We start from the raw sequence: 144,179 nt of genomic DNA on the forward strand, positions 1-144,179 counted from the left end.
ATTCATCAGTGCCACACAAATAAATACCCATTTGTTGTAGCTTGTATCACTTGACTAAATAGTAAGATTGGGGTTAGTACTACTGCATGTCTGTGTTGATTTTACAGGAACCAGGTTACCACAGAGCATGTAAACACCTTTCTGCTGCTGTGTAACCTGATTTCTCAACATAACCTGGTTTCTGGCATGCATTAAACACACCTTATCAATGGAAAAGGAGTAGGTCTCCCAGCCTTGGCCACTGGTGGGTCAGAGTGTACAGAGAAAGACCAATTATAGATGTGATTTTTGGCCAAGCTAGTGGTGTAGCTCTAGGGATGACCGTGTTGCTGTGTCAGTACCACTTTGGTACTGACTGGAGTACTATCTAAACTATTAGATGGATTGACATTCATCCCAAGTGGGGGTCATGGTGGTGCACTGGTTAGCGCTGTTACCATACAACAAGAAGGTTCTGGGTTCGAACCCTAGGCTTTTCTGTATGGAGGTTTGCATGCTCTCCTTTTTCTTGCTTGGGTACTCGGGGTACTCTGGCTCCTTCCCACAATTCAAAGACATGCAGGTTAACTGGTGACTCTAAATTGCCTACAGGTGTGAATGTGAGTGTGAATCCTTGGTTGTTTATGTGTTGGCCCCGCGATGGACCAGCGATCTGTCCAGGGTATACTCCACCTCTCACCCAATGTCACCTGGGATAGGCTCCAGCCCACCTCCGACCCTTAAGGATAAGCTGTATAGATAATGGATGTAGATGCAGAGGAAGTGTCTTAATGATTCTGGTGGTGCTTGACTTCTAGCTTTTAAGTGAAAAAACACCCATTGGATGGATTGCAATGAGTTTTGGTTCATCTCAGGATGAATTATGATAACTTTGGTGATCCTCTGACTTTTCGTCTAGTACCATCATTAAGCCACATTTTAATTTGTCCACTACTTTGGTTCGTGACAAAATACTTGCAAAACCAAAAATAAATAGAGCCTCAGCTCTGCTTATTGTTGTGCTTTGTAGCAGATGTTGTAATGCTGCAACAAAAAACACTAAGATTCAATTCAATTCAATTTATTTATATAGTGCCGAATCACAACAAAAGTCATCTCAAGGCACTTTTCATATAGAGCAGGTCTAGTCCGTACTCTTTAAAATAGGTATTTACAGAGAGAGACCCAACAAATCCCACCATGAGCAGCACTAGGAGACAGTGGCAAGGAAAAACTTCCTTTAAGAGGCAGAAACCTCGAGCAGAACCAGACTCAGGGTGGGCGGCCATAGCATAACACAGGTTCCATGTAAAAAATGTAGTGATGCCAGTAATACAGTAGTAGTAATGATAGTTGTGATAATTAAAGTATTAACTGTTAACATAGCAGTACAACTAATAGCAGTATAAGTCATTTCTAATTCTAGCAGCAGGTGTTGAGTGGAGTTGGAGGAGCAGCAGGAGACTTGTCATCACAGATCAGACTCTACAGCTCCAGAGGCAGAAATACCTGCAGAAAGAGACGAATGGTGACTATGACTAACATTATGACTGCCAAACATCAGTTCATTAGCATTTGCATTGCTGACGAACAGTCTTGCAAATCTGCTAGAAGACTCTTGTGATTTTTCGGCAATAGAGTTCAGAGTCTAGAGCTCTGTTCTTTGTACACTGATAACCAAGTTATCTGGATTAGAGTTCTGACAATATGAACAAGACTTTTGGCAAAGGATTTTTGCATTCTTCAAAAGCTGGGGTTCAACTTAGTCGGCTTTCCTGGGCTTACTAAGCCTAACATCAGCATCCTGGATAACCTGTATCATGAAACCAGCTTTCAACTGGTTCTGTTCACTCTGTGTACTGATCCAGCTACAAGTGTGTTTATATGAAAGGATTGTTGAATGATGGGATTAATGCAAGTGATATTTACCAAGGTGAAATGTAAAAAAAAAAGATCATTAGATCACTAACTAGAGTATTATCATGTAGATCGACAGTAGATAGATTGTCATTCCTCAATCACTGAGAAAAGAGATAGTGAAAAGGCACCTAGGTAGGGCTGAACATTTATCGAAATTGAAATGAAATCGTGATTTGAATTAATGCTATTTATACAACCAAGAGTCAGTGAATGCATCCTTACACTTTTTTAGCCGTCTCACAGTTCACACACAGAGCATTGCAGGAGCAACAAGAGCTACAGGCTGTAAACTTTACAACCACCATCTTGTCTTAAAATGACCAAACCACAAAACTAACTGTGGAGTTAGATACTTGATGAAAACGGAGGGGAGAGCAATGCAGGCAATGTGAGTCGCTGCCGATACTCTCCACTCTGGTGTCATGTTCTACCTGTGTGCCTGTTGCAAGAAGACAAAGCTAAAGTGAAAACCGCTGTTATGACGTGTTAAAACCGGCTGATAGTGTCAGAGTGATAACTGAGCTGTGACCAAGATGCCAATTTTATCTGCAGTGTTTCTGCTATAACATATTTTGTAGTGGTGTCCAGCTGTGGGAAAATGATTGCTGCTTGCAGAATACCTGGTTGAGCCGAGAAGGAAGAGAAATGAGAGAAAATGGTAGAATGAACGGAAATGAAATAAATTAAGTTAGATTTGTATTTGTATTCTGTATTTTCTACTGGGACAAACCCTGTAGAGTTTAATCAGCTGTGTCTGTCTCTACAGACTCTCTGTGTGCCTGTCAGTCTCCTGTCATTCCCCCTCAGTGTATCAGCATTTGAAAAATCACCACAGGCAGCAGTTTGACCGATGTAACGTTACTGCAGAGAAGGCAGGCGAACGTAGTGCTACTGTTTGTTTTGTAAGAATTGTTCTATGGATCATTATGTGTATGTTCTATACCATTTATTGTTAGAATAAATACATTTTGGATTCATATATTTCATAATGCTCCATCACTTGTTTTAAATGTGTATATAGTGAATCCTGGACTGAAGCTAGACATTCAAAATTATATACATTTGCCCATTGTTACATAGAAAATAGGTTAATGTCTAATTTCATTATCCAGGTCACAAAAGCAAAGTTTGAAGAGAACAATGGCCATTTTCCATACTTTTACAACATAAGCAATTAAGAAATAACACTTACTATCCAGGAACAACATTTGTGTTACCTAGTGTTATTATTGAGAAAGCAGGCTCTCCAGTCCTCAGATCTAAACTCTGTTCTAAACCCTAACCAGAAGCACTTTAATTCCTGTTGCCAGGGGAAGTAAAGTGCTAGCTTTTTGTATTAGTGTATGAGCTGATGACTAAGAGCATGACTTTGTGTCAGACTGAGAGCAGTGAGAAGATGGTGGCTGTGGGTGTTTTACAGGCTGCAGTACATACTGAGATATGATATTTCAGACTACATTGCCAGCTTTGAACATAGAGATTTGGAAGAAAAAGATACCATATGACACAAAAATACAAATGTCCATGTTGAAAACTCAGGAGTTACATAGTCCCTGTAGTAAAAACAACACTTTCTTGTAAAACACACATAAAGGTATAGTGGAATTGATGATATTGTTAATGGAATTACTGGGAGAAATAATCCCGCAAAAAACAAATGATTTCCACACTCCACCCTTTCACACAAAAAAAGGAATAGCTAATTCACCATCCTAAAACTATGCAACAAGCATATTACAGCTACCCTTAGAGAAGCATGTGGCAACAGTTTCTGTAGGAATTATGTACAGTGACTGTCCTGCCCTGTAACCACACCCAACACTGTAGACTGACACTGCTGCAGCAAAAACAAGATTTTCTAGTGGTGTTAAGTTCCTTTACATGCAGCCCTTATTGTATGACTGTAGCTCATAGGGCACACTGGCTACCCCAGTTAAACATAAGGCAAGGAAAATGTTCTACACCAGGGATCATCAACCACATTTGTCCAAGGGCTTTTCTAAGCAGACTCCTGTCTTTCTCCCTGACACTGCTTCAGCTGCCACAGCAGCACTGTTTGAAGCCTTGAAGTATTCAAAATGATTAACTAGATAACTAATCCCATTGGTTGGACTGTTCAGCTTATGGTTAGTGTTCTGCTACCTCTGGTCTAGACTATCTTTGTGCCTCCTCAGGCCAAGTCATTTGACAGACAGGTCTGTTGTGTTTGGGTGTACGTGACAGAGAAAGAAAGCTGGGCAAGGAGGGGCTGAGTGACTCAAGATTTTATTAATTTGGAATGGTTAAAAAAACAGTATCTGATATTGTGGTGGCTGTTAATAAATACCAGAACAGATTTTTTTCCTCCTCACATTTATTGAATTTATTAATATTCTGTGTGCTGTATGGGAACCTTTGGCGGGCCAGATGTGGTGCATGATGATCACTGTTATACACTCAATGTACCTAACCCACTATGTGAAGCAACAACACTGTAAATTCTAACAAGTAGAGTTTAGTTAAAAAAAAATGAGGAAACCGATTACCTTGGGAAAAGTAAGTAAACAAACTTAACTGTGTGAAGTACAGTGAAATTATTACAATTAAGTAGGCTGTACTTTTTTTGAAGTTGTGAGCACTTAATGTATCTCAGTATAGTTAAATTTAAATCAAGTTGTTACAACTCAAATACTTTGAGTCAAATTAACTTAATATTTTCTGCCAAAACAAGTGGGCATTACTTCAAATTTATAATACACTACACTTAGGGTATCTTAGTGTAATCCACTTCAATAAAGTTGACAGGAACTCAATAAAGATAAGTCACATGAAATTAATATACTGTGCCAAAGTAAGTGAGTAAATTCATTTAACATACCTTAGTTTATCTAACTTAAAAAATAAGACTCACAAAATGGCATTATGAACACCAAAATGTATTTTGTCTGCATTTGTAAACAACAGAATGAGTGAGACTTAAGAGTGACAATGAGTGTGTGAGAGGTGTGCTGATTGGTCTGGGTGTAAGCTAACAGAAGGCTCTCGATTCACACTCGACACTTTCCTGAATGTCTCACAGCAACAAACAGACCTGGAAACATTTAGTCTGTAAAAGTTTAAAACCTGAATAAAACCTCCACTGAACTTGTACATATATCTTCCAAGCAGCAGCAAATCAGCGCTTAGCAATTTAACAACTCTGACATATATTCAACCTGTGTTGCAGATGTACGCTACATTTTAATACTTAACATACTTTATGTTCATTTTCAACAGTTTTTACTCACTGGACATTACTTAACACCTGCACTGATGGCAGGATCATGTGACCTACATAAGGATGTCTTCTGCTGCCTTTACATATTTTTATGCTTTCCAATCGCAAATGTGAAAAACAGTGAACAAATACAAAAAGCATACATCTCAGTACATACTTTGCTTTACTTTTGGTCTTTAACTTTTTTTTTTACTGTTGGCCCCCCAAGTACAGGAGGTGCTCCCTTTCTGCAATTATGAGGGAGCAGTAACTGTGCACTCATAATACTGAGCCAGATGAGTATGAAACAAAATAAGACCGATCCCAAAAACAAACAAAAACCCCCACTGCTATTCTTTTGACAGTCATTGTAAGGATTCAGATTTTTTGTGAGAGGGGTCATTCTCACTGTGTTCTGTACCTCTGTACCTATTTTCTTAATTATTGAGAATACAATATGGAGAGTATAATTTTTGGTTTAATTGTTGAGGCCCATCATGCTCACTCTCAATGACAATGTTTCCTTCAAGGATGATGGCAATGCTGTGAATCGATGGTGGTGTGTCATGATTCTAAGAACCCCAACAGGCACCTGGGTGAAGTCAGCTGCTGTGTCTGAATCCTGCATTCAAAATAAAAATAAATGAATGTAGGCAGGATGTTATGACCCACTGTTATAGTGTGTTCACTGTTGTAATCAAAGTGAATAGCTGTTTAGTGTTGTGTAGTGTGTGACATCCCCACTTAAACATGTTTGGCTTGCAAAGTATAATACATACATGAATACATGCTGTAATACCTAACTTGACCTGAGTTTTAGCAAAGTTTACTATTCTGTCTGAGACTGTGTTGTGTCATGCTGTTATGCCCATTGCAGGACTTGAAGCAACTAAAGACTTGTGAGGCTGGAAAGTTCTGAGAAAAATCTGAGAACTAAACCTGAGGTCTGATGATGTCATAAAATAAGCGCTGTGTGATGGTATTATGATCATTATTATAAATGTAATTACTGAGCAGCTGAGGAAGAATTCGCTGGAATTATCTCCAAGATACAGGGGAAGACACTGTAGGACAGCAGTGCGTGTTGTGGTGATGTCTCATGGAAAAAATGACAAAAAACAATCAGACTACGACAGGCAGTGTGCTCAGGTTACAACATTGAATTCCAAGTGCTTGAGGTAGTTAAATAATTACTTGTACTATAGTAGTGTAAGTAGTAGATTATATATATTATTATTCTTACAGCTGCTACTACTACTTCTACAACAGTACGTGTTATTATTTAAAGGTACATTAACTTTAATTATCAGTACCTGTTGTGAAATAATCCGTGAAATAATAATGTAACGTTAATGTAATGTAATGTTATGAGTTGTTTTCAAGGCAAATGCATAGCTGAAACTACTTTCCAGATGGGTGGGGTGCACGTTTGGTGCAGCTTCTCCAGTTCTGGCTATGCATTTGCCTTGAAAACAACTCATAACATTATTATTTCATAGCGTGGTGAACGGGCAAGTCACAACCTGTCCATGAGAGCGCTTTGGAGTTGTTGGATCGTGTATTTGATGAGTTTTGAGGGACCTGTGCCGTCACCCTGCTGTGTTCACTGAGCATCAGCGTCTCTACCCCACAGATCTCAAAACAACAGGCACTGACAATTAAAGGTAATGTACCTACTCATATGACTATGCAGATTATTATTATTATTATTATGACAATAGGTGTATTTGCCAGAATGTAGAACTATCCCTTTGACTACCTCAAGCACAAATAAGCTCACTACTATAAGGTGATAATGATGAAGAATCACTTACTTGTGTATAGATTGGCTGGAGGAGGCGATCAAGTGATTGGCGTAGGACTCCTTTTCTGGATTTGAAGAGGTCAATGAGACGGGTGGTGTGGTGGTCCAGAGATTCATAGAAGTCTTTCTTGAGGTTTTTACTGGCAACTCTGTCAACAAAAAATAAACACATCCAAGGAATTGTTTCCTCCACCATGCTAGTCATTTAATGTTAGGTCTACTAGATGATCAATTAATCATTAAAATAATCTAATGAAAAGAGTAATCTACAATGAAAATGATGATTACTTATGGTGTGGTTCAGTATAGTGCAAGTGTAGGTGGACCATACCTGACTTTGTGTGAACAGCACAGGCCAACGTTCCATCATCCTTTTGACAGCAGGCTGTTCTTCCACAATTTCTCTGCATCACAAATATTACTATCACTATTATTAAGTACAATTTTAACAGTCATGTCATCAATTTTGTTTCAATAGTTTTCAAATTTGTGCAATAAAACAGACAGCAGTGTCTATGAAAATCTCCTTATGCAGACAAAATGTATTACTTAAAGATCAGCATCACTATAACCAGCATTTTCGAATTTCTGAATGAAAGCATTACCCACCTGGACTTTCTTCTGTGTTCTTTTTTCATTTACCAGGTTCTCATACCACTGCATGAAATAAAACAAACTGGGTTAAGTCACTAGCCAGAGCAAGGTGTCAGAATTCAACAAAATACTGTAATTATTCAGTGAGAGTTAAATTATATTTTATCTAGAGGTCTTCAACATCTGTGTCCATAATTTCATTTGAAGGTGTTACAGTGCTTTTCCCCATAACCCAAGTTAACAGAAGCTGAAATCTAACACGCCAGTTGCTGCAGCACTGTACTCCCTTTTCTTTACTGGGTCAGGTCTGACTGCTGTAAGGGGCAGGGGCATGTACAGTTGAGCCAGAGAAGAGGATCTCAGTTTGAATGTTGTGTCTGCAAACTACAAACAAACTTTAACTTAACTAACGTCACACACAGCTTCCGGACTGACTTTAGCCAAGGTTTAAACCCCAGCACGAGCATGAGTGCACCTGACACTGACTTCTGGTGCCTGTAAGTGAAGCACGGAGCCGCTCCCTCCACAGCCTTAAATTAACTGGTTAAGAAAACAGCTAAATTAGCAGCGCGCGCTAATCCAGCAGCTAACAGACAGTAGGGCTGGTGCAGCAACAGGTGGAGATATGCTGCAGATTTACAACACACTGGGGCTCGTTTCAGGTCGTTTAGATCGAGTCAAAGCACTTTTATTCGGATTCACTCACGTTGAACTGCTGCTAAATTTTTAACGTCTGCTCTGTGTACACGTGCGCGCATGTACACATGCACACACACAAGCTAACATGCCAATGCCTCAGAAAGTCGAAGAGCCGGAGTTGCAGGCTGGTTTCTTCGAACAACTCTAAATTCCAAAAAATAAATTATATTGACAAAATTATAAACAAAAGCTTTACTTATCGAAGTCAACTTCACCTTCTGTGCTGGCTTTGACCGCTCCCCGAGTTGGCCTCGTGCTTAAAGTGGTAGATGCGCGCCAACCGGAAATGGGCATGCGCAAGGGGGCACACAGTTCTGTAACTTAGGTCTCATACCGCAAACCAAGCTACACACTCAGTTAAACCATGTACATAGAATTAAATGAAATAAGTTTGTTGATCAAAAGTACAGAAAACTCAGTGTGAGCAAGTAAACTTAAAAAACTAGTATGAATTAAGTTTAAATGCACTGTTTTAGCTTTAGTCAGGACAATGTTTGCATTTACAGTGAAGCATGTTGCAGTTTCCCTTATCCCTTTAAAGTTTAACAGTCTGCAGGTTTTAATTTTGTTATTTGGAGTGAAAACCTACAGATTGTTGGTGTTTGTGCATTAACCCTGTAAGACTGGGTCATCATGGAGACTATCATCCTATTGGTATACTTGTTTTTTATTTTTTTTAACCAAACCAAGATCCAAATGGAATCAAAATGTCAGTTAAAGTCAGTTTGTGTTTTTGAGTCAGTATGAAGGCATAGCTCTTTTACTTAATGCCTGTTTTGTGGTCTGCATAATTTATGGGATTAGATGAGAAAGAACCTCCTCTGAAATTGAAGCTGCATACTGTCCTATTTACTATATCAGATATATAGAAATCTGTATTTAGAAAGTGTTATCAACCCTGTATCAAAGTACTGAATTTACAGCAATGGATAATGGGCAGAACACACATGGTTTATAAATGTTAAATGTTAGATTTGTACAGAAATAATACTAATGTGTTTAAAACACAGAAGCTAGCAGCCTGGTCAGCAGAGAGAGAAGTTCATCTCATGCCCTGTTTTTCCTCTCCAAACACTCAGATGAGCCATCTGCCTCTATAAATAGACTAAAAGGAATGTCAATGTGAAAGAGAAGGACAAAAAGAGGGAAGACGGGGGATGGGATAGATAATAGAAGGAGAATGAGATAAGCAGAAGAGCGAGGAGATTAAAGTTAAAAGGAGAGAGTGTCTGGGGATATAAACAAGATAAGAAGAAAAGATTGGAGAGAAGTGTGAGTATATGACTAGAAATCTCACTGTCTTTCTGTCTCTCTCCTGTCTTTATTTCCATGTCCTGATTCTGAATCCTCAAGAATACTCCATATTCATGACTGACAGTCAAAAAGAACCACATTGTGTTGGAACATGGGCCTTTGCCAGCTGTGCTGCTCTTTAACGACCAGTGATTTCCTGCTTTTCATCAGTCTTACATTTATTCAAGATTAAATACTGGGAGATGTGGAAATACTTCAAACTTGCACTGACAGAGGTCAGTTATTGTTCTGCTCAGTCAGTCTAAACTGACAGGCTGGATGTGTAGTAAATGACTGGTGAAATAAGTTACATCCCTTTAAAACTGGTCAGGGAGGCATTTCACTTGTAAAACCAGGCACTAGCCATAAGGTCCACTCAAGCACTGGCTGTGCATAAAAAATATTAGCAACCAGACTGATTTTTTTTCTGAAGCTGTCTTGGACTACTAACACATATGGTAAATATGGTGAATCCATTCAGTGAGCCATGCTCTTAGGAAACACCACACTAATACTAGGCCTCCCTTTGCTCTCAAAACAGCCTCAGTTCTGGTTTGGATTCCACAAGAGATTCTGCTCCATGTTTCACATTACATCTTTTCTGCAAATTTGTTGGCTGCACATTCATGCTGCTAATCTTCTGTTCTACTGCGAAAACTGGACAGTTTGTTAATAATTATTGTTCTTCCCCCTCTGCCTTGTAGGAATGGGTTTTCATAGTAGCATAAAAATGATGACCAGACCATGGATTTTTTAGGATGTAACAATATTGATACTTATCAATAATTATCAATAATATGAATATTTTGTTATCTATAAAGCAGTGATGAAGATCCACTGAGTTTGAAAGATCATTCTTAACAGTGGTAATAGTAATGTGACAAAACAATCTTATAGCATCGATCCAAAATGAAAACATCGATCAGTCATCACACTTACTGTAACGTCCCTTGCCAAGCAAGCGCAGAGACGTCAGCTGGTTTCGTCACAACTTTTATGAATTAATCAATAACACAGGCTGCTGTGGGCTCCTGTGTAGCCAGCACTGACAAAAATAACAAAAACCCCAAACTACCTAAATCGACTCACTTTCAGCCCCTTTTGACAGATGACACATGACAGACAGGCTTCCCATGTCTAAGCTGGAAACATGTTCATTAACCCTCAAATAACAGTACTTCAATTTAACAATCTGAACAGCGTTTCTTCACTAACCCAACACTAAGATAACATATAACAGCACAGTCCCTTACGATATAATAATTTGAAAGACACACCTTTATTTTGAAAATCCCCTGGCACGTCTTTCTCCGCCTGAGCGTGCACACCTCCAAACAAAATGTGAGTGGTAATCTGATGAGGAAAAATGTAGCCTATATTTGAAGATGTGTGTAACTGTGATCCAGGAAGACTGTACTACTGTATTACTAAGTTCTAAAAATATGTAGTTTTAGGCTCTAGATAGGAGTAAGGTTTACACAATGTTCTGCTTTGATGTATGCAAATAGGAATTTAATGTTCTTTCATTTGTCCCTTACATAGAATGTGAAAAATGTAAAGCTCAATATATCAGACTGTGGCACTTTATAGTGAAAAGGTCTATTTATGTTAAAAGAGAAGATTGTTTTTCATTTAAATGTCTGGTTGGGTTTAGGAATAAAGATGTCCAGTGAAATTTTAGTTCCTTTTTGTGATTTGATATGAATGGAAGTGATTGTGTTAAATCAGCAGATGATATTGTCTTGTATTGATCGCTGGCTCCTGAATCGAATGGAATTGAAATTGCATAGCAGACAAATGTAATTGTTGTCCATTATATTGATATAATATTGTATCATGATAAAAATTGTGATTTTCACTTCTAGTCCTCTTTCTACCACATATTATACAAGGTGACAGCAATAAGTTATTATTGTGTTAATCATTGTATCTTCCATTCAGATAGTTACAATGGGAACAGTAAAATGGTGTTGTTCATGTTACAAAGTAATGTACCAGGGATGTATGCGATTGGCATTGCGGCACCTTACTGTATGCCATCACATTTCATTGTGGCTAAAGTTGTGCCAGGTAAAATGTTTCTGCCAAATAACCCTGCATTTTACACCACAGATGTCTGTGTTTGGAACCCTGGTTTGCAGCAAGCTGCAGATCAGCCTGATAAAACTGGTCAACTGTGTGTGTTGTAGGATAATGGCGAGGACTCCCATCGAATATCTCCCAGTCCTGTGGTCCATGTCAGGGGTCTGTGTGAGGCTGTGGTGGAAGCAGACCTGATAGATGCCCTGGAGAAGTTTGGACCCATATGGTGAGACAGCAGCCACCGTGTCTGTGTGTGTGTGTGTGTGTGTGTGTCTGTGTGTGTGTGTGTGTGTGTGTGTGTGCACAGTGTATCCCCTACAATGGCGGGGGATACCTCAGATTATATTATCTGTATTAGCTGCTAATTAACATTGATTCCATCAGTTATTTGATGTGATGTCCCTGCAAGCCAGTGTCTGTACTCAGCTAAAGATTTTTTGTGAGGAAAAAGAAACATCACTTAGTGTAATCAGGGATGATGAGAAATAATCAGCTGATCATATCATTAGTTTGAGGAGCTGGAAGTCCTGTTTAACTTCTAACATATAATATTAGTAAGAATGACTAAACCCAAGTCATTATTTTCATGTTATTTCTTGATGTAGCAAGAGCAAAAATGCAGGAGTCCAGGTGAGTAGCTGATATAGGAGGGAACGTTAAGGGGACTATTTCTGTAGGATGTTCCCTCCCAGTCTCTACACTATGTTGCCATAATCTTTGCACAACATTTAGTAACACAACATTTAAAGGACCTTTTGCATTACCTTCAGAGGACCTAAAATAACCAAAATGGAAATTCCCTCTAAAGTAGTGTAGAAAGTGGATCTACAGGGAACGTCCTTTAAGTAATGAACCCCTAAAAGTCCTGAGACCCCTGAACGTCCTGTGTGTTCCCTGAAAGTCCACCAAATAACATCCCCCTACCTATAAAGAACTCTAAGTAGTTACAAGGCAATGTGCTTTACATCAGCAGGGATGCTCTTGGAATGTTCTGGAAATGTGCAATTTCTAGTGGGAAGGGTCCACTGAACATTCCCAGAGAGTCCACCAAATAACATTCCCATAAAGAGCTCCATATCTGGACTGTCTGGGAACATTACAAGGCAATATCCTTTACACCAGTGGGGACGTTCTCAGAACTGTTTTTTTCAATCCTATTATACTATACTTATTTATTTATTATTATTTGAACATGAGTAAACATTTGTGGGGCACACAGTGATCTGGTGTAATAAACCACACTCAGCTTCAGTGGCTTTAGTGTAAAGATAGTTACAGATCCTGAATAATTGAAGGAAACATTTTGTGATAGTGCAGTTTCCACTCTAAATGATTCCTTCTCCATTATTAACACTCCCTGCATGATGCAGTATTCATTAACCTCTCATTTACTTGAATGAAGCTGCAGGGAAAAGTATGGTGTAAAAGACACACACATACACACACACCTTGGCTAGCACAGGAGGCGATGTGTTTCTAGTGAAAGGCCATTTTGTGGAAAAGAGCTCAATTATCAGCATGTGTATGTCCTATCTTAATGTTTATGTTTGTGTTTTCAGTTATGTGATGATGATGCCATTCAAACGTCAGGCTCTAGTGGAGTTCTCAGCTGTGGAGAGTGCTGACCGCTGTGTGTCCTGTGGAGCGAAGGAGCCAGTATACATTGCAGGTTTGATTCTCAGACTTTTCATTGTGAAAACTTACAGATGAGACTGATTAGTTAGACATGCTTATCTGTAGAAGACTGTATGTGTTCATATGTGTTTCATCCATCTGTTCATTAGGCCAACAGGCATACTTTAACTACTCCACATCCAAGAGAATCACCCGGCCTACCAATGCTGACAACCCCAACAGTGGCAACAAGGTCCTGTTGCTGTCCATACAGAACCCCCTCTACCCTATAACCACGGTAAACACACATGCATACACACACGTACATTTACATCTACTGTATGTAGATGTATTTATGTATTGTTATATTGTTAGTGAATACAGCTGATTATCAGCACAATATTAACATTAACTCTACAGAGGAAGTTAAGTTGCACTACATAATAATAATAGTGTAACTTTTACAATAAAAAACAGAAGGGAAATATATTCAATGTAATGGGTTAATCTGCAGCTAGTTTCAAGTCCCCACCAGTAAATTCTTAATAGGGATAGACTGATTATCAGCCGGGCCAATTATTGGTGCTGATATTCGGCTTTTTTTATGCATATCGGCACCGGCTGTGTTTTTTTAATCCGACAGCCGATAAGAGATCAATTTAAAACTCGGTCACTTTGGCTCTGATGCAGCTGAGCCTCTCTGTTAGCAGTCACTACGCTGTCTCCAGCATTGTCCCACCCACAGCACTATCTGATTGGTTACACACAGAGCCACGGCAACAGCCAGTCAGCAGTGAGAGCTGTGCATGCACAGTGCTCACACACACTGAACAACTCTGCTGTTTGCACCACAATCTGCTGCTGCTCAATGGGGACTAATTGATTTGAGACTCACATTTCTGTGCAAACCTTTGTTTTATTGACGTTATAAAACTTCAGGAAGCTGTTTATTTATTTCTTTAAAATTTCAGTTAACTTTATAAGAGATGCTGCTGACCCTGGGAACTCCCTGCACCCTTTGTTTTTGTTTGAACTTAAAACAAAGACAAGTGAAAGATAAAATAACATTTCAGTTATATTGAAATTTTGGAAAACTTTATTTACTGTAGAAAACTTTAGGGAGCTATTTATTAAGTTTTCATTTAACTTTATAAGACATGCTGCTGAGCCTGGGAGCTCCCTGCACTTTTTGTTAGAATTTTAAAACAAAGATGTCTATTGTCTAAAATAAAAAAACCTTTAACATGTTGCAAATCTGCAAAGCTGTTTAATAAACAGCTTAAAGGCATTTAAACAAAGTTCAGTGTTGGAGTTTGTATCATTCAAAATTTTGACACCAGTATTTTCACTTTTACTACAAATGAATATCAGCTCCAAATATCGGTTATCGGCCTCTTTGACTACTAATAATTGGTATTGGTATCGGCCCTGAAAAAAACATATCAGTCTATCACTAAATTTTAATGGCTGACTGGAATATATAAGAATACACTGAAAAGTCTTAAAACTTGGTCATTTGGTGTAACTGGACTGAAATGTGCTTTGACCTTTTCAGGTAACTCCTGATTCAATGTATAAACATTTCATTGTCAGTATAGAGTATGTAATATTTAATTCATCTGCCAGTCTGTCACATTCTCTCTCTCAAACAAACTACAGAACATAGTGTGTTTATATATTGTAAGGCGTTGGGCCACCATGTGCCACCATAACAGCTTCAGTTTCTGCAATACGATCTGTACAGGGTGTATCCTGCCTCTCACCCAATGTCAGCTGGGATAGGCTCCATCCCCCCCACGATCCTTTACGGATTAGCGGTATAGATAATGGATGAATAGATGGAAGTTTCTGGAATTCTACTGGAGGGATAGAACACCATTTTTACAAAAAATACTACTCCATGTGGTGTTTTGTCTGATGATGGTGGTGGAGAGCACTGTCTAAGATGTTGGCCCAGAATTTCTCCTAGGTGTTCAACTGGGTTGAGGTCTGATCGAAGGCCATAGCATATTATTCACAGAATTTTCGTATTCATCAAACACAGTGACCCCCCTTGCCCTATGGATGGGGGTATTGTCATCCTGTTTCTTCACAAATTTTTCAGGTTTCTCTTAAAAGCAGTAACCATCTGTCCTAAGTCCTGTAATGTAAATTATATAATCAATGTGGTCTGAATGTATATTTACATTCAACATAATAGTTTTTGTGAAGTAGACACAGCTGATCAAATTTCACACTATTCACAACAAAAATCTCCGCTCACTAGGGCTGGGTGATATAGCCTTAAAATAATATCATGATATTTCAGGGTAATTTGTGGCAACAATATTCAAGATGATATGACAAAAAAATACTTTTTGACCGCACATGACCCGCTACAACAGAAAAACTCTGGTCCTCACACGACTTCTGGGTTTCGTGATTCTTGTGTCTGTGTTTTGCTTCCTTTGGTGAAACTAATTGGTTGTGTTGCCACCTATAGCTGTGACCATTTTCTTGCAAACCTTGCAGAAGACTGTAGCTTGCTGGAGGTCTGACCTCTTAAAGCCAAACCACTTCCACAGGGTTTTCCACAAGTGATATAATGTCCAACTGGGTGGCAGAAGTAGTTGGCTTGATTGCATCATTAAACAACTCCTATATCTCATTGCATTTCATTTGTAGGATAAGATTCCTTCAGTGCTCATAGTTTAGCTGGAGCTGAATTCTCCTCAGAGGTCTCCCCCTCTCCAAGATAAACAGACTTGATAATTAAAACTGGAAAAAAACAAATAAAATAGTTTCAAGTTTAAAATGTAAAAGTTTTTCCAGCCATTTTTGGCAGACACAGGACATCAGTAAGGGGCTGCAGGCTGTTTGCTCAGCTTGTTTTTAGGTTAGGATTCCTTCATTGTCAATTGCTTATCGCTTATTGAAGTAGTGCTACTTTGTCAGTCTATTATGAAGTTTTGAGTTTTGATCATCATCTTGTCTGGAGGTAAAGTTTTTGTTGATTGAAATTTTCAAGCTTTTTATATGAGTGTTCAAATGTCTGAGTCACTTTTTGAAACAAAAGTTAAAAAAAAAAGGATTTATCTATTGATTTTCAAACAAACATGGGGTTTCATTTCTCTCTTATTTCTGCACAATGTTTATGGAATTCATGCAATGCACAGTGGCATGTTAAGATATACTGCAGCATTAAAAAAACTTTCAGATTGTGTTGAATCCTGAATTTCTTTCTTTTTTGCATTTTGGTCCAGGATGTTCTGTACACTGTGTGTAACCCCATCGGCAGTGTGCTAAGGATTGTCATCTTTAAACGAAATGGGATCCAGGCCATGGTAGAGTATCCTTACTTAATGTGGGAACATGTATCTTAACCTTCTGTGTGGAGCTGTGTGCTGCTGGAATTTGTAGTGTTCTTTCCTTAATGCCACAACCTCAGGTTTGAGTCAGTTCAATGTGCTCAGAAGGCCAAAGCTGCGCTGAATGGAGCTGACATTTACGCTGGATGCTGTACACTCAAGATTGAATATGCAAGGGTAAGAGATACAAAACACCTCAGCAGTCACAGACACAGGCCTGGTGTCAGTCTATAATAAGTCTATAAAAAACAATATTTTCTACAGGAAGTCACATAAATAAATTGTAGGTTCTTGCGAAAGCCTGTGAGCAGTGCATTACAGTAATCATGTCCCACAAGAGATCACTGTCAAAGATCACCCCCTAGATTATTAGCCACAAGTATAATGTTGACAAAACAATGATGGTGACAAAAATGTCACCAGTTTCTGAAATGGTAGAGACATAAGCAGCACACGTACAAAGCCTTATTGTCAGACCAACATGCTTGAAGCAAACTAAATGAATAAAAATAAATTATTATTATTAAAAACACATAAAAGACAACCAATCATATACATACACATACTGTTCATACTGCTTCAAGTCAGTTGCATTCTCAGTGTGGCAGAGAAGTGAGGAGTGTGTGCAGTAATGAGAGGAGTCTACTTGGAGGCTCCACTGTGGAGTCAGCCCTGCTCTCAGGACATGAAATCTAATTCTGTAACTGTAGCATGTATATTGTAAGACTGTCACTTCAAAATCAACATTGAATGAATTAAAATAACCCACAGTTGTTCAAACTAATTAGAACTGAGTGTGCTGAATAATATGCAGTAAAATGAGGCCGTACACTTGGCACTGCTCTCCTCGTCTGTGCTGCCTCTGCTGTCTCAGTGGGATGGTAAGCTAGCAGGTGAGTCTGCAGATTCATTGTTGTTGAAGCAGTTTCCTTTGATAAAGTCGACAATTAGCCTTATCTTTATTTGTGACTTTGCCATCCAAAACACTTCCACGTGCTGCTTCTCAGAAGTTTTAGTGTCATGATTATCAGGTCGGCTCTGCTCGCCATTTTCGTAACAAAATAACACTGTATTATCATTAGCTTAGGCAGTAGGGCATGTAATAGGTCAAGCTGATAGAGTCTGTTGGATCACAAACAAACTACTTCAAATGGCCTGATGTGCTTATAGAGACTGCAGCCTAAATTTCAAACAGGTTCAAATGTTCAAATAAAAAGTGACAGCCCTAGTATTCTGATTTTGCATATGCTGTCTACATAGTCTACGTAACACATAACGTGGGCATGTATGCCGGTGTAGTGACATATATTGATTCAGTAATTAACTTATTAAGTAGTTCATTGGAGCACTCTATTGTTTTATTCTGTCAAAATAAGAGATAAACTCCATCCATATTCCTGAATGACATCAATTAATTAAGGGCTTATTAGAATACTTTAGATTTATCTACAGTAATTTAATATACAGGAGTGAAGAGCATTAGGCAACTTCACCTTTGCTGAAAACACATGCTGGTTTGTTTTAACCCATTCTGGTGCTATTTTGTAGCCACATACAACTCAGGGCTCCACCCTGTCCTATGGAAAAGAGAGAGAGAAAAGGTTGTCTTCCCATAATTGTTGCACCAACAGCATTACAAATGTCGTGTCAAAGTCATAGTAAACTTAAGTACAAATAAGATTAATTCATACAACCAGCAAAGTCTTTGCATGCTGAAAACATCAGAAAACATTCAGTATTCATTTTCAAATACACAGACTAAACATCTATTTTATCTTCTTTTGGATGACCAATAACCAACCTGACTATCACAGCCAGCAAATGCAGACCCATGCCCTTGCTTAATTCTACAAAAAAGCAGACAAAAAGCAAATCCTTTAAAACTTTTACAGATTAATAGCAGTAGCTGTTTTGATGTCGAGTACATGCACGAACCATGCATTCAGACTTTATTCCCTGTTTTGAATAATGCAAAATATAGACAGACACAGTGTAGCGAAAACAACCCAGACCACCTTAAGTCATGTCCTTTGGGGGACGTAAAACAATGTGTTACGTTACAGAAAATGCTTAATCTATAGACATACTACATTTAAGGAATTAATAGTTTTCATGTTACAATGTTAACCAATGTTTACTAATTAATTAAATATAAATCAACGACAAACTCGATTCCACAAGAAGCATCTACAAAATTTTATTTTGTCTTTTCTGCATTGCAGATTGCAATGCGGGGGGGGGGGGGGTACTTGGGGGGATGTTCAGTAATCATCAGTAATCCCCTCCTTACAAAGAAAAAAAATTGGGCTGACAAAGGAGGCATAATTTTCATTATAGATGAGTTCAATTATAACAAAGTTCGCAGGCAACTTGAAAATATGTTTATATAATAAGCTGAAATGTGACCCAACTAAGGAATATCTTATCTCATGTATTTACTCTTAAGAGAAAGTATTCTTTTTGAATGACATACCATTTGAGATTGATGATGTGTTCTTACTTTGGAAAGGGTTCTGTGTAGCTGAACACTGGACAGTTTGTTGATAATACAACAAACCTGCAGGAAAGCTGCTAGCATTCTGCCCAGGACTAGCCTCCCTGCCATTAGCAATTGCTCGCAGTGTCACCACTGTCACCAGAGGCCTGTACTATGAAGCAAGTTCAACATACTCAGGGATATCTTTTCATTATTTGGCTTCACTAAAGCTAAGAGTCTCACAGTCTCACTAAGCAGTCATACGACAGTGGTTATCAACTCAGTAAGTCCACCCAAGATTTCCCAAATGCATACATGTGAAAGAGGCAGAGTTGTTTATTGCAAGCAACATCGTCAGAACCATGAATAATGTTCTTAATATGGGTTAGGGTTAGAAACACTGATACCTGCTGGTAAATTCGGTTGTAGCAGCATCCAAAAGTCATATTCAGCAAGTGAAATGTAAACAATATGATCATATGACTAGAGCAGAAACAATCACTAACAATTAATAAAGTCAGACTGAGAACATACTGAAAATAAGTACAGGAATTGTTATTAAGTTTCTCACTGAGTGAGTATTTTTGTTCTTTTGTCTCATGATGAACAAATGTTATGAGTATGTGACGCAGATTTTTCATGATTTTTTTAAAGTGAAAGTTGTGACTCTAAAGATACTAAAGAGAAGTAGTTAATGTCTGATGAGGTCTGTCTGACTGAAATGTTCATTTCTAATGATGAGAAATATTTAATAGTGTGTGGATCATTTTTCTAATAAAAGACATCAGAGGGTTTAGTTTTTATTTCCTAGAGTTAAATTATAAGTTACCCCTCTAACCACAAATCAGCTTCAGATTGTGTATGTTGATATTTTGGGGCATTTGGGGTCGTCTGTTCACATTTTATTGTAGAGAGATTTATAGGACTTGGAGCTTAACGATTTATCAACCTGCCCCCTTTCACACATGAGACAGGATACACAGTGAGTTGGCTACATATGGATTAAGTAGATAATATAAATAAAACATTTTTCTTCTTTTTTTTCCCCCCTTTGGTCTCTTGGGATGGGGGGGATTCAGGCAAATAAAGGTGGGAGAAACACTTGTACATATAGTTTAAGTAGTTTAAGGCTTCCTCTATAAAAGCTTGAGTGTGTTGTGTTCATGGTGGTCTATAGTGTCACCCATTATTGGACACACCCCCGCATCGGTTTGAGACCATCAGCTGTGTTGTGCAGAGGTAGAGTTGGTGCACAGTTCTCTACAGTGAATAGCTCTATTTGACTACTGTTCTACTCCTTATTATGGCAAGAACCACTCAACTAAGTTAAGATAACATCATTACTTTAAGACATGAAGGTCAGTCAATCCCAAGAACTTTGAATGTATCCTCAAGTTCAGTTGCGAAAACTATCAAATGCTGTGAGGAAACTGGCTGACCAAAGGAAAGGAAGACCGAGAGTTACCTGTGATGCAGAGGATAAGGTCATTAGAGTTACCAGCCCCAGAAACTGCAAATTAACAGCACCTCAGATTAGAGCCCAGATAAATGTTTCACAGAGATCAAGTAGACACATCTCAACATCAACTGTTCAGAGGAGACTGCATGAATCAGGCCCTCATGGTTGAATTGCTGCAAAGAAGGCACTTCTGAGCAAGAGCAACAAGAAGAGAATCGCTTGGTCCCAGAATCACAAGGAACTTTGGTCTGATGAGTCGAATTTTGAGATTTTTGGTTCTACTTGTCATGTCTTTGTGAGACACAAAAGGTGAGTGAATGGTTTCTCTCATGGAGGAGGAGGTGTGATGGTGTGGGGTGCTTTGCTGGTGACACTGTTGATGATTGAAAATTCAAGGCACACAGCATTCTGCAGTGGCATGCCATCTTATCTGGTCTGTGCTTAGTGGGGTCATCATTTGTTTTTCAACAGGACAATGACCCCAAACACACCTCCAGGCTATGTAAGGGCTATTTGACCAAGAAGGAGAGTGATGGAGTGCTGCATCAGATGACCTGGCCTCCACAGTCACCTGACCTAAACCCTATTGAGATGGTTTGGGATGAGTCTGACTGCAGAGTGAAGGCAAAGCAAACAAGTGCTCAGCACCTCTGGGAACCTGAAGTCTGTGTGTGTGTGTCTCATCACGGTAAAATCCTGGCCCTGAAGACACCTACTGCAGGGGGAACTACCACAGAGGCGGTTCTGAGAAATTCGGCAGGTGTCTATCTGTGGATAGATTTTGTCACTACAAGTGTCGGCCAGTACTCATCGGTCAGACTATGCCTATTTGAACTTTGACATACACTTACTGGCCACTTTATTAGGTGTACCTTGCTAGTGCCGGATTGGACACCCTTTTGCCTTCAGAACTGCATTAATTCTTCATGGCATAAATTCAACAAAGTGCTGAAAACATTCCTCAGAGATTTTGGTCTGGATTGACATGATAGCATCACATGGTTGCTATAGATTTGTTGGCTGCACGTCCGTGATGCAAATCTCCCGTTCCATCACATCCCAGAGCTCTATTAGATTAAGATCTGGTGACTGTGAAGGCCATTTGAGGAAACTGCAAACTCATACAGCAAACTCATCATTATGTTCAAGAAACCAGTTTGAGACAGGCTTTGCAGCATGGTGAGTTATCCTGCTGGAAGCAGCCATCGAGAAATGGGTACACTGTGGTCATAAAGGGATTGGCATTTGAACAATGCTCAGTTGGTACAAAGGGCTCCAAAGTGTGCTAAGAAAATATCCCCCACACCATTACACCACCAGCAGCAGCCTGAACTGTTGATGCAAGGCAGGATGGATGCATACTTTCATGTTGTTCATACCAAAAACTGACCCTACCATCTGAATGTTGCAGCAGAATTTGAGACTCGCCAGACCAGGCAACATTTCTCCAATCTTCTATTGTCCAGTTTTGGTGAGGCCATGCAAATTGTAGCCTCAGTTTCCTGTTCTTAGCTGACAGGAGTCACACCCTATGTGGTCTTCTGCTGCTGTAGCCCATCTGTTTCAAGGTTCATGAAACAGATGCACATGTTGTGCATTCAGAGATGCTCAGATCTATAAACCTTGGTTGTAACGAGTGGTTGTTTGAGTTACTGTTGCCTGCCTGTCAGCTCAAAGTAGTCTGGCCATTCTCCCTGACCTCTGGCAACAACAGCTAATTTTCACCCAGAGAACTGTACTGTCTGGCACCAACAACCAGACCACGTCACTTAAATCACCTTTTTACCCTATTCTGATGCTCGGTTTGAACTTCAGCAGGTCAACTTGACCATACTATACGAAATGTAATTTGTTTGTAATATCAGTAAACATTTCAAGAAATATGCACCTCTTGTGCTGCTGTTGATAATAGGTGGGGGTGGCCTGATGGATGAGTTTAAGATGCTAACAAGTTATTACAACATTCCCAGTTTGAGTGCAAGTGATATTAGGAGAAGAGCAGCTGTGGCTCAGGAGGTAGATCAGGTCACCTGCTAACCACAAGGTCAGTGGTTTCCTGGCTCCTCCAGTCCACGTGTTGAATTATCCATGGGCAAGATACTGAACCCCAACTGCCCCAACTGCCCTTTGTTGCATTTCATCTGTTGCATTTCATCTGTGAAAGTAAAATTAGTATGACTCATTTCTGAATGAGAGAGATTTTAAATAACTCTCAAAAAAAGAAATAGCATCCATTTTGTTTTTTCAGCATTTAAAACAAGCTGAATGAGAGAGATTTTAAATAAATCTGAAGTAGACTATAGAGTAGACATTAGCAGAAGAGCAGCTGTGGCTCAGGAGGTAGATCAGGTCACCCGCTAACCACAAGGTCAGTGGTTTCCTGGCTCCTCCAGTCCACGTGTCGAATTATCCATGGGCAAGATACTGAACCCTAATTGCCCCCGATGGCACACCATTGGTTTGTGAAAGTGTGTGTATGTGTAGGAGCACTGAATATATAGAACAAACACCATATGAGTGTGTGCATGTATGTAGGTGAATGTGATCTGTACTGTAAAGCACCTTGAGTGATTGGACTAAGAAAGCACATATAAATTTATATAAAACTATATCATCTGCATAAAGATAAGATAAGATAATCCTTTATTACTCCCACAATGGAGAAATTTACAAATAAAATAGTACCTTATAATGTGGTATGGCAGGGATAATACTATTTGTGTATATAGTGAGTAAAAGTAGAGCATGAATGTAGCTCCTGTATATCTGTGATACATTCAACAGCGTCCTGAACAAGTCTTTCTTTGTGTCAACAGCCAACACGTCTGAATGTTATTAAGAATGACAACGAGAGCTGGGACTACACTAAACCATACTTGGTCAGACGAGGTAAGACACACTGCCTCTCTATGTCTCCTATCTTTATTTCATACTCAACCTAAAGTCAGACTATGACCACTGGTCTGTTTGGGGTGATCCTACTTTTTTACAACACAGGAGATCCTGTGATGTGGAAGGCAGGACTGTTTTCATTCTGAATTCTCAATAGTGGTGCATTTCCCTTCAGTCTTTCTTAATTCATGTTACATCAATAGATGAAAATTATCTTAGTTTTCCCAGTCATTTGTGAAACTGTGTCCATATCGTCAGTCGTTATCGGTCAGTCTCTGACTATGGATTAAGAGTGTAGTCATAAACCATTTGGACCGTACACCTCCATCACACCAAGACTCCTGCCTCCTGTCTCTCCATCTCCAATCTAAACACTCTCACACCAGCCAATTCCCTGCCTCTCACAAGCCTGCACCTCTGCTTACCATGGGGAGAGAGAGAAACATTGAGGGAGAGAGAGAGAAAAGAGAAAGAGGGATGGACATCAGGCTGACCATACACAGCAGCTTTCTTCCATCTTCACCTTCTGAAACCCAGCAAAAAAAGAGAGAGGGAGAAAAAGAGATGGATCTCACTCCTGCTGACCACCATGCAGCTGCTGCTTCAACATGCCCAGGACACCTCAGCCCCACCTCTGTCTGCAGGACTCCAGTAGCACTTCCTTCTATTTATCTGCTCCACCCCATGTTTATAATCTGTTCTTCTGTCTGGAGAAGTAGTCTTGCATGGCCTGATATCTGGTCCACACAGTGTCTCCTCAAATCCTCTGGTTTCTAGATTTTACTCTCAGTGGTTCTTTAATGACTATCATGCAGATCCTCTATGTTCAACAGATGAAAATTGTCCCTGAACTACTGATTGTGATTAGTTTTTACTGCAAAACCTGAAGATCAAACATCTCAACGATCTTTCTGGTAAACAACAATCAAAACTGTGGACCAGACATGCATTTTGGTTATCAGACGTCTGGCTATTCAAGTCTACAGTAAGTCAACAAGTCTAGCCTAATCTATACTGTCTGTCACTTTACTCCATCTAAGTTAGGGCTGTCACGATATCAACATTTATACCTTTATGAAGCGCATAACATCACAATAATGGTAAATAGAGTATTGTGTGTGTGACTCAATTACACAAGTTTTATAGAATCCAAACTGTTCTACAGTATTGATTGAAACTTTTTTCCCTTTTCCAACACGTTGTTGGCAAGAACACCGACATTTTATCATAAATATTGAATGCCCACAATACTACAATACAATACAAGAGCTATTTACTGTATTGTTTGTTTGACTAAATTACACAATGTTATTCTTAATATTTAGTAAATTTGGTGATAATGGTGAAAACCAGTATATCGTCACACCCCTAACATGAATCCCCTGATTACAGTAGCTGTATATTCAGACACGTGCATGGATGTGCCTTTCACATACTGTACTTTATAGAGAATGTTGATTGGTATATTTTTGATATAAATGATTGGAATGTATCAGTTACTAGGCCAAACAATGGTCCCACTGTAATATCAGGAGAGACGGTCTATGTTATCTATGCACGGTCCTGTGTACAGTGAACTTCTACAAATGCTGCATTCTTTGTACATGCCGTTTAGCGATTAGCGTTTAGAGATTTTTTTCTGGAAAGTCTTAAACTGTGTGCTGAGAATAATGTTTGGGTCAGTTCATTTTTGATTCAGTCAATTCAGGTAATACTTGCAGACAATGTGAATGAAAATAGCTGTGACATATAAAAATACTTTAAAGTTAAGCAATCAAAAACTGTGTCCAATAACCAAGGCCTGGTTTACACATTTTTCACCCACTAACACTGATTTTCAGTGGTCTACTGGTCCAGAGCAAGATATCTTTGCTGTGGGTCGTCATGGCCCATAGAGTCTGATTCATTCGTCCTTTGTTTTCAACCTTTCCTCACTGGGCCAGAATTTGCCACTGTACAATATAAATGTCAGCGTTTAATGAGCAATTACATTTATTCAATAATATAAATCCTTTTCATTTCAACGACCCTATAACCTTTTCTCTGGAGCCACTGTCAGAACAAACTTTACATATTGAGCTCTAAGGATGAGTTATTGCAGGGTGTATGATGAACAGTGGAGTTACTTATGTAGCCTCAGATGAAGCCTGATTCATGAAATGATTGATAACATTATGAACTGGTCCCAACTCTGTTTTTGATAAAATATTCACAAAATAAATGCATATATATAATGTTATATGTCTACAAAGAAGGCACATTGCAAGGACACAGACAGTTAAGACAAGTTATGGCTGAACATCATCTTAGGGTAGCAATGTGAATTACTCTTCACTCAGTCTATTACGAAGGCTGTTTTCTGTTCAACTGAAATTCATCACATACAGGAAGGAGGATAGGCAGATGTGATGATTATGTACACTTCCATTATTTTGATTTTTAACCTAATTTATGATATTCTCATTATCATGTCCAAGTTTTCAGTGTGTGTCTCCAGGTGTTGTGGAGTACTACTGCATGTGTGAAAGCAGTCATATAAAGCCTTTAGTATCTTCATATAGGAGCTGTATGAAGTCTTACAAATGTCATCAAGTGATGGGTAATACACAGTTGTTGTTTTTTTTTGGCAACAGTCCATAGTGAGTTAGACAGTGTTGTAAAAGTGTAAAGCTGTGCAAATTTAGTGTTTACATTCATTTGCATGCTGTGATAGATGTGTGCTAATGATAGAGGAGTTTTTCTTCAGCTTCAGCTTCCCTCAGCAATCTCCACCACATCTGAAACTTGTTGGAGAAAATACAAACAGCCTAGCTGTTCTTGTGTATCCTCATGTCATTGCTGTATGTATCGCTGCAATTTTTCAGCTTAATCAGGTATGATAGAAAACCACAGATGCAAAGTACAGCCACAAATCATCTGATTTGCATGAAATGCTACTAAATAACACCTGATGCTGTTTTCTAATGGAGTACAGGAAATGATTTGCTAAATTATCTGATACTCTTTAGGATCAGTGATTAAAAATAAAAAGGATCACCAATGTTGTGATCACTGGACTGGACTTACTGCGAGCTGTTAAAATTCAGGAATGATACATATTTAAACAGTCATGTAAAAAATATTAGGCCGGTGGTGCTGAATTGATAGCTCCAGTAAAGTGACCTTAACCCAAATGAACCCAAATTGTATCCTCAGTCACCTGTGGAGTCTCTCTGAGTGTCAGATAAAGAAGTGTTTTCTCTGTCTCAGTAGTTTATCAGCAATTACAAATCAGGTTCAATCACTGATTATATAAACATTCATTCCCTTCCCTTCTATATTTTGCACCACTGCACAGAGACACCTCAAATTACATATTGAATGAGCTAAAGTGCGCACATTTGTCGCTGTGCTGCTTCTCATATTACCTGCACAGAACCTGGGGGAAGGCTTGTAATACTTCATGTTTTTAAGTCTTTTCAAAAGGATTATATTTGATAGTTCTCTAAGATGTTTGCTACCTTACAGTGTTAACTAAGAGCGCCCCTGTTTTCATTGGTGTCTTTCATACCACCCTGTCAGTCCTTTTTGCTGTCTTCTCATTTCAGCTCATCCACCTTTCCATCCACCTCCATATCTCTGTTTGCCTTCATACTGCTGCTACCTCTCTGCTTTCACATCTTTTGCACTCTCATCATCTTGTTCCTGCTAATCCTCTCATCCTCCTCTCGTCATCCTATCTTTTCCTCCTTGTCTTTTCTTTGTATTTTTCTTTAACTTCTTCATCTCACCCATCAACAGCCTGTTTACCCTCTTTCTTCCATCCACATCTTTTCTCCAATTCATTTCTTGTGCTTTCTTTTGACTTCCTGATTTAATTATTCATTTTTCCTTAGTTTTCCATACCTTTTTTCTCTTTGATTTGCTTGCTTTTCAACAATCACTACCTTTCTCCTTCTCTGCCCTCCACACCTTCCTTCCCTTAAAAGCATGTCCTTGTTGTTCCTCTGTTCCTCCCTTTCTTTTTACCCTCATCTCTTTTGCTCTTCTCATCTCCTTCCCTTTTCTCTCCCTCTCCTGACCATTTCTGGGTTAAGACTTGGGACTTAGTTTTAGGGTCAGGGTTAGGAATTCAGTTGTGATGGCACACAATGCAATGATGGGGCCACACAAAGATTAGGTGTACGAGGATCTGTGTCTGTGTGTGTTTTTATGTGTGTGTCAAGTTAAGTCAGTTTTATTTATATAGTTTTGAATCACAACAGAAGCTATCTCAGGACACTTTGTAGAGAGGTCAAGACTGTTTAGACCTCTTCATAATATTTACAAAGAGAGACCCAGCAATTCCCACCATGAGCAGCACTAGGAGACAGTGGTAAGGAAAAACTTCCTTTTAAGAGGCAGAGTTTAACCTTGAGCGAAACCACATGTGTTTTGCTCAAGGTTAGATTTTCCATTGTGAACTCATTGCATACTCAAAACATGGTTAGAATGAAAATAAAGTGTGCAGGGTTAGAACTAAAGATGCCAGTAATAGGACCAGCACTTTTAAGTGGTGGGGTATGACAAACAAAGCAGTGATGTGGTCTACCCTGTGGCAGAGATGCTCATTATTAGACACCATCATATTACCTTTCAGAATGACATATATGAATTTATAAAGTAGCAGACCAAGACTGTGACACAGTTATATGAATGCAGTGAAAAACCAAGTAAATATTTAGCCTGTCTTGATACAGTTAAAACTGATCTCTGACCACCTCTGACTGATCATTTCAGTTCTGGCCTTTGTAACAAGACACCAGTGCCGCTAGAGCCTAGGTGGCATCCAAGGGTAGATCTCTGTTGGAGCTCAGGGCTCATATTGAAGACAGTTGTATTCAGTTACTGTTAGATCCTTGCCATGTCGGAAGATTTTAATATTTAATTAAGATACCTGTGCTGTGTTAACTTTGTGTAAATTAGAGACAGCAGATGTAACACCAGTGCTGCTGCTGATTACAAGTATTAATCAACAGAAAAAGGACTAAATGACAGCATTTTGGCTCAGTTGTACCTTGCAGTGAAGCTCAAATGGTCACATCACGAAGAAGCTGGTACTGATATACACAGTAGCTGTCTCTGGAATCAAGCACATACTCTGCTCATGCTGACTGTATGTGCTGCTTATCTGTGGTGTGAAGGTCAATGCAGATGGCCATCCTGCCATGTGGATTATCTCCAGGCCTTCTCACTTTTCACTGCTGTAGTATGTCTCCTCTAAATGTGTGTGAGTCTTCAGGACACAACACAGCAATGCATCAGCACTCTGCCACATAACTGCCATGCTGTTGACCGGTGTGTGTACGTCTGTGTGGTGCTGGTGGGGGTGAGCTGACTTGGGCTCTTAGAGAAAAAGTCAGTGTCATTGCAATGTGCCTCCACTGTAGTTTATGGTTTGTATGTAGGAGCTATACTGCAGTATGTAATTAATTCACTGTGTTGTGGATGATACAGTGTGCCACAGTGATGTTTTTATCATTATGATGATAATGTAATGCAGGTTGATGTTCTTTCGTGCTGAGGGAGAAAAAAGAGAAAGCTTGATGCCTCACAGGTACTGTCTCTTTCATATCTCTGTTATACCTCTGACCTCTGTATAACCCTCTCTGAATAAAACCACCTTAAAGCTGTTTTTTCTCATTTACTCACCAGCATCATTACTATAAAATGTATTAACATTTTATTTTTCTGTAGATGCAATACCCATTAGTGTGGTTTATAGAAAACACAAAAAATGAATACATATCTGTTGTGGTTTGAAGGACTGTAGAGTGTAGTGGAGTGAATAAAGCAGCTGCCTTTCTAGCTGACTTTCTTACCTCACACTCCTGGAGCATAACCTTCTGTCTGTTTGTTTTGTTGTTTTTTAACTCTAATTTCTGAATAACAGATGACAGCACTGAAGCAGAAATGACATACTGTTTAAAGAGCCCAACCTTTTCTTGAGCTATCATGTACATTATATGAGTTATTGAATAAGGCTGTCTCTGTCAAGGTTGTATTTTCGTCACTATGGAATATGCATGTTCTGGTCAGCTGGCTTCACAGCTATTGCAATGATTTCTATTGTGACAAGTTTTCGAATTATGAAAACATCCATGAAAACTTTTCAAATCACTCCTGCAACACCATCTTCTGATGTCCATTCATATTCCTCTATACTTACACAATGTTTGAAATGCATAAGATTTGATACACTCCACAGCCTCCATTTCTGGGATGCTATATGGCAGAAATTTCTGCTACAAAAATGGCAAGTTACTGTGTCTCAGATCTCAGCTATTAGTTAGGTGAGAGCAACATTTGCAGAGGCCATCGCATTCTACTGGGATTATGACATGCTCTGTTTCATGGAGAGAATCTGAAGTTGCAGCAGGGGCTGGAGAATGTCCAGTACAGGAGCCTCAGAATTGCATCTCTGCTTTTTGCAGATTATGTGAGTCTGTTGGCTTTATTAACCTATGATTTGCATGTACTAGGGCAGCTTGCAGCCAAATGTGAAGTGGCAGGACCTCCAAGACGTCCATACTTGTGGTACTCTGTAGGACGAGGGGGATTCTCTGTTGCTCAGCAATATATGTCAGGAGTCTTGCTCATGAGTGATAGTAAGATGGAACACAATGTCAACAAATGTCTTCAGCAGTAAAGTGGACTTACCAACCAAGGGTATTCATACCCCAGAGGGTACATCTGCAGTTGCCAGGGGGTATGTAGAAGCTCAACTAATTAACTAAACTCAACTAATAAATAGCAGTTGCGATTGGATTAAAAAGTATACTTACATATTTCAGTGAAGAAAATAAACAACCATTTAGTATTACAAGTGATGTTTAGTAAATTAAGTAACTAGTAAGATGCCTATGAACCTGAGTGAGTGAGAAGCAGTTAGCAAGTGAGCAGAGAAATTGAAACAATTAGCCAGGGTATTCTGTTGAAACTGTGAGTCTAACTTAGATATATGAGGTAACAATATCCAGTTTTACATCAGACAGAAAAGGCTGGTAACCACTGTACTGGATTGTAGTGGTGAAGGGGGAGCTGATCTTGAGGGCAAAGCTGCCAATCAACCAGTTGATCTATGTTCCAACCCTTATTTTAGCTTTGGATAATGACCAAATGAATGAGAATGTGGATACAAGCACAGGAAATGAGTTGTGGGGTAGGTGAAAATGGGTGACTGGATGGACAGAAATAAAATAAGAAAATAAGACCCAGATATTTCTCTGTAAGGTTCTTTATTTTTGCATGTTGCACAAGGACATCACCAGCCCTGCTGCTAATGCACCTTGTACCTCTGGCTACTAGTGCACCTCTGACTGTGCTGTGTACTCCAACCCCTGGAAATGTTTATACAATGGTTAATAGAATGGTTAAAAGGGGTTCTTGTAAGAATGGTCCATTGGTAGTCCTGTGTCCAACTAAAGACTACAGGCTCCCTCTCCACATTATGCTACAAAGATTCAACCTCAAACATGATGTTGTGGAATAATGCCACTCTGGTTTAACTTTGTGGCTGTCTATTAATGGATATACTGAAGGATATTTTTTAACAACTTGGGTCTTATTCTTGTTGTTTTGTGTATAATTTCTGTCCACAAAATTAACATTGTAATCACCAAGTTAATTGCTGAGATCTGGGAACACATCCATACGTTAAAGGTTCAGTGGATCAGTATGCAAAAGTCAGATGAACAGACGTAAACAAACCCCCAGAGTGAGTGAGTCAACACAAAGACAAAACAAAGGTGACAAGTTAAAAGATTACACAAATTATTGGCCATGTCTAGTACTGGCAGCCATGCAGGACACACTGATGTGGCCTTGATCTGGATTAAATACTTTTTATAATTATTCTGAAGTAGTGAATGCAAAGTCTACATCTGTGACAAACACCCATTGTATTTCATTAATGTGGGCCCTGCAGTAATGTGTGTGTGTGTGTGTGTGTGTGTGTGTGTGTGTGTTTCAGACCGTGGAAAGGGCAGGCAGAGACAGGCCATTTTAGGAGAACACCCATCATCCTACAGTGAGAACGGCTATGGTAAGACTAAAACACACACATACACACACACTTTTAGAATTAAAGTGGTAACTGAATCAGCTGCCTTACACAATGCTGCTACTTCAGCTACAGTTCCCATACCTCAGAGGTGAAACTTAACACTCTTCACACACAGGCACACATTCACCCTGGTTAGGTGTAGATTGCCAGTCATGTGTAATGGTCAGAGGTGCACCAGAAAGTATACCTTCACATGCATGGAAACAGATCTCTGCCAATTACAACTGTCTTGAATTTAAGCTGTCTCACTACACACATGCACACGCACACACTATGGCTGGTGATAGTCACCGGAATACCACATATCTGTTATAGTGCGACATTAAATGCCCCTACCACACTTTTTATGTGTTGGATTCTCTTCAAGGCTATCATAATGCAATACTTACATACCATATGTACATTTAAAGAGTTATGTGTGGCTGTAGTCATTCCTTCTCTCTTAAAGACAGAGTAAATTGTCCTGGAGAGAGGCTATTGATATTCGAATGCAGCAGCAAAACAAACCCACCCAACCCTTCAGTGCTCCTTCAGAAGCTCTGCCCCCCAAACTCAAGGACGTGTAGATGGCAGAAGCAAGTGTGTCTCCTTTTTCATAGCTGAGGCAAAACAAATGTCATATAAAAGCTCATCAAAGAAATGACATGCACGCAAACACTGCATCCACAACATAATGGAGCAAAAGCTAGCAGTTAGTGGTTTAGATTGTTTTTACAGAACTACAGGAACTGAAGACAGGCCTGTAGATTTGTAGTTTAGCTAACAAGGAAGGTAAATCCACCTTGCATAGCATTTCAAATTATGCATCAATCCCACTGTGCTCGCAAACTTTTGTTTTCAGGTCTTCATGTCTATAAAATTAGATTAGCTGCAGCGAAGCTAACATGCAGAGCAGACAAGATGGTTTCCCAGAGCTAGCACAGTAGCTGCACAGTAATACTCACAACTCTGCAACAAACATTACACCAAGACAAACAGGAAAAAACAATACTCCCCTACGAACTCCGTCACAGCCTTTCTTTAAATCTATATTTCTCTGTTTCCTCTTAAACTGTTTATCTGCCATTACTCTGTCTCTGCTCTGTAGCACTAGCATGCACCAGAGTTTCTGACTTTCTCACTCCCACTGTCCCCTTTATACTATCCCATTTTCCTGCACGCAAACACCATGATTGGCTGGAATTGTCTGCACTAATCCACTCCAATTTTAAAAGTGCATTTGATTATAATTGCTTACCTTACCGGGCTGCACAGTGGCCTCACAGCAAGAAGGTTCTGGGTTTGAGCCCTGGATGGATGCATGCTTACCTTACCTTTAAAGGCAGTGAAGTGATCTCTTCCTAGGGGGACCACATTGTAAGAAATAGGGGACAAAATCCATTGTCTTTGTTTTGTTACATTCTTCAGCTGAAGATAAACTGATAACATCAACATCATAAAATAATACTTTCAGCATTAAAATCAGTGGATGTGGTGTCAGTTTTAGTGATTAATGTACATGTTTCTTACTGGATTGTTACTTGTGCAATGAATGATAAACAATGTAACCTTAAACTGAATGGATATAATTGCAAGGTTTCATGTATTGGTGTGTACTAGAGGCTGACATTTTTCGGGAATCCCGTGGGTCACAAAATTCCTGTGGGATTCCCATGGGAATCAACTTCACTACTCATCACGTGATTGGATGGGATGAGAATAAAAGTCAATAGTCAAGTCAAGTCAAATTTTATTTATATAGCGCCAATTCACAACAGAAGTTATCTCGAGACGCTGTACATATAGAGTAGGTCTAGACCGTACTCTTTATCTTAGAAGATTTACAGAGAAAAACCCAACAGATCCCACCATGAGCAAGCACTAGGCGACTGTGGCAAGGAAAAACTTCCTTTTAAGAGGCAGAAACCTCGAGCAGAACCGGACTCAAGGTGGGCGGCCATCTGCCTCGACCGGTTGGGTTTAGACAGAAAGAGAGGGGGGTGGGGGAATGGGGTAGGAGAAAGACAACATTGCACATACACAGACTAAGTCAAAGTGTAAATAGTAGTAGTAATAATAGTAATAATAATAATAATAGTAATAATTATTATTACAGCTAAAGGAATAATAATGACAAACGATGGTACATTAATAGCACTAACACTATCAATAACACTAGTAAATGTTTTAATTATTGTTGCATCATGGGTTGAGCTGGATCATGGGAGCAGCAGGAGACTCTCCAGCTCTGGAGGCAGAACCCTGCAGTGAGAGACAGTAGAAGAGAGAGAGAGAGAAGCACAGCCTGGGCAGTAATGTGCTTGAGGGAAGAACACACAGTTAAAGTGATGCAGTGATATTAAGACAGTTAATAATAATCTCGTCGGCAGGACATCATGGACAACATTTACTAACTATTAATCTTAACTGATGCATTGAGACTGACCCAACCCGCCAAGGAAAAAATGGTATCCTGAAATAGGAACCAGAATAATGTGCTAGTTAAAAGTTAAGGCATAAAGATGAGTTTTTAGTTTGGATTTAAAGGCCTCAACTGAGTCAGCCTGTCTAATATCACTAGGGAGGTTGTTCCAGAGGAAGGGGGCCCGATAGGAGAAGGCCCTGCAGCCTGCTGACTTCTTTTTGACTCTAGGGACAGACAGCAGCCCTGCACTCTGAGAACGCAGAGCACGCGAGGGAATATAAGGGTTAAGAAGATCAGACAGGTATGAGGGGGCTAGCCCATTTAGAATTTTATAAGTCATTAAGAGAACTTTAAAGTCTGATCTAACATGAATAGGGAGCCAGTGAAGGGAGGCTAGAACTGGGGTAATATGGTCAAACCTTCTCAATTTGGTCAGCATTCTAGCTGCAGCATTCTGAACCATTTGCAGACTTTTAGTGCTAGTACGCGGTAGTCCTGAAAGCAAAACATTACAATAATCCAGTCTAGAGGAAACAAAGGCATGGACTAGAATTTCAGCGTCTGCCATGGAGAGAAAAGACCGAATCCTAGCTATATTGCGTAGGTGAAAAAAGGCGGTCTTTGTAATGTCTTTAATATGCTGATCAAAGGAAAGAGTACGATCAAGTGTGACACCCAGATTTTTGGCTGTTGTACTTTGAGAGATAACACAGCTGTCAAGGGATATAGTTACATGATCGAACTGGTGTCTATATCGTGCTGGGCCAATAACCAGCATTTCTGTTTTGTCTGAATTAAGAAGCAGGAAGTTTTGAGACATCCAGCTTTTAACAGATGACAAGCAGATCTCTAATTCCCTAATTTGAGAGGCATTATCAGCCTTTATAGGCACATATAGCTGGGTATCATCAGCATAACAGTGAAAATTAATTCCATGACTCCGAATAATTTGGCCAAGAGGAGAAATATATAGAGAGAAAAGCAGGGGGCCAAGAACAGAACCCTGGGGTACTCCATATTTCACATCAGAGAAGGCTGATATGGTGTTATTACAAGAGACACACTGAGTTCTGTCAGATAAGTAAGATTTTAACCAGCTGAGGGCCACGCCAGAGATTCCAAATCTATTTTCCAATCGGTCCATGAGTATACGGTGATCTACAGTATCAAAGGCTGCACTAAGATCAAGTAATATGAGCATAGAGGTGGAATCTGAATCTAGAGAGAGTAGCAGATCATTTACTACTTTAGCAAGTGCTGTTTCAGTAGAGTGAAAGGCCCTAAAAGCAGACTGATACGGTTCAAATAGATTATTATCAGCTAAATGAGCTGAAAGCTGCTGATACACCACTTTTTCTAGTATTTTAGAGAAGAATGGGAGATTTGAGACAGGCCGATAGTTACCTAAAGACCCAGGATCAAGGTGTGGTTTCTTAAGTAAAGGTTTAACCACAGCTGTTTTAAAGCTAGAAGGAACAGTGCCAGTCGTCAACGATAGATTCACAATATTCAGCACTGCAGGGCCCAAGACTGGCCAGAGATCTTTGGAAAGTTTACCCGGTAAAGGGTCAAAAAGGCAAGTGGTGGGTTTAGAAGCTAGTACTATCTTAGATAATGAATCAAGACATATAATGTCAAAATTCATCAGAGCAGAAACTCTCTGAGACTCAATATGATGGACAGCCGGTTCTGCAGCAGATGCTGGAGAAACTGAACTGATTTTTAATCTAATCTCATCAATTTTACTGCAGAAAAAATTCTGAAACTCACAGGCAGTAAAGGGCGAGCAGCTAGGAGGCGGCTGCTTTTTAGTGAGTTTAGCTACAGTGTCAAAAAGAAATCTAGGATTATGTTTATTGCTATTGATTAAATTTGAAAAATATGCTGCTCTGGCAGTAGACAGTGCACGCTTATATTCCAGAACACCCTGGTGCCACTGGAGATACAGAGCTTCTGATTTGGATTTGCGCCATTTGCGCTCTAATTTCCGACAGGCCTGCTTCAGAGCATGTGTGTCGTCTGTGAACCAGGGAGTGGACCTCTTTGGCTGTTTAATTTTAGTGGTGAGAGGTGCAACTGAATCAAGGCGACTAGACAAGGTTGTATTCAAGTCCCTGGTACAGTTATCAACAGAACCAATTGCTGTCGTAAAAGGGGCCAGGACCTCTGGTAGTTGTTCACTAAGAACAGTTAAAGTTGCGGGACCTATGTGTCTGGTGGAAGATATATTAGAGACAATTTTAGGGGGACAGACTAGAGTTGCATCAAATTTGATAAGAAAATGATCGGAGATAACCGATGTGACAGGAGAGATGGTCAGATTAGACACCTCAATCCCACGGGAAAGAATCAGGTCTAGAGTGTTACCACCACAGTGAGTGGGTTCATGTACAGACTGTGTGAACCCGAAAGTATCAATAAGTGCCAAAAAAGCTATATTTAAAGGATCAGAGGCCTTATTTAGGTGAATGTTAAAGTCACCCATAATTAGGATATCATCACTATATGTGACAAGACATGATAAAAAATTTCCAAATTCATCTAAAAACTGTGAGTAGGGGCCAGGTGGCCTGTAAAGTACCACAAGGTTGAGTGGTTGCAATCTATTTCCCTGGTCATGGGGATCGGAAGCTACTGGAGAAGGTTTCAATACTACAGCCTCGAAGGAGTTAAAAGTGACATTAAGAGCTGAGGTTAGACCAAAGAAAGACTTATAAATTAAAGCGACGCCCCCACCTTTTTTCGTAGCCCGAGCAACATGTGCGTTGGCATACTCAGGTGGGGAAGCTTCATTTAAAGGCAGGAACATATCTGGTTTAAGCCATGTTTCACATAGACCAACCATATCCAGATTATGTTCAAGAATCAAGTCATTTATCAATAATGCCTTGGTAGAAAGTGATCTAATATTTATGAAGCCAAATTTGAGGATCATATTGAGCCTGGAGCTGCTGGTAGCAGCCTGGTGTGGCAAGGTACCTATAGATGAAGTATTAATAGGAATGAGGCATCTAGTGTTTCTGTTAGGAAATTTAAGTGGCCTTTTATTCAGTACATTATGGGACCTAGCACTGTCACCAGTGGCAGGAGTGGTGTTTTGTACATGGTGGTTTAGAAACTTAGGAAACTTGTGGATAGTATGGTGGGGAATGGAGACAGTCTCAATGCAGTAGATCAGGCTATCAGTCTGAGCATCTAAAGTCTGCAAATTATCCTGGTTAGATTCATCATCTAAGCTATCTAAGCTCGTGGACTCCAAAACCGCACCACCTAAAGACCTAGCAGGTTCTCTACTCACCTGCGACCTGCCGATCACTAGTGTCTTACTGTAGGAGCGGGTGGGAGTGGGAATAATTCACAGTAGTGAAATGAATGCTATTTTATTGTGTGGGCGAAGACGCAAGGTGCAGCCAAACAATAATCAGGGTTGCCAACTCTCACGCTTTCACTCTGAATCTCATGCTCTGATGCTGCTCAAACAGTTCTCACACCAAAAATCAGATGAACCAGCAATTGTATTTTGATTGGTTATCTACCGTGTGGATAGACAGCTACTCAAGCTTAGGAAGAGCCAGTGACAGTACAATAGCAGGAGTTGCTGCATGACTTGCAAAAACTTAACATTAACGTTAGGCAGCCAGGACCCCAGACGGTGTTCAAGCAAACCAGTCACACTCCCATCTAATCTGGAAGAAGGAAAGTGACTATGACAGATATCCATTATGGATTGATTAATTGACGAACCCAGGGCTTACAAACTAACATTATATAATATTTGTATGAATAAATGCTCTGTAAGTTACAGAGTAAGTTTAAAATTGCTTAAGCTATGTAAACAGCTAGCTAGCTTACATTAGCTGTTTAATGTCAGGTGCACAGCAGAGAGAAGAATGAAATCATGTTGCAACATGCTGCAATGGTACTCGGTTTTTCTATGCAATTTAGCTAGCCATTAAGTATGTTTTCAACAATGACTTATAAACTTGTTATTCCAGATGACAAGTTTATTGAGATACTTTAAGGATGCAAAAGAGAGAGAAAGAGATGAGGGACCGGCATTAGCAAACAATTCAGAGGAACACAGGGACAGAGGCAGCAGGAATGAGAATGAGGGCTTGTAATTTGTTGTGATTTGTACGTAATATGTATGTCAATGTCTATGCTTGTGTTCAATGAGCTAATTAAATATCTATATCTCTTCCTCACAGGCCAGAGAGTGTGTGAATGGAACTTTGTGCCCTTTATTGGGTCAGTGTTTGTCTAATATTGTGACATTGTGAATATTTGCCCAATTGGAAGTCCTGGGGTGGCGTAGTCAGGCTATATTCTTAACTCTTAGACCTCAGGTCCTGCTCCCAACAAGTGTTAGCACCAGCATACTTTTTGCGCATACAGATCTCACTCCAGCCAGGTACCCAAAGTTGGTAACCCTGCAATAATAGAGTCAGAGGATTCAGAAGAAGACAGCCTTACAGAACTGACAGACTGTGCCCAAAACACACAACAAGGGGACGGGAGTGATTCTTTTGGGATTGGGATGGGATGGGGTTTTTTTTTTCTAATTTGATTTGGGATTGGGACGGGATGGGGTTTTTTTTTTCTAATTTGATTTGGGATTGGGACGGGATGGGATTATGTTTGTGGGAATGGGATGGGACGGGAGTGAAAATCCACTCCCGTGTCACCCTCTAGTGTGTACACAGGTGAATGGTCACTAGGGGGCGAGCTTGGACTCTGAAACTGGAGAAAAGAATTTAATATAATCCAGTTAATTTATGATCTGTAGTTGGATAGAAAGCAAACAATTAACATCCTAACTCTTTCTTGGAGTCATTCATTTCTGTCTCCTTCACTGAAGTTTTTTTCAACTGTTTTATAATTCAGTATTCAGTAATATATTAGATGAGAGTTACCAAAACAAAGTTTTAGTGCTTAGGTTATGATGGGGGTTCCTGGTAAAAAGATTTCTTGGAAATACTGGATACCTTCCTGAAGATCAGGCAGCCACATCTAACAATAACAACAGACACAGGCAGTATTGTTTTCATTACATAAATTTCATTAAACTTTATTGAACTGTGCTGAAAATCTCAGCTCCTGCTTTCTCTGCCTCTTCAGGTCCACCTTGCCCACTGCTGCCTCTGCCTGGTAACAGCAGGTATAAGCTCACCTCAGTGGATGTACCAGACATGGTGTCCTACCCTCTGCCCCAGTCATCCTCCTCATACTCTGGCCACGCCCCTAGTTCTGTTGCCATGGTGAGTGGCCTCCATCCATCTAAGATGAACTGCACCCGCATCTTTAACCTCTTCTGCCTTTACGGCAACATTGAGAAGGTAGGTGTGTGTGTATTTTTTAAGTGGGCCTTTGATTTTCAGAGTCAGCCTAGAATTGGTACTTCAAACTGACGAGTTGACCCAAGGATGTTGGGTCATCACTGGCACAATAATTGTCCTGTCCTGTCATGTTATGTGTTTGTGGTTCATTGGTTCATGCTTTTTCTTATCTATAGACATTTTGTTTTTATACACTGATATTATTACTGATATCTTTCATTAAATACACCTTACCTTCAAAGAGGAGAAATAAATGATTAACTCCCCTGCTCAGTGTGTGTCAGTTAAGCCACCGCACACTAAACTCTCTTGTATCAGCTTATGCGTCTTGTGTTTTACCTGTAAATGTTATTGTCTTTGCTGATCACTGATAATGTGAAAACACTGGATTTCCACACAGTCAGGGAAATAAAAATTGTGTGGTCATAGCTCAGTTATAAAATCCTAGTGCACCACAGATCATCTCTGGGCTGCTGACAGCACTGTCAGCTGAACTGGATGGCAGAGGAGGAACTTCTACCAAGTCTAGTTTAGCTGACTTCACTGACTTCATGGAGCTAAGAGCATCAGAGGCATACTACCCCCCTATTACTATTACTAGTCTCTGTTTCCAGCGGTTACTTTTGTGGTTTAGTCATTTTGAGACTCTGGGTCTGGGACTGACATGAGTGACTCTCACCCCGCTGAGTGTCCATAGTCCAATCCTCCCTATACTATCATCAGAAGAATTTATAAAACTATACCATCCCATCCAACCTTTCAGTACAATGTGGTTAGAAATGCTGAACTGCTCCATAGATTATGGTCAACTCATACAACCTTAACACAGCTCTGATTATTTCTACCTAAATTCTGTAGAATGTGCAAATTACCACCTCATTTCATTGATAAATACAAATTAAAAATATTCTCATCATCTTAACTTCAGATCACCTTCTTACTTAAAACTAAGACTGTGGATTCCATCCACATTACTTACAATGTAAGAACATCAGAAAACGCTCCCTTAATAGCCGGTATGAAGAAATGATTACAGCAAGTAAAACCTGTTTTATTCTTTATATGGGCAGTTGATGTGGTTTGTTTAGAGACAGATTTGTGGATATATCCTTAATGAAATGATTACAAATGTCTTTGTCTTTCTTAGCGTTACATCTGGTAACAAAGGTGTACTTGATAATAATGTATGTTGCTTTTAACTAGAAGAATGTGTGTGTGTGTGTGTGTGTGTGTGTGTGTGCGTGCGTGTGTAGGTGAAGTTTATGAAGAGTGTTCCTGGTACAGCGCTGGTTGAGATGGGAGATGAGTATGCTGTGGACAGAGCTATTACACACCTCAACAGCATCAAGGTGTTTGGCAAGAGACTCAATGTCTGGTGAGAAGTAGATCAATACACACACGGACACACACACAGACATTATTTTATTATTTCTTTCACAGTGTGTGCTGTTATGATGGCACAGTATGCAAATGTTAGTCGAATGTAATATTGCTATAGAGCCAAAATATATCACATCTATTTAAAGAGTTAAAAATAGAGAGGGTACTGATTATCTGTCAAACTGTAAGGGCCAGCTCACAGAAACCACCACAAGTCTAAGATATACTTAGAGAACCTGTAGTTTGTATAGGTCTCATGATTATTTTTCAATTAAATATTTTGTATTTGAAAAATATTATTAAAAGACATGAGAAAGAAAATAACATCAGAGCAATCAAATCATTGATGTACAGTGATGCAAACTCCTACTGCCTACTACAAAGCTGGGGAATTTTGGAAATACTCTAAGTTGGAAACTTTATTTTACAATTGATACTGAATAAATGAATAGAAACAGGTTAGATGAACAGATGAACTCTCCATCAGCTACAAAATCAAACTCTCACTCATTTTCATTGATCTAATGGCCTGTCTTCAAGGACTCATAAAAAGGGGTCGTATTGTTACACTGATACTAGTGAAAGTGACAGTGGATTTTCTGTGAATTCCTGTTGTCTCAGATGAAAGTTTATAAAACTAAGCAGAATGAAATGGTCACTGCAGAGACAGGTGTTGGTGGTGTTCCTCAGCTCTCCATCAATGTGGCTCTTGACTAAATTAATCAACCTCCTCTTGATGCCTTTGAAAATTTAAATAAGACGATAACCAAGCTGTTCTGCAAACTCTGGCATCCAGGGAAGATGTATTTGCAGGACGATGGCATAGCTAAGCAGCAAAACCTGTAATAGTCAAGCGGGAGAAGCACTGATGCTAATGCAGCGCTGCTATTTATAACGGTCACAGTCTTAGGGGCGGGGTTATGTTGAGTGGTGGCTCCAGTGCGTCATCAAGCAACAGAGTTTACGGTCTTTACATATGTTTTAAGGAACTATTTTCTAATATAAATAATAGTGAGCCCAGTAATCTTATCCAAACTGACTTGACTGGATGTAGTCTGTGGGCCCAGATGCAGTAGTGTGGCTTCAGTAGTCCTGTTGTAGTGAGCAGGATTCTAGAAATTATCTGTGCATGTGATGGAGGAATGCACAGTGCAGTTTGCAAGTTCAACTTTGCATTAAATCTGGTTGTCTTAACCAAGATTATGCTGCAAGATTTTTTTTCAACTACATTTAAGCTCCCTGTTATAGGCTAACCTGCAGTTTTGCTAATTTTCATTTTTTTCCAGTTAATTCCCATGGAAAGTTTCCAACTTTGAAAATTCACGGAATTTTGCAACCCTACTCATTGGTCACATGTACATTTGTAGCAGGGAGTTTGGACTTTGGAGCCTTTTGTTGGAATGCTTTTGTAAATGAATCCCCTGGTCATGTCTTCTCGGTAGCACTCTACAGTTCACAGTCTCTACATTGAATAGTGCTGCTTTGGATGTAGAGTGATGACATAACTGCATATTAACCCAATTTGTGACATGTTGTCTTTACTGCAAAGCAGGAGTAAAGTGTTTTGTGTTGTGTTGTGTGCAGTGTGTCTAAGCAGCATGCAGTGATCCCCAGTCAGGTGTTTGAGTTAGAGGATGGCAGCAGCAGCTACAAGGACTTTGCCATGACCAGGAACAATCGCTTCAGCAGTGCCGGACAGGCCTCAAAAAATATCATCCAGCCTCCATCTGCTGTGTTGCACTACTACAACGTTCCTCCATGCATATCACAGGACCATTTACTGAGGGTATGGTACTTTTGTCTGATAAATGTCCTTCTGTGTAGTTTTAGCATAAAATACAATGAAAGTTTATCAGAAATATTTCAGACAGGTGGAGACCCACCTCCAGATCAGACTAGATTGTAGTTTTACTTTAAAACTTGCCTAATGCAGCTTTATACATAAATTGGCTGTGTTGTGTGATGTGTGTTTTTTTTTTTTTTTTGCAGCTGTGTACAGAGCATGATGTACCTGGCTTTGTCAAATTCAAGATGTTTGATGCCAAACGTGAGTAGAACTTTAATGTTTGACTTTTTATTGGGGTGTTGAAGTTTAAGTTCAAGTTTCTGCTTATTGTAGATTCTTTTACTTCCCAGTGTGAACTGAGGGATTTAAAAGTGATTTTGTGAATGACATATTACTACCTCCCCTTGCTCCCGGTGTGTCTTTGTTTCAGCCTCTTCTAAGACCATCTCTGGCTTGTTGGAGTTTGACAATAAGACAGAGGCTGTAGAGGTTCTTACTGTTCTCAACCATTACCAGATCAGGATACCCAGTAAGTCTGCCTGTCCAACAAGCATTCTATATTAAATGTCCACTCTGATTATATTTACATCTGGAAGTAAAATCTAAGTATGTACTGTATGTCCAATATACAATTTAAAAAGCATTTTGTCATTCTTTTTCCATAATCCTGACTGACACATCTTACGTACTTGTATTTTTGGTCCCAGAAACAAGCAATTTCTTTTCACATGAAAGACATCATGGTACATGACACAATACAATATGTACAATAATCCAGCTAACTGACTGTTGTTTAATGTTTCTCTTTTTGTGTTTCTTGAGAACCACCCATCCAAAAAACAGTCAACACTGCGCTTACTCGGTTTCCCTGCAGTACACTCGCCAGATCCGAGGTTGATCGGATGAGTGGTTGTCGAGAAAATGACAGGACAGACAGACAGAGATTTTTCAATTTATTAGTAGGATGAAGCCCATGAAACATTTTAAAAATCAGAGCTATAATAAGTTATACTTGACTATGATCATCATTAAATATATTAGAGCAACACTGCGTCAAGAGGGTGAAATGAATTTGTGATATAGATGTGTAAATAACATGTTACTGATACATCCTTGCATATTCATTGATAAGGTGGCTAATGTGTGAGTGTTTGTCTTGTTTCAGATGGATCCAACCCTTACACCCTGAAACTGTGTTTCTCCACCTCGTCTCATTTATAAAAAGCTGCAGAGCACAAAAAGAGGCTGCTTAACCTGGTGATGGCTGACCTCTGACCAGAGAGAGGGACATGACAATGAGACACAGACAAGTGAATGAGAGACAAAAGAAATGTGAAAGAAGAAGAGAATGAGAGAGAGGTGATCTTTAAAGGCGAAAAAGAAGATGGAGCAAGAAGTGTTAACGAGAGAGAAGACACTGTCAGTCTCCAAACCAAACATCAAATGCACACCCATCATCCCACCATCCAGTCACAACTCAAAAGTTGACTACTGACTAATAACTGTCTGAAATACTCCAATAATGTCTTTATATTGTCATGTTGGATGTCTGGAGGACACTGCTCATGTGTTTGTCCCAGAGGTCTTCACTGCATGGTAAACTTCAAGTGTGGACCTAGAAAGACAGACATACAGAGGCCAACTCTGAGGAATGTACTCTACAAACCTGAGTCCACTTCGGTGTTGGTCAGACATTTCTAAAATCATGATCTGTGCACATGACAGATACTGACTGAGATCATATTTTAATGTTTAAAAAATGTATAAATATAGTGTGTTGCTTTGAAAATCATTGAACATATATAGTAAATATGGATAGAATTTGAACACAAGTTCTCATTTAGGGTTCATTAGAACTACATGAACTTATCTGCCTTGGCAGCAGCAAGGCCTAAGGACAGAGGTGTTTGGTCAAACACTTTGGCCCAGTGTGAGATGTCTGAACTACTGACCAGTGGTTAAGTTTGCTGTGGATATTTGTGGTTTTCAGAGGAAGACATTGTGGTTTTGGTGACCCTCTGACTTGACTCTTCTCATCCCACCAGCATTAGGTCAGAATTTATAGCCAGTATTTTCATCTGTGACATGGTATTTAGAAAGCAAAGGGCAGAATTTACATGAAATTTTACATTAATATCCTTGTTCTGTATTTGAGCCCCATCTTCTGCTTTACCACCATCACCAAACTCATACAAAAGAAATAGCAAACTGTAATGGACAAATTGCCATGACATTTGCTGGGCGCAGACAATAACTTCTTTGCATTTTGGACACTTACTGCCATCTTTAGGCCAAAATATCAATTTTGCATAAAAGATATCTGATAATACAACTGGCAGATTGATGAAAGTCAGTTCATCAATGTGCCATGTCATAGTCATGGAAAAATGATGGACAATGGGTACATTTCCAGCCGCTGGTGAGGCTCTAAGAATAGCAAAGTTTTTTAAGTTATTGTTCTGTCTTTCACATTGTTAGGTGTATTAAAATTACAGCCTAACAGTATTTTAGACTTAAACGTCTCTACATTTTATTGGCAGCACAAAAGAGACTGATGTCATGTCACAGTTAATACACTGAGAAGATGGAGCTAATTAAATGAATGATTCTACGTGGAGTTTGCATGTTCTTTCCATACTTGCTTGGGTTTCTTCTCACAGATCAAAACATGCAGGTTAGGCTAACTGGCAACTTTAAATTGCCTGTATAGGTGTGAATGTGAGCATGAATGTTCATCTTTCTCTATGTCAGCCCTGTAATTGACTGGCAACCTGTCCAGGGTGTACCCTGCTTCTTGCTCAGTGTCAGCTGGGATGAGCTCCTCCTGCAGCCCCCGAAAATAAGCTCTTATGGCAAATGGATAGGTGGATAGAGCTTACATTAAAGTGTCAAACAGTGTATTATATATGGCAGGATTTCCTGGCTTTACTGTGATCTTACGTATATACCGTACACAATCTTAATTCTCACATGGCTCCGGTGTAATATTACAGGGACTGCCGATGAGTCTGCGTTATTTCTGTGGATGTGTTTTGTGCATTAGTGAGAGTAAAAAATAGAATATTCCTAACGATAGCCACACCAAACACATTGGTGACGTGGCACTGACTTTATGGCCCTTACTTTACTAGCTGATTGGTGGAAGGTAAATGATTTGGTGGACTGGAGTAGAGTTACAACAGTGTAATAAACTGGAACAGTCTGAGCACTACTGCTTGTTTGATCCTTTGACTGATGATATTGGATCTAATGCATCAACCTGTCATCATTCAAGTCTTAATACACCCACTAAAGTAACATTAGTCACCAGTGAAGACACAAATATTTCTACCAAGTGGCACTTTTCCAAGAAATTTAAGGGCCCATCTGTGAGTCCATGTTGCAACCTAACACAAGACAGTTCAGCCCAGTTAACAATGAGTCCAATCCGATTATACATATGCACTGCTTTGTAGAATTGAATGCACAACTACTGTAAGACCAGTACGCCAAAGTAGAACCAGAAAAATAGGTTAATCTTACATTCAAACTCTGCAATTACATAATATTGTAGGATATTTTGCTTTGCCATATTAATCAGCATATTAATTTTTATTGTAATTTTTTATTTTTATAATCTAATGTCAATAGAAGATTTTTTTCTGTAGATTTTACATGAAATATATTGGAGGTCCTGTATAGGAGAGGTGGAGGCCCTTTTACTTTGTCCAGTCACAGAGTGGTTGTTCAGACACACAGGGCTTCTTTGAGGCCAGTTCTTTGGTGAAGTTCAGTAACAAAATACACATTGTATCTCAGAACATGCAGATTTCACTGCTCCACACCTTTCTTTTAGTACACCAGGATCCATCATATTTGTGAATTAAGACATGCCTTTTGTACATAATAGGCTATGTAAATAAGGAAAAGGTGCAAAGAGTTTTGACAGATGAATCCCACTTAGCCTGCAGTTAAATTATTGCTCCTCTAGATGTTGTGCAACCTCATAAAACGAAAGCTGAGAGGTTTGTATTTCTCTTTCAAACACTTGAATCTTACTGTATTTCAAAGGAGGTATTATTTATTCTATTTAAAAAGTTTTTTTTGTCTTTAATAAATGAGGGGATTTAATAAATGAGGGCTGTTGTCACTCTGAAGCTGATGTGAGGTTTCAATCACAGAACTGACAGTATGAGACAGATCCACAGGTATCTCATGATTTTAGGCTGTAAAGGTTTAATTTTGTTAATAGTCTATAATCACACACACACAAAAAAACATTTAGAGAAATGCATAGAACTATATTGTGCCATTCATTTAAGAATCTCTGTGGTTGTAACTTACATGTAAATGTTCAAACTGAATAAATTTAAGTCTGTGGCTGTAAGGTCAGCTACAGTCAACTCAACTCAGCTGTCTCCCAGTTTTCTTCATTTACATGGTTTATTCACAACATTATACATCCATGATTCACATAAACAGGCTGTTTATTCATTTTTTTTTTTTTATCACATTTGAACTCACTGGAATTTTTCGACACAAAAAAGATAATACACGACTGTAGCTTTAAGTAAACATTGATGACATACCATTTATTAGTTCTACAGTTACAGCTCTACTGACAAAAATGCACATTAGATGCACGCATATACTGTATATAAAATACATACATAACAAATAAAATATATTTTTTATACAGTCTATGGATGCACAGTAAATTGAGGAGGCGAAGATGTCAGGAAGACGAAACTCGGGGCGCAAATTTTTTCGGTCTGCGTCGGCGCGATTTCTCCCGCTAAACCCATATGACAGCGTCTTCTTTCCTGATTGGCGGTTTTGAAATACACCGCCTGAGCTCATTGGTCAGTTTTGAACCGCTGCAACACTGCGGTCAATTCAAAAGAGTGTGTGAGCATTCCAGCGGCAGTCTGCGCACAGAGAGAATATACAGCAACGAGTCAGGCGCAGCCAGGTAATTAATATATTTTAGTTAATATATTTATTTAAGTCGAGATAGGAGCTGGACGATTTATGAGGTTAGTTAAAGACGTGGACCTTAAAGTTTCTGGACAGAAAGTGGTTCGGCTACCGTTAGAGAATAAACAGAAGGTAGGCTCGGCGATTTAGCATTAGCTAAGCTAACGTTGGTGACACTACTTTGCTCGTTTAGCAGGAAGAAAACGTTAAAAAGCTAACGGTTACCAGTTTATGCCACGGTCGTCTTAGCACCAACATTAGTTAACAGTTAACGAACAGCTAATGCCACAAAACACCGAAAAAGTATAACTTACAAATAGCATCGGGCAACGTAACTCCAACGGTAATGTGTCTGCAGTTTGAATCACCGACTTCGTGTCTGTAGGGTAAAAGTCTATGATGTGCCGAATTCAAGTGGTCGATTATGTGATTATGAGTTACGTTAGCCGCTCACAGCCTTGTTAATTCTTTGGCCACACTTTACACTGGAAGTAAAATAATCACCCCAACCTAATGTCACCACCTTACATGATAAGTAATACGAATTCAAACCTGAGTTTGAATTGATTGCATAATCAAACGCGACTGTGAAGTAAAGGTATTGTAGAAGTCATATCATTGGTTACTGAATTATAACCGCAAGTATTTTTTTCTCTCAGGCAGTAATGGAAGACTACTTGAAAATAGAGAAAATTGGAGAAGGTAAGTCTAAGCGTTTCCTTGACTTCATCTAAAACTATTCATAGTGCTATAAAAGTTATGTTGGTGAAATTATTATCTAAAGTTTGGGCCTTATGGAAGTGAAGTTACATTGACAAATTGTTCTTAGTATCCATCCATAGGTACTTTAATCACCAGTATTATGACTATAAAGTTTCTTCAGTGCCAGTTTGGCTGTGTTTCATACAGTCACAATTACACTGGTAAATGCTCTTGCAGGTACCTATGGAGTGGTGTATAAGGGCAGGCACAAGGCCACAGGGCAGGTTGTGGCCATGAAGAAGATCCGCCTGGAGAGTGAAGAGGAGGGGGTTCCCAGCACCGCTGTTAGAGAGGTTTCTTTGCTTCAAGAGCTCAAGCATCCCAATGTTGTTCGGTATGCTCAATTTGTGTGGAGTAGAGGGTGGGTCACAGAGTGGGGTTGTCTGTAAATTCTGTCAGGTTATAGAAAAAATGAAACACTTTAGTGGACGTACTTTGATGTGGACGTGTGCACTGTTTGTTTACACTGCAGCAGCTGTTTGCCGTGTCCAGGTTCACTGTTCTTTATTAATACTGCACTGATTCTGAAGACTTTTATCCCTATCAACTATTTAAACCCCAAAACACTACTTGGGTTCAAAAGTAACAGAGTCATCTCCCTTTACACATAAGCATACATTATGCAAACGTTTGGTTTTACCTCTGCTGTTTCATTCAGAGTGTACTTACTAAATTACATTTGTTAGATCATAACAGATGACAGAAATAATTGTTGACTAATTCACCAATCAAAAAATAATCAACGGATTAGTCGACTACCAAAATAATCTTTAGTTGCAGTCCCTTTTTTAATCTCTGCATCTCTACAAAAATGCCACCAAGTTACTTAGTTACTTTCAAATCACAAGAAATCCTCACCATGTAGCACTGTGTATTGCTATCTGGTAAAATAACCGTGCATAAAATGCTAATTTTGTGAATCCTATAAATATCAGATTTTGTTGATACTATGTCAACAAGGTGCTGACTCCACTCTTACTACACCATCATCTTGCACAGGATGTATGGTGTGGGGTGGCTGAATTGACACAGCATGTGCAGGAGAATGAATGATGCTTTTCTCTTATTTGTAGATAAGCTGTAATGAAGAGAGGTAATAATGTTAAGTGTGTATAAAAACAAAAAAAATATAGATAAAGCATGCATCTATATTACATACTGATGTGTATGGAATTATGCTGTTCATGTGACAGACTAATTTACTCTTTTTTTCCCTAAACCATGTATGAAATAAGCCAGTACTTGCTAAGCCTGTGTTTGTTTGTTTGTGTGTGTTTGTGTATATCCCAGACTCCTAGATGTCCTGATGCAGGAGTCTCGTCTTTACCTCATCTTCGAGTTCCTGTCCATGGACCTGAAGAAGTACCTGGACTCTATCCCCTCTGGCCAGTACATGGACCCTATGCTGGTCAAGGTAACTATGTTTTTGTGATTAATTAACTATCTCTGCAGTTCATCTGTGGGGTGTCAGGGCTCAAGGGCTCAAGGGCTCATTTTTGGAGACATTGCCACACAGCCTCAGCAGTCAGCTGAGCAAAGCAGCAGTGAACCTCGAGTTGATGACAGTTATGAATCAGGCAGCTGGATTCAAACTGGAACAAGGTTCTGCAATAGAGGGCCCTGATGGCTGAAGGCTCTGCCTCTCATTCTACTCTTCAAACCTCCGAAGCCTGCATTCTGGGAGCACAGAGGTCTAGTGGGATAATGGGGCACTATAAGCTGTTTATGATAGGATGGTGTCTGACTGTTAAGGACTTTGTAGGTGAGGAGCCAATGTAGAGAAACTAACACAGGAAAGATATGCTCTCTTTTTCTAGTTCCTGTCATGAAAGGGGTGCTCAGGTTTAAAACAGTTTGGGAACCACTGCTCCTCAAACAGATTGATGTGCAGTTTTTCTTGTGTCCATTCATAGTTTCACAAGTCTAAACACGTCCACCTCCATGTTCATTCTCCTCCCTCATTTAGAGCTACCTTTACCAGATCCTGGAGGGCATTTATTTCTGTCACTGTCGTCGAGTCCTCCACCGGGACCTGAAACCCCAGAACCTCCTGATTGACAACAAGGGAGTTATCAAACTGGCAGACTTTGGCCTTGCTCGGGCTTTTGGGGTTCCTGTCAGGGTCTACACCCACGAGGTGAGAATTCATTTACACACTACTGGGATTCATGGGCTAAAACTGCACAGACACAAGTAGATGTATAAGGGGGTATTTGATTAACAACAAACAGAATGCCTCTAAAATTACACTCACGACCCTGGTGTGTGTTCTCAGGTTGTAACTCTTTGGTACCGGGCTCCAGAGGTCCTCCTGGGATCACCACGATATTCAACCCCTGTTGACGTTTGGAGCACTGGAACCATCTTTGCTGAACTTGCCACCAAGAAGCCTCTGTTCCATGGAGACTCAGAGATAGACCAGCTCTTCAGAATCTTCAGGTAGGCACACCAGACGACATCTGTTAAGTAAAGCCCTTGTCACCTGTTCAACTCCAAGTGTGACTTAATAGATGTAAAGTAGTACTGTTATTAAATGGTTGCTGAAGTCAACAGTAAGTTATTCATCATGTTGCAATGTAGCAGGGCTCCAGACTGTGACCATTTAGTCGCATTTTTGACACAGTGCAACTACATTTTACAACTGGGAGCACCAATGCAACTCGCAGATATGCCCAAAACCCCCTTCTAGGGTCAGGTCCAGTGTTTCCTATACATTGCTTTATTTGTGGCATCCTATTGACTGCCACATTGATTTTCTATTGTATCATTTACTTGCACTGCTTTTCTGTCCGGGACGTAGTACTACACACGAAGCGGCTGCGGTGAACCAGGTGAATTTAAGATAGCTCAAGTTAACAACTATGCTTGTTACTCCAGGCGCAATAAAAAGTAAAGGCCAGTTAGTCCTTTATCAACAAGTATTTGAAAATCAGTATTTTCAACAGTTGTCTGCAGTCTCCTGGCATGCTTAACACAATGACAGCGTAGTGGTTAAGCCACCAGCAAATTGTTATGAAGAAGCTAAAAGGAAAGCTGTCTGTATGTTGTCTGATTATCTTAGTTTGCAACAAATCTTAAAATTTGGCAAATTCCTTCCCCCCATCCTGACTTCACCCTGACTTTGGGGGGATGAGCAAATCACAGTTCAAATTCCTTCACTATATTTCACTAAGGAGCACCAGAGCTACTAGTGGAAAAAGCCTGGTGTTGTCACACTGTTTCCATGCCTGCTACAATATTTACAACCACCACATTCATTTCTGTTTGAGTGATGCTGCTGTTGCAAGCAGAGCTGGTAGTTAGGCTGCTATATTTTATCATTACATGGATATTTAGGTTGGTGTAGTGGAGCATCATTAGGTCTTTTGGGTGAATGTGTCTTGCAGTGTGACCAGACGGATCACTTTTAAATACACCATGCTAACAAACTCTCAAGCAGCACCTGTGGGATTCTGGGTGTTTTATCACTTCCAGAAACATCATTATTTCTAAAATTTTCATATTCCTTTGAGTTTTTCCACTATCTTAAAGAACCGTGAGGATGTAATAAATTAAAAAATGACAAGGTTTAAAACACAGTTCACAGGCAAAACGCAATATTCTCATTGTCATGTGATGTTTGAGATGAATGTAATGAATGACCAAATGTCCAACCATCATCCCAGTGTTTATAATAATGGCACCCATTGGGTTTCTTGCTTATTTTGTGAATGATAGGGTACACAGATTTGTTACAGCGTTTGTCATAGACAGTCAGCGCTACCCTAGGTAAAAGTTCCTGAAGTATTAGAGAGTACTGTCCCTGGAGCAGGTACCTTTTTATACCTGAAACCATTGTACAGGAATTCAATTTGGTCCCTGATTCATCTGGGCAAAACACAGATTTAGTTCCTCAGGCTCTTGGTCCTCTCAGACTATTCCTGCAGTGGAAATGCCCTGTATTTGTCTTTGCCTGTAGGACCCTCTTTGAATACTTCTGTCTCTTCTTTCTAGGACTCTGGGAACCCCAAACAATGATGTGTGGCCTGATGTAGAGAGTCTACCTGACTACAAAAACACATTCCCTAAATGGAAGTCTGGAAACCTGTCATCAATGGTGAAAAACCTGGATAAGAATGGCCTGGACCTACTGGCGGTAAGGGTTACAGCTGAACTATGATGGCTATTCTGACTAATGTTATGAGTTAAATTGCAATTACTTGTTCTATCATAACCCTCTGGCCTGAACTGCTTGTCAGTGTCATAACAAATATCCTAACCTAATTACAATCATCATGTATCTACATGACAAAAATCTGGTAATGATGCACATCCTTGTTGCCATCCCAGGTTTCCTCTCTTTAAACCAGTCAGTCAGATAAAAGTTAGAGTACAGATAAAGTTAGTTTATCTTTAGTGGGAAATACAGAATTTACCTTCCATTTGATAAGATTTGACACAATTCTGACACTCTGAAATTGCAGAAATTGCAAACTGCTGCTAAGTCATGTCTGACTATGTAAAAGTTTACTCAAAGGAGTACTCCACCAATGTGGTATTGCATTTGTGTAAAGTTATAGGACTTCATTTGAGGTAAGAGTTTTTTTGGGGAATGTGGAATTAGTTTTGTGAAGCACTTTTCCCCCCAAGAGAACACCTAACCTACCTTACAGCTCATGTAGATCATGTGAGCTATCAAGGAGGTTGGAATTAAACAGCTGCCAGACATAGTCAGTCATAGTCATGCATTTAGAGGCTTCAAGCTCTTATTGAGTCCTCCAGGCTGTCCTCACTGTGAAATGGGTTGCTATTGCGTAATGCTACTGCACATAAAACTCTCTCCTTCATTGTTTTGTCTCTCTGCTGTAGAAAATGTTGATCTACAATCCTCCCAAGAGGATCTCAGCACGGGAGGCTATGACTCACCCATACTTTGATGACTTGGATAAATCTACCTTGCCTGCTGCCAGCATGAACAAAATCTGAAACTGATACTGACTTTACAAATCTATTCATACCCATTGTGAATTATCATTCTGTAAATACTTGTGTGTGAAAATTGTAGACCTTTAGTAAAGTTTTGTCTTTCAGCAATGTCTTTTCAATAAAACTGCACTTTCTGTGATTCACAAAACTTTAAGCTTAAAGCTATCATTCATATTTTTTAGTTGAAATGTCAGAATTTCTAAAATGGTGAATGGCTTAACAGTGTATGACAAGTTGGAGCATTTGGGTTTTTAATGATCCAGGACCACCTAATGATCAGGTCATGGTACCACTGTTGTGTGGATCTATTCAGCCTTGGTCCTGGGATCAGAAAATCCAAGCCCTACAAATATTGGGTGATTTGAGAACTTTAGAGGAAAAATGTCTCTGAAACTGCTGATAACAGACAAAATTCCCTCTTAAATGTGGTGCACACGTATATAGGACTACAAAATGGACAACCTATACAACTCAAAATTGTGCTTAACTTCAGTTTTTGGTCTGAAGAAATGAACCGCTGACAAAATGTGCATCACTACACAGATGTGGAAAGTGTAGAAAGACCCATTGCCAACCATTTTCCCAGTTGCCACAATTATAAGACACAGCTGTAAAAGTGTTGTCAGGGACATCCAACTGCAAGCACAAGCAATTATTACACTCTATTTCAAATTTTCAAATATCAAAGTTTAATATTTGTAAAACTCCATTGCAGTGTGTGTGTGCATAACAACACACTGCAAAAGCCAATCTTATTGGCATATGTACAACTTCCTTTGGAATGAATGGATAATGTCTTGGAATGTGAACCACACTAATGCATCCATCACTGTAAAGCTGCTGCCTGGACCTGTGTGCCACGAGGGCATGTCTGACAAACACTTGGAGATGTTCCTCTGTTTGTATAGGCTTTTGGATACAGAACAAACAGAAGGGTAGTTCTTCATTAAACTGGAAGACAGCTTGAGTTGCTTTGCATATAGAGCTTGTTGTGAGCTGTGGTTGAGTCATGCAGTGTTAAAGATGATGGGGAAGACTTGGCATCCTTGAGTACAGGCAGACAACAACACTACAATTTGTTACAAAGTCTCTATCTTTCTATCTTTAAAATTATAGCTCTTGCTTATATTCAGATCATTTTCTTCGTGTTTATGGTTTCAGGTTTCTAATTTATAATGTTGTTATCCTGATACTGTAAATCTGGTTCTCTTGTCTGTTCTGGAAGAGGGATTTCTCCTCAGTTGCTCCACCAGAGATTTCTTCAATTTTTTCCCATTGAAGGGTTTTTTTTTTTTTTTTTCCATATCTGATTTAAAGGGTCTAAGGACATAGGCGATCATGCTGTACAGATTATAAACCTCCCGTGATGAATTTCTGATATTGGCCTATATAAGGGATGTGTATGTCCATACTGCCAGCTGCTCGACTCACCCTCTCCTCGGTTTCTTAAAAAAATGTCTGGAGCTCAAACACTTTGCTATCTGTGTGGCAAGTGAAAATAACAGTTTGATTCATTATGTTAGGTATCACGTCCTCCATTACAACTATAGGTACTGCATTTAAAATTATACTTAGTAGTAAGAGTACATAAGTATCAACAGAAACATGGATTAAATGGTTAAGTACTCTTGCAGAGTGATTCCTGCCTGTATATCCAGTGTTGAGGAATTTTATTGCAGTTGTTTTAGTATTTTAATGTGGTACATTGATTTGTTGAAGCACATTTTAAAGAATGTAATATCCTATTGGGTGATTTAACATGTAACTTGTAGTTGTTATTTAATAACACGGTGAACATGACACTATATCAGCAGTAAGTTGCACTACCTTGATTGTCACTGCCTGTCTACTCAGCCTTCACTATAGTTAGCACTGTCATAGTCATGTATAGCTGGACAGTGTATAACAGGGAACTGGTGTCTGTATCAGGAGCTCAGGGGAAACAGCAAACAAATGAAAAATCTTCACACATGAGAATCTCCAGAAAAGGGTGTTGTCTAGTAGTTGCATTCATTTTCCTGTACCTGCACCACCTCCTCCTGTCACTATTACCCTTTGCCAGGGATACAATGTGTGATGTTTGAGTACAAGAATCAGCCACAACAGTAAAACTGATTACTGCTTTTAATTTTGTTCCTGATAGTGTATGTTTTCATCTGGCCTGATTTTCAGCTGGATTAATCACACAAAGGTTTGCATGTACCTGTGCTAACCCATTATATTGAAGGGCTTCTAGTTGCTGATTCAGTGCTTCGAGAGCGCCGACCTCACAGTTATTTCACAACTGAGTCTCCCAAGGAGACCAATCACATACCATCCTCCAGTCGAAAGTTGAGGATTCATAAAAAGGGTGTGTTAGTATAAATGACATGACATCCTGTGGCAGGGTGCTTCTCCTCTCTATCTGGCAAATCAAAAAACTGGCAAATTGCTGAATGATTCAGAGTGCTGCATGAGAAGAGTTGTACAGAATCAGTCCACCCCCCCACCCCAGCCCTAAAGAACCATTTCATTATAAATACCACTGACACCTTTAGGGTGAAAAACTCCAAGACAATATCTTCATCCTCCTCATCTGCATCTGAGCTGAGAACAAGTAAGTCCTACTTCAGGGTGACACATTATTCCACTGTGTGGTTTTTTAACCTGCTACATACTGGTGGTTATTGTGTGGAGGCCTCACAATGATGGGGACCCATATTATTATATGATGATGCAATGGTGAGAATATATGCACTGAGATTCATTTGTAGATGTCTTCTATATTGTCCTTCTTGTTTTTCCTTTTACTATCTGATTTGGGTAGATGTAAAAGTACAATTACACAGTATAAACATACAGTGTGTTGGACTAGCGCAATATTGCCAGTACTCAAAGATATTTTGTAGTAGTTTACACAGTGGTGGAAGAAGTACCCAAATCTTTTTTTAGTTAGGTACAAGTACAAGTATGATCAAGTGTCTAAGTATTCAGGTGGAGGTACTGGTTGGCTAGCCAGAAGTTATTTTTATACAGATTATTGTCCGTTAATCATTCACATGTGATGTGACATTTTATTTTGTTTTGTTTTGTTCTATTTTCTACCCTTTTGGGGTGTGATGGGGTTTCCTTTAAACACCTCTCCTGTCCTCACACCATCCCTCCTTTCTCTTTGCAGTGGTAAACTGGGTCCTGGGACTCACCGCAGTCCGGTTTTTATTTTGCTCGCTGATTTGTGCAGCCACCACAACCTTTGACACAAAATGCATCGTGTGATCATGATCGCACAAAACTGGAGGAAGAGTTGGAGATGACAACAACTCTCTTAAATCTAAGTGTAAGTAGGTATGGTTTAGTATGGTTTTGCAAAATTCAGTTTTTGATTAAATGGCTTTTCTGTGTGAAGTTTGCATGTTCTCCCTGTGCCTGCGTGGGTTCTCTCCAGGTAGGTTAGGTTGATTGGTGACTCTAAATCACTTGTAGGTGTGAATGGCTGTTTGTCTATATATGCCAGGGTGTAGCCTACCCTACCTCTAACACTAACATCAACGGGGACTGGCTCTAGACCCCAACGACCCTCAAGGGATAAGAGGTGTAGATGATGAATTGAGAGTCACAAGAACCTAACATCCAACTGTGATATTATACTTTAGCCATCCACAGCAGTAGGTGGTGTATATCAGCAATACATCTGAGCAATACATTTTTCCAGACATCATATGTAAAACAAATGATCAGCCTTCTATAAGTACTAGACTAAGAAGAAAGCACAAAGATTCTATGTTGATGTTCTGTATTCCCCCAGACATCCATCTGAATCCAGCACATTCCCATCACGTTTGGATTCATTTAGTGTCTCAACTGGGGAGTCATCTGTAAGCAGTGCAATATCCTAAACTGACTCTTAACTTTCATTATTCAATTTTCAATTCAATTCAGTTTTATTTATAGAGTGCCAAATCACAACAAAAGTCATCTCAAGGCACTTTTCATATAGAGCAGGTCTAGACCGTACTCTTTAAAATAGGTATTTACAGAGAGAGACGTAGCAATAAAACTAATAGCAGTATAAGTCATTTCTAATTCTAGCAGCAGGTGTTGAGTGGAGTTGTAGGAGCAGCAGGAGACTTGTCATCACAGATCAGACTCTACAGCTCCAGAGGCAGAGAGAGAGAGAGAGAGAGAGAAGCTCAGTGCATCATGGGAGATCTCCCGGCAGTCTAGGCCTATAGCAGCATAACTAAGGGATGGTTCAAGCCTGAGCCAACCCTAACTATAAGCTTTATCAAAGAGGAAACTTTTAAGCCGACTCTTAAAGGTACAGAGGGTGTCTGCCTCCTGGACCCAAACTGGGAGAAGGTTCCACAGTAGAGGAGCCTGATAACTGAAGGCTCTGCCTCTCATTCTACTCCTGGAAACTCTGGGAACCACCAGTAAACCAGCATTCTGGGAGCACAGAGTCCTAGTGGGATTGTAGGGGACTATGAGATCTTTAAGGTAAGATGGAGCCTGACCATTAAGGGCTTTGTATGTGAGGAGGAGGATTTTGAATTCTACTCTGGATTTGACTGGGAGCCAATGTAGAGAGGCTAACACAGGAGAAATATGGTCTCTTTTCCTAGTTCCTGTCAGTAATGGTGCTGCAGCATTTTGAATCAACTGCAGAGTCTAGAGTTGTTGAGGCAGCCTGATAATAATGAATTACAGTAGTCCAGCCTGGAAGTAACAAATGCATGGACTAGTTTTTCTAATGTTGGTGATATTACACAGGTGAAAGAAGGCAGTCCTAGAAGTTTGTTTTATGTGTGAGTTAAAGGACATATCCTGATCAAAGATGACTCCCAGATTCTTTACAGTGGAGCTGGGAGCCAGGGCAATGCCGTCTAATGGAACTACATCATTAGAAAATTTATTTCTGATGTGTTCAGGACCAAGTACAACGATTTCAGTTTTATCTGAGTTCAGTAATAAAAAATTGCTTGTCATCCAAGTTTTAATGTCCCTAAGACAAGCCTGGAGTTGGGCTAGCTGATTGGTTTCGTTAGGCTCCATTGACAGATAAAGCTGTGTATCATCTGCATAACAATGGAAATTTATGGAGTGTGTCCTGATAATGTTGCCCAAGGGAAGCATATACAAGGTGAAGAGGATTGAACCAAGCACTGACCCTTGTGGAACTCCTTGACTAACTTTTGTGTACATGGAGGAGTAGTTGTTAACATGTACAAACTGAAGCCTATCAGATAGATAGGACTTAAACCAGTTTAGTGCAGTTCCTTTAATGCCAATAAAGTGCTCCAGTCTCTGTAAAAGGATGTGATGGTCAATCGTATCAAAAGCAGCACTGAGATCTAACAAGACAAGGACAGAAACAAGTCCATTGTCTGATGCTATCAGGAGGTTTGTAACTTTTATAAGTGCTGTCTCTGTGCTGTGATACAGCCTAAATCCTGACTGAAAAACCTCAAATAAACTATTGATCCTGGAGAAAATCACACAACTGTTTTGCAACTGCTTTCTCCAGGATCTTAGAAAGAAAGGGGAGGTTAGATATAGGTCTGTAATTGGCTAATACATCTGGATCTAGAGTGGGCTTTTTTTAGAAGAGGTTTGATTACAGCTACTTTATACAACTGCAGCACATAACCTGTTAACAAGGACAGATTTAACATATCTAATACAGGACTGCAAATTAAGGGCAGAGCTTCCTTAAGCAGCCTAGTTGGGATGGGGTCTAAGAGACATTTTGAAGGTTTAGATGCTGAAATAACTGATGTGAACTGGGGGAGGTTGACTGGATGGGAGAGTCAAGGCTAGGTTTTGCAGTTGAGTCTAAGATTACATATGAACATTCCAGCCATGTTACTTCACCTACTTTCAGAAAGGAGTCTATTAGTTAAAGACATGACTGGTTTGGAGCTGAATGAAGCTTTGGTCTGTAAATATTTGAAATTGATTTTTTTTAGAGAGACCATATTTCCGGCAAATTAATTATTTTATATGCCGGTTTAATACATTTTCCATTTTGTGATATACCAATATCAAACAAAAAAACATTAGTATTATTACACTGATTTAAACACAGCCCAGCCGGTCATGAAGCTACTTTTTATTGTTATTTTCATCTGTTTTAATTTAAGTTTCACCATCTGTCTTACTGTGTTCATTCAGCATACTTTAATTTCATGCTCTTGCATCTTCTCTCTGGCAGGTTACAGATGTCCAAAACAGTGATGTAAGTTTGACTGTATTACAGCTGTGTTTACAGATGGTAACCAACATTTCTCTATACTGCTCTTGACAACAGTTAATCTCACATCCAAGATACACTAACTAAAACACTTCAAACACATCTCCAGATCAACTCTGGTATCTACAATGCTGACAACATTTGTTTCCCAAAAATAGAACTTTGTCACTCAGAACACTCTGTCCCAAAAAACACTAACAGCAGGAAGCTTGGATTAAGGTTAGAGGACATTTTTTCATCATGGTTACAATAGTAGACATGTGGTTAAGGTCATAGAGCAATCACAGTAAATGGGAAACAAGAAACTAACAGCTAAGTCCAGAGTTTTCTTAACCCATCCATCCACCCACCCAACCTCCTCCCTATATGGACTTTATGGATCAGTAATAGTGTTTTACTTCCTCTTTTGCTCTTTTGTCATAATTACTACTGCCACTAGAGGGTGCTGTCACTTGAATGTAAATATCCCATTTTCGGGTATTAACTGAAAAGACTGTGTCACTTAACAGCATAATTTCAGGTTGCAATGAGCTACTTACACTAACAACCTATGGGGTCATTTTTTATGGGAGAACAGTTTCTCTGTACTGCATGGACTGTTCTACCTTACAGTATGTGTCAGAAATGAATCATAATGCTGCAACATGCTTTATATTTTTTCATTTTTGCATAGAGTAATTCCAAGGGCACAGATGAAACTGAAGTAATTCCAATAAAGCAACACAAAACAATACATAGCCACTGTACATAAATTTCATTCCTAGTTAATCCTATGTTCTGCATTTGGTCACCAGTTCTATCCACATCAGACCTTCTGTGCTCTCAGTGCATCTGGGAAGGAATCTTTTTACAGCCTAATCCATCCAGACAGTTTTCTTCAGATATGTCAAGTCATCCAGTATTCCGAATTTGTGTCTGAGAGTAACTCCATCCTGGGAAGGGCTGTAAACCAGTCTGTGAGTGGAAGCGAACAGTGAAACACCTCATCATCCCAAACACAAACAGTTTTGGATTCAGTCTCATCTGCCCACTTTCCTCACCTGGAACAAGTCTTTCACAGAGAGCATTAAGAAATGAAAACACACTGTTATTCTCTCCAAATAGGACTTTATGCATTTTTTAAAAAATCTTTTTGGTTGCAGATGTGGCAGAGTGCAGTGTAGTACATTTTAACTTGAATTAACATTCATAGTTTGTGCTCTGTTTTAAGGTTTTGAACGTAAATTGAACAGTCTTTACAACAGTATGTTAATGTGTAAAATGGAGTGTGGATCCACACACGTTGGGTGGAGGCTGAGTGAGAAAAGACTTGATGAATTTTGATAATGTGGCCTTTGAAAGCATTTAGTGTCAAAATAATGAGAAGTGATCCTCAGTGAATGTTGCTGTGCTGACTGTGTGAAGAGTTTTGAGTGTAGAGATGCAAAGAACTGTATTTGCCAAATTCAAATCACGTTAGTGAGCGAAGAAATAGGTGTCTGAGAGCATCACGTTGAAGGAGAATAACAGTCCCACAGAATATTTGTCCGACTATTGAGTGACACTGTGTTTGCAGATAATGTGCACACTGAAGAGAGCAGGCCGCTGTCAACACCATCCAAAGGCTGACCTGAGTGAAACTGTCAAAATGTTTGCAAGAGACTATGAAGAATGTTTGACATTAATGGTAAATTGTGCCTGTGTATTTGTATCCCCACACTGTGCTCAGTCAACATTTATATGTGATTTATACCAAGCCAGCATGTTCTAGCGGGTCTTAAATATTTTACAGACTCATGCAGCTTCAAGCTGCAGCTGCCTCAACCCTCCCACTGATGACTTCTCCAAACTGAAACAGAGAGAGACTCTTCTTCTTGTTTTGAGACAGCACATCAAAGAGGCTGGAAATGCACTGCAGTCTGCTCCGTGAGACACTCTGGAACAACTGATTATTGATATAGTAGCAGCGATTTATTTGGGACAACAGGTTTATAGTTTTCTTTTTGTCAGTGCCCATCTTGTGTCTCACAGTAAGGATTCTAACCTCCATTCATCTTGTTCCCTTTTACGTGCAATTTACAGCTGAGAGCAGTCTGTCATACTGATGCCACAGGAAACATTTTAGTGTAATAAGCCTACCAGTGTGTTTCTTCAAAGAACATGTTTCTCAGCTGTTCTCAGTGTTGGAAGATCTTAAACTTATGGTCAAAACTCCTGTTTATAGCTGATAGAAAACACCAGCTCTGGTTGAGTACGGCTTTTCTTATTGCTCCTGTTTTTAGATGCATCGCTTGTGGTCAACTGCTTTATCAACTTATCAGTGGTATTTAATGTATTTTGTTATTTAGTGGCTAGGTGGGCTCCTGAGCCACACTGATAAATATGTGTCTTTCATATGTTGTCTGCTGTGACCTGTCAGACTTGTATGTCTTGCCCTTTAACAACCTTAAAGGTTTACATGAGCATGTGTAACATTTACTTAACAGTGGCAGTTACTAATGCTAAATGTATGGAGCTGAGCACTCAATGAATATTGTGAGCCCAGACATACTTTTTGCAATAAGCTGCTGCTCTGCTCCAAACCATCCACACCTCTCAGACGCTGCTCTTTGAAATCTCAGGAGATAGAGGGGTCACCCACCAACCAGAAGGTCAGTGGTTTGATTCCCGGCTCCTCCAGCCCACATTCTGAGGTATCAAGAAGCTGAACCCCACATCGCCCCCGATGCGTGTGTGCATCGGTGTGTGAATGGGTGAATGTGACATGTAGTATAAAGCGCTTTGACTGGTCGATATGGTCCAGAAAAGTGCTATATAAGTACAGTCCATTTACCATTCCATTTAAATGCTTTTAAACAAAAAAAGTGGTTTAGAAGATGGGAAGAATGGCTGAAAAACAATGCAGCAACATTCACTAAGATTTGACAGGCATACAGAGATAAACTGGCAGAAGTATAATGCAGCAATGGATACATCAGACTCTACATTTCCAACATAAAATGGGTGTATAAAAGGATTCTCCATTTGGTAAATGCTCTCCATTGACACCATGTTTATGTAGTAATAACATGTTTAAGTGAATGAAGAGTAGGCGCCTGTGTGCACAGCCCCAGGATCAGTGCCAGACTGTGAGTTGTGGCTGCAGGTCACATGACACCCTCAGTCCCACGAAGACTATTTACTATATAACTCCACTAGCAAGATAGCAGCAACAGTTATGCAGCTGAATACAGCTTCAGTAAGATCAAACTGGTGGCCAGGTTGGGAATCTAAAATGTGTTGGACTGGCATATTTTTAGCATTTAGTTAAGGAAGGTGTGCTCTAAAGGCTGGCTCAGTACAGAACTGGGATTTGTTTTTGTTGTTTTTTGAAGGAACAAAGCATAGTAGCCTACGACAACAATATAGAAGATTAACTCAATGCTAAGCTAATGCTGAACAGGAACTGATGTGATTGTTTGCAATGGGTTAACAGCATAGATAGAATGCATTTAATGGCTTGAAAGCAGCTTTAAACAAAAACAGATGTTTTCACCAGCCTCTGAATTACAAACAGGATAATGAATGAATGAATGAATGAATGAATGAATGAATGAATGAATGGGAAAAAACTTTACATGGAAAGTAGCAAAAACAGATACTTTAATATTCTCTGGGTTTAAAATGTCCAACTGAAACTTGTTGGGGGGCGTGGGGGCTCCACTTCTGTTGCAGTACCAGTTGCCATCCATTAACACATCAACAAATCAAATGTATTTCTGCTGTTTATCTTTAACATTTGCTACTGTGTTAACTTTCCACTGCTGTAAAAAATCTTGTGTGTGAGAATCCTGTGCTTTTGTAAATATATTTATTAAGCATTTACATTTAATGTCTGCCACTTCTTGAAGGTTGAAATAAGCAGAAATTTGATGTACAGTTTTGAAGAGTGGACCGCTGGACGATGAACATTCAGAGCAGCTTCAGAGCCTCCTCCCTCTAATCGCCTTCATCACCGTCATCCAACAGGAACTCACTGATCTCCTCTCTCATCTGATACCTGCACAACCAACACAATTTAGCTCCAAATATAAACGTACTGTAATATTTCTATCCTTCTCATTGTTGAGCATTTGAGTTTCTGCTCTTACTTTTAGTGAAATGACTAACAGTGAAAGTGAGTGATTTTCTAAATGTGCAGATAGTAGCTAGTTATTTTCAGCATCAGAAAACAGTAAGAAAGAAGTTGTGGGTATTATGTTGATTTGGTTGGTTTGTTTGGCACACAGTGTCATGAATCAAATGCTTTCTTCACCTTCTTTGCCTCTTCTGAGCTTCTGACAGGATGTACTGAGGAAGATGTTCCACTGATGCCTGGAAAGAAAACACAAAGAGTATGTACACAAAGTCAGGAATTAGAGGTGTAAAACAGACAGGCTGAGAAAGGCCTACATGTGATACATGTACATGTGTTCTTAGTTTACTGCTTCTTCTGAAAAAACAAGGGACAACACAATGTATGAAACCAAACTAGTTTTTCCAGCTTTGAAAGACTCAATTTTACACTCATGATAAACAATATTTAGAATGCAACTGGAAATCATGACGCTCATTCAGTATGTTCCTGTGCAGGTGTTTTCATTCACCATGTCTTTGATGGTCAGCTGACAGCTGTAACACAGCAGGCTCTTCAGGTCGATTGTCTCTGGTTCCCTGTAACGTAATAGAAATCAGCAGTGGTCATAAAGGTTAAGTCTGAAGATGATGACTGTCTGACAGACAAACAGACACGAGGGTTTATCTGATCACTGAACCAGGGCAAATTGGTTTGCTACTGCTACAACACCCTGTTTGAGAGTAGATACAAGTCTACAAAACTAATAACATTTTCATCACCTTCTCTCTCCCCTTGGCTATGCTTGATGTTAATTAGCAATGTTGCTAGCATTGTTGTTGGTCTAATCAGTAATCAAGTAAAAGGTTCCTGAAGCATCATCCAGTCAAGGCAGACTGGTAAGAGGGACCAGGTCCACAGGATAGAAGATGAAGATGAAAGACTTTCTACAGGGGCTTTATAGATACATAAAGCCCCTGTAGATCTGATTATCAGTGACACTTGCAATCACACTTCATGAATAGAAACAAAATTTATTATTATTTTGTCACAGGTTCAAAAGCCCTGGGTTCTGTTAGAATGTACTTGTTGACAGTAATTAGTATGTGAAGTGTTGTGTGAGTCACTGATTATTGTAGATGGCAACATGAAATTAAGCAGGAGACACAAATCAACAACACTTACTTGGCAGAAGAACAGCAGTCTCCACCAGTCTCTGCTCTCCCACAATCCTCTCCTCCTCCAGAGGAACAGCACTGCTCCACTGGAGCTTTAAGGACAACAGGAAGCAGATTTTATTAACGCCTAACGAAGTATAAAAACTCAGTGTGGACTTCTACCATATGTAGTGTATTTGCCCTCTGGAGGATTCAGAAGGCCTCAAAACACACAGAAAAATGCTATGACACATCATGTGACCTCAGCTGTGGAGAGTTTCCCTGCTGACCTCTGCTCCTATATCTTAACTTTCTCTGTAACCTGATTGAAAAAGGATTTTAAAATGACTATACCATAGAGATTTGATGGCAGCAGAAATAGAGAAGGCATGAAGTGGAGGTGAAATATATACTGTACCTCGGATCTGTCTTGGGATCTCAGTCCTAGTGGCTCCTAGAGATTTAGACTGGGAGAGCTGCTCTGAGGTCAGCGTGGCCTGAAAGGCTGAAGCGTTCTCTGAAAGAAAAGAAGGAGATGAAGGCAGAGGAAAGAAGGGAGAGGACAAACTCATGAAGGAATTTGTTCAAGTGGAGTAAAGAATGTTTCTATCTGCTCCAGCCAACCAAGTGTCAAGTGTTTACTGCTCAAGGTGTCTATTGCCGGTTTGAAAAACAGCTTGTTTTGTATATTACTGTTTCAAGGAAGACATGCAGTGGTTTTGTATTAGTTTTATTTTCTGTATTGACAATCTGTGATAGTCCTTTCTCTGTACACTAATGACCAGACATCTGTGTACACCTGCTCCCTATATACTGCATCCTGTTCAGTGACCAATGGGTAAATGGTAAATGGACTGTACTTATATAGCGCTTTTCTAGTCGGAGTGACCACTCAAAGTGCTTCACACACATTCACCCATTCACACACATTCATCCAGCACTTGTTCTATACACAGTGCTCTCTAACACGTTTGTATACCAATGTACACACATCGGGGGCGATTTGAGGTTCAGTATCTTGCCCAAGGATACTTTGGCATGTGGAGGATTAAGGAAAGCAGAAAAAGTAAACAGTAAAAATAAGGCTGAACACAGGAGTGAACCTACACTCCAAACCACAGAGATTCAAGGAGAAAAGTTTAAGAGAAACAGAGCTTACTCTGTCATCAGTTGACCGTCATCAACCCCACCATGCAGGTCCACAGCCCAGCTACGTGCCAGAGTGGCAATTAAGTTAACTCAACTCCTTGTTCAAAAACCCGCGTTCATATACTTGTTCTTAAATTTCTTGCAGCAGTCAATAAGCTAGCTGTTCCATACAACACTCACCAACAGCAGTATCCAGGGCACACATACAGAGCAGACACCTGTCAGGGTGGTCAGCAGTGCAGGAGCTCCTACATGCAGTCTGCAGCTTCTCACTGGTCCTACACAAAAAACAGCAGGCTTGTAATGACCTGAAGATGTGCTTCTAAAGCTGGTTTGTCTCTGTTGAAAGTGCATCTTACTAATGATTAGAAAAAGCCGGCAGTTGTACATATGCACATACATTTCCACAATGTCCACCATACACTGTCCAATGATTATAACATCTAACCCCTGACATTGAGTACTTTCTACAGAATATATGCTTATGCACAGTACATTCGTAAAGTATTCAGACCCCTTCACTTTTTTCACATTTTGTTAAGTTGCAGTCCACAAGTTGCAAAAAAAAATCCTTTTTCCCTCATCAGTCTACACTCAATACCTCATAATGACAAAGGGTCTGAATATTTATGTCAATGTGATATTTTAGTTTGACCTTTTTAGTAAATTTACAAACATTGCTAAAATCTTGTTTTCACTTTGTGCTTACGTGGCATTGAGTGTAGATTTATCAGGGAATTTTCTTTTAAATTTAAGCATAAGACAAAAATTTTGAAAAACTGAAGGCGTGTAAATATTTTCCAAATGCACATCACATGAGTGTAGTTTCCCACTGACCTGTAGATAGTGCTGACAGTGGAAGGGAAGTCTGCCTGAAGTTTAGTGACAAAGCTCTCTGTCAGACGCTGGATGCTGGCTTTATCTGTTGTCTATGGGAGAGACACAAACACACACACTGAAGACAACAGACTGGCCGTGTACATGTGTTGACAAGTTTATAGACGTACAGTAGACTTGTTCAATTATATTGGTGTGCATGGACTGATACAATAACAGGAACAGTGCCCTTCACATCTGTTAAGCCAAATGTCCCAAACATTATAGTGGCCTTGAAATGAGGGCCAATGTGTAAAAAAGTGTTGTCATTTCAACATGGTTAAACTGGAATGCATGCAAATACCCTTAAATGAAAGTCTGGAATGTGTACTTTAATCACATCTGAATGGTTTGATGTGAAATTTCACTGTGGAGCAGAGGACAGACATTATGGAGGGCCCAGTATAAAGAAGCTTCGGATAGTATGCAGACCCCTTCACATTATTTTGCTGTTTATTTAATTTTTATGGATAAAATTGCCATTGTTATCCATAAATCTACACTCAATGACCCATAATGACAAAGTGAAACCATGTTTTAAGAAATTTTAGTACATTTCTTTAAAATCAGAAACTGCAGTCTCCCATTTACATAAGTATTCAGACTTGTTGCTGTGGTCCTTTGCTTTCCACCTCTGGCAAACTGAAATGACTGAACATAGTTTAGAAAAAAAACACAGCTGTGTATATGAGGTCCCACAGCTCACACTGTGTGTCTGAGAGCATAAAATACCCTCTGGTCTGATGAAACAAAAACTTTACTCTTCAAGCAGAATCCCAATCATTGTGTTTGGTGAACACCAGGCACTGCTCATTATCTGGCTATTATCATTCCACTAGAAAAGCATGGTGGTGGCAGCATTGTGCTATGACAGGACTTCTAAGCAGCAGGGACAATGAAACTGGTAAGAACTGAGGGAAGGATGAATGCAGCCAAACACAGAGAGGTCCTTGAAGAAAACCTGCCCCAGAGTGTATGCGACCTGAGACCTGGGACAATGACCTGAAGTATACAACTGACACCACACAGGACTGGCTTCGGGACAAGTCTCGTTCAGTGGACCAGCCCAAACCCAGACTTAGAACATCTGTGAAGAGACCGATGATGGAAGCTCACAGACACTTCCTATGCAATCTGACAGAACTTTAGAGAATCTGCCAGAAAAACAGGTTAATTGCCCAAATCCAGGAGTGTAAAGCTAGTAGAGACTCAAAGCTATAATTGCTGCCAGTGGGGCTCCTGAGAGATTTCAGTTTTTGATTCTTAAAAAATTGCAAACATTTCTACAAATGTGTTTTCAGTGTAGGTCAGCTGTGAGGAAAACCAGAGCCTAGAGAATCCCAGTATTAACAAAACTCTCCATTTACATTCAAAGCCCCTTTTAGACTTACATCTGTTTACACAAATGTAATGACAATTTTACACATTGACCTCATGTCTGAATAAGGTCTCTTTTAGCAGCAGTGGTAGAATCAATGAATATCTAGCTAAAATTGTCTAAATGACGGAAAGCATCACTAACAGATAGTGTAGAGTAATAATTTGTCAACAGTATGCAAAGAGTGACGTGCCTTTAAAAGAAAGAGTTCTGCATTAAGCTGATTTTAAAGGAGTATTATGTGGAAATGGTTTTATCAGTATTTACTGTTCAAAGAAAACATGAGCTATATGAGTGTTAAAAGCCACTATGTGTGAGTAGATGTTAGTGTTCACTGCATGTTTACTCTGTGTGAAAATGACATGTACTTTTTACTTTGTGAAGAAGACATATAATTTTAAACAAAAATGAAACAAGGAAGAGTTAAGAAATAATGTGGTAAAAAAAGGTAAATAAAAGGTAACTTAGTTTTAAAAATACAATCAGAACAGGCCAGAACATAATGGAGTAAAGCAGAGAGAGAAAAGGCCAAATGAGGACAGGGTCTGCAGCCAGAAGAAAGCACAGGGGCTTTCCAGAAGACAGTGGCCTTGAAGAGAAGATAAGAGTGTGTTTTTGGAAGAGCCCAGGTGCTTCTCAAAAGACAGTGACCTTGAATGTAATATATGAGTGTAACTTTTTTTGTGGGGAGCCCCAAGATAGACACCTAAATGAACCAATGTTTAATGGTGTATATTTAACAAACCAATAAAATGACCTAAGAGGCGTGGAAAGTCACAGCTGTATAAAAAGAGGGACAAGAGTCAGTATAGTTTGGAGCTCTTCAGGTGTATCATGTATGCACTGTGAACTGTTCTCTGGTTTCTTTGTCGACAAATAAACTCTGCTGCCTTGGACACTGCTCCTGATCATTTTTGAACACCTGAATCAGGCTGAAGATTTCTGATCGCAGCTCAGTGGTTTGGGACTTTAAACCCAAATCCACATCAATAGAAGACAGCAATGTTATGTTCCATGTAAGAAAAGGCCTTAAGTGGTATGCTACAACAGAATGGTCATGCGAGAACTGAGAGGTTTGTTGTGATGTCACTGTGACATCACTGTCTGGATTTCCCTGTTTGCAGGTCTATTAGTACCACAGTCACATCTACTGCCATTGGTTGATCTTACCTTGGTGTCGAGGCTTGGTATGAAAACAGAGGTCACGTTGAACATATAGTTGTAGTAAGCTATTTCTTTGGCTGAGTAGTCCCTCATTGGCCTCACCAATATTATGTCACCATACCTGGAGTCTGAGAAACCCTGTTAACATACAACACAGTTTCATCACACACAATATCATCTGATAAACAACAAAGAAAAAGGAAAGAGAAATAAAGCATTCTGCACTGGTGCTTTACAGTAAATGTTGTTCTTCTCTCACTGTTTGTCATGTATACACATACTGACACATACACACCGTGTCCTGAGCCAGCTGTGCTCCTCTGCCCAGTGATAAACTGGTGAGCAGTTTAACTGCCAGTCTGGTGCAGTTGTCTCCTAGCATCAGTTTACTGTAGCCCTTGGTACGAGCTGTGTGCACCAGCAGATGCTGCCTTTGAAGAGAACACACAGTGGGGTCAGGGTGGTTTGAGAGGGAGCAAATATAAAAACACTGATTCTCAACATGATTTTGTGTTTTCACTGCATCATAATGGTCACTGCTAAGGAGAATGCCAAATCTATTCTACATTTCCTCTGCACCCCCACCACTGATTTCTATTGGCCACTTTTGTATCTACACACTTGGTATTGACCATGTGGTTTCATTTCAGGAAAGCAGCAAATGACACTGCCATGGAAAAAATATACTTAGATAACAGCCACTAGTGCTGCCTGAAGAACAGTAAGTACAAAATGAAGTCAGTGTTTCCTCTTCAGTTGTTTCATCATACATGACAAAACATCAAGGAGAGAGAGTGATGAACATCACTGATTAAACTTGGAACGACATACAGAAGTACCATCAAGACAGTCGATAGACACGTCTGTCTGACCTTAACGTGTTTAGCAGGTCTTGTCTGGCTGTTAGTGTCTTAGCTGAGCCAATCAGCTGCTGCAGGACCTGTGTGCGGGACTCCTGAACCTCTGGTAGTAATGTTTGCTCCTGGTACTGTGGTGTCAAACAGCCACTGCTGTCACTCTGAATGAAGTGATCCACAGCTGCTTTGTAGGCGCTGGCCGGTGGCTCTGAAGGTGATGGGGCCATCACCACAACTGAACTGGGAAGGTCCAGAACCTGAGAGGACATTGGGGGACAAATTCAATAATTAATTTGATCTTCTTTGTGTTACTGTTGTCTTGTTGTTAATGTGACAGCATTAGTGTTGGATAACAAAGTGCATACTTGAAAGAGGCTCAACTTGAACTGACTGAAGTGTACTGAAGTGGTGTAACAGACTGCTAAGGTTTAGCAGATCACTCATGTGTCCTCACTCACCTCTTCCAGAGGCACCATGTGAAAGGGAAAACCAGTAGCTTTGAACACAGCCTGTAGCTCAGCTACTGTCCTCTGTCTCTCCTCCACAGACTGACCTACAGCACCACCCTCTGGGATCAATCACACGCACAGTCAGTGTAAAATGTTTTGACCATTATCATTTAAGAAATGACAAAAGTCTCTAAAATAATTGCTGAGTTACTCAGCATTTAATTTACCATCAATGTAGACAATGCCTGGTAAGAATCTCAACTTCTTGTGAGCATTCTGACTCAGACCCTGGAAGGAAGAAAAAGGTTTGTATCTGAATTAACAACATTTAAACAAAGATAAAGTTATACTGTATCTACTGGATTATTCAAATCTAGATAGAATAGGATTATACACTTGAATTTCATCATCTATTAGTTCACCATGTTAGTTGCATGTTTAATGGAAGACTTTTGGGTTTGTTTGTTTTTTTTAATAAATGTCAATATCTATTAATCTACGAGGGATTTTAAAAAGCATTGTAAATAAAATCCTTGTCTAACAGACCCTAGAAACTGGAGGTCCATTACAGCCTAAAATAATACAGTGTGAGAGCAACCAATAAATTGATCATTTACTACTCAAGAGCTAGAGCAAAGTAACACAATCTGTTTGACACAAACTGACAGACTAACATACCAACCATAAAGCACACGAAGCCAAAACTACAAACAGCTTGACATTCATGCTCTTCATTAAGTGGCCTGCTCTCACTCAGCTTTAGTGCATTTGTAAGTGTTAGCACTGACCCAGCTTTCATTCAGCAAGAAGCATGTCCAGAGAGACCATGCAGAACCAGAGCCAAATATCTACGGGGACACATTACTGGGGCTTCTATGTTCCTGTCACCCGACAGAACAATCATCCAAAACACTGGGATTATCAGTTTGATAGTAACACATCTTTTAGAGTGACCACACACAGACAGATGGACTGAGAAGCAAACAGGTAAACCTCTTGAACTTGACTGAGCATTGAACAGGACGAAGGCCCTCCAGATACAGCTAACAGCACCTAGAAGCAAAGAAGACACTCACAGTTGTGGACCTGTGGCAAATATGTGTATCACACCTTTTTAGTCCATGCACATTATTCTGTGTGTGACAAATTCAGAAAATGAACTGCAGTAAAGTGAACTCTGTCATGTTGTGCCAGGAGAGAACATAAGTTGTTATTCAGATGAGGCACACAGCTTACCTTCTCTCCAGGGAAAATGATCCTGTTTTTGCCCAGCATAGCTCTGAACTTGTGAATGAAGTATTCCTTAAAACAGCCCCTGACACAGACAGGGAAACGATTTGCTCAAAGTAAAGTGTGGTCAAACCATGTAAAACTTGTAAAATAATCTCTTCTAGCCACAGCCCCAGCTCTAACAACACAGTAGGAATAGATGAATTTTATTAGCAGTTGCTAACATGTAAAAGCACAGACGATACTTCAGCGAATCAGCGAATGAGAACAATACCGGTATTAAAGAGAGAAAATGTTTTCAGCAGAGTCAGTGGTGTCTATGACAAGACTCTGTTGTTAAACTAATGCTGGATTTATGTGAGCCATTATAGCACAGGTAATCCCCCCTCTCCTCTAGGTTTTTGACCCAGCTTTGATTAGTACCAGTTTTCTGCAAACAACAACTGATGCTGTCAGGACAATCAGAATGGTGTTATAATCAGAAGCATGTACAGACTGGGGCTGTTTGCTGTCAGTTTCCTCACAGCATCCAAAACTCCCTGTGTTCACCCATCACAAATGAATCTGTCTGTGGTATAACATGGCTTATACTAATAGCTGTGCTGTAGATAGCGGTAAAACAGTACTGAGAACTGCATGCCTTACCTGCAGTATGTATCTCCTGCTCTGATGACCACAGCTGCACTCGCCTCTTTGCATTTGACACATTTCTTGGAGACACTGGAGGAAGAACACACATCTTAAAAACCTGTGTGCATCCATTTATATTTTATGACATGTTTATGTCCATACATTGACAAATTATGTTGACATAAACCGTCCAGGTTAAGTGAGTACTAGACTGCCACAGTGGCTACATAACAGCAGTAATGGACAGGGTCTGGAGTACACATTTCATCTGGTAGCTTCACGTGCATTTTCATTTAATTCCACAGGTCATTCTTTGTAGTTATAAGCATTCTGTCTCTTTTCATGATTTGTTCAAACCGTCTTTAGGTGGTAAGTGAGTCCCTAGTTTGGCCCCGGCCAGATTAACCTCTTACCCTATTCACTTTTGTATATGAGAGGTGCAATCTGAGTCTGTAATATGAGCACTTCATCAAATGACATGCAGTGAACAGACTAGAACTGACTCTACAGTCCAGCCTCAGGCAGGGGAACCACAGACGGACTGTCGACCCTCCACACTGCTGATGACAAACGTGGCGGGGAGACATGAGATGTACAGCTGATCAGTTACACTGATCAGAGACAGACCCGAGCCAGCACCGCTGTCGTGACGTGACGACCCACCTGGGCACCTCCGCGCGCTCCAGTCCATCCTGGTAGTCCTCATCCACCTGGCACATTGAGAGGATGGCGGGTAAACCGAGACAACGGAGCGCTTGTGGTTTACCAGAAAGCGACTACGAGAAAGCTGCTAGCTAATGCACTACCTTAACTTTTAGCCCCAAACAGTCTCATGTGTCTGACTAGTGGCTCTATTTGATGACGTAGAAGAGCTTCTTCGGTGACGTTGCGCACAGTTGCGCAGTGCCCATGGATGATGAAAAAAAGGATTATGTATTTGATCTGGGTCATACATAATCTGGATACTGGACCGAATATCAGTCCGTGTATCATTCGTTCATTCGTTTTTCAAAATAAAACCAAAACTAATGACTCGTTTTTTCAACATTTGTTTCCAGAACCAAAATGGAAAAACGGATAACGACTCGTTTTTTCGATTTCCGATTTTGTGCACAAATGGAAAATCGAAAAAACTGATAACGGGCGTTTTATCCAATTTGGTATTTTTGATTTGACGCAAGGCGTGTGACCCGGAAGTGAACTCTGACCGCATAGACCGAAAGCCAAATGAGATATTTTCAGAAATGTTAAAATGAATGAATCTGTGCTATCAGTTCACCAGATAACAGCTCCGAGACGAACCGCTCTGTCCTCTGTCATGATAGACAGCTGTCAATCACACAAATCAAAAATATCCATTTTTTCATTTTGGTTCTGGAAACAAATATTGAAAAAAAGAGTCATCATTTAGTTTTTTAGTTTTGGTTTTATTTTGAAAAACGAATGACACAATATAGGGCCTATTCAGTCCCAATTGCTAACCTGACGCATACGCTCGACTTCCGGGTAACTTGGGGTACATGTGACTCACTGAATATGCGCAGTAGTGTTACTCCCACCATGCCTGGGCTATGAGTACGAGCGAATTGCGTTCTGGGTCTGGCGCCGCTCGTTCATGTGCACGTTCTATGCCAGCGGACTGGACTGGACTTTTACAGAACTGAGCTGACTTTAAACCATGGATAATTTATACAAATGGCAGTACTCCAAAAAATAAGCGTTTAAAATCGTGCTTAATTGGAGTTGAGCATTAATATACTTGTGATGTTATGGGGAAAACGAGGGAAAACTGTTGGAAGCTTTATTACAGCCTCAAATCACTGGATTTTAAACTTGTCTTTTGGGTGTTTTCTAGAATGATTTGGCCTTTTAATTTTAAAAGCACACACACACACACACACACACACACACACACACACACAGAGCTGACCTATGGGTGGAATCCATCCATTAGTTATCTATACTTCTTATCCTTTGAGGGTCACAGAGCTGGAGCCAATCCCACCTGACAGCAGGCAAAAGGCAGGACACACCTTACAGGGTGGATTGAATATATTAAATAAATAAAATTAAGTATTACTCATCATCTTTTATTTTAAGACACTACCAATCCCCTAAATTGGGATCTGTAGGATTTGGAGGCCAGGTGAATTCCTTGGGCTCTTTGTTGTGTTCCTTGAGCATTTCTGAGCAGTTTTTATAGTGTGGCAGGTGCACTGTCCTGCTTGGGGAGGCCGCTGCCGTCAGGGAGCGTAATTGACATGGTGGGGGTGTGCTTGGTCTTCAACAATGTTAAGATGGGTGGTACATGTCAAAGTAACATCCAGATGAATGTTAAACACTTCACCTGTCAGTGGTTTTAATGTTGCGGCTGTTTGGTGTAAATGCCACTGAACCCACTGTGGAAAAACCTGTTGTTGTGAGTACAGTCATGCTGTGGTAAGTGCCTAGAATGTTTCTGACTTGACCGCAGTCTTTTTATACTCAGTCACTGGCAGTTCACATTGACCATCAAGCCAGACAAAGGCAGCAGAAGTTGATCACTAATTCCTCTTCTTCTTGATGTTTTGTGGTGACTGAAAAACAACATAAATATGATTTACTGTCACCAAGAGTGTAGGTTGAGATAAAAAAAATCTAAGCCTCCAAAGTACCAAATAAAAATGATAGATTAATAATAATTACAAAGACAGATTTTTCCTGACCTGTCGATCAAATAATCTGAAATAAAAACAAGAAGTCACGTGTCTCAGCAAAATATCAGTCTTCTCATCAGTGCAGCTTATTCATTCATTTGAAGTCTCCTCTTGATCACAAAAAACACTACTTCTTGCATTCTGTTTTCTCAGTTTAGTATTGTGCTGTTGTATGCCCAGATTTGAGACTTGATATTATTGTTTCCCCTCTTCTTTTTCATTACTCCTACTGTTGTCCATAAAATCATCATCCTGTTCTCTTCATCCCCCTGCTTTTGCCATCCATGCTTATCTAGATGTTTCATTTCTATTTTTCTTTTTGTCTCTAAAAGGATAGATAGATAGATAGATAGATAGATAGATAGATAGATAGATAGATAGATAGATAGATAGAAAAGTGTGGGATTGTCCATGACTGCTAAACAGAGGTAACAATACACTGAATACATGCATCATACATGTTTACACAGTGTATTAAATATATGGTACGGTACAGTGTATACAGACAGCAGGTTATTTAATGATTATCAACACTACCAGCAGATGAATGTGAAATATAACAGATGTGATGGATAATGCAATAAATAAAAGTTCAGGAGACCAGTCTGTCAGTCATTGTACAGAGTGATGTCAGCTGGCAGGCATGACTTTCTGTAGTATTCCAAGGGCTTCAGAGAAGTATTTAAAGTGTGTATTATTAGTCACATGTCAACATGGAACCACTGTCTTTATGAAAGTGCAAAACTAAATTACTCAAATACCATTTTAAGAGAAAAAATAACATATTCAAAAATGTGAGGGCTATCATATACCAAAAGCAGTAGACCTTGTTCCTTTAGAATTTTCTTCCCATATATCCAGAAAAACAAATGTTGGAGTGGTGATATTGACTATTTTTGTGATTTCCGTTATTTGGTTTGAAGACAATGAGAAGGACATGGATTTTATTTTCTATGGACAATTGATTTCTTTAATGTGAAAATTCCACTTTGATCAGAAGAAATGAACTCCAAACCAAATACTGGACACTTTTGTCAAGACCTATTTCAATATGGCACCACTAAACCATGAAAATACACAGTATTGTTGTTGAATATGTTATGGACAAATAACGTGGCCTATATTTATTTTATTTATTGATTTACCTAACATTTGTTTTAATGTTCTGGTTGTATTCGTCGCATGAGGAGGTTTGTCATTTTTCCTGTAGGCTACTTTTTGATCTCTTAAAAATAATAAATAATAATAATAAAAATAGTGATTAACTGTTTGTTGTTCGCTCTTGTGAATAAAATGTGTTTTCTCCTCTTATACTATACTAGCATTATAGTCTCTTAATGACAAACCAATATTAATAACATAATCTAATTCCAACTGGTGTGAGATACCGTTCTTTGCAAATCCGCAGGCTAATGGCTCCCTGTTTACAAAATAGTCATGACAAGACCTTATGAATAAAAGTAACGCGAGGTCCGGGACTTACGGCCCGGTCAGCATACTATACACCTCTAAAATGGGCTTTGGGATTGTAGTTCTAAAGAAATATAAAGTACTGTGTTCAGAGGAAGAATGGGACTACAACCTCCATAAAGCACAGCGCGTGGAGGGCTTTTGTTGTAGGTTCTCGTGTTGTTCATGAGCGTTCACTGACGTTCTTCCTAAAGCGCTAATCTTACAGCTAAGTGGATGTAGCATTACTTGCTCTCTTTGAGTCTATAGATTTATGTTTTTATCCAGGTCATCACCGTAGTACCGTGTTGACACTCGTCAACGTGCCCTGCTCCCAATGTTTACTTCTCCGGCATGTCTTCTCCAGCCAGGGAAAAGTAATGACTTGCTCTGGTGAAGATAATTTAATCGCGAGTAGATTGAAAAGCCACCATGTTCCTACGACATATATTCAAACTGCTGTACGGATAGTGTACCGGCTACCAGCAGTTTAAACAGTTAGACAGCTTCCTCTCTCGGGCAGCGAGCTGCTGTCGACAATTGCAGATCCTCTCCGGTTCCATGATGGCGATGTTTCGGAGCTTTGTCTCGGCGAGTACCCAGCTCCGTCAGCAACAACAGCCCAGCAGCGGCTCGGGCTCGCCGGCAGCCCCGGCTGAGGGTATCGAGAGCCAGTTCTCTTGTCCCATCTGCCTGGAGGTGTACCATAAACCAGTCAGCATCGCCAGCTGTGCTCACACGTAAAGCAGCTACTTTTTGCTTGGATGTGTTGCTATGTGTGGTAGGGCTGGAACGGTTCTCACAATTAACGGTTCAGTTCATATCAGGGTTTTTGGTTAGGTTCGGTGCATTTTTAGTGAAGCGGGGGTAGAGCATCACAAATGTCAAAAATGCTTTTCATTTACTTAGAAATAAATAAATAAACTGTTTGCCTTACAGTTCTGGCCGACGACGATACATTCTTCATTGTCAAATCTTCTGTCAAAGATTTAGTTTTTAAACTAGCTCAACTAAGTGTACCTTGTTATTTTTCTTAAAGGCTAAGGACATAAAGTGCAGCATTAACCATAAGCTACATAGGCTGTGTTGGACAGTTCTTTGAGAATTCTCTGTCATGTCTTACTTAGTTCAGGATTTATTATGTTGCTTAAGTGTAAGCAAGAGGGGATGTTATAGTGTGACTCAAGTATTTAATTCATATGCTATAAGGCATCCTCCATGACTGCATAGGGCTGCACGTCATTCATTATAAAAAGACACCCTCAGTGTAGTTATGGATTTTGCCCTGTCTGAATTTGCATGGAGATGTTTAAATCCTGCAATGAGAAGGACTTGCTCTTTCTGACCTGACCGTCATATTGGAAGTTGCCACTAGCATAAGCCTCACATTACATTAAAATATAGAAAACATACATGACTGACAGAAGAATTATAATTAGGCTGCTGTGTTAAACGTCACTTGTCTGATTATGCAGTGCCAGCATGCCGAATAAAATTATGCACCGGGGAATTCCTAACGCCAATATTGCATAATTACTGTGTGAAAGGGGCTTATATGTCAGTCCTGCAATAGACTGGTGATCTATCCAGGGTATACCCCGCATCTCGCCCTACATCACCTGGGTTTGGCTCCAGTACCCCTGTGACCTTTGTATAAATGAATGGATGAATGCAAAAGTTAACCACTGTTTGGGCTGTATGTACAGCTATGCTTTTAACGTTACATATTACCTGGCATGTATAGATTAACATTCACTTACGGATTTCTTAGACAAGACTCAGTGTGGTAAAACTGTAGCAGTGTGCCACAGATGCTCCTATATAGAGTGGTGCAGGAATGCTTCTTAAAACCTGGAAGTAAGTTAGCATTTTAGCACTTCTGGTTCCCTTGTCCCAAAGTCAGTGGATTTTTTGAACGGGATTTTGGTTAGATGTCTCAGTTAAGCAATCTGCAACAATCCAAAACCCAATGAAAAAATCCCATTGGCCTTTTGTTGAGGGAACCAGGGTGATGCTGACTTCCAGGTTAGCCTACAAAAATATGTCATCCCTGTACCACTCTACAGGGGATTGTCCAGTCTTTCTACATTACAGGTCAAAGTTCAGCAAAGTTTGTAACTTTGTATGTCTAGTTAATTAAGAGGGCTGGAAAAGTAATGTCTTTGCTATACCCTAATGAACTTAGAGAGTCGTTAGTCAGGGAAGTGTGTTTCTAATCTTTCCCAGTCTGGAATTGAAAAGAACAACAAAGAGTAAACCAGACCTCAGGTATCCTGTTCTATTTCTGGTTAAAGGGAAAATGCTGCTATTTTTACTACTGTGCTTTTGATTGAGTTGGATTAAATTTCAGGAGACACTGGCACTAGGATACATTTGGCCACCTCTATTCTGTTTGTTAAATATATATTTGACACTCAATTAAAGCTTTCATCTGTTAAATCCTTGTTGAATTAATGTAATCCTCCAGAATGGATCAGTTTTACCCAGCCAAAGTATGTGCGTGTGTCTGTGTGTTGTAGTGTATATTGTGACATTTAGTCACTGCAACAAGGAAGACTCCTTAATATGTAGAATTCTAATTTCTTCTACAGAAAACCCACTGCTCAGGCACATGGGCACTGTGGCATTTAACAGGTAACATGTACCAAAGTAATATGCCAGCTACAAAGCTGATACCTTTGTAAATAGCCATAAAATAATCCCATATTATCATTTTGTGCCAAGATCCTAATACAGTTAAACCATTTGTCAACTGCAAGAAAACCAATAAAATATTGATAACTGAATAAATGACCTGAACATTTGTCAGAAGGCATTACTGAAAAAGCAATTTGTCGATAGCAGTTTAGGCCACTGGTAACTTTGTGATGGAATATAACATAATAATTTAACCTTTCCTCCTCTGCTGCCTGTTGTTTCAGGTTTTGTGGGGAGTGTCTGCAGCCATGTCTTCAGGTGACCTCACCCCTCTGCCCTCTCTGTCGTGTGCCCTTTGACCCCAAGAAAGTGGAGCGCTCCTCCAGTGTGGAGAAGCAGCTGGCCTCATACAAAGCACCCTGCAGGGGCTGTAGCAAGAAGGTAGATTCTAACCATTCATTATCCATGTCAGAAAATCAGGGGTGCAACTGTTTATTATTTGGTACAGAAGTAAAATCATCATATTGTGACCATCTTTTCTTCAGAATGTAAAAAGTACACTCATAAAGATGCAATTCACATTTGATTTTCTAGGACATAAGGAAGCTTTCATCGTCATATTGTCTTTATTGTCACCATAAACAGACAGTCAGGCAGGTGGGACAGACAGGACAGATTCCTCCTGTTTTCCTCTGTGCAGCTCACATACTACACTGCTCTCTATTGTGCTTCTGTAAATGTTTATGACTAGTGGTGAGGGTAGACCAGCCTGCTTCAGCTTTTGGAAGGAAGAACCTTTGCTTTGCCTTTGCTGAGCTCTCTTCACCAGGCTGGAGGTGTTCAGCGTTGGCACAAGTTGTAGGCATTGTTTATCTTACGGCTACTGTGAGAAGTGAAAATTCTTGTGTGTAAAATGTTGTGGAGAACAAATGAACAACAAAAGACGGAAAATAAATTAATAAATAAAGACAAAAAATGAAGTAAGTTTCAGAAACAAATTATTGACAAAACAAATCTACAAAATAAAAGCACATGATTAATGCTGATTAACATTTAAGTAACACACAGTCACTGCATGTGTTAAAATTCACATGAGTCTCACTACCTAGGTTACGGCCTACTAAATTCAAAGATAAAGTCTGACATACATAGATGGAATGCTATTCCCTTTTTAAGTTTAAGTTCCCAGATAGAGTCAATCAGGATGAATATTCTACCACGGACGCAGTACCTTTTTCAGTGCCTGCCAGTCAAAATACCATCTAAACAGTTCTTAGAATGGGACAGATTAATAGCGAGGTATTTGTGGCAAGGGAAAAGGGCCAGAATTAAATTTAAGACAATTATGAACAGAAAAGGGTGGAATGGGCCTTCCCTGCTTACAGGAATTCTACCATGCAGCCCAACTGAGACCTTTTATCTGTCTATGTTCACCAACATACACTGCAGCATGGAAGGATATAGAAGGCACAATGATAAAGGGAATCCCAATAACAGCTTTACTAAGTGACCACAAACTACAAGGAGAACAGGAGATCCCCGAAGACTCTATAGCAGGCAGTTTCTGAAGTCCTGGCAGGAAATAGTCAAAATTTAAGTAAGAGTAAGAGATGCATCTAAAATTATGAGGTGGTGTGCCTATAATTCAGACTTTGGACCAAATAGAATTGATGGCAGATTTAAGATATGGATCACAAAAGGTTTAACAACTTATTATTCCTTTGTCCACAAAGGGGCATTTAAGAGTTTTGAAACCCTGCAGAAAGATCACGGACTGGGAAGAGATGATTTCTTTAGGTACCTGCAAGTGAGACATTATTTTAACAAAAATCTCAAAGGCGTTAGGAAAAGGTGAGTCAGGGTTCCTGGAGGTATTTTTATCATTAACTAAGCCCAGATCTTGTAACAGAATTATCTCCAAATAATATAATGCCATACAATTATCTAAACAAGAGGATACAGAATACATGAAGAAGAAATGGGAAAAGGAAGTAAGGGTAATGATCACACAGGAGAGCTGGGGAAAATATGCCAACTACAATGGTTCTCAACCGGGTCAATCACATGGCGGGAGTTCTGCTGGAAAAACATAGCAAGATTTTTTATCACACCCATTCAGAAATGACACCAAGGCAGTGGAGACGCTTGTTTGAGACTTTGTGGGTCTAATGGAGCTAACCATATGCATATTGCATATTTTTTGGGACTTCCAGGCAATAAGACCATATTGGGAAGAGATCCACAAACATGACCACAGAATGTATTTAATGTAAACATTCCATTTAAATGTGAAACTTTGGGCGATCTCTTGTTTGAAACGTGGAACAAAGACAAAAAACTGTTGGCTATACTATATATATATATATATATGTGTGTGTGTGTGTGTTGGCCAATAAGAAAGCTGTCACAAGGAAATGGTTAAAAGTAGAATCATCACCATTAATGAATGGATTGATGGTATGAAATTTATGTTATGGAGAAGATATCCTTTTCCCTCAAAGTTGAAAAAGAAAAATTTAATAATATCTGGACCAAATGGACTGAGTACGTAAAACCAATTAGATCCGATTTCATTTGACTGCACTTACGCTTTGTGTGAACCTGCCCCTTTTTTTCTTATGTGTTGTTTTGATTGTCTGAGATGGTGCGCTCCCTGTGTTTTGTTCTGTTTTGTTATCATTCTCAACTGGAATATGAAGTGCTCCATAGAAGAAAATTCCAGAAGGGCAGCATGGACAAAATCACCTGAATTTTCTATATCCATCCTTATTATGTCCTTGAACAACTAAGGCTGTAAGTAATGTATATGATGGAAGTTTGCCTTTCCAAAAAAAAAAAAAAAAAATTCACATGAGCACAGAGTTGTGTAAATAGATTATGAAGACACTGTCAGGCTGAATCTTTTTTCTGCATGTGTTTGTTCAGTGTGCAGGTTGGCTAGATATTTAAACATGTCAGTAATGTAGTAATGTTAATGGTGCTGGAGGTGAGCATGTGAGAACCAGTCTGCTGCTCAGTCTGAGTCAGTTAGATCCTCTGCAAAGATGGCTGCAAGTACCACTAACTGGTTTGACAAAAAGAACCCAGAGCTGCTATTCTTGTGTAATAGTTATTGATATACAATCATAACTGTGTATGTGTGTCTGTTTTCAGGTGGCTCTGGTAAAGATGAGGTCCCACATTGCTTCCTGTTCTAAAGTACAGGAGCAGATAGCCAACTGTCCCAAGTTTGTCCCTGTGGTACCCACCTCCCAACCTATTCCAAGGTACACACACTCTGACCACGTCAGTACTTTGCTGGAAAAACAACACATGTTCACATTAGCAATTACAGCTCCCATGAGTTCCAGCCATTGGGACGCTATCAAAGCCTCAGTTGAAATGGAAGTTGTTGTATATAAACAAAATTATCATTTGTTCTTGGCTAAAATGACAAGGTGCTAAAAATATTATTTCCCAGTGCAGGAATGGAAACTCGATTTATCTAATATGGAAAGAAACCCCCATTTTGTGTTGGTTTAAGAAACCCTTTCTGAGGGAGAAGCTGGCCTTATATAGCATATTCCATTCCCTACAGCACAGTATGACTCCCTTGTGTAGAGGCACCTACTACGACATAATTAAAGAAACTCATATATGATCATGAAAGATCTGTTAAATTGTACATGTTCACTCACCTCTCTTTGTGTATGTGTCTTTGTTTATGTAGCAATATTCCAAACCGGTCAACATTTGCGTGTCCGTTCTGTGGGGCCAGAAATCTGGACCAGCAGGAACTAGTGAAGCACTGTATGGACAACCACCGTAATGACCCTAATAAAGTGGTAAGAGACTACTATATACTACATTAAAGAGCCATGAACGGGGGGTAGAAGCACGGTCATAGGTGTGCTCTGCTATCAGCGGCAAAAATTGCTGAAACGCTGGAAGGGTTATTCAGCACACACGTGAAACAGGAGAGAAGAAGAACAGGACCGTAAATGACATCAAAACACGATAGCCTCTCACAGCTGAATTAAAATGAGTGCATTTAAATTTGGTAAATAACACAAAACATTTAGTTTTTTTAAATTTTTGATTAGATATTTTTTATGTATATGGCATATATCTTAGTTGTGGCAGGAACTTGACATTATCTAAGCTGTGTGTTTATATCTCCAGGTTTGCCCGGTGTGTTCAGCCATGCCATGGGGAGATCCCAGCTATAAGAGCTCTAACTTCCTCCAGCATCTCCTCCACAGACACAAGTTTTCTTACGACACCTTTGTTGTAAGTCCAGTGATTCTTGTCTTATATAATAATACTTGCAATATCTACTGCATCCATCCATCGATCCACTTTCCGCCAGTTTGGGTTGCAGTGGCAGCAGGCTAAGCAGAGTGTTCAAGATGCCCCTCTCCCAAGCAACACTTTCTGGTCCTTCTGGGATATCCCAAGGTGTTCCCAGGCCAGATGGGATATGTAATCCCTCCAGATTCTGGGTCTATCCTGGGTCTTCCTCCCTGTTGGACATAACCCTCCAATGGAAGACACCCAGGAGGCATCCTAATCAGATTCCCTAACCACCTCAACTGGCTCTTTTCAATGTGAAGGAGCAGCAGCCAGGTCAATCCGGCAACCTTTCCTGATCCAATTCACCAACAGATGGTGATCAGTTGACAGCTCTCTGACATAGCGCTGCCAATCTTATCATAGATCACTAAATCGATCATCGATCTTTGGCCTAAGGTCAAGTCAAGTCAAGTCAAATTTTATTTATATAACGCCAATTCACAACAGAAGTTATCTCGAGGCACTGTACATATAGAGCAGGTCTAGACCGTACTCTTTATCTTATAAAATTTACAGAGAGAAACCCAACAGATGAGAAAAGGTGTGCTGGTACCAAGTATACTCATGAACTACTGTAAGCTCAACATGGTGTTTGTTGTCATTGTTAATCATGGCCAATCCATGACTAACAGAAGTCCAATAACTATGCACAGTTCGTCAGGTTCATATCAGTCAGGCCGTTCCTCCCAGTCATGCCCCTTCAGGTGTCTCCATCATCACCTACATGTGCATTGAAGTCCCCCAGGAGAACTATACAGTCCGCAGAGGGGTATCCCTCCAGGATACTGCCCAGAGACTCCAAGAAGGCTGGAGCTGTTCATGCATATGCAATGCCACAGTCAGCCCCTAGTGACTTGCACTCACATAGAGGTGATCGTCTCGATCCCTTGGCAGAACTCCAACACAGTGGCACTCAGCTGGGCACTTTCTGAGTATCCCCACACCCGGCTGGTGCCTCTCTGCCTGGGCAACTCTGGAAAAAGAGAGAGTTCAGCCCCTCTCCAGGAGTTTGATTCCACAACCCATGCTATGCGTACGGGTTAGCCCAACTATATCTGGTTGGTACTGCTCCACCTCCTGAACCAGCACGGGTTCCTTCCTCACCAGAGAGGTAACATTCCATGTCTACAGTATTGGTCTGCGATGTCTGCAATGTGGCTGGGTCCATTCCCATGGGTGGTGGGATTTATCAGTGATCTTACACTGTCTGATTTTAACAATATATTCTTTTAGCATTTATTCATTTGCAGTTGTCAGTGCTTATTGTACTCCCAATGTCTAATTCCCATGAGCACCTACTTGCATAAGTAGATACTCTCAGTTGACTGTTTCACTATAAAAATAACAGTCAGTTTTAGAAGTGAGGCAAATTTAAGATTTAATTAAAATGTGATAAATATGAGTTCATTACTACTACTACATACAGGTCTTATACCAAGAGCATAATACATTTTGAACTAGGAAATGGTTGGTTAAACAGCAATAATGATGACTGAAAAATTATGTTTCAACAATGTAAATGTAAGGTTTGGATTTAGGTTTCACTGACTGTTCCTTGATAATGGATCGTCCATTGTGTTTCATTAGATGTCAGTAGCATTGTAGGATTTGTAGTGACTAGTGTTGTTTTTTGCATTTTGACAGGACTACAGCATTGATGAAGAGGCAGCGCTGCAGGCAGCTCTGGCACTGTCACTGGCTGAAAACTGACAAGACACACCACTACCACCACCCTCTCATCATTAGTACCAACTCCACCATAACTGCTGTCACTCTGCATTGCTGCTGCTCCTCCCTGGCACACAAGGTATCATCCAACCAACAGACATACCTGACCCAGCCAGGTTCACACAGTGTCTGCAGAGATCCATATCACAGAGAAGTCCAGCCAGCTTCAGATTAGGTGATAAACTCACTTTCCTTTCACTCCAAGGATGTTTTTACTCCAGTGTAGCAGTACAGCCAGTTTTCTATGTTCCAAAACAAAAGCTTGTGTGTATATTCACTGGTTCATTTGAATTTGATGATTTGAAGACAAAACATCCTGTGGGTTTGGAATGGACCCAGTGACTATATCAAGATAAGCTATGTTAAGTGGTCTGAACCCAAACAAAACCCATCACCCACTGATTTTAAAAAGGACAACCTACAGCTTGGAAAAAGTCCATCTACTCCCAGCTTCAGTTCACCTGACAGCTGCCATCTGGACCATCACAGCATGAAGGGCTACCTCCATGGAAATGAGTTTGAAACACCTTGAAGCCTGCTGTCTTTAAACCCCTCACCAGTAGTTCTGGTCTCTGACCCTGCTAGGAGTCACTTGCTAGGAAGTCCTGACTGTTACTACTTGGTTGATGCTCAGCCTGAGAAACAGTGAGCAGGGGTGCAGGCTCCAGTTTCTTCTACAGAGTGGTCTGCAGTGACCAACTTTGACCTAGAAGATTTACTTTTTACATGTCTTACATACAGTAGATAGGTAGCAAGAGCAAGCTGTAAAGCATTTTGCTAAGAAATTAAGAGTATAGAGTATAAAACACAACACAGCTCCTCTATTCAAGCAGCACAGACAGGCTTGTTGACCAGAGCAGAGGAGTTTCTCCTGTTGCTCAGCTCTGCAGGAAATGAAAGGCTTTAAGGTGACTTAGTGACTGAGCAGCTTGAAGTGTGGTTGCATGGTAACACCTGCAATACTACTGTCCCTGACATCTTCTAATGTTCACGGTCAGTAGATTAGAGGTTCCATTCAGGGCAGACTTAAGCCCAATTTATACTTTCGACATCTGCTTGTAGCAAAGTAAATTTCCTCCTCTGCCCTTGTCAATGAGGGCCTGCATGAACCATTTGCCCCAACAAACATATACACTCAGTTTGCAGGTTATTAGAAACACCTAGCATAAAGTTGTCTAATCCATCAGTCCTGTAATAAATCCTTCTTGAGGGTTCTAATGTTCAGTTTGTTTTGAAACTGTTTTTTGGGAGGTGTTGGTTCGACTGTATGAGGTTGCAGTTTGTGGCACTTAGCAGAAACACGTCTTTGTGTTTCTGTGTAACACAGTACAGTTCCCGAGTCATGTTAGATTGTGTTAGTTTTACCAAATTGTTCCACTGTCTACATCTGTTTTGGACTATATTGGGCCTTTCAGCCAAATACTAATGCTGTGTGTAACCCTAACTTCTATACCAAATGTAGGTACAGTTAAACCCCAGGTTTCCTTGCCTCATTGTCATCTCAGTTCTTTGACTGAAGGCTCAGTCACAGATGTAGACACGAAAGCTTAAAGTTGTGGAAACTGCACATAGTGTGACTGGTCAGTCTTGATGTCAGATTCTAATGGCAGGTTGTTAGACTTGGCAAACAAAAGCTACTTATTAGAATACTTGTAAGATTAATCAGGTTTTCTTTACTAATTTTTCTGTGGTCAAAGATTGAATTAAATATTCAGTGCACTTGAGTCTCTTTGTCAGTTGACTGCAGCAGTTGGTGTCTGGAGCTGCAAATACATAAGGATCCTTTAACTGGGTCCAAGAACAACTGGACTCATTGGTAAAGTGACCCCAAGAGCCAAATATGGAAGTGTTGAAGTTAGCAGAGCTGTCAGAGACAGCCAGCCAGCTTACATCTGGACCTGTGGGACTGATGAGCGCTTGTTCCTGTTAACTGTCACAATTCCGATACAGCAACACCAAAAGGAAGCTTCATAGGCTGACATCTGATACAAATCCTGGAAGCTGAACCATAACTCATCCATTACTCTCAATTCCATTCACTGAAGACAACAGAGAGACCTAAACCTAAGAGACGACAGACTTATAGGTTTGTTTCATGTGCAGCTTGAACACATCACTTTGCAACAATGAAGAAAGGATGTCCATGTCCCTAATAGCTCAAAATGCCAATAATACCCTCATCAACTTAACAGTATGTTAACGTTTACAATAAAAAGACTTAAGCAGCCCATTCACTGTCACCCCCAAAAGCAGACAGTTCCTGTTTTTTATTCGTGTGAATATTTGCACTTGTTAACATTTTTTTTCTATCAGATTGCTCTGTTGATATTAGCTGGAAGAAAAATTCTGAAAGGGTGGAAGTGCTGGATCGAGGTCTAACCTCCATTTTACAGTTACCTGCTTCTTCAACTCTTGCTACAAGGAATATTTTTATGATGCATCTGCCAAGATAGATGAGTATAAAAAGATATATTTTTGGAAAATATTTCCGTTTCAAACCACTGGACTAATATCAGACATGGGTCAGATATGTGTCTGCAACCTTTCTGGGATACTGAAGTTGATTTATAAACTTGAATTGCTGTTAACACATGTGTACACACACACGTACACAATAAACTTGTACAGGACTAGAGACAATGGGACTGGTTGAACAGAGCTGTTTTCTGTAATTTAACCAATAGATGGCAGTCCTTCTCCAGTCATGCAGAGCACGCATAGCCATACAGAAGCCAACATACACATACACATAGAAATATATGGAGGCAGGTTGTGGAGAAAATAGGAAAGCTAACTTTATGTAATGTTTCCACAGAAGGATGCATCCATCATTTGCACTTTAATTCATTCAGTTTTTTAATAATAGTTGAAATTCATTTTGTATAATCTTAACTCTTGTTTAATGTTTTTGCAATTCAATTTCATTGCAGAATGAGTGTTCTGTTTTAAAAAAAATGCTGACAAAGATCTTGTAAATTGTTTTATTTGTATTACAGAAATGTCAAATATTTGTTGACTTAGTACTTAATTTAAATGGGCAGCATGTGCCATTTTTTTCTTCCAATAATGTTTTTGTTGTCAAAATAATTAGAAATGACTGAGAATGCTCTTTATGCAAAGCAAAGCTTACAAAGCAAAGCACCCACAGTGAACACAGGATGGATTCCGTGGTGAAGGCCATGTGAAGAAAACCTGTTGTCTTGTGTTCAGGTCATTGTGTGATGAAGGTTGACGGTGGGAAAGATTCCCGTATTTATGACTTGAGAGCATTCACATCAGCTGATGACTGAAACAGCTGTATGATTGCAGATTTGGTCCTGTGAGGGTTAAAAATACTTTGCTTTGACAACATAGATTTCCATTCTTAGAGATTGGGTTTAATTACCTTGAATGATGAGCTTTGGCTAATGACAGTGCCATGTTGGATAGATCAAAACTTGCAGAAAAAAGAGTTTCCCAGTCGCACTTGCAGCCCCAGTGTTATCTGGGTTATCTTATTGTGGTAACGCCAATATAATATGAATGCAGCATTATCTCAGATCTCAGAATTCTGTCAGAATGCACAGATTACAGGAGAATTGAGGTGTCTTCATACTGATCATGAAGTTTTGCATTCCTTGTACTTATTTTTTATTTTGCCCAGAACAGATAGTAATGGACTGTGTAGATGTTAGCTGTCTGATGTCAAATGACTCATTTCTGTCATTTTCCACCACACTCCCCTTAGTTTCTCTTGTCTTTGTACATGAACTAGTTATAATAGTTATAAACTGTTGGGATAAGCCCAAATCCTTTGGTCATTTTTTCATGTGTTATTTCACCTTAATTTGTGAAATCTATGAATTGATTTAAAAGGTGCTGCACCACCCTAAAAATTAACTTCAAATTCAGTCTGAACACACCTCTCTGATACTGAAAAATCCAAATGGAAAAAGTCTCAATTCTGCTATCTTTTTCTCAAAATCTAATATTTCCTCTTCAAAATTCAAAGCTATTGTGAAGTTCAGGAAAAACAGATAACTGATTATATTAGTATAGGGAAATATTGCACAGGGAAAAGATTCATCTCTAAACTGGTGTCAGTATTCCTCTTCCATAAACTGCATATCATACTGAAAATATAAAAATGGAAATCTTTCACATAAATGAAAGCCATTTTTAATATTTGAGTCGGTTCCCACCCACTTGCCTCATACAAATACAATTCTTTCTTTTGTTCATTGTTTTTTATATTCGTGTTATAGCAGCCTTTTCTAGATGTTTGTTACCTGATGCTTGTTCACAGCACTCTTACCTCTGTAGCAGAATTCTTAGATTCTTATTTTGTTACAGTTTGTGTACTCCACATTTATCAATGTCTATCTGCACTCTTCAGTTAAACACATTTTCCAAGAAATGTAAATAACCTGTTTTTGTGCTGTTACATTTACTGTTTTGTGAAACTGTTCCTGCTGATGTTTAGAGGCAGCTGTACAGGTTTACAGTAACTCAGCTCACATACAAAGAGGTTCTGGCCGTCTAGGTTAGCTTAATAGCTGGGTATCTGTTTTCTGGTAATTCACTTGTTGGTTTATTGTCTGTTTCCTCAGTGAGGAAACACAAAGGAAAGGAAACATTCTAAAAAGATTGTATCTCTCCCCACCTGACTTGGCTACCTGACTGCCCAGGGCTCATATTAACTTTAGGGTACGTTTTGACAATAACCAAGGTCTGTGGATGTTATCACCATTTCTTCACTACAAAGGGAATGCTGCATGGCTAGTATAGAGAGAAGGCTTACAGTGATTACAGCGACCACACTCTTTCATTGTACAGATGAGATAACGTGAGTATTGTTTTATGATAGGCGGGAGGAATCCACCTATCCTTTAAATGTTGCTAACTAGCCAGCAGGGTCATTTAGCATGCTAATGCTACCTGCGACTGGCACAGCAGCCACTGTGTTTAGCCTGCTAATTACATTATCTAAACCACTGTTACCCAATAGCTGTTACTAGCTTAGAACCTCCAACTTCACGTAACTTCAAGTATAACTGTAGCCTGCTTGATCCAGATGGCTAACAGGGTGTCAGGGAACCAAGTGAAGTCAGTCTATAGTAAAATGCTATGGCACTATACAGCTGAAGTGAGTCAGGTATCTTTACCTTATGGATCCAGATTGTTGATGAAGTTCAGCAGTCAAAGCTGCTCTTTGATAGTCATATCTTGACCTGCCGGCTCCTTTAAAGGGCCTCACAACTTTTTCACATTAAGGTCAGTTTACTCGTCATGGTGAGGCCTACTCTGTTGAAACGGATATCTTCTCTGGCTTTGGAGGGGGCAGCCTGATCTCTTGGGAAGTTGGAGAAGGAGAAAATACATGGTAAAAGTGAAACCATGACCAAAACCTTAATCCCAAAGCACAGGAGTAAAACTGAAAAGAAGGCTTAGGCGGGCTTAGGGTTAGGTGGGTAACATTTTCATGTTAATTACACAAAAATAACCATTTGTGTTATTGGGTAAAAACAAAACAAACCCTGGAACCCCTTGCCAGAAATAATTCCTAAAAGTACATTTAAAGTACATTCAAACCATTACACTGACTTGAGACTAAACTGATTCAACTTCTCACTCTGAAGTGGAATTCACTGAGGTCGTATTTGTGTGGAAAGGGATGTTTGAAGACAAATGTTTAAAGAGCAGATATGTCCATCTAAAGTCTGCCTTCAGTGTGACTCAATATGCATTCTTTTTAAACATAGTAATAATACCAATAAGAAGTGCTGGCAGTGACACTGCTGCTGGAGATGATGCTGTCTTGATTTTCCAGCTGTTCACTGCTTGGGGTTTTTCAAAACACTATTAAGATTTTTTGTAGCATTTTTTTTTTTTGCCCTTAAATAAAATAGAAAAACCTAAGATATTGTTGTAGTGTTTTTATTACGTGGTCTTAAAAATGGGCAGCAACTTGGTTTGTTGCAAGGACATCACTACTCTAAAAATGGATGCTAATAACATTAATGCTCTATCATACTGTAGGTCAAGGCTGCATAAGTTTAAATAAGGTCACACACAAACAGTTGTAAATACATCACAAACCATGCAAAGAATAAAGCCAAACTGAAACTGGAAGAGATAGGATTATGACAATTGAAAAGAGCATTTTCAAAGTGAGAAAAAGGGATAAAATATTTGTGAATAGTAACTGAATAGTAAACTGTATTTTTTAATGATAGTTATTTCAAAATTTGCTATTAGTAATTGCTTAATTTAGTCTTTTCTGGAGGAGATGATGGAAGTGAATGGAGACAAACAGAGTTTGTGGATTATTCATAGTAACCAGGACTCTATGTGAGCACCACACATGAGATTCCATTCACCTCCACTGTGTAGGGCTGGGGGCAGAAGTCTCACAGATGGATATCTTCAAACGTGGACACATAAAACCAAAGCACAAAGAGTAATTGAGGAAATGTGTATTTTGTAATTTAGGGAAACTAAACCTTAATAGATTATTTAACAGTACAAAAGATTCACAAAGTAGAGATGGCTGCAAAGGCATACAAATACACACTGCTCTGGTCATGGTGGAAAAAGAGGCGGGGGTGTAATGGCTTGGTTTGGCATAGTTAGAAATGTTAGCACGCAGCACCTGTTGCAACCTCACTGGGCTGCACAGATATACCCAGCTCCATCTCTCCTGTCTGCCCTGCCACCCACCCCACAAATCAACTCTGTTCTTCTCACTGCTGCTACATGAAAATGACCACACACACACTCATGGTGGCATTGTTGAGTATACACTTAAATTAACATTTTGAGTTCTACCCTGTGTTTTGCCAGCAACATTATTGAACTTCTGGCCTAAAGGTTTTCTTTTTTAAGATTTCTATGGTTTTTATTAGAGTCTTCCGTGCAAAGGAAGCCTAAGACGACAATTTCAGGAGTACACACTGAAGGTTGTAAACAATCATTTACTTAATAATGTTTTGGTTACAGCTGACATTGTATTTCATTTATGTTTCCTGTAATATCTGCCTGCAACAACTAAATTATGAAAAATGTTATGTTTAGGCAACTCAAAGCACCTGATTAAGGGTAGAAAGATTGTGGTCTAGGTTAAATATTTAAAAAGTCAGTGGTGACATGGGACACCACTTTTTAGTATTTCACCAAAACCAAAACCACCAGCTTTCCTCACACAAAGTGTTTAAGTAGTCCATACCTAAACCTCCCTACACATAAATTTGCATCTGGAAATCATATGTACATCATATTATTGTTGTCTTCCTCTCACCCCTCCCCTTTAACCTGCTTTAGAGGAGAACTTCATTTATTTTACACACCAGCCTGTGCCAGGTGTAGAATGTTTCTAAAGGAAATAAAGTGATGATGTCATCAGCATCATCTGAGCTTGGGCTTGAAGACTACAGAGTCATGACAGAAAGCCTGACAAAGGGAGCGTGGGCTTTGAAAGATGTTAACCAGCAAGGGAGTGTCTGACCAAAACATGCTGTTTACTGCATTATGGGAATATAGAATCCAGTGTGTTTGGAGCTTGACCCATACAAGGGAACAAAAGTCAGGATATCTAAACCTCTGTTATTTTGATTGTGACCATTCTATTGTGAGTTTCCAGACTTTACAGAGGTGCAATAAGAAGTTTATTTTGACTTAGTCCAACACATACTGTCCTGCTGCTCCAAATACACATTAGAGCACTAGAACATATATAATTATATAACCACACACCTGCATGCCTATGCACTGAAAGGTTCAACCAGCATTCATATCACTTTCAGTCATAAACACAAATGTTCTCTCTGCTGCCCCTCATCTGACTTCACCGCAGCATCTGACCTTCTCCATCCTTCAACCCCAATTAGCATGCAGACACACACACACACACACACACACACACACACAGGAATTGTGTGTGTGTGTGTGTGTGTGTGTGTGTGTGTGTGTGTGGCAGATGTCTTGATAACAAGTGTCATTTTCAGGGTATCAGAGGACTTTATGGAAACACTAACTCACTGTGGAAAATAATTCGCTGGCCATTGTGTCTGTTACTTCCCCACCCTAAACACACACACACACTCACACACATGTGTTTTACTGTATCCGCTGGCCTAATATTGTAGCCTAATAATAGGCCTCATGTCCTGACAGCGGCTAAATCTGGCAGTGCTGTCTTGTATTACTGACACACTGTAGAGCTGCCCTCATGCCTAATATAACAGCTTTCCATGTATTTATAGACCTGCCGGGAGTTAGAATAGCATCTGAGTGTATTGAAAATGAACCTGGTTTACTGGTTGGGAATATTTAGACCTTGTTCCACAGACAGTTACTATTCAAAGCATTCCATTACATCACAACACAGCCATTCTGGTGGGCAAACAACAGGTGCTCATACTCATACTACAGGTGTAGGGCAGGGCAAGTGTTTACAGCATTGTGACAGCGATTCAAGAATCTCTGCTGCTGATGGAAAACCTTGTATCATCGTTTTATTAAACTGCACACTGTCACACAGGAAAATATACACCAATCAGCCATAACATTAAAACCACTGACAGGTGAAATGAACAACATTCATGATTTCATTACAATACAATCTTCTGCTGGGAAGCCTTGACTGATAATGAATTGATAAATATAGATTTAAGAATTTCTCAAGGCAGCAATCTGGGGTCACCCTTATTCTTCTTGCATGTTACCTTTACTTCATGACTTCAGTTCATGTCACGTCTGAGCTCACCTCAAGTATCAAGAATTAAGGATCTTTATTGTAATTGTGTAAGACAACAAAACAGCAAAGCATCTCCTGGAGCCATGATATAATCAAATAGTAACTACGAGTAAAGCACATAAAAATGCTCAGCGCATATTTACACTCAGTTATCAGTAGTAATTGCAGTGCAAATTGGTCAGGTAGTATTTTCAGTCATTTGTGTTGTGAGTGGGATTTTGATTTTCTTACTTCTGCAACAGGACCAGGAGGCACTGGTTTCATTTTGGCTCTGTTGTTCACTGTAGGTGGAATCCTCTTCGTTATGTGCATGATATATAACCATACAGTATGTCTGCTGAACCAACAATACATTTCCTAAACCTACATCAAGAAATAATTTTGATGAGTAGGATGTTAATATCTGGAATAGCAGTGACACAAAATAACCACCAGATGCATCTCAGTGTAACTCCCCAGCTGTGGAAGAAGTGTTGGGTGGCCCCCATGTCACTGATATCTCATCCTCTACAACCTCTATGAGGAAGCCAAATGGTTTTGCTTATGCTAATGAAATGTATTTCATATGGAGGCATATGATGACTTCTGATGAGAATAAATTGGCCTGATGAGAATGTATCTGTTTACAAAGAAATTAAAAGTTTGGATTCTCATTTCCACTAAAGATGACTTCCTGTCTATGAGCTTTCTAACATTTGTTCCCTCATGCTGTCACACTGTAATGTACTGAGACAAGTAGCTACATAAAAAGGTCAGGACTTTATTTTTATCAAGTCTACAAAAATATACATAAGTCTTCTAACAGAACATTAAGTTTTCCATTATTCCTAACAATTTATTCACTCAGTTTAGAATAATTTCAAACAAAATGCAATTTTAAATGGAAACAAAACTTTATGACAATCTTGATGTGATTCACTGCTTACTTAACTGAACACTCAGTGTGCTACTTGCTCCTCCAACTGAGACAGAAGCCTGACCTGTTGTGATTAAGTCTAACATGCCCACCAATTGCTTCAGTTTAAAAAAACAAAACAAAATTTTGTATCTCAGTGTTTTTCCTCATTTGATCTTGATCACCAGGTCTTCCTGAGTTTATGTGATGCAGGATGGTCATTAAGGCAATACAAACATTGCTTCAGCTGTTTGTAAGGGTGACTTTAAGGTATAGCTCATACAGTGCAAAATACTATACTCAGTAATCCCCATGACAACACTTTGAGTGCATGCTCATTTTTCTCTGTTTTGCTCAGCGCGCCTTTCTCAGACAGAAAAATTAGATACCCATCATATGCCATAGTCTATGCTGAACCTACTGTGAACCTCCTCACTAAGCTACGGGGAGATACCACAAGGGGACTCCAAGAACTGAGACTGAGCTGTGCTCTCCGACAAGTTTCTACAGGCAAACTGTTGAGAGTGGGGATATGAAGCAAGTTGAAGACTCTTTTAGTGACACACAACAAAGACATCTGCACTCTAATCACCATTTCTATCAAAGTGAATGAATAAACATAAGTAATTACGTAAGTAATCAAAACCTACACAGAAGACATAAACAATGGGACACAGGTTAATTCCACCTCAAAACATCAAGCATGTTTAATGGCCAGGATGTCTCATATGAGGTCAGGAGCATGGGATGAAGATCCCATCATAGCAAGGGAGCCACAAGACTCCATAATGACTGAGACAGTATAGCAGGCATTTGGCTAAATTGTGACCTACTAGTGCTAGTCAGTCAGTTCTAAGATCATCGCACCAGGCCATAGGAGTAATATCAACATACATTCCTGGCCATTTCATTGATGCTGACTCAGCTGTATCAGTGTGTGATTTTGTAAACACTTTATACACATACACTTGGGTAACTAAGTAAATGGCTTCTGACAGGAAATTACAGATGTTAATGCACAATTTTGTCATGCTTGTTCTGGAAAATAATAGTCTTGATGAGGACCAAAGGCAGTCATCAAGTCAAAGTGTCATCAAATGACAGCTTTTTTCCCCACCGCTCAGGCCTAGGGTTTTGTGATCCACACACCAAGTTATGCAAAGATACAAATGAGTCTTTGGAGACCATCCCAAGGACACTGTTGTTCAGCCAGCAGCAAGACTTCACAGAAGTTTATTTTGGAGAAGGTTAGAGTTTACAGGCTGTCAGGACACAGGGCAGCCTGCCTCTTGGTGCTTGGCTAACAGTGAGATCCTGGAGAAGGTCTTGAAACAGCTTGCACACTGGTACTTTTTCACTTCAGAGTGGGTTTGGAGATGAGCTCGCAGGTTGGATCGGTCAGCAAAAGCTCGGCTACAATGGAGGCACGAGAACGGTTTCTCTCCTGTAGAAGATACACAGACCCATGTTAGTGACATGTTAATGACAGGGGGTTGTATACTCCTGTTTTTATCCATGAACCCTCTGAACAATCACAACCCCATTCAGACCAACACAGTGACAGGATATAAGACTAGAGAAGTCAGATTTGAGGCCTGCTCAGTGAACATGGACAGATTATAACGTATAGACAGCTGGGTGTATTGTATTACACTTTTGAATAAGATTTGCCTTCAACTGTTGGTGTTATGTACCTGTAGATGTGACACAAAAGAATACTTTCTGAATAATCCTGTGTGAAAGACAGAGCAAGTTTCATGTGTTTTGACCTTAAATGTTTAAAATGAAACTGATGTAAAGATATTTATCAGCTTCATGGAAGTGTTCTGTATTCCTGACAGCTTGTTCTTTATGTTATCTGACACTTCAGATATTGAGAGTCAGAAAAAAGGCAGTTTTTTTAAAGATTTGCTCACACCTGAGTGGCTTACATTTGGTTACACCATTTGAAGAAATTTTATGGTTTAAAAAATGTCAGGAGAGACTCTTGACCCTTGGAAATGTTCAAATCATGACATAAAGGGACCCATGCGCTATGCCACACATAACAAGTTGTTTTGTGTCCAGTTATGGTCTTGTATCTCTTTGTGGTCCTTTTGTGCCTTTTGATTGAGGCCTGTGGCTTTCAATCAAGACATATTGAGAGTCACTCTATATAGAAGCTCTGACCCTGGGCTCCCTGATCTCTTGGGCCCCTGGGCCTGTGCCCAGTGGGCCTGTTCAGTAATCCAGCAATGTTAATGAACACACAGTATCTTTAATTATGGCTGCATCTGACATTTCTGTAACTCTCCCTCTTTACACAGTGACTGGCCAGATGTGTGGAGGTAGTAGGTAGGGTTAAAACTTCCCACGCAAACCTTCCAGTCTTAAAATAATGTAGAATTGCACTTCCACATTTAGATGACTCATGAAAGGGAGATTTTGTTGTCTTGACTTTTAATCCCTGGCATGACTCAAGATCAAAAACACTAGATCCTACATACACCAATGGTATTTTTGCCTTAGATACTCCCTTCTTCTTAAATGTTCACCCATGCCTCCAGTTGGTAATACAGCTTTATGTTATACATTTGAAGTCTCTATGCCCACACTGACATAAGCCTGATGACATCACCATGCTGTCATCAGACTTGACAAAGCTTGACAAAGCTCCTCCAGAAACACAGAGGACATTATACAGCTGTTTTCACAGACTGAGCAGCATTTACCACAACTAGTAAGCTGACCTTGATGTGTACAATTTGTGGAGTGCTCCTTCCTAATGAGCTGCAGACATCATTAAATGTGTCAGTGTGTCTGTGTGTGTCACTGACCTGTGTGTGTGCGAATATGTCCTTGAAGCAGCCAGGGTCTGGAGAAGGCCTTGCCACAGATTTTACACACACAGGGCAGTGTGTGTGTCCTGATGTGCATCTTGAGTGCTCCCAAGCTGACATACTCCTTCTCACAGTACTTACAGCTAAAGTACTTCTTACTGCTCCACTCACACTGGAGCTGCTTATGTTTGGCAAGGCCTGAGAAGCTCAAGTACTCTTTATGACAATCCAAACACTCAAAGCTCTCCTGGCTGCTGCTGCCTGGAGGGACAGAGGGAAAGAGGGCCAGGAGAGGGAGGGACGGAGGGAGGAGGCTCTCTCTAATCCTGTGGTCTCCCGTAACACACTGGATTTCCAAATCTACTTTGGTACAGGATTCTGCTGGTTTATAGGCCACTGCAGGGCTTCTACTGTAAGCCTCTGAAGAGGGGCCTAAAATGGAGAGTGGGGAGGCATTTGGAAGGGATGGAAGGCGCAATCTGGCTGCTCTGAGAGAGAGAGCACAGAAAGAAGAAGAGAGAGGCTGGGCTCTCTGCTGCAGCCGCGGGCTCTGGGCTGGACGATGATGATGAGGGGGGATGTCACTGTGCAGCAGAGTGTCTTCATGGGTGCTGCAGTGGGCCTCTGTGGAATATGCACACACACACACACATTTGTTAGTACTATCTTTGTGATGACTCCTACTGACATGCATTGCCCCTTACCCTAACCTTAGGCCTAATCCTAACCCTTACCCGAACCTAAACCTCATTCAAACCTTAAATAGGCCATATTAATAACAATTTTGACATTATGTCAAAGAAATCTATGTGTTGTGTTGCACAGAAGTTCATATGACAAGCAGCTAGCCCCAACATGACTTGTAATACTGCTTTAGTACACCCTCTTTGAATTCTGTGGTTTTACATATCAGGACATAATAAAAACCATCTGGTCCTTAGCAGGTAATTAGGTAAATAATTAGGTAAATAATCCTCAGGTGAACAACAACACATGAGATATTACATGTATATGTCATGTCATGACACATATTACGTTGAGTCATTATTTATTTAACAAAAACTAGCCCAAAATGCAGGAGCAGTGTGTGAAAAATTAAGCACACCCTTGCTGCCTCCACAGGAATTAAGAGGGTAAACAGCAGCCAGGTGCTGCTGATCAAATGCCCTTGATTAACTCATCATCAGTGTGATCACCTCTATAAAAGCAGAAGTCTTGGTAGTTTCCCAGTCTGGAGCATTCTATTGTGTGTTACCACAATGCCAAGGAGGAAAGACATCAGTAATGGTAAATGGACTGTACTTATATAGCGCTTTTCTAGTCTTTTCGACCACTCAAAGCGCTTTACACTACAGATCACATTCACCCATTCACACACATTCACACAGCACATATTCTATATATTAATGTGCTTATTAATGTGCTTTTTCTAAACACATTCACACACATTCACACACCGATGTGAAACACACACATCGGAGGCAATTTGGTTCAGTATCTTGCCCAAGGATACTTCGGCATGCAGACTGGAGGAGCTGGGAATCGAACCACCGACCTTCTGATTGGTGGACGACTGCTCTACCTCCTAAGCCACAGCCGCCCAGCCGTAATGATCTTAGAGAAGCAATTGTGGTTGCCCATCAATCTGGGTAAGCCATTTCCAAATGATTTGAAGTCCGTCATTCTACAGTGAGAAAGATTATTCACAAGTGGGAAACATTCAGGACAGTTGCCGATCTTCCCAGAAGTTGGACGTCCCATCAAATTCACCCCAAGGTCAAACCATGCGATGCTCAGAGAAATTACAAAAATTCCAGGAGCTACATTTCAGACTCTACATGCCTCAATCAGCATGTTAAATGTTAAAGTTCATGACAGTACAATTAGAAAAACTAATTGAACAAATATGGCTTGTTTTGGAAGGGAATGCTGTTGTGAGACCTTCAGAGAGCTGTGCATAAACTAATGCCTTCAAACCTCAATGAACTGAAGTAATGTTGTAAGGAGCAGTGGGACAAGAAGAGAGACTGATGAGTCATACAGAAAACTTCAAGATATTGCTGCTAAAGGTGGTTCTACAAGCTACTGAATCATGGGGTGTACTTAGTTTTTCACAAATGGCTTCTATTTTGGCATAGAACCTGGTATTATTATGTCCTGATACATAAAACCACTGAATTCAAACAGGGTGTACTTCTATTTTCACATGACTGTACCTCAGGAGGTGATAATAAATTACTGTAGTGTCCAGTCTACCACCAGTCCCACATGAGAAAATGAAACGGCAGTAACTGCGAGTAGACTAGTAAACCTGTGTTGTAGCCATCCTCTCTCTGTGTCATTCCACCACTCCTTTCTCAAGCTCAGGAACACTATACTGGCCCTGAGGAGAACAGCAATTCCCCTTAAACCTGCAGTAACAGATGTTTTGTCACTCTGTGAAGGGATCTCTTTACAACCAATATCAACATGATAATGATTACAGCCACTAGTAACTCTTTTAACTTGTGAGCAAGTTGGACTTTAAAAAATCTGAACTTACTTTTTAAGGATCTATATATCTATTTATCTATATATCTTGACGCTTTCAAATACATCTCACTGTTTTCATTAATGATTGGAATATATGTATATGTATATATTAATACGGATTACATATATACAGGCCTTTTTGCTTCTGCTACACTGTTTTGATCATATGACTCTAATGTAAAAAACAAACCTGATACTCACTGCTGCTCTCTTTCATCACTGATGCCAGGGTCATATGGGATCACAGTCCTGATGAAGCAGATCAGTCTGACTGTCAAACTTAAATTATTAAATTAACTAAGGAATTTCACTACCAAGTAATTTCAGGACCAGAAACACCAATATTGAGACTACTACTAATTGTCATTTATAAAGTGAATGCATCACTAATAAACTCCTTCTAAATACAGTTTCATTACTACTAAATCATTTGCCAAACAATAGGGATTAAAAAAACTGCTTTCTGTTAATTCACATTCATGTTAGCAACCAAATGTGCATACAAAAAACAGCAGCACAGAACCAAAGGGTGCAGCACTAAGAGAAGTGTACAGGTGCCGGAACATAATCTAATCTGAGTCCTGTTGATGTTAGCATCCAGACTCTGGTCCTGGCCCACACACACACACAAACCTGGTCTCCACAACTTCAGGGGACATTACATTGACTTACATTCATTTCCTGGAAACCTAACCTAACCTTAACCTAACCTGAAACACACATTCACTTTTTAAATGATTTTTTTCTTATTTATTTATTTGTCTATCTATTTTTTAAATTTATGTTAACTTGCTTTTTGTCCCCATAGGGAAGACAAGTCCCCATGTGACAGTGTAAACAGATTTAGGTTCCCACAACATGAGGAACACCTAGACCACACACACACGCGCGTGCACACACACATGCGTGTGTGCATGTTTGAACAGTTGAAGTCTGAACAGCTTACATCATTGTATAGTTTCCTTCTTATTACTAGCTCTTCTTTCGTGGTCCTACTCTGATAGTAACAGCATCATCAGCACAGAGGGATGGGGAGAGGGGTGGTTCAAGCTTGCTTTGAAGGTTGTATTGGAATAAATACAAAGGTTGAAGGAGGGATTTGTTGGTAGGAGCCTGGAAGGCTGTTACATAGCCTCTTGAGGCTGCTTAATGGGCCCCTTCTGGTCTTGAGGACCTGGGGACAATGCTATAACTCTTTTGGGATGGATTTTGCACCTGCTTAACACAAAACTACATTTTTGTTTGGGGCCAGACAAATCTATCACCATTTATAGAGCATTACTTCAGACTAAAGACAAAAATAGACAACATATTAAATGAAAGCTTGTGACATACAACAGAAGACATATGTGTGTGTGTGTGTGTGTGTGTGTGTGTGTGTGTGTGTCCTGGGAAGATTGGCAATATAAGTGTGCTAGTGCATATTTTTAATCTCTATGAAACAATCATCTGTAATGACACTGAGAAATAGAACATATAGCACAACAAGAAGGACTATATGTCTTCTAAGTCCCGACATGAGATATATATTAGAATAAAACATTGTTATTGGTATTATATTATCATCATTAAGATATTACAAATGAAATGCTTTGAACAAGCAGTAAAGGCAGTAGGATGGGCTTCAATATCAAAGTAAATGAATCATTCTGAGGCTTCAGTTTTTAGTAAAAAGTATTTTTATCTAACAAAGGTAACGTATTGTTGTGTATTAAATATACAACAGGAATGTATCAGTTTCTGTTAGCTTATGTAACTCTTAGCAGCAGCCGAACAAGTAGCCTACTTTAGGCTTTTGGGGTATTTCCATTTTCTAATAACAGTCAACAAAGAAATATCCTGCTCCAGCGTGTACGCCTCAGACTTTCAGTGGAGTACCCGGTGCTGTGGCCAGTACAGACTCTTACCCTCAGTCTGTGTCCTCAGTCCTCCACAGTTTGGTTTCTTACTGCTCTGGTGCGTCTTTACCAAGAAAGACCGCGGCATGTTGTCGCTCTCCTCACTGGAGTCGGTGAGGGGTGATGGTGGTCTACGGCCGCCGGTTGACGGAAGCAGCTGTCGCCGGTGGTGTGGGAGAGACCGAGCGGCGGCTGTGAATCGGTCCTCCTGCGGCCTCGCACACTCCACTGACTGGAGACGGTCAAGTGTGAGCCAAGGGTCGCGCGGGGGAATTTCCACACACACCAATGTCGAACCAATTACAATAAAAGGACAAGTGCAGGGGGCGGGCGCTGTGTGCCAATCAGCGCACCCCAACAAAACAGGTGTATGAATTGTGTCTATAGAGGCACAGCAACACTTCACACTGCTCTATTGCTAGAGTTAGGGCTTCAGGCACACAAAGCCCTCTACACTGTCAGTTTGGCCCAATGGACCAGCACACAGGCAACCATTGTCTTTATAATCTTTCAGAAAACTTTGAATATAATCTGCACAGACCAGCACAGACCCAAAGTCCTCAACATGACACACAACAGGATCAGACCCTTCCAGACTGGCAACAGGTCTTTATTTGTCATTTCACTTGTTTTATAAGTGCATTATCATATGTCAACGAGAGAACTCCCTGATTTCTGATCTGCTTGAACATTTTCACTGTACACATGCCATCTGTCTTTTTGTCCTGAATTTGAGCTGGTTCATGATGCTTGTGATCCTTAACAAAGGACCAGGACCATTGCTGTACTTAAATTTAAGTGAAATTTTGAATGCAGGAATGTGGTATGGTACACGGATTTGACATTTAGGCAAATATGCTTGTAGGCAATACAGTGGCAAGAAATGCCTTTGGCATTACCTGCATTACCTGCATTTATGTATAAATTCATCTTAAAAATTATTTCACCAACAAATATAATCTGTTTTAACCCATAACACACACATCACTGTATTGTTCTTGTTCTTGTCCTTACTGAATGCATCATTCAAACATTCGCAGTTTAGATTAGAAAATGTATGTGAACTAGAAAATGCATTTCCTGTGGAAAATGTGTGTGAATGCTGATTAGCTGAATGGATCGCTGAAGCAATGCTGAAAGATGGCTGAAATTACTGTTTAAAACCAGTAGCTGCAACAACACAAACAGGGGTGGAAGCAGAAAGGAAAAACAGCTGAATGCAGAATCAAAAGTTGGAAGTCAAAATGTAAAACTGGAGATGGAAGCTTAAGTGCATTAGATAGAAAAGCAGAGAGCACAAACATGTTGAGGAATCAGCTTAAAGGCAAATAACACACAGCCAAAGCTGGAAGATGAAATAAAATGAGAAGAGAAGAAGAAATTCTTTGTATTAATATCAGATGATCTTTATCTGCAGAATGTCTGAACTTCCTAACTTCCTAAACTTCCTAGGAAAAATGGAAAGGTATCATTTAGATATAACTTGTTGTCTATGTACACTATGTGTGTAAACAGCACCTGTTGTGTTTAACTCAACTGTCTTGGAGGTTTTACTGTGTGTGTGTGTGTGTGTGTGTGTGTGTGTGCGCAGTGTAACTGCCAAGTTACTCCTGATTAAAACTGCTCTAAAACCTGTTTGAAGTGAAACCTGTTGAACTGTGTGTGAATCCACATCTTCTATGTGCTGTGGAGACAGTTTGTAGCAGGATTTTGACAGAAAAGTAAGTCAAGAGTTTGATAAACAGCACAGACATCAGAGATCAGCTGATCACAGTCACCTGTTTGTGTCCAACTGCACTCACAGGTTGCCATAGCAATATCAAGGTCTCAGCCTCTACAGAGTCAGATTTTGCTCTGTGCACCTCTTGAACTCCTATCACCTATCAATAAAGTCTGGTGACTACCAGCACCAGGAGACTTTACTGAACACAGACATGTGTTATTTGTGTAGATAAAGTGAAAAATGACCACAGTATGGCAGTTTAAAAACTGGCTTGGTGTGGGTCATGTCTTTAGAGAGCTATATGGAGATGAATGGAGCAGTTGAGGGCTCCTCTTGGTGATCAGAGGCTGCTACCTCAAAAACTGTAAATCCTATGGCTTAGGGAGTCACACTGTGTGACAGAGCATAAAATTATCTATAATTTGAGGAATAAATTGTGTGTGAGAAGTGAAAGGTGTGGACAGGAGAAGAGTAAGTGATGTCACACAGTCACAGAGCCAGTGCAATACACACCCATTATAAACATGAAATATAAACTGCTGTAATTCAAAAACTGGACAAGATATTAAAAAGTTGAATGTGATCTTAATAGCTGAACTTATTGGGACCTGTTTAAAGTTTAAATGAAGTCTCTAGCTCAAAGCTAACTGGAGTCCAATCAGTGAGACAAGATTGGAGGTGTGGGTTAGAGCTACTTTAACTCATAGAAAATACTCAAGAGGCATCAGAAGACTTACAATAAAGACTTGTTGATTTACATAAAGCTGGGAAGGGAAAGTCATCTCAAGAGTTTACTCAGCAGTCCACAGTCAAATTGTCTAAATGGAGACAATTTAGTTCTGTGGATAGTAGTTCTGTAGTTCTGTGTAGATGTGGGCAGCCAGTTAAAGATGACTCCAAAGGCACAATGCAGATGCACAATGAGGTAAAATAAATAAAGCCCAGAGTAACAGCTGAAGGCTTCCATGAATTATGCATGGTTAACATCCATGGCAGGACACCACAGAGGAAACAGTTTCTCTACACACACACACACACACACACACACACACACACACACACACACATATATATATATGTATAGAGAGAGAAATAGAAAAATATGTAGAAAAATTGAGAAAAAATGGAGGCTTTGCTGCCTCTGGCCTGGAAGGAATGTTTAATGGATGTGTTCAAATAAGACACAAAATATTATAAATGTTTGTTATTAGCTTAGCATTGTGTTTCTTTTTATGTTTCTTTGTATTTGTGAAGATTAGATTACAGGTAATTCAAAATGGTGCACATACTTTTTCTTGTCACTGTTCATATGGTGTGTAGATTCCTAAACAACAGCCCTGAGATAATGTATTTAAAATGACATTGAGTACAATGATGCACAGTTCTGGTCAGAGTGCAGGTGATAACTGAAATTTATTAATTTTTTACATTTCTTAAAAGATAAACTAATATGATTTGATTCCAAAGGACATCACAGGAACTGAAACTGTATAAAAAGGAAATCACTTTGCAAAATGAAAGTTTGTTGACATCTTGAAAAGGTTCAGGGCAACAGAAACAGAGAATCTCTGGTGATGAGCTTTGTCTCTGAGAATATCTTTATGCAGTGAAACAAAATGGTCCTCCAAAGGCAGTCATGGTGCAACAGGTTCTCTTATCTAATCTTAGAATGTCCTGATTATAGGTTGAAGATAACAAATATATCTTTAAAATAAGCAGAGATAACTTGCCTCGCTGTTGTGGAAAGTGGAGTTACTAATGTCATTATATTATATTCACTACTGAGAAACTGCTGCTCAATGACACCTCTTAAATGGCTCCTATTAAATACAAACTAATGTTATGTAGGCTCTAACCTGAGATTCTTGGCTGCAGAGAGAACTTATTGCATATCAGACCCCAAACTATATTCATAAATAATGCTGGGAACTGTTGGTTGACAGTTACATTGTTAAGAAATAATGAGAATGTCATGCATAAACAGATGTTATGATATGTCCAGTTCACTGCTACATGCTTGATCTGCTGCCTTCTGTCAGCCCAGCAGACTCTCAGGTCACTGCTGTCGAGAACATGGGGCCAATCTCAATGTGCCTGCCACTTGTTTCTCTCCCAGCCTGGTCTGGGTGTAGCGGTCACCTTGTACTTAGCTGGCTGGAGGACCACACCAAATTTGCCCTCCAGACTGGGCAGAGAGTGGCCTGGTGGGACAGAGAGGGTGAAGTGCTGCAGGATCTGGGACAGGAAGAGGAAGAGCTCCATCTTGGCCAAGGCCTCGCCCAGACACACCCTGACACCTGCACCAAATGGCAGGTAGCTGGGAGATGGGATGATCAGACCTGTGCCATCACTGTTCAAGAACCGACCTGCAGAGGAAGAAGACAGGGATCAGAATCAACACACACAAGCTAAAGAACAAAGCTCACAAGCAGGGATTCAACTGATGACACAAACAGCAGTGCTGCTGTTGTTAGAGCTGAGCTGCTCATATCTGATCCAAGTCTGAGAAATGGTTCGATGTGACATTTTTTATGAAACAAAAACTATAAAGACTCAGTTCATTGTGTAAGAATCAAAACAACAGTACTAGCTTAAAGGGACAATTCATTTTCAAATGTGGCATCTAGTTATCTGTAGAGTTTTGGTTTTATTTGTCTATGGTTTGAGATATCTGGAACAATCAGTCTGTATTTTCAGAAACCATGTCAGCTGAGGTCTGGATTACTTTGAGCAGTTAGTGTTATTCTGGAAAAACACATGATGTTGCTATTATTTGTCAGTGTTGTGAGCAGCACTAATGAAATTTCATTCTGTCCTTATTAAGTTTCATAATTCCTCAACATTATGAAACTTAATGAAAGGTGACTGTTTCATAATGTTGTGAGAGTTGGAGTTTAAATCTCCTCAGCATTGAAATATGCTTTACTGCGTTTGGACCATTAATCCCAGTATAATAAAAGCAGGCCAGGAGGGTGATGAGGCTGAAGCAACATCCTAAACAACAATCAACAGTGGCCAGAGATGGCTTTTCTGTTTGTATCATCATTAATCAGGTTCTTTAATTTCAGCAAAAACAACAATGAAAACATGGAGATTTCAATTATCTGTAAAGGGCTAGAACAGACATTGGCTCTATAGGCCTATAGCTTCCATGGATGACACATTTATTTTCCAGGATCAAATATGACACAGTGCACAGACGTTTCCTCTCACCAGGGTCAAAGAGCTCAGGATTTTTCCATTCCTTCTCGTCATGGTGCAGAGACCACAGGTTGATGATGACTCGAGTGCCTTTCCTCACAGTGAAGTCCCCGATGCTACAGAGCAACACAAAGACAAAGGAGGAGCTTATAGGAACAGAGTTCTCAGACTGAATGTCTGCAGGTTGAAATTCCTCTGTGCATGAAACAAATATCTTTGCAGAGATTAATCATGAGCGAAATCTTCCAGAATCAGCCCCATTTGTCAGTACAATATAATTGTTGCTGTAGTGATCAGTTGTACTGTTATCCTGTCAGTGGTGGATGACAGTAAATGCCCCTGGGAGTAGAGTGTACCTGGTATCACTGAGGGCCACATGAGGGATGAGCAGAGGGGCCACAGGACGGATCCGTAACACCTCCCTGATGGTGGCCTCCAGGTAAGGCAGACTGCCTCTGTCACTGAGCTGAGGGGACCGACCCCATCCCACTTTACTGTCGAGCTCCTCCTGGATACACCTCTGCACCTGAACACCCACACAAACACCATCAGAAAGATCAATATTTCATTTCATTTATTTATTTATTTAGAGGGACAACACACATTAATCAACATTTCTGTAAATGTGCCACTGTTAGCTACAAGAGAAATTTATTCTGCACCAAAAACACACTTTACTTTAAGGAATGTGTTTTTGTCTTATTTGTCAGCACTTTGAAATGGTTAAAGTCACGATTCATTGAATTTTCTCAATCCTTGGATTTATATGATTTTGATGAAAATCTTATTTATGAGGACAGAGAGGGTGTGAGTTGTAGCAAAGGTTCATGTTAGGAATGTAAAATGACTTTAATTTCAGTAGAGTCAGAGTAGCATCTAGTGGACTCCAGAGAAACTGCAATTTAAGCACTACAGATGGACCTGTCCAATTGCAGCATACAATAGTCTAAAAATACTATTTAAAACTTAAACCTCAGCTTTAACACAAAGGCAAACTGTCTGAATTCAGACAGTGTCAAGCTTGTGGGTGACTGGACAGAGGAATACAGCACAAGTCTGTCGCAGATGTTTATTTGATTGAATAAAAATCCTCTACACCCAAAGCAGAACCCACATCTCTCATGCATCTTGCTGCTGTTCCAGTGGTACCTGTGGGTGGTGGATGAGGTAGATGACTGCCCATTTGAGCACAGTGGTGGTGGTTTCCACACCAGCTCCAAAGATGTCTCCCACAGTCATGAGGAGGTGGTCTTCACTAAGGCCCACAGATTCTGCACTGACCTCTGCTGTGTTGTTATTCTCAGCACTGCGTTTGGCTCTCAGCAGAGCATCCAGCAGGTCCCTCTGCACATGGTCACTGTAGTCTGCCTGGGTGGGGGCACCGTGTCAATGTAGAGTATGCACACACTCATTTTATACTACTTATTGTATTTCACATATTTAACATATATCTAGAATGACTGTTATTCTGAAGTATGTCAGTATATGTATATCACAATAATAATTGTTTGGGGCAAACACAACAGATTGCTTGACTGTGTTACTAACTATGATGGCCAGTATTGTCCTTGTATTAAATATCACACATTTTTCTGTCTTTCTGCCTAAAACTGATGGATAGGTCTTAAAACTCAGAGAGTTTCCTGGAAAACAGCAGTGTAATTTGATACTAACTATAAAGAGAAGTATATTCTGATACATTATTCACTCATTTATTTGGGTGTTTAAGAGAGCAGCCAGGCAGTGATACAGGATATTATGATGATTTTGATAGAAACGTCCTTGAAAAAAACTTCTAAAACCTTAAAATCACAAACTGCAGGGAACCATTTAAATCCAAGTAAATATTGCTGACTTGTAGTATGCTGGCCTGTCATTTACTAATACTTGCCTAAAATGTCAGTTTCGCTTAGGTAAAACAAGCCTGTATGACCGATTCATTTGAATTAACTGAACACTGTCTCCAGGTTCCTCGTAGTCACTGGCAAAGTACATACCAGCTGTCATTTCTAGTTACATAGTGTAGGCTCTCATGGCCTTTTGCCAGGTTTGGTATATCAGCACTTAAATCTTAATCATTTCTATGTCATTATTGACAGCATAGGATTACACAGTATTATTAAGAATAGGAAAACTATACCTTGTGTTCATCATATTTCTTCTGTAGAAGTTCGTCTCTGATTGAAACACACTGCTTTAGAAGACACAGGTCTGCATTGGGAAAAATCTGACAGAGAAAGAAGACACTGATTAGACTCTGGTGTCTTCATTTCATTCGTGAAGTACAGAATATTATTAGTATATATGCATTGTCTGTACACAATTTAAATATGAAATATAAATATGACTACAATCTCTAGAAACAGTATGTATTCTTCTATCCTTCCTATTTGAATATAGCATTGGGTTGAATGGCCCTATTAGGTTTAAATATCTTCTATTTTCCTCAGCATTGAAAGTGTTTGGAACATTTTTTCAACATGAACAAATAACAACAAGAGTAACTTCTGAATCAGTATAACTGATGTAAAGAATCAAGACACTAATCCCACCAGTCCACATTAAGACAGAGGCTAGTTTTTACTACCACACAGCAAATTAGGTCTTAATTATACTGATAAAAGAGAATGATGTTTACAATGCTCATAATGCACCTTTAATTATGTCCCTGTATATCCCCTATATGTTCCTGTGCCTTCTAGTTTATTGCCTCTTTTCCCACTTTGGATTTTTTCTTCAGAGTATTCATGTTGTGTACCTGTAACCAGGGGAAGATGTCGACGAGGCTGTCCTTTGCCACAGTGTCCACGATGCCCTGGCTATATTCCAGCATGGCCTCAAACTCTGGGTCTCCTCGACGGTAGGAGGAGTTGAAGCAGAGTGAACATATGACGTTGGTTACAGCTCGAGTTAGCTCAGGAGACAGATCCAGGGCAAGTCCAGCAGCTGCTGCCTCAGACAGGACAGAGCACAGAGACTGGGCCTCTGCACAGACTGAGCAGAACACCAGGGATGTGAATTTTTGGTTTGCTTAGATTCTACAATATCAAACTGAATACCTTTCAGTTAGGATTGTTACTCAGACAAAGAGGCAGTTTACACATGGCTTAGGCTTTGTTATGGGCTCTGATAGGAATTTTCCCTATTTTCTGACAACATATGGACCAAACCAATTATCAGTGACAATAGTGACAATAACTGCTGAAGAATCACTTTTCAAGTGCAGCATTAATTTGTTTAATCATGGGATTCGATATTCCAGTTATGCTGAATTCAGACATTTCAATCTGATCTTTGTGGAGGAATCTCACTATTTCTGCTGCACAGCCCAATTTCCTGATGGATTCTTCCTTACTTTCACACTTTCCACTCTATTGGTTTGAGGACAGAAATGTCAGAACCTGAACAAATAAAACCACAACAATCTGCATGGACAGATGTCACCCTTTGACTGATTACTTCCAATATTTCAATATTTGCTCAAACTTCCAATATTCATCAGAAATGTGGTATGCATGAGTCTATTTAGAGCAGTCTAAGGTGAGAAATGGCTGGGCTGCAGCCTAAACAGCACATGCAGTTTGTAACCCAAATGTAATGTAACCAGTGTAGAGTGGAGAGTGTAGAGTGTACTCACTGATCTTCTCTATGGAGGCAGATCCCTCTCCAAACATGCACAGAGCTCCATGGACTATTTTCCGGTGGAACCTCCAGGTAGCACTGTAGTCTCCAAATGCAATGTCTTTCCCATCTCTGGTCAGAACATCTGTGGTCACCTTCATCACACAGCACAGGGATGGAAAGAGAAAAAAACATAAATGATGACTGCTGCTGCTGAGAAGAAGACACTGAAGACGAGGTATACCCACAGTTCTGGGTCTTCCTGCAAATGTCTTCCCTTTCTTCAGCAAGACTTCTTTGGCGTGTCTGTGCTGGTTGACTATGATGATCACTGTGGGAGCCCATCTTCAGAGAGTATGTATGTCCATATTTCCCCTGCAGTCCTTTGAACAGCACATGAGGAGGGTGTGGGCTCCATAGACTCAGGAGACTGCCGATCAGGGGTAGTGCTGGGAGGCGGGGGAGGTCCTGGGAGGCCTGCACAGATGTTCTGAGCTTTAACTGCACTGCTAACAAAGCCAGAGCCCAAAATGCACATAGACACAGAAACCAAGCCATATCCATAACAGTGAGCCCTGACAGAGGGGATCTGGTTCAGCAGAGGCCAAGCATCACAGAGAGGAGCTGTGCAGGATGGCCCTGAGCTGCTGCAGGGCCATGTTTTTATGCTGCTCCTTCAATGCCAAATCCTTGACTCTGAATATGAAAGGCTGTGCCAATTTAAACAAGATAAGATGACGCTTGATTCATTGAATTCTTGCAGAAAACCACATAACACTGTCAAAGTGCAGTCTGGCAGTGATGAAAAGTAACTAATAGTAACTAAACATTGCTGGACTGGAGTACAACTTTCAAGTACTTGTACTTCATAGGGGTATTCAGTTGTTTGTGACTTAACATTTCCACTCTTGCTGCATTTAACTGCAGGTGTAGTAAGTGCTGACTTTGAAAATGATCATATTGCACATGAAACACAGAAAATATGATCCACTGTTATAAAATCAGCTACCCAACTTTTAAAAAATGAAATGAAATGAGACTTTTTCAGTACTTTACAGTATCACTGATAATACTTCTATACTTGTCATGTAAAATGTCAAATTTAGTGGGGTTTGTTAAATTGTTTTTTTTTTTTTTCAAACTGAAGGGCTTATGTCTTTACTACTACTATTATTCTTATAATCGTCTTTCAAAACACTAAAACATTTCACAAAATGGAAAGGGAAGGACAGCAGCTCTTCTTTGTGATTGGACAAAACCCCTGTCAATTCAGAGTTTATCCAGTGATGTGTTCACAGTCGGTGGGTGATAGAATAAGGTTCTGCGGAATGATCATGGAGAGAAAAGATGTGCATACAGCTATATAGTGAGGGCACACTTTACTACATTCCTACATTTTGATTCATTTGTGTGCACAAGATAAGTTTACATACAGAGAGCCTTTACAACAGACTGTCTTTCTCACACTTTATCTGTGTGTGTCTATACCTCGCTAAACTGCTGCAGCTGGAGAGAGAGAGAGCACACGGAAAACTGGCCTTCGTATTGTGTTCTGTTAACTCATTCATTCATTCATTATCTATACCGCTTATCCTTAAGAGTTGCAGGGGAGCTGGAGTCCTATCTCAGCTGACACTGGGTGAGAGGCAGGTACACCCTGGACAGATCACCAGTCTGGGCGTTCTGTTTACTCATTGACATAAAATAAACATAACATGTCTCTCCTTGTCTCCTTCACCTGAAGAGCAGCAGGTACGCTCACCGCTTGGCACCAGCTGGTGCCCCTCATTTTAAGATGAGGGCCAGCCTGATGAAAGCTTGTTGCGGTTGTGACACACAGTTGTGTGTATTTATCATGGATATAGCTCACATGCAGCTTTGTAACATGTCTGATGCTGATGTGACACTGTAGTTTTTAATGTTAAAAACAGTCTGCAGAAACTGTCAGGCTTTCCTTTGTGTATATTGGATGGTGATGATGTGAAGATGATGAAGAGATCTCCGCTCACACTGTCTTGCTTGTATAAAGAAGTTTATTACAAAGAAGTCCAGCATCAAATCAAGCACCACAGTAGCCTGGATCTCTCTCTCTAACAGCTCTAAACATCAGTATATATAGGTTAGTTGTTTTCATGATCTATAGCGAAACATCTGGACCTCACTCAATGACCTCACATTTCCAAGAAACAAAGAGGGAAGAAGGGAGGAAGGAGGGCCCCTCTCCCTATCACTTACATATTTATGTTCATGGCTATCAACCTAAACATGAACCCCAAAAATAGAAACCATATATGGAATGTCAGAGACTACACCTTCATCTTAAGGTGAAGTATCAGCTTCTCAGTGTTTCCCTACACCTGGCGCGTGAGCAGCTGAAGCCGGCGCCAAACGGGAAGCATACCTGCTGCTCTTCAGGTGAAAGAGAGGCCAAGGATATATATGTGTTATGTAAATGAGTTAACAGAACATAATATGAAGGCCAGTATTTTCTGTGCGTCTCTCTCTCTCTCTCTCTGCGTATGAACTGCAGCAGTTTAGTGAGGTATAGACACACAGGTAAAATGGTGTGGCCCAGTTTCAGGCTGATTTACACTCTCATTATTAATGACTAATAAATGGCTATTTAATTAATGTAGTTACTGTAACTCATGCTGCCTTGTTAGCTAATAATCAATCAATCAAGTGGCCTGGGTGCTGTGCACTACATGCTTCGGGGAGAAAGCCAGTCTGTTGTAAAGGCTCTCTGTATGTAAACTTAGCTTGTGTGCATGAATCTAATCAAAATGTCTGAACGTAGTAAAACGTGCCCTCACTATATAGCTTATATACACATTTTTTCTCTCTATGATCTCTATGGGATCCTAATGCTCAATTCTATCACCCACCGACTGTGAACACATCACTGGAATAAACTCTGAATTGACAGGGGTTCTGTCCGATCAGACAGAAGAGCTGTTGTCCCTCCCTTTCCTATTGTGAAATGTTGTAGTGTTTCTGAAATGCTGCTGTGTTTTGACCTTCAGGGCCACCGCGTAAAACTGATCCTAACACCGTCACCAACAAAGCCAGCAAAATGTGAAACACATAACATTTTACATAATAGTTTACAATGAATACTACATATGTGATGAAAAAAATACAACGGACAGTAGATTATTATTATTATTTAATTTTAGCATATTCTTATTTTTAACAGTGAAACTTAATCTTGGTGTGAGTTTATAGGACGAGTTGCTTTGTATTTTGACCCTGCCCGCGTACCGTCGCTCACCCAAACAGAAAATGTCGTCGGCTGAGTCTCAGCCGCGGTTCGGCCAGTCAGTTAAAGGTTTATTATCCGACAAAGTGGGCTCCTGTAGCGGGGATGTGATCGCACTGACCCGTCAGGTGCTAAAGGGATCCCGCAGTCAGGAGGTAAACCGACACGAGTGGTTTTTCAATCAGGATAGCTTCCTCAGGCCGCTAGCTAAATGGACCGAGCAGCCGTAGATACCGTCAGGGCAGGGTGTACCTTCAAAACAAAAGCACCGCTACCACACACAGCCCAGCATGGACTCTAGTGGCAGGGATTTGATGTTTAAAGTTGAGCCTTAGGTGTTATATTACTTAACTTGATAAAGCTAATGGATTCTAATAAGATTCTGTAACTGGATTGCTAATGCTGCTAAACGTCCTCGCTTGGTTAGGTTATTAAGATGTACCTGAACGTTAGCATTGGTATAAAACAGGCCGGAGGTCAATGCTGAAGGTAGGGTGGCATCTGCCTAATTTTTCATAATCGATTTTTCAAGTAAAACCGCGCGTTTCCATAGTCCAGTCTCTCAGCCGAGAGGATCTTCTGCTTTCCTTTGTCTTATGTGAAGATATTTGTTTCGGATCTGTTTGTCAACAAAACCAAACGAGTAAATCATTGTCAGATTCACTAAAAATGTGAATAATCATTAGTTGCAGGCCTAAACGCCACACTGTTGCTAATGTCTGTTTCAGCTTCTTGGTCAAGCAGCAAGGAATATGGTCATTCAGGAGGACGCCATCCTGCACTCTGAGGATGTGAGTATCAAAATGTACACTCACTAATAATGCTGTATAACATGCCACAATCCCTGAACAAAACCCAAACAGTTCAACAAAGGTGAGAATATACAGGAGTTTCTGAGTCTCTTCTTATTGAGTGCAACTCAGTGAAGTAATAAAATGTAAAGTTTCTGCTCTAGTTTATGTGATTCACAATAAATTCATCATCACTATCATCTGTCTTTCAGAGTCTGAGAAAAATGTCCATCATCACCACCCATCTACAGTACCAGTGAGTATCAGTCAGCTGCTAATACAAATATGTGACGCTCATTGACCTTTGTTCAAACTAAATTTTGGCTCTATTCTGTCTTTGTAACTGTCTGTCTGTCTGTCACTAAGGCAGGAGGCCATCCAGAAGAAGTAAGTCTAAACACGGCTTTGTTTTTGCTGTAGTGGAAAGAGCTGACATCACTGTCTCCTCAATGAGCCATAACACAAACTGATGACGTGCATTGCCTCTCCTTGCTTGTTTCCATCCTCCAGTGTGGAGCATTCTAAAAACCTGCAGGACCAGCTGAGACACCTGCTGAAGTGACAGGGACACACCCCTGACCACAGGAGGCATCCTGTGTTAACCAACACTGTCTAAGCAAGACTGAAGCATCCGTAGGCTTTAATACCATATTTATATTTTATATGCCAGTGCTGGCTGGCATAGCTGGGACTATCATCAACTCACATTTTGGAAGTGAAGTGATGCTCTGCATCAAACACAAACACAGTGCCTGTGCAACAGCCATCTTGCATTATGTAAAATGTTTTGATCAGTGGTATTAAATTAATTTATTGAATAACTTTTCTGTGTCATGTTTGTGTCTCATTATACCACAAATAACTGCTAACTGTCAACTGCATGAACTTTACAATGGTATAGGATCAAATACACACCTGTAAGAAATGAGCCATAGACCTTTACCATTTCACATTTAAAATACACACACATATGTGTATGTGTATGTGTATGGATGCATATGTGTATGTGTGTACACACTGATGAGCCAAAAAAATGCAAATAATGTTGCTGAGATACGTTAAATGGTAAAATGGTAATGGTTCTTGTAGTCAGTGTGTTGGTATGTGGGAGAAATGTCCAGGTGTAAAGACATGAGTGAATTTGTATCTGAAACAGCAAGGCTTGTGGAGGCTCCTGGTCAATAGTGGTATTGACTTGATATCGGTTTGAGGAGCGACAAACCACAAACTGGCACATGATTTTTTCTATACACTTCAGGTAGATGCAAGTGTTGGACATTGTGTTTTGCCTCTTAAGCTTTGAGAGAACAGTAATTGAATAAGAAGGAGTTTCTCCTCTCCACCTTTGGCAAGGGACACAGTTCTTGTGGTTCAAGGACTGAGCATTGCAGGAGAGCATCACCATCCAAACTACAAACACGTGTTTAACCACATGTTTAAGAACTGTTTGGTGATCTCAGCTTTCTGGGTCTCCCCAGGTCAGGGTGCTTCTGGCTTGTGCCAGATGCTTTGACCAAAATGTACCTTCTAGCAAGTCTAGTTTAATTTTCATTTAAATTACACATTCAAAAGATTGCTGCTACAACATTTACATTTTTACATACAGTTTCCATTTTGTAAGTGCTTAATGTGGAAACAATGTGCCTTAAAATGTCATGAGGCCATACCTACAGAACAGCAAGAGGTCCACTTTTGAATTGTTCATCATTGGACAGAAGATTAACCAGCAACAAAATAAAAAATCAACAATTATCAAAAACAAAACAAACAAAAAAAGAAAAAGGGACAAAAAAAGAAAAGCCAAAAATGGTTCTGACTTCTCAAATCTGAATTTTTGGTACACCAGCCTACACAGCCTGACAATGAAGAGTATTTCTCCATCTAAAACATTATTAGCAAGAGCTTCATTGGCTGCATCATCAGCTCAGACTCATGATAAGGAGCAAAGGGACCAACTTATCAGCAGCCTGAGGGACAACAGCTGCTTGACCCTGACAGTGTCCCTGAGGCCAGGCTGCTCTTGTTACCCAATGCTGCACGTGTTCCACTCCATATGGAGAGTTTTCTGCTGCACACATACAGGGGGCATACTGGCCTTCAGTGCCAGCCAGCATACTCCACGTATGCAGGCACTTTTAAGAAATAAAGAGATGAATCATATCTGGAAGGTGCAAAAAACACATTCAACAGAATGGGAAATGGTACTGCTAAATAGTCTATATGTTATGTTCAATTTTAAGTGTCTCTGAGGATCCTGCTGTCCATATCAAACCCTGCAGAATTTTTGGGAACATGGGCTTCAAAGTTCCTCTTGATTTTGGGAACAGCAAAAACCCATCTCAAGGTCTGTTTGTTAGCTTTTCTGGTGCTTTTGATAATATCATATGAGCACTTCTCATCCAGGTTGGTGTAAAATGGGAATCTGTTTGGATAACAGACTCACTCTTGTGACCAAATTGGAACATCTGAAAGTCGAAATTGGATCTTTGTACAGGAACAATTCATGTCTCTCTTGTGACCGTCAATCATTGTACATTTTAGAATTACATTTACTTTAACTGTTTTTACTCAGTGCTTTTACTGTAGCCATTCTTTTAATCTTATCGGTTAAACTGTGATTTATTTTAATCATTTTACTGCATTTATGTACAAATCTCTTGGATTTATGTCTTTTGAGAAACACTTTCTAACTTATATAAATATAAACCGATATATACCGAACCAGTATAAAGTATATCTTAAATATGATGATTATTATTATTATGGTGATATTGCAGCCTCTCTCTCCGCCTTAGAACCTTGGCTTCATCACAGCTGATACAGTCCTCACTCATTGGCCTTCCTGTTTGTCCTTTTTTTCTTTCTATGGGGCGGCTGTGTCTCAGCAGGTACGACAGCACATCCACTGATCCCTGGCTCCTGCTGTTCACGTCGTAGTTTCCATAAAAACACCACATTGCTCCTGATGGTTGGCCATCAGTGTGTGAAAGTGTGTGAATGGATGAATGACAGGCAAAGTGTCTTTTATCTATTAAGGCAAAAAGGTGCTATATAAATGCAATGTTATGTTATAATGTCAGGTCACAGGGCAGATGGATGAGTAAAATAAATAAATAAATAAAATCTCACATTGCTTTTGAAGATTTCAAAATATTTTAACTTTGATATTGTAATGATTATCTTTATTGTGTGTGTAAATGGATTTGTCTATGCTTATACTGTAAAGGATGAACAGACTAGTTGCAGGAAATATAGTCACATATTTCCTACATATTTTGAATAATGGCCAAAAAAATGTTTTTGCAGAAATTTGGATATAAAATGTCATGTCATCATTTTATCCTATTATACTTTTATATTCATTTTTGGTATATGAATTCTTTAATTATAGCCAAAAACATGTTTAATCAGTGTATTCTTGAGTCCAGGTGGATGTTTGTGCCAGATCTAATGAAGCTCCCTCCAGGCATTCCTGATGAAGAATGGGACAGACGTGAGGTCACAGTGATCTTGACCTCTGACACTTGACCACCCAGCTGACATTGTGCAAGAGGCGAGGTACACTCTGGACAGGTTACCAATCTATCACAGCCCTGACATATAGAGACAAACAGCCATTCCCCCTCACATTCACCCATAGCTAATGACGAACATGCAAATACCACACAGAAAAAAGCCCTGTGTGAACCAGGGTTCGAACCCCAAACCTTCTTACAGTGCTAACCACTGCACCACCATGCTGCCCTGTTTTTTGCTGACACATCAGGCAAATGGTTACTTCGCAAACATGCTTCATTTATAAAAACACCATAAATACAGTGGTGCTTGAAAGTTAATGAACCCTTCAGAATTTTCTATATTTCTTCATAAATATGACCAAAAACATAATTGGATTTCACAAGTCCTAAGAGTAGATAAAGAGAACCCAATTAAACAAATGAAACAAAAATACTATACTTGATCATTCATTTATTGAGGAAAAAGATCCAATAGCACATATCTATGAGTGGCATAAGTATGTTTCAGTATCTGGTGTGACCCCTTTGTGCAGCAATAACTGCAACTAAACATTTCCAGTAACTGTTGGTCAGTCCTGCACATCAGCTTGGAGACATTTTAGCCCATTTTTCCAAACAGAACAGCTTCAGCTCTGGGATGCTGGTAGGTTTCCTCACATGAACTGCTCACTTCAGGTCCTTCCACAATATTTCAATTGGATTCAAGTCAGGACTTTGACTTGGCCATTCTAAAACATGAATTTTATTCTTCTATAACCATTCTTTGGTAGAACGATTTGTGTGTTTAGGGCCATTGCCTTGCTGCATGACCCATGTTCTCTTGAGATTCAATTCATGGATGGATGTCCTGATATTTTCCAAACAATGATACTACCACCACCATGTTGGGATAAGGCTCTTATGCTGGAATACAGTGTTTTCCTTTCTCCAAACATAATGCTTCTCATTTAAACCAAAAAGGTCTATTTTGGTTTCATCTGTACACAAGACATTTTTAGTTCTGTGGATTGGTGGCAGTCCAAATTCTTAGAGAGTGGCTTTCTTGTAATCATTCAAGGCAGTCCTCTGATGAGTGTCAAACAACTCCTGTTCTGAGGTCCTTGCTGAAATGACTCCTTAGTTCATGCCATTGACATAACACACTCTGTCATAAACGTGTCGATCTGGTGAAAGGTCAGAAATTCATTGACACAGTTGTCAACTGTGATTGGATCAATTAAGTTTGTAATCTCAGGCTGATATCAACTCCTAGAGGTTTCACATATACCTTATAACGTTGTAAGTCAAATTGAATTCAATATCTATTACTGCTATCTAGAGTCACATATATGCTCACGATATACTGGATGATTTTCCGCAATAAATGGATGATCAAGCATGATATTTTTGTCTTGTTTGTTGTTGTTGGATTCTCTTAATCTACTTTTAGGACTTGTGTCTTGATGTCTGTTTTAGTTCATATATATGAAGAAATAGAGGAAAAAAAGGGGTCACAAACTTACGAGCACCACTGTAGTTTTCTAAGAGCTAACTCTGAGACAGCCGTTTCCTAAGGAAGTTCAGACACATTATGATGGGCAAAGACCCACTCCTATCCTGCCTCTGATTGACTTACCCTGATATACTTAAACCAATCATCACTCTTCCTGCCTAAACCAACTCAAGCAATGATGGCACTGAATACTATTCAATCAGAGGCAGGGTAGGGGCTTGTCTTCGACCACCTGGGAGAAAAAATAAACTTCTAGCCGCATCTGCTAAGATGGCCTTTCATTTAAACCTCTAAATAAAAACTGTTGACTGCAGCCAGGTGACAAATGAAAGAAAAACACATTTTAGTGTGTTAGGAAGGTGTTGTTCCACCACAAGCCTCCAGGTGGTGGAGGAGAGCTGTATAAGCTACCACCACATCCAGGGAGGGACTGTGTTTCAGAAGAGAACTGTTCAGAGCACTGAAGCTGTTCTGGAGGCTTGTGGTTGAACAACAAAGGATGCTTCAAAATATCCCATAGTTCAGTTGGGTTAAGATCTGATGACCGTGAAAGTCACAGCATATAATTCACATAATTTTCACCCATATCAAACCATTCAGGAGCCCCTGTGTTCTGTATAACAGTATCTGCATTAGTTATGTTTTTACACTCATCCAAGTTTTGTCTTAATTTGTAATTTTTTTGTCTTAACACATTGTTATTTTCCACTGAGGAAATAAAACTGCTCACAGTGAACCTCTGTGGTTTATCCAGAGCTACCAAGACACTGTCAAATGAGAGACCATTAATACATCTTACTGCATGGATAGCACAAAAGGAAATCCATGCATCTCCACTGTACTAGGAGGAACATACATTCTGGATGAACAACACTAAAAGTATCTGCATTCTGCATGGAGACATAGCAGCAGAGAAAAGTGTGAAGATATGTTTTTTTCTTTTTAGATTTGGGTGAACAGAACCTTTAAATTCACATTCTTTACAGTCTGAGTCCACTGTATAAAGACTTCTGAAGCAGAAACATAAACATTTACATTAAGCATTGCACTAGAGAAAAGGGAACAGGACATGTATAATCACCATTTGTTTTCTAAGGTCCCAGTGTCTGACCCCCGAAAAAATCCAATCTCTACAATATCGCATCAGAAAATTTATTACAAACATCAGTCATGACTCAAACCATCTCAGCTTTGCAACTTTCAACACAGACGCAACATTTAAAAGAAAAATGCAACACATGCATTAACTGCTAAAAACTCAAAGCAGCTGACAGTAATCAGTCATTAAAACAGGCATGCACAAAGGTTCTGAAGTGACTTGAGAAAGAAAATGTTTTAAATCATTGGCACTGCTCACTCTGGGGGCATCCACACTGAAACATGGCCCACTCTGAAACCTTTGTCTTTCAACAGCAGCAGTAATGCACTATTGCTCCCATACTCAAACAACAAGATAAATATCTCAAGGTGCAACAGGGCAGAATAAGTCAAGCAACACTGTCAGCTGTCCATTTGAGAGCAGATCTCACCTTTAGCAGGACATTTTAACCTTTGACCCACAACAAGGAGAGAAATGATACAGCTCATCAGTCCAAAGAGGGTCAAGGCAACTCCAACAAATTAAATGAGTAACCTTCTGTGTGAGGCTGTAACACACAAACCAGCAGAATCACACAGCCTGTAAGGACAAGGTTGGCTTGACAGATTTTCAAGGGCAACAGTTAATCTCATCTAAGGATCAATACAGTGCATCATTCCAACAGATCAGACCTTATCTTTAAGGACCTCAGTCCTTAAAGATAAGGACAGTTAACATTAAAACTCAATAATCCAAGAAAAACAACCTTATCAACTCTGAAATTTACTAAAAGACACTATTGCATATGCTGGCAGTATCTGTAATGACATTAGCGCATACAGAGACAGGCCTACAGTGATACTCATCAGCAGTACAATCCACTTTTCCAATTACAGTAACAGCATGTTTACAGCAGACAGAGAACAGGCTGAATCTCAGCCTGGAAAAATACATACACAAAATTATAAACAGAAATAAGAACTTGAATGAAATTGTCAAAAATGATAATAGACAGAAAGTCTATATTTTGACTTGCTTACTGTCTCATAAGTATGAGATCATCTAAACTGTGACCATGTCTACCTTTTGAATCTGACTTACAGCTCAATCCCAGATGAATAAGGCAATAACCGTTTCACCGTCTGTTGTGATCACTCACTGTGCAGGGTAAAATATCTACATTACTTCTGCAGTAATTTAAAATACACATAATGTAGCCAATCATTATGACAGTGGGGACTTCAGGGTGATCACCTTGGCCCCAGGTCTTTCTGATTCTGTGGAATAGGAGATATGTGGTCCTGGTTTTCAACACTGTGAGGGGAAGTACAAGGTAACTAAGTAAAGCTGGCAAAACTGTTTATGGCTGACTCTAGTTTCAGCAGCTGCATTTAATATACACACTACAGTTCAATTTTCTCAAAGTAAAAACCCATGATGCAAATGCCTTGTGTTCTTGTTGCATTGCATTCGTTTGAGAAACATCAATCTCACACCACCAGACATTCACTGTGAATGCTTTAGGTAAGTATTTCTTCTGTTGAATTCAACTTGTGCTCTAATACCCCACACACATATCACTGACCACTACTCTTTGGAAGTGGAAAAAATGACACCTCAAAAAATAACATGGCCCCAAAAATACAAAGTATGTGACAAATGTGTGACTCTGAACGGCGTTACAGAGTTTTAGGGGGGACTGTTCCTTTACGCTAGGTTAAGATTAAACTTCAACTCAGCATCATGCATGTTAGAGGTATGGTGCAGCAGTAAGCTGCAGGGTATGAGTAAAAGCATACTGCAGTCTGGCTCTGATAAACTGAATGAAGCCCAAACAAAAACAGAAAATGAAACAAACCCATCAGAACCCAACAACAAACAGCTGCTCTACCTGAGTAAGGTAGTTCTTCTCTTTCACTTTGTGTACCCAACTTATTCACATCTGTGTCAATTTCAACTTCACTATCTGACTGCCTGGATCTAATACAAGTGACAGTCAGGAATTTAAACTCACTTTAAAGTTCTGGTTTACTTTTGAGCAGGTACAGTTACCAGGGATGTAGCAAGACCTCTTGAATCTACAGTAGTCCCTGTCATGTACAAGACCATGTCTAGACTGGTAGGCACAGTGTTCCTGTTCTTCTATATGTAAAAATGGATAAATAAGTCAGCAAGTGGATGTGAGAGCCAGACTCAGCTCTAGTTATTCACCAAAGAAAAGACCAACTTCAAACATAAAAACTGGATGACCTGGATGTGAGACTAAGACTCATCTGCAGTCTCCTCTTCTCCCCCCATTTACTCCTCTTCTTCCTCCTCCTCGTCATCATCCTCATCAGTGGCAGTGGGTGATCTCCTGTGGAGTCTGAGGGAAGAAGTGGGGGGGCTGGATCTCACTGATGGATCGAGTCAGCTGGTGCCGCTTGCACTCTATCTCCTTAAAGTCGACATCGTGACGGTTTCGTGTGGCCAGTGGAGACTCTGTGTCGATGATGTTGACATGGGTGTGCTCCACCGTTGACTCGTGAGGCATCTGAGAAGGAAGATTTTTAATGCAATTAGTGCCAGTATAAACTTGTCTCTGAGCAGCAGTTGTGAATGAATCTCACCAGTACATGTGCAGCTCTGAACAGATAGCTGAAGGGGTAGTAAAGCAGGTTGATGAAGGAGGCAGCATAGAGGTCAGCATAACGCATCACTTGTGAGGCAAACAGTGTCTGACGGGAGCCACTGCGAAACAGGCTTCCCATCATGCCGTAGCACATGTCCATGTCATGGGTGACTTTCTGAAGAGGACACATAGACATGCATGAGAACATTTAATTTACTGATATTTATCCTGGTGGGCATGATTAGTCTTTTTGGCACAAGACATACATTTCTCTGCAGGAAGTTGTAATGAACTGCAATGTGGTCACAGGTTTCAAAAGTTTTGAAACAATTTCTGTATTTTAGTTATGACAGCAATATGCACATCTGATGGTGCTCTGCAGTCCTGTTCCATCTTACACCACTATTATTAGTTGAAGGAACTCTAGTGTTTAACAGTGAGTGCTAAGACCAGGCTCAGTAATAAGTACTGAGTTGTGACCAGGGACACTGAGAGCTCTCCTGTAGGCACAGTAGTCTGTCACCTATCATTAAATGGCACAAAAATGGTCACCATACAAACTGTTGAATGGTAGTAGTATTAGAAATATCAACAACTTTAATATTTAAGTATCCTTCAAAAGCTCATACTGATCAACTTCAATGTCTAATGAAGCTCTTTCAAAGTGAAAGACAAGAGGAAGAAATGTGTGTGTGTCAGAGGAAGTTGTACCTTTATTCGTCTTTGCAGGGAACTAATGTCAGGCCTCTCATTGCTGCTGCTGTCCAGATGCCTGAGGAACAAAACACAAACAAGTATCCTGTGATCTGTGAGCACAAATCTATTTATAATATAGTTTCAACATTAGCAGGATGCCTCACAAGCTCTGAAAGGCAAGATTAAATAACATGCTATCAATTTCTACACTTCAGTGTCATAAAAAATGAGACAATGCAGAGAGATTTGGTGTTTCGGTCTTAGACGTGCTGAAAATAGTTGTCTCAGAAGCATCATGTTTGTGGACTAATTGGGTCATTCTGTCAATAAGAGCAAATACTAAATATATGTGCAGGAATAATGAAGTAATGCTGCATTTAAAAATCCAAGTTAAAGCATAAATCAATGCAGTTCAATAATCTCAGATGTACAGAGATTCAACTGAGCTTTGTAAATCTTTCTTTATTCTACACAAATGCAACCTGTCTGTATCAGACTGTAAATTAGGTACCCAGGCATTATTTTGACCCACGTCTTCACAGCAGGGACAATAAATGACACTGGAGTACACAGATAATCCTACCATACTGGAAGACCTATTCATTTATTAAAGCTAAATGAACTTGCAAAGCATCACCCTTAAGGCAATTCAAAGTGGCTTCAGAAAATAACTTTTCATGCTGTTTATGGTGTTGTAGATTTAATTAAAAATTAATAAAACTGACGTTTTTGCCCACCAATCTAGAGTCAATAATCCATAATGGCAAAGTGAAAGCAGATGTCTCTCAATGTATGTGTTACTGAGTGTTAACATAAACTTTTATGTTAGAACCAATTTCTGTAAATTCTTCTTGCACAACATTTTTCCCCCAATCCTTCCTCATTAAAATGTCTAGATATGCATTGAGGAAATAAGATGAAAATAAAAGGTGCGTCAAGAACTTTCTTCGATTGCAAGGCACAACATATAGCTGCCTAACAAAGAGGATCTCACTTGTAAAGCTCTGCCAGGAAGCAGTCCAGAGACTGAAGCTCCTCAAATATGGCTGAAAAACAAAAACTGGCATTAGTACATCACATTGAATTCCTGATGGTTTTAATAACCAGACAGTCCCAAAACTATGACAACACTTTTTATATTCAACAGACATGTATCTTTTACTAGCACTGGTCATAGCACTGATCTGGGTTAGGCTTAGGGTTAGGTTCAGTGAATTATTTCATGGCATTGTTCATTAACATTTCCTCACATTTGCTTAATGCCTAACAAAACATGTTGTATAGAGTTTGCTTATCAAGAAATAGTGAACTGCTGCTACTAAAAGCATTAAGAACATGATTTCTAATTATGATAAAAACCCAACAGATGATCCCCAAGATGGCGCCGCGGATGACTGCCTCGGTGTGTTGGTGCACGTTGTGTTTTGTTATTTTGTTTGTTAATTTAGTGTGTGTGGAAGCACTGGTTGCTCTTTCACTAGAGAAGAGCTCATGGACATCAGGGCCACTACCCCTGTGGATTTAATACCCACTTTCTTGGCTACATTCTGGTCAAAGGTGCTCTCACCTTTGCGCACACAGTGAACCGACGGAGGAGAGGGAAACGCTCTGGTACGCTTGTGCGGCTCTGCCAATGCGGATTCTATGCGTGGAGTGGACAAACCCAGACTCCTTAGTTATTGTCCTTGGTGACTTTAACAGAGGCAACCTCACCCACGAACTCCCCAAATACAGACAGTTAATTAAATGCTCGACCAGAGAGGAGAGCATTCTGGATCACTGTTACACCACGGTAAACAACGCCTGTCACGCCGTCCCCCGCGCTGCACTGGGCCACTCTGACCACGTCATGGTCCACCTGATTCCTGCATACAGGTCAGAAATTAAAGATCTCTAAACCTGTTGTGAGGACATCAAAGAAGTGGATCAGCGGAGCTGTGGAGGATCTCCAGACGAGCTTGGACTGTACAGACTGGGATGTATTCAGGACTGCCACCAACAGTCTAGATGAGTATACAGAGGCTGTGACCTCATACATCAGCTTCTGTGAGGACTGCTGTATACAAACACGCACCAGGGTGAGTTATAACAACGACAAACCCTGGTTCACAGCCAAACTCAGACAGCTGAGGCTGGAGAAGGAGGAGACGTGCAGGAGTGGGGACAGAGACAGGTTGAGGGAGTCAAAGTACAGGTTCAGCAAGGCAGTGAAAGAAGCCAAACGCCTGTACTCTGAGAAACTAAAACACCAGTTCTCAGCAGGTGACTCTGCTTCTGTCTGGAGAGGGCTCAGACAGATCACTAACCTGCAAGCTCAAAGTCCCCCACTCCACGAACGACTCACGCCTGGCCAACAGCCTGAATGAGTTCTACTGCCGATTTGAAAGACAGTGCAAGTGCAACAGTCCTGACACCATCCCCTGTGACACCATCTCCCAGCCCCACCACACCAGCCTCTCACCCTCCCCCAGCACATCAGGGGTCGGGGCTTCTCCAAAGCTGCACACCTTAGAGGCCCCCTCCTCCCTCACCACTACGACGACTCTCTCCATCCTGGAGAGAGACAGTCAACAGACTCTTTAAGAGACAGAACCCCCGCAAGGCAGCTGGGCCAGACTCAGTCTCTCCATCCACCCTGAAGCACTGTGCTGATCAGCTGTCTCTAGTGTTCATGGACATCTTTAAGACCTCACTGGAGACATGCCATGTGCCAGCCTGCTTCAAGGCCTCCACCATCATCCCTGTCCCCAAAAAAACAAGGATCACAGGACTTAATGACAACAGACCCGTCACCCTGACCTCTGTGGTAATGAAGTCATTTGAGCGCCTTGTGCTGTCCCACCTCAAATCCATCACCGACCCACTCCTGGATCCCCTGCAGTTCGCCTACAGAGCCAACAGGTCTGTAGACGATGCAGTCATCATGGCCCTCCACTTCATCCTGCAGCACCTGGACTCCCCAGGAACCTACACCAGGATGTGGACTTCAGCTCTGCCTTTAACACCATGATTCCAGCTCTGCTACAGGACAAGCTCTCCCAGCTGAAGTGTGCCTGACTCCATCTGGAGGTGGATCACAGACTTCCTGTCGGACAGGAGGCAGCATGTGAGGCTGGGAAAACACATCTCTGACTCTCGGACCATCAGCACCGGCTCCCCTCAAGGCTGTGTTCTTTCCCCTCTACTGTTCTCTCTGTATACCAACAGCTACACCTCCAGTCACCAGTCTGTCAAACTCCTGAAATTTGCTGACAACACCACCCTCATTGGGCTCATCTCTGGTGGGGATGAGTCTGCCTACAGGAGGGGGATGGACCTGCTGGTTACGTGGTGCAGTGAAAACAACCTGAAGCTCAATGCTGTGAAGACAGTGGAGATAGTTGTAGACTTCAGGAAGAAGCCTACCTTCACCCTTCACAGCTTCACCCTCCCCCATCATCCTGTGTGACTCCCCAGTCAGAACTGTGGAGTCCTTCCGTTTCCTGGGGACCATCATCACCCAGGACCTCAAGTGGAAGCTAAACATCAGCTCCCTGATCAAGAAAGCCCAGCAGAGGATGTACTTCCTGTGGCAGCTGAAGAAGTTCAACCTGCCAAGGACTATGATGGTGCACTTCTACACCTCCATCATTGAGTCCATCCTTACCTCCTCCATCACCATCTGGTACACTGCTGCTACTGCCAGGGACAGAGGCAGACTGCAGCGTGTCATCCGGTCTGCTGAGAAGGGGATGGGCCGTAACCTGCTTTCTCTCCAGGACCTGTACACCTCCAGGACCCAGAGGCGGGCAGGAAAGATCATGGCTGACCCCCCCACCCCCACCCCCAAAACACACACACGCAGACTGTCACAGACTATAATCCCCCAACACCCCACTACACGTTACATTAACGTACATCTACGCGTTACATTAACACACATCCAGACAATCACTGCCACCTTCTAACATTTTTGCACTCTACACTTTACACTTTACTTTTTTAATTATGTATAGTTTATGTTCCTTGTAAATATAGTTCTTGCTCTTTGCTCTTTTCTTTTACTATAACTGTCCTTTAGCACCAATATATCAAGACAAATTCCTTGTATGTACAAACTTACTTGGTAATAAAGTCTATTCTGATTCTGATTCTGAACAGCTTTCAATTTCTGATACTGCTGAATAACACTGCTTAATTTCATTGAAATTGTGGAGTCAGGAATCTATATGTGTTATATGTATGAATGTGTATGTCTCACAGCTCTTATCAGTCCACACATGCAGCTCCTGGGCCAGCTCCGGTATCACCAGGAAAGTCCTCCAACCCTGGCGCTTCTTGGATTTGAGAATGTCACCGAAAATGTGGTCTCCAATGTAGACAATGTCCTTTCCTTTAGCACCCAGCAAGTCGCACACAATGTCTGAAGAACCTGGGAGGAGAAATAAGCCATTTGCTATTTTAAACATCAGGTGTCTGGTTGCTCATGGTTGAGGTAATCCTCTGGAGAAAGGGAGTAATGGGTAACAAGTTTCCAGGAGCAGCAACAGGGAGGTGTTTGAGTCAAACACTGACATGACTAAGGAGATGAAGGATGAGAGCTCAGCACAGACAGCCTCAAGCTTGGAGCTGCGTGTGACTACTATAAAGACATGATGGTGTTATTCTCCATGTGCAGCGTGCAGTAGAGGTGTAAGTTTCATCACGATTTCATATTATATCGATTCAATGGACAATGATTCGATGTTTGCTGATATTAAAGTGAAACAGCAACTAAAATATAATTTGACATTTTTATTCCTGAGCTCAACCAGACATTTAAATGAAAAACAATCATCTCTTTTAATAGAAACAGACCTCCTGTTCACTATAGAGCCACATTCTGATATATTGAGCTTTACATTTTTCACATTCTATAAAAGAAAACTGAAACAACATTAAATTCCTATTTGTATACATTAATGTGGGATACTGTGTAAACCTGAGTATTTTAACTCAAAGTGGCATGTGACTTGTCAGTTGACCTGTCCTTTTTCCAAAATCCCAAAGTGTTTCCAGACCGCTGATTTATTCACCAGAGCAGACAATATCTTCACTGATTTCTTTCTAGCTGCTTGCATTTTGTTTGGAGGTGTGCATGCTCAGGCAGAGAACGACGTGCCAGGAATTTCATAATAGGGCGTGTCTTACAAATGATTATATTGTGACGGACTGTGCTGTTATATGTTATGTTAGTGAAGAAACGCTGTTCAGACTGTTAAGTTGAAGTACTGTTATTCCAGGGTTAATGAACATGTTTCCAGCTTAGACACGGGGAAGCCTGTCTGTCATGTCAGCTGCCTGCATCGGCTGGGAGCCGGGTATGGAGACGTCTTTGGGTCGTTCCACAGAAAAGGGGCTGAAAGTGAGTCGATTTAGGCAGTTTGGGGTTTTTTGTTATTTTCGTCAAAGTTGGCTACAGCTCCAGCAACCTGTGTTATTGCACTTTTAAAAAGTGGTGACAAAACCAGCTGATGTCTCTGAGAGCACGGCCACATTTGAGTATACAACACTAATGCTCTAATGCATTAATGCTGTCCATGCTTCAGTCAAGTGCTTTTATGACTCCACACAATACATTGTTTAAGAAGTTAGTCATGGAATGTTTACTATTGGTTTCTTCAAGCTCAATCTATTCCTAATCATTTTAAAGACCAAAGATCAATAGTTTTGACCATATAGCAGATACATTCATTCCTCATGTTAATGCATCTTTAGTGCTTGTCTTGCATTAGTCAGTGTACAATCACTTGAGCTGGGCTTAAAACCATATAATGTTATGTAATGTAATGCATCAGATAAAAAAGATATAAATCACAATCTGCCACTTTATGTAGAAGTGAGAAGTGATCAGATTCACGATGAATGAGCAACTACCACTTCCAGACACATTTGGACACACTTTGATGGTGGTCTGACCATTTCATTTTTTTTCAAGAAAATTAAATCAGAGAAAAGAATCAACAAGCTGTCTTAATGTGGTTTCTTATTTACCTCCGGAGTAAACAATGCCATGCTGGAGCGGTCCAGTGTATGTGCCAATCTTCAGTCGACCTGTGGTCTGAAAGAAACCAAGACACTCATATACACATACACAATGTGGTTGACCCACACTTTCTAAACTAGAAATTATATTTTAAATAACTGCCCTCAGTTATAAGCACAGTACAGTATTTTATCCATGAGGACTTCCATAGTACAAACTCACAGTGTCGACCTGCCGCAGCACTGTTCCTTCTCCAAAGAACACAGGCTTGCGGGCATCCACCAGGATTAGGTCAAAGTAGGACTGCCAGGGCCGGTGGGTTGTGCCTGGCTGCAGTAAACACACACACTCCCCAACATTATCATATAGTTATACAGCACCATGTCTGCTTAGACCTAATCTACTACCAACACAGGGAACTGCTTCTGAAGACACTGTTCTACAGTGGTAAAAATCCAATTTAATATGTTGAAACTCCCTGAAATACCCTTGATTACACTGTTAACCTAGATCTGTTGATAAAGGTAGATGCCCAGACATCTTTTCACCTGCAAATCAACAAAGCCACACTCATATGTGAAAGTACATAATTAAGGTCAGGCAATACTCAACTTCTGATACCTTTAGACTGTGGTTGTAGGGATAGCAGAAGCTCTCCTGTTTGTATTCACCCATTCAGTGTTTTTGAATATAATCCTGGTTATACAGTTGCACAGCACCGTGTCTACTGAGACCTAATCACATTCATGATATATTACATCTGTTGTTTCTTATTTTTCTCTCTTTAACACTATCATCAAAGCAATAGCTGCTCTAGAACTTTTTAAGGAAGGTTCCATTCAAATTCATTCAGATTCCTGATAATACACATTATTTGATCATTAGTGTTACCTTAGGGCCATGAGGAAAGTCAAATAGGTAGGTCATAATTTTCTGTAAGACAAAAGGAGAGATTTTTAACATTGTGGTCCAGAACAACACAGAAATCATTTGCATCAGCTGCATTATTAGTAACTGTGTCATTTAATCACTAAGTGATGAGCTTTCTTATTGAAACAGTGAAAGATAAAACAGGACTTAATTTGTTATTTAATTCTTAAAACTCGTTATCATGTTTGACTGAACTTTCATCTCACCTCTGTGTATTTGTAATCACTGTTGGTAGCCAGAAATACTTTGGCTACTTCATTCATGCGACTGAGGAGGAGGGGAAGTTTTGGCTTGGAAGACGAACAACACAACACACATCAGCAATGCAAAAAAATGAGACTGAGCTAAAATGTGTTGTTTAATGACCACAGAGTGATACAGTATTTGTTACACAAACTATACATCAAGTCCAGGTTGGTATATAGTTGCTGTATATACTTACATCCTTTACCACATACTTCTCCAGATTTTCAACAGTTTTTTCTTTTAAGGACCCCTATGAAAATAAAGGAAAACAATGGTCTGAGAGCTGATGATGGTTTATGCACTGACTACAAGAGACAGACTACAGCTGCCTGGACATAGGTTTTATATGGAAAAGGAAATGACTCTACCTTGAAATGAACCCAGTCCACAGCGTCTCGGACATCCTGGAACATGCTCTTGTAGGACATGAAAAGGTCGCCATCTTTGAAGCCAGTCTCACAACTATAGAAACCATTAAAATTATGTTAACATTAGAGTTAGCATAACATGGAGTTCTGAGGGTCAAAAATGATTCAGTGTTTCCCCAAGAAGAGCTTAAGAGAAATTATTTATTATTATATTATATTATTTTGACTAGAATACCAAAATTTTACTCAGACTCTAAACATTAATCATTTAACAGGCTCTTATTCAGAAGGTCACATAAAATTCCAGCTAGCTTCACTTCCCACAGACAGACAGTATTCTGTGAATGACAGTGACCATGCAGTACCTTGAGTATCTGGAGCAGTTACTGAAGAAATCAACCAAGCAAGCAAACAGGTAGGTTTCTGAGGAAGGGGACAGTGAGACCAACTGTAAAGTTGAAAATTATAATACATCCAGTGTGACAACATTACTATGTAAGGAAACCAGTGGAATCAGATTCAAAGTCAAATTCAGTTCAAGCCATTACTTACCATTACTTTTCTTTCATTCTTTTTGATATACAACAGAACAAATAGGACCACAAGTTTTCTAAGTAGTTCTAAAATCAAACTGAAATTCTTTTCCCCTTTTGAGTGATGAAATATCAGGTATGATACTACAATACTACAGCTATCGTGCAAAATGTTTGTGGACATAACAACTTCAGGCATCAAGTGCAGAGCAGATGACTGACATGATGTGCTGGGAGATGCACTGCAAACTTTCATAGCCTACAAATGTTCATACGAGATATGTTTTTCTATGTACGTTTTTCCCCTTTTTCAATACGTCCAAAGACAGGTCTAATGAAGCACATGTATCACATGGGATGCATAGCAGAGATAGGGTAGATTCCTATGTTAAGGACTCATAATTGTTAAGTGCTAATAAGTGCCAAAGCGGATATATCAGTTTCACCAGTCATAATTACAACTGAGGTGAGGATATGAACACTATTTACAAATCAGAAAATAATTAAGATAACTAAGATCACAGTGAATGAGGCAAGCGAGAGGTAACAATATTGACCTGTCCAGTGGTTCCTACCTGTTGAAACTAAATTCATATAACATTTGCTTTTTGGTACCTGCTCACACAGACGCTGGAGAACACCAATATAGGTGGAAGCGACAGTGCAGAAAGATTTAAATCACTTTAGGCCCTGGTAACATGGGTAATTATGTCAAATATATATTTTTTTATTTATATCTACTATTTATATAGACTAAATGATTATTCAAACAAATGATCACAAGCTCTATCAAAAATGTGCCTAAAGCCTGATTGTATCCACCTTAACTGAGCTCTGCTTATTTACTGTAATACTTTAAAATCTAATATTTATGATTTTGTTATGTTTTAATAGCTTCCATTGTTAACTCTAAAATTCTAAACATTGTAGAGTAGTTGTCTTGATGTCTTTTCTTACCAGGCAGGTTGAAGAGTGTGTTGAGGATGTAAAAGCGGTCTGTGTCTCCACGTTGAATAAATTTGTTAGGGTACATCTCTCTAATGTCAGGTCTGTGCAGAATGAGTAGATACACACATACAGGAGATCAAATGAGGAAACAGAGTTATACTACACAGAGTTGATGTTCCACCCCTGTGCATGTTACATGCATATCTGTTTTGTGATCATCAGAACATGAGATACTACCAACACAGGAACCTGCTCATGAAGACACTGTTCCACAGTGCCAACAGTGGTTGATAATATTTAGTATTTTAAAGTCAGTTAATGAAATGCCCTTGATTACACTTTATGTAACCTAGATGTGTAACTCTCATGTGTAATGGTGCATAACTATGGTTAGGCAGTATCCAATTTCTGATACCTTTAGACTTTCCCCACAGTATACTGTGGCATGACTCTGGGGTTGCCATGTTTGGTGGGTCTGCTGGTCAGTCCACCACTTTAGATTTTAGAGTAGAAATAAATTGCACTCATCCATGGATAGGGTGTGGCATAAAATCTATTATTCTAGGTACTCAAGTGATTAGTTAAAAATAAAAATCCTTACAATCCTTAAATCTACAACTCTTACATATTAAAATGATGTTTTAAAAACAATATTCTATCATTATTAATTATATTTGTGCCCTTGTGTGTGTGTGTGTGTGTGTGTGTGAGATATATATACATACACACACACACACACACACACACACACACACACACACACACACACACACACACACACACACACTAGTGCTTGATGGGGAGATTGTCATGACGTTATGTACAAACATTTATCCTCAGAGGATAAATCTTATGGGCTTTAGTGATTCTCTGACTTTTCCCATGCTGCACCACCAGCAGAGCAGGTGAAAATTTTTATCTTTTCTCTGAAATATCTCATAATTAACTGAATGGATTGGCACATAGCTAATCCTAATGACTTTTCTTCGGGTGACGACATAAGGTGGACATCTGTGGTTTTGAGTGAAATGTTTCAACATCTACAGCATCGATTGCCAGTAAATCTACAACTCACATTCATGTTTCTCTCAGGATGAACTGCTACAACTCTGGTGAGTGTTTTCATCCAGCACAATCATCAGGTCAATGTGTCCAACTCTAGTTTATTACCAAATACCTGCCAAACTAATGGCATCCCATCAGCCTAAAGCTGCAACATGTGGTTACATTTCTGGGTAGGGTTACATCGAAGCTATGGTGTTGATTCAATGCAGAAGTATTAATTGGCCTTAAGTAATACTCAATGCTGCTAGCTTGGTTGCTGGTTCTTAGTTTATTAGCAATTTGAAGAATACTGTTAGAGGAGGGATGGAGGAAGGGTCTGACAATGTGGAAACTGCCTAGTTCTTTAGAGATGTGGTGGAGTATGTTGACAGCTTAGTGGGAGTAGTGGACCTCACCCCCTTAAGAAGTTGAACCCGTGCACACACACCAGAATGTTCCCATACGCATCCACTTTTAGCAGGTTTCCATACATTGTGTCGAACACCAGGCCTCTGAGAAGAGCAGAGACAGGTGAATGAGAACAGAAAATCAGATAGAAGAGACAGAAAGCAGAGATTAGTTGCATTCAATGGTCAAGTGAGTAGTCAAACTGATGTCAAAAAGTCAGCGCTCTGTGTACCAACCTGGTAGGGAAGGAGGGATCGTAGACAAAGTTAAGTAGCTCTTGTGGATATCCAATGGACACCAGGCGCTCCACTGTCAAGTCAAAGCCCAGCGACTCATACTCAGGAGATTTATACACTAAACAGACAGGGAGACAGGCTCATGTTCACAAGGCACAAATCACCCTAATGAAGGCAGTGAACAAAAATACAGAAGAATGCTACACAGAGTTATCTAACATGTTGTTACCTGCACCATGAAGCAATGACTTACATATAAAGTATTTAACTCATTTGTCCAACACAATTTATCATTTATAATTTTGAAGTATTCTTGGAAATATGTTTGTTACTGCAAATTCTTTAAAGTCAGATGGATTGATGCATCCAAATACATTGTGGAGATTGGAAAAAAGCCTGTTGTTTGTGCAGCTGACCTTGTTTGTGTAGACACTGCCATACATGACAAATAACCAAGAAAACATGTTTTCAGGTTCTGATGCATAACAATGTCATTCGTTCTCTGCTTTCTCATTGGCTTTGCTATAAACCAATGACTCTCTGTCGCTCTGCCTCACCCAGTCATACGCCTAAGCTTGCTACATATGAGGAACCTCCGATAGTGGTTTGTGCTTTTTCTAAGATTTCAGAAATTAAGGACAATTTTGAAATTGGTTTTTATAGTCTGTATTTCTAAGATTGAGCAGGATCCAGATCTGTTTTTTACAGAAGAGGTTGAATCAAGGCAACATTAAAGGTTTTGTGGGGAGAAATCTGAAAACAAACATCTATGGCTATTAGTTGAACTACAGTCTTTGTCCCGTGGCTCATGCACATACTTGCATTCCTTAAGTTCGTGGGTGCTATTACCCGCAAAGTTCTTACCGGCTCTGACAGTCTCTTTACCAGTCTCTTTACTGTGTGCTTGCTAGCTATATGACCATGGAAATATTGTTACTGAGAAAACAAGCAAAGGTTAGTCAGGTAGCTGTGACTTAGCTTTACTGCAGGGATCTAGCGTTGGTTTGTTAGCCAAATGAAGTAATTATCAAATGGCAAGCTTGCTGATTACCAGCCAGACCAGCCATAGGAGTTTAGATGAATTAGCAGATGTCATCTGCTCAATACAGTAGTTTAGGTGATTTGTTCACATTAGCAGGCAAGCTAACATTAGAGAGCATTAGTCAGTTAAAAACACAGAAACAAAATCAATTTTACAGGCTTTGCAGTAATAATAGCTCATCTGTTCAACAAAAGACCCGGCTCTGGGTTTGTTTTTATCCCCAAAGCTAAATGAAGGTCCCTTCATGAAGCAAATGCCCTGCCAATGTTGACCAACCCCCTGTGGTCCTGAGAGTCATTAAGCCACCCTGTTATGTGAGTCATTAGGGTCACATAGCTCGAGGTGTGAGTGGGGGTTAAATTCAACCCCCATTCGCACCTCAAGTGTGAATGGGGGTTGAGAAACTAGATGGCGTGATAGACGCAGGAGGTTTACTGTTCAGAATAACATCAATGGCTTAATTGTCACGTACTGGTACCAACTATTAAGAATCCGTAATGCTCCAACCTTCATTCATACCTCAACCCCAGCCCCCTCTTCCCATCATGGTGTGTGGGAATACAGTCTTGACTACCTTCAGGCCAGGAATATCCCGATATACAACTGGATGGTAGCAGTTTGAGTTACATTGGGTGCTCTAGTGAACTGGGCTAAGGACTTTTCTCAAGAGCCCACAACTTTGATGTTATGATCATGCAGATTTGTAATTTTGAGACAGTACTGTGAAAATGTGCTACCCCATTTTGATCCATTCACATAGTATCTTATTGTTATTTACTCATCATTGGCTGTTCTTTTTTTACCAGCTACTTTTACGCATTTTTTCTGCTTGGGGAAAAAAAGAGTGAATGTGCAAGCAACATGCAAAGATTTTTTTTGCAAGGGGGACCTTCCAAAGAAGTCTGAGACCCTTGCTGTAAGGAAAACTCAGTGATTCCTACGGTCCCATTCAATCAAAAACTTGAGAAAGCTTGAGATTGAGACAGAGGTTTGTTTCACATTTAAGTAGTTATGAACTGGATTATTTTTATGACAAAAAATTTGTTTTTTGCAAAAGTGGTAAGAACTATTTAATTTTTTCACAAAAATTGGGGTTGTGAATAGGGACGGGCAATTTAATTACTTTTTGAGGTCAATTAATCAAGCCAATTTATGTTGACTAGTCATGACGTCATAGTTAACACATGCTCTCCACTCAAACCAAAATAATAATGTTAATAATATGTCAAGTCATATTTTTTGCACTGTAAAATACAGATGCACTAACTTTACCTGCCAAGCCCCACTCATCTACAATGCACTTCAGACTAGTTCTCAGCAGTGTGTCTCATCTGTGCTGAAAGTCTAAAGCACAAAACCTGAATTCTTCGAGTCACCCAGGATGTAACATTGCCAGTGACAAAAAAGAAAACGAACGTGAGAGCTGTCCATGCATCAGCTATTATTGCTACTTTTTAGCTTATATCAGAATCATTTTCAGAGCTGTAGCTGCATATCGTCTGAAATCATTTAAGTCATGAAAAGCAATTTGTTATTAGTATGAATGCTGCAGCATTAAAACCATTCAACCACCAAAATGTTCAGCTCGTTCAGGACATTTTTGCTTACATTCAACTTTTTTCTACCATTTCTAATTTTTTAAAATGTTCAGCTTTTTGTGCATTTTTCCCATTCAAATGAATGGACGGAATGTTCAAATCCTGCATACTTTCACCTACAAACTTACTTTAAACTTTAAACAGTGGGTGATGTCAGCTGTGACGTCCCCCACTCAAGAATTTCAGCCGCTTTGATTTTCCAGAAATGTTTGTGCTTCTGCTCTTCTCCTGCCCACATCTTTCACTTCTCACTCACAATTTATACCTCGAATTGTAGATCATTTTGTGCTCTGTCACACAGCATTTAATTCCAGGCGTTTCCGGTGTTTGACTTAACATTTATTTCTGCATTTAGCTTGTTTTTCTGCTATTCCATACTTACACACACAAAACTGACATCCATATATTAACAAAATAAAAAAAAAGTTTTTCTTCTGCATTTCAGCAATAATTTCAACCATTTTCAGCATTGTTTCAGCGATCCATTCAAAATACTTAAACTACACTTACCTGCCAGAGTGTAATCCATATCAAAACCAAAACACTTGATCTTCTCCATGGCCAAGCTTCGGTTGACAAACACTCTGGGAGGGGAAAACAGTGCATGATTAATGAATGCATGATAGCTGGCAGTTCAAACTGAATGCTGTACTGCATAGACTTTCTACACACACACTTCTGATTCATAGTGAATATTAGGTAAATCAGACCAGTGGACATTTTTTGATAAATCTAAAATTCCATAGTTAAGGGCTAGAAGAAAGAAAAAATAAAAGAAAGCATTTTTTCAGTCTGACTGAGCAACACTTCCTGGAGGACAGGTTTTGATGCATGGCAGGCTGTGAGTGACCTATCATGAGTCACTTGTATAAAACATAACCACAACACCAACAGACATGCAGCCCTACTGGTTATTTATATAATGATCAATGCATCTGATGTAAAAACCTCTCTGCCTAGAAAATTGAGAATCTCAAATGAAAAAGTCATCAAGGTAGCCATATACAAAGGTAGCCATATACAATGGCTACCTTGATGTAGCCATTGTATTTTCTCAAAATCCACACACAGAAACCCATCATCTCTGATGTGTAGCTTTTATATACCCCCACATGCTCTGCGATTTGTTTTGTATTTTTAGATGAGAACCAAAATCTTTCTCATACATTGGTATCAAGATGTGATACATAGTATAACATCATTAATATGATAATTTAAATTGACAGTTTATTAGGTCCGCACAACTAAAACTAATGCAGTCTACTCCAACAGTCCGACAATTAATCCTCCTTCCTGGAAGTTATAATGTTCAATTTGTGTTGATTCAACTTTATGCTCATTTGGAGGCTGTAGTTAAATTGTACTGTGTCACACAGAGAGGTGTGTCTAACATTAAGTCTACCCTCACTGATAGAGTTAGATTAAATACTAAAAACCCCTGTAAGTATAACAAAATACAGTTCATCAGCACAAATTACATCTTCAAACATGACCATTTGGCTGGATCAACGGCTCTCCAAAAACACTCATTACAAGACTATTGAATGAGCTTACATTAGTTTTAACTAGGTGGAAAAAATTAACTATAGACCAAGTGTTTGTATCTGCCTCTTAGCCAGGTTGTCATTGTAAATGAGAATTGGTTCTCAATTGACTCACCAGGTTAAATAAAGGTTAAATAAAACAAATAATACAATAAAACAACCAACACCTTGAATAATGTGACCAAGCATTTGATTTCAGATTTTGGTATTTGACTAGGGCTGCAACAATTGACTACTTTCATTGTCAATTAACCTGCTGATTATTTCCTTGATTAATCAATTGTTTTTTTGTTATCCGATCAACAGTCCAAAATGTAAAGTTATTCAGGTTACCATGACAGAGAAAAAATGAGAATCCATAGTAGTGAAGCTGGAATCAGAGAATGTTTGGCACTGCAGTTTGATGAAAGCCTTTAAGGACTTATCAATTATCAAAATAATTTGTTTAACTTTGATAAACTTATCTTTTAATCACCTAATCATTTCAGCTCTGCAGTTGATCATCTCTGTGAAAAGATGTGCTGAAGTCCAGTACTCAGAAAAACAAACAAAAAGACAAAGAGCTTTTCTTTCTAGCCCTAAACCTCTAGACTTAACTACCATCTATATATTTTAAGCCTATTACAGAACCTGCAGGCCCTGCAACAACAAAGGAAGGACTCCACTGACATACATTTTAAATTGCATTTTTAAATCTTTACCAGTTCTACATTTTCATACAATTGATGCCCAGAAGTGACTCATACCAAGTCTCGCAATGTTTGCTGAATGGCACCTTCTTGCTTCTCTTAAAAGAATAATTGCTTATATACAGAAATACAGATTATACAGTGTAAATATATAATCTGTGACTCTGCTCAGACTGCACACTGACCTTGAGTCTCTATTCAGATGGTGTGAGAGATGACATCAGATTGACAGTAACAGATGGGGCTTAAAGAAAAGATGCAGGAACAAGGAAATGCAAGAGAGGGAGCTCACACAAAGAAATCACAATGACCTCCAGCTGCTGTTTCCACAGGGAGAAATCCAACTCACAATCAGTGTCAGTATGGATGAAGTTCCATAAGAGTTGGATGGAGAATCAATTCACATCATGGACATCAAAACGAGGTAGTAATTTAGTCAGTCGTTGCAGTTTGTTTCAACAACAAAAGGATGGCATACCTCATTGCAGGATGGTTTTGAGCCAGATCCCTTGGAAAGCTTTGTAACAGAGAATACATGTAGTATTACCACTGAACTCATGGATGCTGGTCTTACTACTCATGTCATGCTACACAGCTCTCATTCACTGTCTTTGTCAGTATATAATTTCTATTCTATTGCAACTCAGGGTTCTGTTAAAGGCCCAAAACGGTAAAGCTCTAGCCTAAATTCCTGCTATTAATTTTATATTAGACTGTGTCATATCTACAAAAATCAACAGAGACACTCATGACATTTCAAAGCAGTTTTTAAAAACACTTCTTAGGACCAAATCTCAGTTGTTTGTATGCAGTGTAACTAATCCAGGTTAATTTTACATTGTTACAGCGCTTCCCTGATTCTTTGAACAGAAACTGGGGGTTGGTTAGTCTTGGGAAAAGTAAAGGTTAATTTAAACTTCTGTGTTGAATCAATACCGTATCTACAGTATAGGTACTGCATAGCTGCATACACTACACCATAGCCAGATGTGCCTCTCCCTAGAAATGTAACTACACGTCGCAGCAGTGCAGAACACACAACTGTGATTGGTCTGTTTAGTCAGCTTGAAAATGACTAAATGGCTGGACAAGCACAGAAAACTCAGAAGGCTCTGGGTTGTTCCTACACAGGAATATAAACCAAGCTCAAGCTTGGCTAAATGTGTGCTTTTATTTAGAAATAAATGGAACATAGGGAGGAAACTATCATACTCTGCCCATGTGAATTCAGACTTCATTGCATGATCAAGTACGACAATTCATTCTTGACCTGGGAACACGCAGTCAACAAAACAATTCCAACTCATGAACCAATACCTCACTTGTTCTGAAGCTTTCTACCATATCACAATCTTCAATTAAGTGTCATGCTAAACTTTTATGCAAACATGGATAAGTGCCCTCCCTTGTCTTCTGATTAAAGACAAAGTCAACAGCATGAGAAATCTGAGTGGACGTGATGGTAACTTTCAGTACTTTACAGTGTGGACGCGCTGCAGAATCGATGCACGACCCTACACACATGCTTAGATACACATACCAAACTGCAGCTTGAGGGCCAATGATCATAATTGTCAGCAATAGTGTTATATCACTGTAGATATCACTCTGCGACTGTAATGACTTTAATTAAATTGTTTCCAACTATTTGACATAATCAGTAAACTGTGAAAACAGCTTTAGCTGTACTGCTTTACAGGCCTCAGACACTGACTTCCAGTTCTGTTTCCTGTTGCAGTGCAATCCTTCCGGTATTAGCACACATTAGCACAAAAAAAAAAAACCTGTAAAAGCTGTAAATTGCCATGTCAGGGCCCTTATTCCCAAGGATAGCATTAAAACCAAAAAGCAGCCAAACTCTTTCCTTCATTAAGGGTGCAGGTGTTATAATGTGTTCCTCCACATTCACAGCACTGCAGCTACTACTACGCTGTGTGCTCACAGAGATCTGTTTCTTTTTCATTGTAGCAGCTGTAGTAAGGACAAACTAATGTTATTAACATACAAGTATAATAGAGTTTTTGGATTTTGTAACTCTAGTCAGTTGTAGACGATGGGAAACTCCATACATTAGCTTCTGCCCTACCTCAAGAGAAATGATTTCTGGCTCCCTGTGTACAACAACAACAAATGCAAAACAGCAAATATACAACAGCATGAACAAATAGACAGCAACATGTAGCACATTTCATTGTAACCAAGTCGAAATGCAGAATAATTACTTAGAAATCCCAAAATTGTGTGTGTATTCTGTGTCTTAAGACAAGGATGGCTTTAAAGAGCAACTTAAGTGGAGCACATAATTGCTGATTGGTGAACTCAAGAGGTTTAACTTCTCACCCCGTTGCACTGATGACAGGTGCACTTAAAGTGTAATAGTACTCAGTGACAAAACTGTTGGGTATGGTTAGTGGTGCAATAGGTTGTGTGCCAAATCCCAGCTAGCTCCGTTGTTGTGTTAAAGAAAAGGAGCAGTCATGTCTGAGATAGGTTCCTGGCTAGGGTAAACTTAACCTTATACAAAGTACTCTGTGGGATAACACTTTCTGCTGTACGGATATCGTCAAGTTGCAGTGTTTTAAATCTGCTCAATTGTATGTGGACTTGTGTTCATCACAGGTCATTCACGCGTAGCGTTTCTGATGCTGAGCAAATATCGGACAGCTACTGGATAAAACTCCAACACACAAAATCTGGAAAACGGAGCATAACATCAGTGTAACCTCATACTTATGTCAGGACTATGAGGACTTGCTCATGAGTAGGACGTTAGCGGTACTTTTTGTTGCAGTCTGACGAACGCGTACCTGTGGTGAGCTTCACGTCGATACTTCTTCATGGCCACTCCGTCCATGTTGGCTGGTAGGTCGGCATAGTTCTGCAAACGGTCGCTCCACGAAGTCGTCATCTTGAACCGTTAGAAATGTTACGGGGAGGAAAAGCGCTGTTCAACAAACCCTAAACCACACAAGCAGTCAGTCGAGTTAGTAATAACAACAAATGTGTTGAAATGAGTTGGGTATCATATGTTACCTATCACACACGAGCGAACAGTAAGATCTACCGTTAATGCTGCAAGATAATGGAGGCTAAACTGAAGTTAGCTCGGTGTTCTATAAAGATAGTAACGACTAACATTCAGCTGAGTGAAGGGCTGCTGTGTCAGTTTACAAAAAATCATATTCCAGAGAACAATAACAACCCTATAATCACGAGACGCCTGTCGGATAGCTGGACGTCACCACTACACTCGGTAAGTTCACATACCTGTGTGAAACAGCACATTAACCGCTGACTGAGCCAACACAGCTGCGGCCAGCTCTCTGCTTGAATCAACATGTACCGCAGCCGTCAGGAACAACACTGATCACTACACAAGCACAGGGGGCTTGTATGCTTCTTCTCCCTCCCCCTTCCATCATTCACGTTGTACTGTTTCACTCCACTGCCATCTACTGGAAGCTTTTACCTCCTCCGACGTCTGATTTTTCTCCTTTCATTCCATCCTTCATTACTGTGAATGCTGAGTCAGCTTTTACATTATTGTCCTTCCGTTTTTCTTCTTCCGTGCATTTTCGGTCACCAACTAGTCCTGCATACTTTCAGCCACGGAAACCATTCAACTATAAAAATGTTCAGCGTTTTTAGGGCATTTATGCTTAAACTCAACTGTTGGTGCTTTTTAAATATATATATATATATTCAGCCTTTTCTGCTAAAATTTAAATGATACATTCAAATGAATGTAGGGAATATTCAAATCCTCTAAAACCTCATTCTCTTTGAACTTCAACTACATGCTGTCAGCTAGAGACTTCATTTCAGCTTTAAATGGGTCCCAAGACTTTCAAGTATTAAACCAAGATACTGAACCCCCCCATAAATGTCCCAGATGTACCATATGTTTGTGTCAGAGCACTTTATATGTGGATCATGCATGTGTGAATGGGTGAATGTGACCTATTGTGTAAAGTGCTTTGACTAGTCAATATGACAAGAATATTAATATATTAATACAAAGAATTTAGTGTCAAGGCATTTTATTTCTATGTCCAGCTTTGGCAGTGTATTATTTCATTTCAGTTGTTTCAACAACATGTTTCTGAGACCTGTTTCTTTCTGTTTTAAATTTTAAATTCAAACCATCAGCTGTTTCAGGATATGGCATTTTATTTCCACTTCCAGCTCTGTATTATTTGCCTTTCAGCTGTTTCAACAACATGCTCTGCTTTCAGCTTGTTCAGCTAACACACTTAAGCTCCCAGCTCCAATTTTACATTTTAGCTTCCAACTCTTGATTCTACAGGGTGCAGGTGTAAATGAATATAAATATCTAGGGACAGTAATTGATGAAACTGCATGGATTCAATACAGGTGTCATTTACAGAAGGATTACAGTTGTCTGTTGATGTTATTGTTGATCTATTTTTTTTTTTTTTTTTTTGTGTTTTTGTTTCTGTCTGACAGTTGCCACAGACAGAAATTTTCTGAAAGAAGAGTAAACTAAACTAACATTTTAGGTATTGTTTCTGCTATTTTCAACATTGCTTCAGCAATTTCTTCAGCTTTCAGCATTCACACTGCATTTTCTTCAGGAAAAGCTTTTTCTAATTTTAAATAGT

At 39.9% G+C, this 144,179-nt stretch overlaps 8 protein-coding genes across 11 annotated transcripts; 4 read left to right on the top strand and 4 right to left on the bottom strand.

Moving 5' to 3' along the window:
• Positions 1-8,864: 8,864 nt before the first annotated feature.
• LOC108895328 (heterogeneous nuclear ribonucleoprotein L-like) lies at positions 8,865-46,770 on the top strand. The gene is made up of 15 exons (XM_051076663.1): positions 8,865-8,885; positions 9,405-9,503; positions 11,714-11,832; positions 13,166-13,275; positions 13,391-13,518; positions 16,463-16,548; positions 16,648-16,744; positions 23,319-23,391; positions 31,385-31,456; positions 39,000-39,217; positions 40,471-40,592; positions 42,182-42,383; positions 42,587-42,644; positions 42,814-42,912; positions 43,549-46,770. Exons 1-15 carry the CDS (start codon positions 8,865-8,867, stop codon positions 43,602-43,604), a joined length of 1,560 nt encoding a protein of 519 aa, XP_050932620.1. The 3' UTR covers positions 43,605-46,770.
• Positions 46,771-47,219: 449 nt separating this feature from the next.
• Positions 47,220-53,214, top strand: cdk1 (cyclin-dependent kinase 1). 2 transcript variants are annotated; one of them, XM_018694070.2, is made up of 8 exons: positions 47,220-47,334; positions 47,999-48,041; positions 48,279-48,435; positions 49,392-49,515; positions 50,068-50,238; positions 50,377-50,540; positions 52,095-52,236; positions 52,950-53,214. In XM_018694070.2, the coding sequence occupies exons 2-8, from the start codon at positions 48,005-48,007 to the stop codon at positions 53,064-53,066; spliced, it is 912 nt and encodes a 303-aa protein (XP_018549586.1). In that variant the 5' UTR covers positions 47,220-47,334; positions 47,999-48,004; the 3' UTR covers positions 53,067-53,214. The 2 variants fall into 2 exon arrangements, with proteins under 2 accessions (XP_018549586.1, XP_018549585.2); XM_018694069.2 differs by lacking the exon at positions 47,220-47,334 and adding an exon at positions 47,361-47,471.
• Positions 53,215-62,899: 9,685 nt separating this feature from the next.
• Positions 62,900-73,212, bottom strand: ctu2 (cytosolic thiouridylase subunit 2 homolog (S. pombe)). Of its 2 annotated transcripts, XM_018694066.2 has the most exons (16): positions 72,921-73,198; positions 72,273-72,347; positions 71,634-71,712; positions 71,391-71,450; positions 70,625-70,685; positions 70,407-70,516; positions 69,964-70,205; positions 69,387-69,522; positions 69,098-69,229; positions 66,511-66,602; positions 65,854-65,951; positions 64,943-65,041; positions 64,553-64,637; positions 63,900-63,966; positions 63,569-63,627; positions 62,900-63,313 (listed from the first exon to the last, which is right to left on the bottom strand). In XM_018694066.2, the coding sequence occupies exons 1-16, from the start codon at positions 72,974-72,976 to the stop codon at positions 63,253-63,255; spliced, it is 1,512 nt and encodes a 503-aa protein (XP_018549582.1). In that variant the 5' UTR covers positions 72,977-73,198; the 3' UTR covers positions 62,900-63,252. The 2 variants fall into 2 exon arrangements, with proteins under 2 accessions (XP_018549582.1, XP_018549583.1); XM_018694067.2 differs by lacking the exons at positions 71,391-71,450; positions 71,634-71,712 and having other exon boundaries at positions 72,921-73,212.
• Positions 73,213-76,532: 3,320 nt separating this feature from the next.
• On the top strand, positions 76,533-90,997 carry LOC108895326 (E3 ubiquitin-protein ligase RNF166). Of its 2 annotated transcripts, none has more exons than XM_018694064.2 (6): positions 76,533-77,142; positions 79,324-79,480; positions 82,193-82,305; positions 82,749-82,863; positions 83,201-83,308; positions 85,016-90,997. In XM_018694064.2, the coding sequence occupies exons 1-6, from the start codon at positions 76,964-76,966 to the stop codon at positions 85,079-85,081; spliced, it is 738 nt and encodes a 245-aa protein (XP_018549580.1). In that variant the 5' UTR covers positions 76,533-76,963; the 3' UTR covers positions 85,082-90,997. The 2 variants fall into 2 exon arrangements, with proteins under 2 accessions (XP_018549580.1, XP_050932406.1); XM_051076449.1 differs by lacking the exon at positions 76,533-77,142 and adding an exon at positions 79,017-79,036.
• A 4,413-nt stretch (positions 90,998-95,410) lies between these two features.
• Positions 95,411-102,244, bottom strand: LOC108895343 (protein snail homolog Sna-like). The gene is made up of 3 exons (XM_018694091.2): positions 101,987-102,244; positions 97,545-98,171; positions 95,411-96,172 (listed from the first exon to the last, which is right to left on the bottom strand). The coding sequence occupies exons 1-3, from the start codon at positions 102,063-102,065 to the stop codon at positions 95,994-95,996; spliced, it is 885 nt and encodes a 294-aa protein (XP_018549607.1). The 5' UTR covers positions 102,066-102,244; the 3' UTR covers positions 95,411-95,993.
• Positions 102,245-105,024: 2,780 nt separating this feature from the next.
• Positions 105,025-111,505, bottom strand: LOC108895342 (steroid 17-alpha-hydroxylase/17,20 lyase). Its single transcript, XM_018694090.2, is given in 9 exon segments — positions 105,025-106,066; positions 106,914-107,017; positions 107,258-107,427; positions 108,051-108,269; positions 109,042-109,128; positions 109,660-109,895; positions 110,539-110,677; positions 110,771-110,854; positions 110,856-111,505. Coding segments are annotated over 9 exon segments (1,551 nt in total). The 5' UTR covers positions 111,087-111,505; the 3' UTR covers positions 105,025-105,785.
• Positions 111,506-113,755: 2,250 nt separating this feature from the next.
• Positions 113,756-115,161, top strand: borcs7 (BLOC-1 related complex subunit 7). Its single transcript, XM_018694060.2, has 5 exons — positions 113,756-113,936; positions 114,510-114,572; positions 114,785-114,828; positions 114,939-114,959; positions 115,083-115,161. Exons 1-5 carry the CDS (start codon positions 113,805-113,807, stop codon positions 115,132-115,134), a joined length of 312 nt encoding a protein of 103 aa, XP_018549576.1. The 5' UTR covers positions 113,756-113,804; the 3' UTR covers positions 115,135-115,161.
• A 5,559-nt stretch (positions 115,162-120,720) lies between these two features.
• nt5c2a (5'-nucleotidase, cytosolic IIa) lies at positions 120,721-143,065 on the bottom strand. The gene is given in 19 exon segments (XM_018694080.2): positions 120,721-122,997; positions 122,999-123,193; positions 123,270-123,446; positions 123,983-124,043; positions 124,962-125,013; positions 128,208-128,378; positions 129,980-130,046; positions 130,194-130,301; positions 130,863-130,904; positions 131,108-131,191; positions 131,344-131,397; positions 131,516-131,609; positions 131,881-131,938; positions 133,006-133,097; positions 134,457-134,552; positions 134,685-134,802; positions 137,835-137,908; positions 142,365-142,515; positions 142,825-143,065. Coding segments are annotated over 18 exon segments (1,683 nt in total). The 5' UTR covers positions 142,466-142,515; positions 142,825-143,065; the 3' UTR covers positions 120,721-122,958.
• Between the last annotated feature and the right edge of the window lie 1,114 nt (positions 143,066-144,179).

Source organism: Lates calcarifer, linkage group LG16_LG22 (genome assembly GCF_001640805.2).
Source record: "Lates calcarifer isolate ASB-BC8 linkage group LG16_LG22, TLL_Latcal_v3, whole genome shotgun sequence".
Classification (NCBI taxonomy): domain Eukaryota; kingdom Metazoa; phylum Chordata; class Actinopteri; family Centropomidae; genus Lates; species Lates calcarifer.

Coding starts and splice junctions, on each gene's coding strand:
- cdk1 (XM_018694069.2), top strand. CDS start 47,394: ATGAGGTTAGTTAAAGACGTGGACCTTAAAGTTTCTGGACAGAAAGTG. Junction 47,472..47,998: donor CGTTAGAGAATAAACAGAAG/GTAGGCTCGGCG, acceptor TTTTTCTCTCAG/GCAGTAATGGAAGACTACTT. Junction 52,237..52,949: donor ATGGCCTGGACCTACTGGCG/GTAAGGGTTACA, acceptor TCTCTGCTGTAG/AAAATGTTGATCTACAATCC.
- borcs7 (XM_018694060.2), top strand. CDS start 113,805: ATGTCGTCGGCTGAGTCTCAGCCGCGGTTCGGCCAGTCAGTTAAAGGT. Junction 113,937..114,509: donor AGGGATCCCGCAGTCAGGAG/GTAAACCGACAC, acceptor TGTCTGTTTCAG/CTTCTTGGTCAAGCAGCAAG. Junction 114,573..114,784: donor CCATCCTGCACTCTGAGGAT/GTGAGTATCAAA, acceptor TCTGTCTTTCAG/AGTCTGAGAAAAATGTCCAT.
- LOC108895328 (XM_051076663.1), top strand. CDS start 8,865: ATGGAGACTATCATCCTATTG. Junction 16,549..16,647: donor GGGATCCAGGCCATGGTAGA/GTATCCTTACTT, acceptor CCACAACCTCAG/GTTTGAGTCAGTTCAATGTG. Junction 39,218..40,470: donor TTTACGGCAACATTGAGAAG/GTAGGTGTGTGT, acceptor GTGCGTGTGTAG/GTGAAGTTTATGAAGAGTGT.
- LOC108895343 (XM_018694091.2), bottom strand. CDS start 102,065: ATGCCGCGGTCTTTCTTGGTAAAGACGCACCAGAGCAGTAAGAAACCA. Junction 98,172..101,986: donor ACTGAGGACACAGACTGAGG/GTAAGAGTCTGT, acceptor CATATTCCACAG/AGGCCCACTGCAGCACCCAT. Junction 96,173..97,544: donor ACATATTCGCACACACACAG/GTCAGTGACACA, acceptor TATCTTCTACAG/GAGAGAAACCGTTCTCGTGC.
- LOC108895326 (XM_018694064.2), top strand. CDS start 76,964: ATGATGGCGATGTTTCGGAGCTTTGTCTCGGCGAGTACCCAGCTCCGT. Junction 77,143..79,323: donor ATCGCCAGCTGTGCTCACAC/GTAAAGCAGCTA, acceptor CTGTTGTTTCAG/GTTTTGTGGGGAGTGTCTGC. Junction 82,306..82,748: donor ACCTCCCAACCTATTCCAAG/GTACACACACTC, acceptor TTGTTTATGTAG/CAATATTCCAAACCGGTCAA.
- ctu2 (XM_018694066.2), bottom strand. CDS start 72,976: ATGTGCCAGGTGGATGAGGACTACCAGGATGGACTGGAGCGCGCGGAG. Junction 69,523..69,963: donor GACCTGCTAAACACGTTAAG/GTCAGACAGACG, acceptor TTCTCTTCAAAG/GCAGCATCTGCTGGTGCACA. Junction 65,042..65,853: donor TGCCCTGGATACTGCTGTTG/GTGAGTGTTGTA, acceptor CTTTTCTTTCAG/AGAACGCTTCAGCCTTTCAG.